This window comes from Corvus cornix, chromosome 2, assembly GCF_000738735.6.
Source record: "Corvus cornix cornix isolate S_Up_H32 chromosome 2, ASM73873v5, whole genome shotgun sequence".
Lineage (NCBI taxonomy): Eukaryota > Metazoa > Chordata > Aves > Passeriformes > Corvidae > Corvus > Corvus cornix.
In genome coordinates this window covers 39,697,473-39,841,651 of record NC_046333.1, presented here as the reverse complement: position 1 = coordinate 39,841,651, position 144,179 = coordinate 39,697,473, and the positions used below count along the sequence as shown (strand labels likewise).

The window sequence follows — 144,179 nt, the reverse complement described above, 5'->3', positions numbered from 1 at the left end:
GGTTGATGGGACTAATGGGTGATCAAGAGATCAGTTCGGTGTAATGTGTTATTAGAGAAAAAACCCCGCCTGTTATTAAAAGCCTTATCTTAACTGCTGTGTTTTAGCTTGATGATGAAAACTCACTTAAGCAAGTCATCTATAAGTGGCTGCTATTATTTCTTGACCAAAAATGTCTTAGCTCACACTACTCTGCTCTTGTTCAGAGAGAGAAGATGTTCTCTCAGAACTCAGCTTGGTAAATTATACAATTACACATCCAGGGATTAATTTTTGATGCTTTTATTGCCTTCTGCCTTTGCAACTTAGAGAGCCAGAAGCAACTCGGAGCTGAAAGCTGACAGGAAAAGGTTTATCATCTTTTCACTGTAGAGAGAGTGAAAAAAAGAAACTTGAAGGAACAGTATGAACCGACTCAAGTGTTCTCCTTTCTTAGAAAGCAAGGAGAAAGAAACTGAGACCTGGAAGTCATGAAGGTTGGCTCTGCTGACTCAGGGAGAAATCAGCTGGCAAGCAGAGATGCTTTGCAGACACTCTCTCAGGCCACTCCGACCTCCAGGCAGCCCTCAGTGTTCCACAGTATCCCTTCTCTTCTGTCTTTCCTTGTTCACCTGTGTTGGAGGCAGACGGAGCTGTGGAAGCACCTGGAGCAGATTCAGCCCCCTGACCTGACCAAGTGCAATGCCCACTGCTGCAACACAAGGACTCAGCCTAAACTGAGACCAGCATAACACAAAGAGAATGTTATCCCTACCCTAAATACCGTGTTTCCAAATATTTCTAAGCATAAAGAAAGCCATCTGTAACTGCTCTCATGAAGAGCTGCATGTGATGCCCTGCTCCTGTGCATTCTGTTTTAAGCTGCAAGCTCTCTGGAGGCTGTAGTTAGGCTGTAAGAAGGAGAGATTTTGCCTGAGCTCACTCCTTGGGCCCCACCACCACACAGCATGTAGCTCCTGCTTCTTAACCTGCACCTGCAATGCTTACCAGCATCTCTAGTTCCAGGGAATAACCATGCATTTGTAGCAAGGCACCAGATGCTCCTGGGGGTAGCTGTGAGGGCTACCTCAGTGCTGGTACTCCTGGCTTCATGCAGCTGGTGTTCCAAGCACAGCCACCCTGAAAATTACTGATGACAACTGACCATGTCACTACTACACTATTACATCCCTCTACACAGTTCCTTTACACATGCAATTACTGGCTTCCAGATGCAATATAACCAAACCATAGCCCAGCCCAAAGCAAATATCAGCAGCACAATCCCGGCTTTCCAAAATGCATCAGTCACTCAGCTGCTCTACACCCTGGCCTACCCAGGAGTAAAGCGAGACTCTTGGGTTAGTTTAGGTCATAACTGATACTGAAGTGACTACAGAAGCAGTTGGGAAAAATGATATAAAGAACAGTAACACATTGCCAAGACCAGATGGTAATCACTCATGAGTTTTAAAGCAATTCAAGGATGAAATAGCTGAATTGCTGGAGACTTGTATAACATTTCATTTAAAGCAGTCTGGGTACTTAGAACTGGAGGATAACATATGTGATGCAGAGGTCCCAGTGGAGAATTACAGGAATATCAGACTGATGTCCATATTGGACAAACTAAGAGAAACTATAAAGGGTTAGCAGACAACTGCATAAGCCTTGTACCATAAATAATACATACTGATGGAGTCAGTGAAGCTTCATATAAAAGGTCATGATCCCGTTTTTTTTGTGAAGTCAACAAGCTTATGTATGGGGCAGGGTTATCTGACCAATACAGCCTATTTTTAATTCCAGAAGGCTTTGAGAAAGGTCTTCAGCAAATGCAGCTCTTAGAGGGAAGGTCTTGCATGGTTATAAGACAGGAAAGAGAACAAATCATCAGTTCTTTAAATGGAGGGAAGAATCAAGGGGAATTTTTCAGGGGTCTATGATGAGACCTCTACCATTCAACATATTCATAAGAAAACCTGGAACTGGTTGAATAGTGGAACAAAACAACTTGGTGACAGCACCTTTACCAGTCAGACTGCAGGCTGACTGTACAAAGTTTTAGAGAAAGACTGAGAAACAAGGATGTGTAATAAAATGACAGAAGATGTTTGGTACAGCTAAAAGAAAAGTGAGGTGCATGGAAAAAGTAATCCTTACTTCACACAAAGAATGATGGACTTTAAACTGGTTTTCACGACTCAGGAGGTCCTGGGGCTCTTGCAAGTGGCTCCATAGAAACAACATTTTGATACCCAGCAGCAGGCAACAGAGGAACTCACATTTTTGCCATTATTAGAAAGTGAATGCAGAACAAAATGTGACACTATTTTGTGACTGTATAAATCCATGGTTTGTTACTTCAGCCTTAGAGAAGGTTGACAGAAAGGCAAAAAGGATAGATAAGCAAGGGCATGAAAGCCTTGTCATACTAAGGCTAAACACTGCAGTCTGGAAACGGGATAACTGGGAATGATGTGGTATACAAAAAATAATTGTGTCAGGGATAGATAGGGATTGATGTTCACTGTCTTTTAGTACAAGAACTGGAGAGCATCAAATAAAGATAACATCAGCCAGGTCCAATACAAACACAGCATTTTGCTTATTCACACAGTAAACAGTAAACTGGAGAACTTGTTGCTGAATTACTTAAGGGTGCTAAAAATTGGCATGGGTTCAAAGTGGGACTGCACATCTACATGGAAGAGAAATACAGTGACAATTATACATATACTGGAAAAACAGGAAGTCCCTGAAGTGGATTTGGGGCCTGAAAGATTTGGGGCCTGAAAGAGATTTAGGAGGAAGTTTCACAAGTGTTTGCCATTCTTATTATACCTAAGAAGTCTGCTCATAGGTACTTTCAGTAGCAGGGTACTTGGGTTAGATGGATGGGTGTTCTGACCCAGGAGAGCCATTCAACTGATCTTAATATATTCATATCCCCTTCTGACCCATGGAATAAACAGATGAATTCTAAGCTTCTGGTGAATGAATCCCCTTTGAAATGCACTATCCCAAATGAACACTCCAGGGAGAAAGCCATCCCGCACATCAATTGCTTTCCTTTAATCTATGTGCAGTTGACAAAGGTTTTAAGCTTCTTTGAACATGAGCCTTCAATGCTGGAGGATCAGGCTTTCTTGTGGAAATCAATAGTATTTCTGTGAATGTTGTGTCAGGTATAGGTGTCTCATCTACTCCTGCCTCAATAAAGTTAGTTTCTGGTAGCCACAGTAGAGATCAGGATGCCTCAAATTAGAATTATAGGAAATGGCTCAGTTAGAGAGGAATGTTTTGAGGTATTTCAGAGTGATCCAGGTCTCCCTGAATGTCTTGAGACTAGGTAAACTCTCTTCAACATCTCATCATTTCCTTGGAAAGGAAAAGGAGTTGGGACAAGGAGTCAAAGAATGATAAACCTGGAGGGTAGGGCAGCACGAGGAACACAGACAACAAATGCAAAATGCAGCATGGCAGCTGGCAGAAAACAATCAGTGGTGACATAGAAAAGGACTATAAAAGCCTAATCCATTTTCAAGAGGTTTCAGTCAAGATTCTAACCTTGATACAGACCCAGATTCCAGTGCTCTTACTCACATTAATAACATTTGTTCTGTCAGATGTAATTTAGAAGATATCTCCCAGAAGCACTGAAGCCACCCAAGTGCAGAAGCCATGGTGTTGGAGATAGGGATCTCACCAAATTAACACAGGACAGAATCAAGCTCTGTCTTGAAGCCAGTCTCTTAAGAGAATGGAAAATTGCTTATAGGCACTCATTCTTCTGAAATAAAACTGGGGGCTCTGCTAAACTCCTTGTTTAAATATCACGTCTCATTTCTTCAAAGAGCTTATAGTTTTCCATATTCAGAATAAGGAAGATTATTAATTTTTAAGGGTATTTTAAGGTAAGGGCAATGGAGCAGGGTGTGTGTATACATTGGGATGATAGGTCAGAGAAAAGGAAACTGATTAAACCTACAGGATTTCCAAGGCTTGAATGAAGTAAAATTTTGCTGAAGGAATCCTGTTCCCACCCTGCAGTCAGCTCTTCCTTGTATGTTAGTGTTTCTAGGATACCAGCCCTGGTGCGCTGTCTCTTCTTAGCCCAGATCTCTCACCTACTGAACTTTGGAGCTTTATTCCTATGGACATCTGAATTTTTTTTTAAGAAAGGATTTGAATAACTTTACGGCAAAATCAGTGGTGATGGGACTGGGCTTCCTGGAAGATGCAACGCATTTCCAAGATCTCTCATAGATGTGCAGCAGTACATAAAAATTCAGTATCTAAGATTGTTCCTATTTTCAGTTTTCTGCACACTTGCTCCCATGAAAGTTGCCAACTTTATAGTAGCAGCTTTGATCATGAACCAGCTCCTGAACTACCTAACATAAAACTGGAGGAATTTTACCTATTATCTCCCTTTCTTTTCAAGTAATTCATGTTTCTTTTAACTACTATTTTCCTTTGTGCTGAAAGAATTATCTGTTAATCACTTTGGTGAATTTACATCTGTTATTTGCTGCAAGAAACCTGAATTCTAAACACAATACTTTCAGTCTGCAAGATTTTACTGTCTTGAAGTTTTACAAAGGAATCATTATACTGGGAAGTATTGCATTATGATTAAGGGTTGGCTGTAGCTTTTGAAGGTGAGGTTAGGGGTACAACTGCATGAAATGCCCAAGAAAACAGTACTTCTCATTGATCTCTGACTTTATCCTTACCTCATTGTCAGAGACCTCCATAATGCTGCTGTTTGCTTTTAACATTTTTCTTAAGTCCTCAGGTGGTACTAATCCACAATGAGACCTAAACAGAATGTGAGACAAGCACAGGCTGCTGCTGAAACAGGTGAGTGTGTGACCTGACAAGGCCCTGAAGTCAACAGAATTGCATTGATTTTTGTGCCTGAAAGGCCACAGCAAACATACATGAGGACATACAACTGCCTGGAGGTACAGCTGTAATTTCATACCGTGACAATGCCCTGGAGAATCTTCTTGTAGACACATGTTCTTGGATATGTTCTGTGAATCTGGAACACTCAAGGAAGGGAAGAAAACACCTTTACAGCAACTTCATCAGCTACATTACCTCTGTGAATCCCAAGTGAATCTGATGTACTTCTTCCTATTAACCTCTGAAATCAGTGGCTGGTATCCTTTACAAAACAGTTGCTTCAGTATATTAATCACTGGAATTTCTGTTTTATATGAGCAGGTCCAGTGAAATGGCACAAAAAGTACTTAGCACATCCTGCTTGCAGATTGAAGCTAAATACCTTTCCTCTTCAGCATCAAACATAATTGAGGATGTAGTGGACAACTGAGTCATCCAGACTCATCTTGGGCTGAAGCCATCTGTGCAAGAACAATACTAATTTTTTATGATAAAGGCAACCCTGAAAATAAAAGCCTGCCCATATGCTGTTTAATATGGATGTATCACACATGGCAATCACAGGCCCAGGTGTATCTGAGCTGTTAGAGCAAAGAGTTTGTTTCTGATTAACAGTTCATTTTTCTCTCTTAATTGCAATCATGTACTTTTTGGAAAAAACACTTCAAAGACTATTTTAGGAAAGGCAGGCAGGACTGAGGAAGTCGACACTGGTTACCCACCCATAAAGTGTTTCTTCCATGTCTATGCTTTTGGAGATGTGGGTATCTGAGGCACCGCTTGCAAAAACAATGTTACAGCAGCACAGCTGACTCATTGGGATAAAGCTCTAAAAACACACGTGTTTGTGCTACCTGTGCAAGGCAGCACTTCCAGGAGAGGAAATGCTGCACCAGCTTCTGCAAAGGAAGAAGGGCTAGCCCCTCTAGATAATCTATCACAATTTTCTTCTTAGCCAAAATACAGACAAAAAAGATAGCCAGCATGGATGGAAGAACAACCAGAAAACTCAGTCAATTAACCCAGCAGATAATGTTTAAAATATGCCCAGAGATCACTGGCTCCTTCTGTTACAATCCCATCTCTTAATCCCAGAAGCTTTGTGCTCAGGCTGTGCTGGGGTGTCACACTCAGTAAGAGCCTCTGAAGAGGATGTGCACAAGCCCTCCCTGAAGAGGGAAGGGAGATGTCAATCACCAGCGTGCAACTACAACAGAGGGCCAGATCTTAGCATGAAAGTCCTTCCCTAGCTTCAAACAGTGAAGTACTGCAAGAAAGATGGAAGGAGAGGGACATTTTCCATGAGAGAAAGGTTTGACAGTCAAGCAGAATTAATGCTAACACCTCTTGTTTCACAAACAGCTTGCAGAAAATGTGAGTTATGAAGGATTGCAGGGATCTCCTTTAGAGGAATATCCATACTTAGATGTTTGCCTCTGGTGTGCATTACACAGCCAGTCACTAACACCAATCTCTTTACACCCTCCTCCACACAAAGCCTATGCTATCCCTATCACTGCATCATTGCTCGAATAGACTGTTTCACACAAGTTGTCACACGTGAAATTCAGGTAACCAAAGGGGAATTACACCACCAAACAAAATAAAGTCTGTCTCAGGCTGTAAACACATGAGATGTCTTTTCTTTCAGTTTTTGGGTTGGATACTTTTGTGAATAATGGCAGAGGGAAAGAAGCACAAAGGGAAGAAAAAAAGAGATAGCAGGGTAGCTACTATCTCTCTGATGGGTTTTGTTAATTGCTGTATTTAAATTTGAAATCTCTCCAAGATGGACAGTGACTGGGCCCTATGCAGGGTTTAAAGATCGAAGTGCATTGTATGTAGACCTACAGAGAATTTATTTCACTAGGGCCTGAAAAGGCTGACAGTGCCAGCAGGAGGGAGGTCAGCACAGCCCTTTCAGTATAAGGCAGGCAGCACTGCACCCCACTCACACGCCTAGACCCAAGCCACAAAGACTGGGCTAGGATGAGGAGCTGGGTGAGCAGACCAAGCCAAACAGCAGAATAAGAAACAGCACAGAGACAAGAGCAGACCAGGAGCTACACACCAGTCAGACCTGAGTATCACCAGGGTATCAGACTCATGGAAGCTGCATGAAATCCACCCAGGTGACCTCTCGCATGTCTGCGAGGACTGTGACAAATAGAAGCAAGAACATTAAAGCTTTATAGTCCTGAACAGAGACAAATGAACAGAAGATTATGACCAAGAATAGCCAGTAGGTCACTTATCTTCTTCATCATATATTATTGATAGTCTCTGTATTTTTCATGACCTATGTTCAGTTCTTGTCTAATTTTTTTCACATGGTCTTACTGCACATGCAAGCCCAGGGCTTCCAAGTTTCTGAGCAGTTGCCTGTGGTGGCACGCACAAGGGGAACATTTCAGGAGCAGCGCATGTTGAAAAAAAGGTCCCCAAAACTTTTCTTCCCATGTGTAATACTTCATGACCTGCATAGATACTCTAACATCCTGTCCAAATATTTGTGTCTCTGACCATCCCCTATTATATCTGCATGTCTTCACTGGAGATCTGTCACCTCTTGTGAGAGCTGTCCCTCAGCCGCCTTCTCTGTTGTCACCTCTTAGTCTGTCAAGGGGACTGTTTTTTTTGGATAAAGTGAAGGGGAAGCATTTCTGGGATAGTCTTAAATCTATCCTCCTTCTGTCTGAGCTATATGGGTGCTATTGTGTAAGGCGCAGGGTTTTTGGTAGAAAGTGTGGACAAATCTTCCGCTTCCTTTGCTAGCACTGAGTAATTTGCTTTCAGGGATTTCATGTGCCCAGCACAGGAGAGCATTAGGCTGCAAGATCAGGAGTTAGGCCATACATCAGCTTGAATATATGCAGAATAGCTGGTTTTGTTTACGAGTATTTTGGGTACTCTTTGATTTCTTTGAAATGATTTTCACAACCTTCCTTTTTAATACCTCGGGGAATAAAAACCAATGCAGTGCATATGAAGAAGACATGCAATAAAAAGCATATAATGTTTCACCTTTTATCTGTGTCTATCCCTCCTTCCTTGCAAGAGGAAAAACACAGCTTAAAACAGAATGATGCATGACCAATTTTTTATTCATTACATCTTGTTTCGTGCTTGCAAGAGACCCATCATGCTTTAAAACCCCTTTGCAAACAACTCCCCTTCCTTTCCTTAGAGAAAGGAAATGCTGGCCTGCAGTCAAGGTGAATGGAGGTTCAGACAAGTCCTGGAGTGTAAAATTACACTGGGTTTTGGCTCAAGTTCCACGAGGTAGGTCCAACAGAGCTGGAAAATATCTACATTTTCCCTGGAAGTTTTGGTATCCCCTTACAGAGTTTCTTTAAGCCTTCCCTGATGTTTCTCAGAATAACGAGCATGCATGAGAGCACAGATGCAATTCAGAGAACTCTGTTGCCTCAGACCAGTCCAAGGCTGTCTATTCCAGATAAGTGATCACTCTAAGACCAAAAAAAGAGGAGAAAATTGACTTTCAAAGTCATATACATGGGAAAATCCATCAAAATATTAACTAATTCTGCTTCCCTGGCTCTGATCTCTCCAGAACTGAAGAACTGAGTTCAGCTTTGTTGTCCTGAGATGAAGCTTTTGGAAATCAAAGATTTCTATCAATTTCTTCAGCCTTAAAAACCTTCTTTCTCACTTTTCTGCAATACTTTGTCTGAATGGCATGAGGGTGACAAGAAAAACATTTTCTTAAGTCCCAAACGTCCCAGAGATCTTAAACACTACAAAGATTTTGGATATATTATCTGGCATAACAGAATTAAAGGTAGGAGGCACAGCGTTCCACAGCTTACCATTGTCCCAGGATCATGAAGACGTGTGTAGAAGCATCTTGGTCCCCAAGAAATTTTGTGGTTTCCATTGCAGTTTCTCCCCAGAGCTGCAGGTTCAAAGCTGTGTACTCCAGAACCCCCAGCCGTGCCACTGCTGCTTTGTGTGTCCTCCTTACCTGTTAGTAGCAGCGTCCTGCAGCAATCTCTGGGCCTACATGCAAATCACATGCAAATCACAGACTTCGCTGTAAGGGATTGCAGGCGTGGTTAAGAAAAAACCCAAAACATTTTGTTCGTAAAGAATGAGAAGGTAACCGAGTAAAATGATATTTCAAACAGCTGACTCAACTTTAGCTGTTGCAACAATGAAAACAAAGCATCATTCTGTCTTTTCTTGTGAATGCTAAGTTACCAAAGGCACATAAAACTGTTACGGTGGAAGCAAATGTAAACCAAAGTAATTGATCCTAGACTTACAGAGGTAGAAATAACCAGACACCTGGGCAGGTCTGACTTCAGCAGAAGCCAGTGCTTAGTAGCAAATTGGATCAACAATTTCTAACATGTCTGGATGTTTAATTACACAGATCTGTACTGTGTTTGCTTGGCTGCTTGATTTTTTGCCATTTCTTTTCTCTCTAGGATTTTCAGAGGCTTCAGATTTCCACTTTCTGCATACCACTTCTTTCTTTCCAAAGAATTCCTGCTCTTTTTTCATGTTCCATTTTAAATCAAGTCCCACCTACAGCACATTTTGATATTTCTGAGCTGTCACTTCTACCTATGATTCATTTTTGCGTGTTTTGTCATTCCTAATTTTGCAGTTTCTAGAAGTGGCTGAGGAAGATGGCAGGTGATAGAAAGATCTACAGGAGAGAAGGAAGAAAACATCTTGTATTTCTTAGTGAGCTAAATTGCAGGCTGTGACATTTTCAACAGTCCATATGGAGGTGATCAAACTGCCTCCAAAGGACAGCAAATGCTTCTCCACAGAGCCTGTAATATGCATATATAAGACATTTCAATCACTTCTCATCTTCTATCGCCTGGCATTTCTTCTTAGGTTCTGTTTCCTATGTTCCCATGACTTGGGGATTTTTCAGTCCTTCAAGGCAGAGCAGGAACTGGGCTGATGGAGGTGGTATATTCCCCATTGGCAGAAATGGCCAGATACAGGGGAATGTTGAAGAATATTTTTTATTGCTGTTGTAAAGCTTAAAAGAAAGATCAATTAATAGAATCAGACTACCCATAAACCTCTGGATTAATGTCTCCTCGGCTAGATCAATTAACCAAATAATTACAAAAACTAATTTCTGAGTTGAAATCAGATAAAAAACCCTCAAATCTCCAAGATACAGAGAACTAGAACATGAAAACATGATACTGCAGGCACTGTGAATCATCTGGAAATCTTGAAATAACTCTACCTTACTGAGACAGCTCTAAGATGTATACACTTGCATTTGGGTCCATTTTCTTTCCTTCTTTTTTTTTTTTTAACTAAGGGGTCTCTACCAATGTCTCATTTGTCTGCACTACCATACTGAATCGTAAACTATTTCCCTTCTTTCATCTGCAGACTGAGAGGGCACTGCAAGGATCCAATCAAGCCAGATATTAGTTCAAATTCATAACTCTCAACTCATTAGCTAGTCCCACAGTAATCTCATTTTGATTTTTAGATGCAAGCTCTGATGACGGCTGCTTAAATTTCACATTGCTTTCTTCACTGTCAATTACTATATACCTCTTCTTTCTGACACGTCTTGGAACTGTTTCAATATGAAGTGTAGGCAGGGCTGTCATTAGCAGTTTGACATATACACACATGCTACTTCTGCTGCATCCTGGTCTGTACTACTCCAGCATAATTAATCAAACCTGGCATGTCTCTGCAGTAAGGAATATACAGGGATTGGTAGCATCTGGAGTGCACCAGTCAACAGCAGCTTCTTTTCAGGACTATTCCCATTGAAGTTAATGGGAATATCTTGTTGTCAGCCTTTCTGAAAGTCAGTCTGCTCATATCCTTCCTTCTTAACAGGACGCCTTAGGAGCAGAAGCAGCCACAAGACAGGAACCCAGGGAACACCACTACACACATCTGCATGTAGGTCCCCACTTAGCCCACACCTCTGGAGAAGCAGCCCTGCCTCCAGTGCTGTGACATGTGAGGCAGTTCCACCTGTCCAAACAAAATCCACAAGAGATCTGCCTCCAGGATTAGAAAAGGCAGTGGAATATCAAAGCTGTTCTGCTCCTACACTACAGAGACCTGCTCAGAGATGTGGTTTATTAGCCCAAGTGCTGCGCTGCACTGACAAGACTGTATTATAAAGTTTCCAACAGCTGACCTGGATTTTCTGCACACTTCCCCTGGGAAGCAGCTCTTCACAGACAGAACAGGTCCTTGCAGAGCAGGTGATGGTAGCTAAATTGGTAATGCTGCCAAGCTATTCATGAGTTAGAAAACAGACTCCCAGCTGTGGTCAAATGCTAGTGTTATCCATCTGGACAAGGCTGCTGCTCAGAGCTGGAATGAATCGAGCAGAAATAAGTAAATGCCTCTCACAATCATGAAATGTTTGAAAAAGGAGACCTTGAAAAGCAATCTCAGTTGCTGTTTTCGAGGTGAGTTACTCAACCTGAGACCTCCTACAAAACTGAAGTAAGTAAAACAATTTTTTCTGCCTGTCAGCACACTGTATTAGAACAAACTTTTATTTCCTAAGTATTACACAAAAGAATTCCAAATTTATTTAGGTAAAGGTCAATCTCCTACAATGACAGACAGTTGTCAAACACATTTGGTTCCCAAGGACTGAGATAGATTGAGGTGAATAAGGTTTTTTAAAAAAGAAACAAAAACCACGACCATTGTGCAGGGGAAGAAAATTAGAAAAATCTCACATCATTTCTGGAGAAGTAACACAGCCATTAAAGGACCACAGCTTCCTCTATCATATAAGGATCATGAAAATTTCCAGAAGTTGAGGCAAAGCCCTTTCTTGTTTCTATAAAAAAGCTGCAGCCACACAGCATCCAAGGATGCTGGTTTTAGTTTTAAGGTTAAAAGCAAAAGACTTCTTTATTTTGCTGAATGCCACAGTGCCTTCTTATTGCATTAAGGGTTGCTTCATTTTCAAGCTGCAGCAACTTCATAATGGCATCTTTAAACCATAATGTCCTTTTTTATCCTGGAAATGTCACTCAGCAAGTAAAACTAGATCAACCATATCCAATTCTGTCCTTGTGATTAGTTTTCATAGCTGGTCTTTCATACTGTGCTCAATGCCCTGGACAAGAATAATCAAACCTGCCTAACCCATCAAACTTAGTGGTTACACTAAAAAGCCCAGTAATATAACACACAGAAAACTAATATGAGGTCAGGGTTGAGGACCAAATATGCGTCGATTTGATGCAGAAATCTATCCTTTATCAGCAGCACTCTCACGAGATTAACAACACAGTTCTAATGGAGTGCTAGTGCAACAGAGGGGCAGTGCAGAGCAGAATGTGCACTGCTTTTTGGCCTTTGCTTATACACTTCTTATAAGCTGCGTTCATCTGTTGCAGGGTGAGAGGTTACTGGAGATAATTCTACTTTTATGATAATAAGTAGATTTCTTTCCAGGAAAACCTCATTCAGTGCTGTTGAAGGACTGCAGAATTTTTTTCTGGGGAAAAAAGTCTGTTCATCTCATCTTGCAGAGACTGTATCAACAGACATGCACAAGATTCAGAAACACTATTTGAAAAGAAACAAAGCAAATTTCAACCTCATTTTTGTTCTAAGGTTTTGATATGAAGGATCCCGACTCCAGAATACTAGAGTTTCAAAAATCTTTCTACCTTTTCAGTGTCAGTGAGCTGCTAACTTGGGGCATGAAGCACCTGCCAGAAACCTCTGGAGAGTCACCTGTGTAAAGATGATATTTGAAACATGGTTTCTCTAGCAGTCAGTCTGTGTCAGTAACAGCCGCCTCTTTATTTCCACTTTCTAATGCATCAAAGGTGCCTCTTAATTTCCATTCGTTTCTTTCTATCTGCCCTGTGCTGGCAGCTCTTTAAATAACCACATCTGTTATTTGGTGGCTTTTAGCAGAGAGAGCTGAGCATAATTGGCAATATATTTCCCAGTAAATTCATTAGGCAAGAAGAATACATTTTTTTCTACTACATCAGCCCTTACATACAGGACCATCACTTCATTTTCCATTTTACATTTAGATCTGCTTCAAAACATTCCATATCATATTACATTCGACCCTGTTGTTCTGTGCTACTTACAAATGGCAGGAGGAAATTGGGAGTAGCAGGCTAATGAACTAATTTATAGACATGGCATGACATCTGGAAATCAAGTTTCTACCATGGCCCTCATCAGGGATCTGTTATTAGGACAAATCCTGAGGCAATTTTCTGGAACTTCAGGACTCCTTCAGCAAACACTGCAGACTCACCCAAAAAAAACTTCCTGGGCCAATGCATTTAACACTTGGTAAAGTTCTCTTCCACACTTGGAAATACTCTGGTTCTTCTCAGTGTCCTCTCATCAAATCCTCAATCTTCTCGCTCCTTCATGGGGATGTTACAGGTAGGTAGTGAATGCATCTGCCCCCACCTTCAAGACACTGGGGACAGCAAAACTGCAAACTACAGATATGTGCCTGCAGTAATGACTTCCTCTGAAAATGCCCCAAAGTGCAAGAGTGAGAAATAATCTAATTCTCTTCACACTTTATCAGATGCTGAAGACATTAAGTCGGCAAAGAAGGCATTAGGGAAGGCAGAACTAAGCATTGATGCCTGTCCTAGGAGGCTAAAACTGACTGCTCTGACTCATCCCAGCTTCCAGCTCTGCTCTGCACGGCAGTGTTACCTCCACTTTCACCCACATTAACAAGAGAAGTCTCCTGGCATTGCTCTGCACGGGCACACAACCTGCTAGAGCAGTGGGATGGATGCCCGGGATGTAGGGATGTAGTGACACAACAGAGAGTTTCACATTTCCCAGAGCAAGGACTTGGAGATGCTCTTTGCTGACCTGCCACGTGCTGGGGAGCCTTCCTAGTTATACATCCTCCCTGGATTACACTTCTCCCAGACCCAGCTTTTGCACTGTCAGCCCTTCAACAGGCTCACATGGTTCTGTGCCAACCTGCCCTAGCTGCTAGTAGGTACCTGACCCTGGAATGATATACAAGGGAGCTGGGTGTTCCTTCAGGCATTTCAGAGCTTTGACTTAAAGAATAACCTCATCTGTGGATGAGAAATGTCTTGTGTTAATCAGTTACCTTAAAATCACCTTCAAAGCAGGGTAAAGTGAAATGAATTTTATTTCCAAGGTGATTTATTTCCAATCTACAAAATAAACACCATTTCAAAACTTTATAAAAAATAAAGGTGAAGAAATAAAAGAAAACCCATACATGCTGCCACTATTCAGATCACATCTGTAAGGTCAACTATTTGCCTTCCTTACTCATTTCAAATCATCTTCCTGTTGAAGCATGCTAACCTTAACAAGTTTTTTCAGCCAGCTTGTCCTTTGAGATTCTCCAGCTCCATCAATATTCCACCCTGCTTCTGGGTGCCTATCAAATTTATTTCATTCTGACTTACCCAACAGATAACAAGAGGAGGATTAAAACTAAGGAAGGAAAAAGTTTCTTTAAGGGACTGATTACTATTTGTTGTACTTGACTGGCCTGTCAGCAATTTCTTGGGTGAATGAGAGGTAAAAATTCTCTCTGTCCAACAGTCTCATGTCCCTTTATGCACATATTTTAGTGTGACATATCTTCATTCATTGAACCCTGCCACAATTTGGACATTAGTAAACACAGTTGCTGTGAATATTCTCATATGTGTAGCTCTTACTCTGGCCAGGTACTGAAGAAGTCGGTACTGTTTCTGGGAAACAGTACACGTGGGCTGACTGGATCCCATTCCTGGCTTTGAAGGGAACCATAAAATCCTTTAACAGTGTAGGTCTTCCACGTTCTACACTTTCAAATTCTGTTTCTTAGCATGTGTATGGATACCCTGCATGCATAGCTCAAAATGCCAGTGTCACTTTCCTTCTGCCAAGAGACTTTTTAACTCTCACAGCATTCTGTGTACAGACTTTGCTCTGTTTTTGCCTATTAAAGGCCAGGTCAACCTTTATCTCCAGCAGTATTGTTGGCTGAACAGCCCTTTTCCCCAGGCCACCTGGTCACATCCCTGTGCTGCTGACACCACTGCTAACAAGGTCATCAGAGAACCAGAGTATGGAAAGGATCCAGCCTAAAACTGTTTTCCAGCCAGCTGTGTGATTAGGTGTCCTGACATAACAGCGGGAGCAGCACAGGACTGTAAGGGAATGTCAGGGAGCAGGACTCTTTAGGCAGCCTGGCCCCCAAACACTCATGTGTCAGTCAAGTGGTCATCACATCAGCCAGTGAACTCTGTGCTGTGTCAGGGAGGGCTCTCCCCACTAAGCACCCATGTCATTTATTCAAAACCAGGAATCCAGAGAAGATGGGATCAGGGAAGCTTTGTGATTCCAAAGGAATGACAAAGGGCTGTAATCGTGGAGCAAGATGCATCCAGAACTGAAGCAGAAACCAGGAGTTTTGTGGTATATGGAATACTTCTCTTTACAGATTTTAAGAAAAACTGGTTTTAAATTTTGAGGGGCAGGACCATCCACTGCAGAAAGGTGGAGATTGTCTCCATGTCCATCTCAGTGTTGTCTCTGGCTAATGAGTACCCCAGTCCTGCACAAACTCCCCATTGGAACTGTCCGACACAGAGCAACAAAGGAAGCTGTCCCTGGGACTGATCATGGACCAGAACTCAAGAAGTACAGCTTATTTACAGCTGTTCAAGCATCCTCCACAGTACAACCAAGTTAGTGTGCATTCTCCTGTTAAGTCTCCTTATTCCTTCCTGATCTACTCTCTACCTTGGGAAATGAAACCTAGCAGCACAGGTAATTTTTCTTCCTGCTTCCATCTGCTGCTGCAAGTTAAGGAGCTGTGAATGATGGAGTGTATGTAAATTGAACTTAATGACAGCTGCTTAAAGAGTGATGGGTTAGAAATGAGAGCACAAAGGCCTTTGAGTGGAGTATGTAAATGAAGACAGAGTTTGTATGTTAAGGACTACATGTTGGGAAAGAAAGAACTTGAGGAATAGTGGAGGTTTTAAAGGGTGGGAGTAGGATCAAAAAGGTTTTGTAGGTCTGTAGGGAGACAATATCATTCTTCTGGTGAATCAAAGAAGATACATGTTCTCAAGCCCACTGATCTACAAAGCCTAAATTTTAGGTGAGATCCCTGAGAGCAGGATAACCATAAGCAAGTTCACGCTTTTCTAAATGGGACACTGCCTCAGAACATGGCTATATCATTCTCATTATGTGGTGCCTCAGAAAACACTAAAACATGTGATGAGATATCCACCACTTTTTTGATGAGATTTCCACCACTCACTTGGATTCAGAAAACTGTAAGTGAATTACATTGTCTGTTCAAGTGGAAAAGACCACTGAGAATGCCATTACTAGTCATGATCCATAAACGCTTTTGTTCACAGAGTAGACAAATTACCTGTAGACAGATTGGCATCCCTCCAGTTATGATCTTTCTTCTTGATTTATTCTTGGCTCCCAATTTAGAAACATTAATCAGAATCCAATGAAATGGACTCTAAAAAAGAGGGAGGAAAAAACCAACAAAACAAACATTTCAACTTCCTGACTACTCATAATTTGTAGTGAAATGAAGACTGGCAGGTATCTAGGAGTTTTTCCACATTATTTGCTGTAATCAGTGAGTTTCAATGCGTGGTCATACAATGACAGCTTCACCAAAAAGAAAGATGACAGACACTGTTCAAGACAAATAACTCTGCAGGCAAAAATACAGAAAGCTTGCCTAATCATTTTTGTTATAATGAAGACTCAAAACTTTACCTCCACAGTTTCTTACAGTGCTTCTATCAGAATTTGGCATGTGACAATAAATAATTGAGATGCTAGTAGTTAGGGACACAAGAAGTGACAGCAGGAAGAAAAGATGTCACGTCACCATTGTCACAACCTGTTCCTGCTGCTGGCAGTTTATTTAGCTCCTGTGTCCTGGCAATGGATTTTACAACCTTAATACTACTCTAACTGCATTAGGAGTTTTTAAAATACATATGCTGATCTGTGTTGAATTCAATGGAAACTGTGCTCCTACAATGCATAATTGTGCACCAAAATGCATAATTAAGAACATGATTTAGCTATCTTCTGGGAAATATAGCTCATAAGAGGACTGGTTCTGAGGTCTGCTAAACTGTCCTCCCTGAGGACGGAAGCAGAGCCTAACAAGGTCAAGCCAAAGCACTGTCCATCATGGACATGTATTTAGTGCAGCTGAAATGGCCATCTAGGGGCAATTTCTATGTTGCTCTCTGTACTTTTTTCATAAGAAACTAGCAACATGGAGCTGTGGTTTTATGAAAACTGTAAAAAGCTGATACCAAGATTCACTTCCAGCAGAGCAATAGCCCATTTACAGCCCCATCTTGCATGGATACTGTGAGGGTTATTTTTTCTTTAGGTACATTCACCATTCATTTAGTGGGTCTCTCAAGCAAAAAGTTCTCATGTGTACAGACATTCCCAGCAACTAAGAAGTCTCAGTAGCCAGCTGAACATTTGGTAAGGTTCTGTCTCTATTTATACTTGAAGAAAAGAAACCATTTCTAAGTTGCCAGGCTTCATCATCAAAGCACATCTATACTTAGTTTTTAGTGACAACCCCAAAGGTTAAAAAAATATGAGTTACCCTCACACAAAAAATACCACTGACATTGAAATAGCAAGATGCTTTTGTATGGGATTTTTAGACTTTTCTTTGACAATTGGGACAGCTGACTCCACATATTGATTGAAAAGATCACAGAAGAAGTGGGAAGAAAACATCTACAGACGTCATCTAGGTCAATGCAGTCACCTAGAACAGCTTGCACAGGATGTTGTCTGGCTGAGTTTTGACTATCACCAAGGATGGCCCCTCTGGCCAACCTGTTCCAGTCTTCAGTTAACCATAAAGATTTTTTCCCCCTTAGTTTTGAGTGGAATTCCCTGCATTTTAATTTTGCCCATTGTCTCTCGTGTCTTTTTCCCATCATCACTGAGAAGAGTCTGACTCGACCTTTCATACTCCTCTTTCTTACTCCCTAATATGTTGGTGTCTCTCTTGTATGGGGGAGCCCAGACCTGGACAAATCACTGCAGATGTGTCTCATCAGTGCTGAGTATAGAGGAAGAGCCACCTCCCTCGACCTGCTGCCAAAACTCCTCCTAATGCAGCTCAGGCTACTGTTGGTCTGTCCTGCAAAGGCACATTACTGGCCCATATTCAACTTGGTATCCAACAGAACCCAAAATCCCTTTTCTGCAAAGTTGCTTTTCAGCCAGTTAGCCCCCAACACAGCTGATGCATGGGCTTATCCACCTCCAGATGCAGGACTTTGCTTTTACCTTTGTGGAACTTAATGAGGTTCTCGTCTATTTCCCCAGCCTGTTGAAATTCTTCGGAGTAGGAACACATTCCTCTGGTCTATCATCTGCAAATTTGCTGAGGGTGTACTTTGTCACATCCTTCAGCTCATTAGTGAAGTTTTAAACAGTTCTGGACCCAGTATTGACCCTTAGAATACTCCACTAGTGACCAGCTTCCAGCTGGACTTTGTGCCACATCTGCCCTCTGAGCCCACTGGTATAGCCAATGTTCAATCCACTGCACCAACTGATTACCTCGACCATCCATCACCATTTTGTCTTAAGGATGTTAGGGAACAGCGTCAAAAGCCTTGCTAAAATCAAGATAAACCACAGTCTTCTTGCTTTCCCCTCATCCACCAAGCCAGTCAGTTCACCACAGAAGACTATCAGGTTGGGCCAGGTACAATTTCTCCTTTATAGATCCATGCTCACTTTCCTAATCACCTTCTTGTCTTTCAGCTGTCTGGAAACAGTTTCTACAATTATTCATGCCCTCAAGCTCCCAGGGATCAGGGTGATGCTGTAGTTCTCCAGATTTCTTTTCCTTGAAGATAGGAGTGGCATTTGCTTACTTCCAGCCGTTTCTAGGGAGCCTTATTGCCCTTCCAAGCAATTTCCAGGCAAAAAGAGCCTGACTGCTGCTTTTTTCCCAAGTTTCGTACCTTCAGTTCCTACCTTATGATCCATACTCCTCCCTTTCAAGCCTGAACATTGTAAAAATTGACCAAATATTCATGTTACTGCAGGGTGACATGGGGCAGGAGAGGCACAAGAGAGTAGAGCGGCTGGGATTCTTCTGCACCTTCCTTCCATTCCTTCTAAGGAAAGGAGTAAGGATTCTGCTCGTTTTGCCTGTCTGCTCTTCTCCAGGAGCTGGACAAGTGGAGAACACATCTGAACAAAACCTGGGCTGATCATTCATTGGAGGCTGAGGTTTTTCATCTCCCTAGAAACTGGCTCTTATCACAGCAGAATCATCATTACCTTTGGCCTCTTCCCAAATAAAGCACAAAGCTTGAAGACTATTGTCAGAAGCAGCTTCCAGCTTTGCCTGAGAAGTGGTTTTATACAGCGACAGAAACATTACTGAAATGCAAATTGAAGCAGGGAGAATAGGCATTATCAAAAGGAGAAAGCAACGTGAGGAAAGCCTATTTTCTGACGAGAGATGACCAGCCTTTCTCCTCTTTCAAGCACATGTCAAACCCTTCATATGTTTAAAGAACCCTACAAGACACTTCCAAGTATCTCAGACCCAAAGGGTGACTTTCTTGGCCAGCTTGGAAATAATATTTTCAGAGCCTATGTTTCCTTCCCTGCTTCCACATCCACAAACCAAGCTTTATTCCAAGAACTCCAGGTCAGCCCAATCTTGAGTTTATGTGATATAAACCTGGCACCGTAGGCCACATGCAGCTACAGAACCAGCTTGGCCATCTCTCTATTACAATGCTTTTCAAATAAAATTTTCAAGTCACATATCTGTACCTACTTTCAGTTTGACACTCTTGAAGTATGCAATGTTGATTTTTTTTTTTGCTTGAAAGTATTTTGAATTAAAAATAAATACTAGATTTTCTAATTTATCCTGCTATTTGCTTCACATTTTCAGGCTTTCTTCCACAACAAGGTTTAGGTGGACTATGTAAACAAGCAAAGACCTACAGCAAATTGTGAACTGGGCAATTCTACACATTCTACCTCAATGGGTGACTTATTTGAGACAATGACTAAACTCTGACTTTGGCAGCTGAGCCTATCAGGCTGCTGGGGATCAGATTATACAAAAATCTATCCTCTCATCCTTTCTAAAGAGCCCAAAAGAGGTGAGATAAATAATCGTTTCTTACCTTTAAAGTTTAAGCGTAGAAGAGAACAAATGTTGGGAAACCACCCAACATCTTTTCAAAGGTGTTAGCTGTGCAAATTCACTCAGACGCTGGCAGAGGAGGGCGTCAGGAAAGAAGAGAAATGTTCTTTTCGTGTGTCAAATACAATTCTGATTTCTTTGAAAGAAGGTTTTAAGAAAGAAGACATAAAAGCAGAGTTTGGTTTGTGCCCTTCAGATCCATGCCTGGCAGTCTTCTACAACCGGAGTTTTTAACAGAATTGGAGATAGCTGGGATTGGATTCCTGTTACACTGGGCATTTGCTGTATGAAATCGAGCACATGGAAAACTATACACAGATATAGAAGACTGGTAGGTCTTCTAGGAAACTGCAGGATCTTAGAGATCTCCCCTCCACCACCTCCCAACACCACAAGCAGTTGACATGTTTCCCCATCCTGTTGGCCATTTTCCAACCCTCGCAGTTTTGGGTTTTTTCCTAGTTTTGCCTCTGTTAGGCACAGACACACAAAGCATACACATACTGAAACCTCACAGGATTAGTCATTCTTTGGTTTTCCATTCATATCCTAAACAAACATCCATGAAAGAAGTTACTTATCCATGTATATAACAGTATCACAGAGCCATAGAAATATTTAGGTTGGAAAAGTCCTTTAAGACTACTGAGTCCAACTATTATCCCAGCGCTGCCACGTTCACCACTAAACCATCTCCCTAAGTGTCACACCTACAAGTCTTTTAAATGCCTTCAGGGGTGGTGGATCAACCATTTCCTGGGCAGCCTGTTCCAATGCTTGACACCCTTTAAGTGAAAACATTTTTCTTAATGTCCAATCTAAACCTCCCCTGGTGCAACTTGGACTGTTTCCTCTCATCCTGTTGCTTGTTACTGGTAGCCAGGTTACCCCCACCTGGCTACAACCTCCTTTCAGGTGGTTGTAGAGATCGATAAGAACCCCCCTGAGCCTCCTTTTCTCCAGGCTAAACACCCCAGCTCCCTCAGATGCTCCCCCCAGGACATGTGCCCCAGACCCTTCATCAGCTCTGCTGCCCTTCTCTGGACCTGCTCCAGCACCACAATGTCCTTTTTGAAGTGAATGGCCCAGAACTGGACACAGCACTCAAGGTGTGCCCTCACCAGTTCTGAGCACAGAGGGACAATCACTGCCCTGGTCCTGCTGGGCACACCATTGCTGATACAGGCTGGGATGCCATTGGCCTTCTTGGGCACCTGGGCACACACTGGCTCACGTTCAGCTGCTGTTGACCAGCACCCCCAGGTCCTTTTCCACCAGGCAGATTTCCAGCCGCTCTTCCCCAAGTCTGCAGTGTTCAGTGGGGTCATTGTGACCCAAGTGCAGGACCAGACACTTCACTTCGTTGAACATCATATAACTGGCCTTGGCTCATCATTCCAGCCTGTCCAGATCCCTCTGCGGTGCCTCCCTACCTTCCAGCAGATCAACACCCCTGCCCAACTTAGTGTCATCTGCAAACTGACTGAGGGTGTACTCGATCCCCTCATCCAGATCATTGATAAAGGAATTGAACAGGTCTGAGCCCAACACTGATCCCTGGGGAACACCACTTTGTGACCAGCTGCCAACTGGATATAACTCCGTTCACCACTGCTCTCTGGGCTCAACCAGCCAATTTTTATTCAGCAAAGATTACATCCATCCAAGCCATGAGCAACCAGTTTCTCTAGGAGAATGCTATGGAAAACATACTTCATGGCTGTGCTGCCATAGTTAGAGAGCACCTCTTTTTCACTGGCTTAGATACAACATTAATGCAAAGCTGTAATCCTTTTGTACTCTTCAAAAGTCTTGAAGCATTCCTATCTCAGAAGCAAAGCATAATTTTTCTGCTTTCTTTCAACAAATATCCAGCCTGCAGCCTCAGCTGGCATACTGGTCATGAAGATAACTAGACATTTGCTTCCGAGCTGTCTTTGCTCCATATATTAAATTTTCTACTGCATTTGATCACTACCTTAAATGGAATCTCCCTCTCAATATCTGCAGAATCTCCTCATCATTGGCTCCAAAAAGGAAAGATATAAATATATGTATAATAGAGTAACATACAGTCTATGTAACAGTGAGAGATATACAGCACTTTATATCTATACATATATGTATATAGAATGATATGAAAGAAAAAAAATTATGTACACTTTTTACACAAACCACATACCCATTTTTTTCCTTACAGAAATATGACCTGAGGTCTCAGGAAAGAAAGAGTATGAAAGAAGGAAAAGCTACTCCTGACTGAGACTATTTGCATATGTTAACATATTGCTGGAAGTTATTTAGGTACTGTAGTGATGGCTGAATACCTGTAGAAACAAAATTAGTAAAAATATATTCACTGACATGAACCTTATTTTTCACTCCTTTGCTATCTTTCTACATACTATTCTTGGCTATTTCCAAAACTGTTGGAATGTCTACAGAAGTTGTTAAGCTGATGCCCAGTGGAACCTCCTTTCACCCATAGAAGGAATTCAAGAATTTCTGAGAAGTTCCCATCTGCCCAGGGCTGTACAAACCATGATCAGCAAGGAAGATGACTTATCAGTGCAACTGTTCTTGCAACCACCTCCTGAGCTAATTTGGAGATGTCTTATCTACAGTCACAGACTAACTTATGCACCCTGAAAAGTGCCCTGAAGTTCAGCATTTCAGTTTTTCCACTACACAGTTGGGTGCACCATCCCACCTTATGCCCTGATTTTCATGCAGGGTTTTCATAGTCTCTGACTATGAATAATGAAGACTTAGTGGAGTGAACTGCAGAATGCATCCTCTCCAGGTATTGCCAGATACACTGCAAAAATATTGCCAGATTCAATTCACAGAAACCACCTCACTAATCTGTAAGTAGCACTGACTTTCACATGGTGGCCTAAAGATTCTGTATCCTATTAACAATGCCTCAATTCATCCTCTTGCTTATTAAATCTGATTAATATTGAATTATATCAATTCAGAAGGCTATGCCGTGATTAATTTCACTAGAAGTTCTTCAGATTTCAAAAATTAAATACTTAGCTGTTGCTATAAAACTTACTTGTGGGTCTTGGCAAGATGATGCCATGCACACACATGAAATGTAAACCACATTAATGATACTGGTTTATGTTAACAGTAATAATAAAAGGACAGACAAAGAAGTGAAACTCAAATGTCTTAGCAGTATAAAGACTGTTCTCAGGGTTTTGTTTGTGCAGGCAGGAAAATCCCTTGCATACTGCAGAGCTCCTCATCCTGTCAGCAAGAGCACAGGGCCACAGCCATCACACTACACAGCTGTCACAGCACATTGGAACACTCCGATCCCTCATGGCCTGCTAAGCTCGATGCTTCCCCAGTGACAGAAACAGGTGACAGACATCCATCTATGCAACCAGTTTCACGGGCACGGATCTCTTGGCAGTGGCAGGAGAAGTTCAATAGCCAGTTCACAACAAAACATTCAGAAACAGAGCTCCAGAGGCACTGACCAGTGGCAGTGACTTCTGATAGTGGTCAAAAAGGTCACATGCGCAAGTGAAGCTTTGTTGTGAGCTACAAATGCCTGTTATGGTCAGCGGCTCTCAAAAGGAAAGCCAGGCAAATGAACCATCAACCTTATTTGTCCTGAAGAAACATAAATCTTTTCAGCTATTGCAAGGGTCAGTACACGTAAACTAGTGATAGGTTCAAGCTTCCAGACTGAGATGTAGTCTGGATTACAATTTAGAATCATCCCTTCTTTCCTGATGAAAAAATGTCTTTTCAGATTTGTTCAGGAGTGTGAAGCTGGGCTTATCTCTATTGCACAGACCTCACAATGCAAGAAAATGCTTGTCTGAAGAACACTGGCAAAAACACAGCATGTGATTTTGGGGATTTAAACTGGCAAACTAGTTTGCATCCTGGCAAACAAAACTTGCAGGTTCAGAGTTTATGATTTCAGGAAAGCAATCCTAAACTTCTTATGAGTGTTTTTGCCATACAGAGGTCTTCTGAGGCAGCACTGCAAGTGAAATTCAAGACAAGCAACAAGGTATTGACATCGTGAATGCTTTTCCTGGATGTGCAAAAGATGAGAGATTTTTCCTTTCTTTCTTGCATACACAAGTGAAAAACATGCACTCCTTCCTCAGCACTGACTCAGATGATGCATAAGGATTATTTGTTCCAATTGCAGTTAAATCTCTTCAACACAGACTTACTTTGGGCTGTTGCCAAGGCTTTAATGGAAGCTTCACTTAAGCAGCCATAAAAAATCATTTCATTTGTGCAAAGATGCCCCCTGAACCTGAGCTTGTCTGCCTAGCTTGACTCTCGGTATTGCCAGCTGACTCCTGGGTCTCAGACCTCAGTTACAACCTTCTAGAGCTTTCTCACATCCCCCAAAGATTTTCTTGATCTTTCTATTTATCCATTTTCTGTATGTTGCCATCTTCCTGGGGAACTAAATTCACTTAGTTGGCAACAGACCTAGAAGAAAAAAAAACATGTAATAAAGGAATTATTATGGGAGCAATAAACACAATTAAGTCAAGGGATGGTATCTCCACTGTTGGCTCATATCCCAAGTTGGACAGCCAGCAAAATATCATTTTTACATGAAACTCCCAGGTGGAAAACACCCTACCACAAGCTTTTCTGCCTATGCTTATTATGCTAAGAGTATACTGGCACAAGCTAAAATAAGTAAACTAATGTGGGAAACTTTGATGCGACAGGAAGTGCAGTCAGGGGAGGGGACAATAAAATTATAAATCCTTGAGCTGTGGGAAGGGACTACAGTGCAGTGAGAAGGAAGCAGATGGGAAAGAGTTGTTCAAGGCAACAGCATAACTACTACAAGGCAGTTCAAGCCTTAGATCTCTCTGAGAGCAATTTTCTGAAGTGTTTCTTTTGTCTTGACTAGAACCAGACAAAGAGGACAAGTCCCACTGAGTTAGTCAAGGCATAATTCAGAATACAGTAATAGACAGAGTGGGTTTAATTTATTGTGACTTGGGAAATCTTGGGATAGATGAGCCTACAAAGAGGGAAATGTCTCACTTTTCAACAAAAATAATTTGTTCACAGCTGAAATTAAAATCAATACAGAACAGCTTTTTAAGACTTAAAAAAAAGGCAGCAGGTGTGAAAGAGAACAATATAATATGTTAAAAGATATTTAAGGGATTAAGTCATTAAACTAGAGATTAAATTTTCAAATAAAGTTTAACATAAAAGTTGATAAAAATCTAAGAGGAAACAGTGAACTACAGTGTCAACAAAAAAATAAAACTTGTTAAGCAGGTCTACAAAAAGAGATGATCAGGTCAAGATCATCCTTTCAAATACTTTTCAAGAGCCTAAAAATAAGGTGGTGGTCTGAAATTCTTGGCTCTGTGTGATAATAACACAGCTCAAAAAGTTGGTGAAAAGTCCAGTCTGTCATGCATGATAATACTGAAGGTGAACTAATTATATAGGAATGATATAGTAGTAGGGACATCTGTGAAGGAGTATTTACATATTAAAGAAAGCCAATAGTCAAATAGGACACAAAAATTAACAATGTCAGTAAGAAACATTGAATTCATACAGACTGAATTTTCAATGCCCAAATTGAAAAGGATTATTATTTTTGTTGTTATTGTTACTCTTATTATTACATTCCTAACTATCCAGGGGAGTTGCTGGGAAAAGAGAGTAAGTGTAGAGGACTAATAATGGAAGAGCAGTTTTATCTTTCTACATACTGAGTAAATGTCACAATGGCACATAAGAAACAATTTTACATCACTTAAACTACATTTTCTTGGAACAACTAACATCCAGAAGAGGAGAAGCAATGCTTGATTGTTTCCTGAGTACACTATTGGATTTGGATCAAAATGGTACTGACATAACGACCATGATTATTAAAAAAAGACAATCTCCAAGAGAGTAAATCACATCCATGCCAAAACCCAGCATTTAGTATTGGCACATTAGAAGTATAGAACATGATAGAACAGCTGCAACCTGCTACTGGCTAATAACATCTTTCTCAAGAGCATGACAAACAGGAGGATTTTGGGTCATGGAGATGCAACAAAGCACACTTGTAGGGGTACAGATGAATGAACGGTTTGCACTGATGTTTGCTATCATCAAACAGGAGCTTCCTTAGGTGTCCTCAACCACCCAGTGCTCTGCAGGGGCAATTAGGAGAGCTGGATCAAACTGAAGAGACAGCAGAAAGGTTTTAGAACAAATCAGCAGAAGTTGCATTAAAAAATGCACCAAAACCAAGTAACTCTGAAGAGTCCTAGAGGACTTGAACTATTGATTAGGAGATGTTAACCCTCAGTGAAATCAGACGTATTATCTGAAGAATAGAGGAAAGGAAATCTGATGACAATTTATTGAAAGATTTCCATGGATAAGACAAATAAATCTAACTTCTTTCCAGGAAATCAGAAAAAAAAAAAAAATAGAAACAGAAGCCCCTTCAAACCAGATATAATCCAGTCCTTTTAGGCTTGGGTTGTGACACCTCTGAGGATCTACAGGGACAGGACTCGCAGTACTTCATATTTTAGAGTATACACAGCATTTTCTAACATAAGTGAACAATTTTCTGACTCACAGTAAAAACTTTAAAGCTTAATTGCTCTAGTTGGTATGATCTAGATCACCAAAACAAATTAAAAAAACCCATCAAACTACCAAAAAGCAATCTTCTTAGACTTGATTGATAAACAAGAGTAAATAGTAAAAACAACTGATAATCTGTGTACTTAAATTGATTATGCGGTACCAAGGAATGTACATTGATTATATATTATCAACTTCCACAGTCCACAATCCTATGCCATGTTTCATGCAGTTGTTTTTTGCAACGTTCCCATTTACTCTGCCTTACCTTGTTCTTACTCCTCTGATTGATTTTTCCATTTCTCACCTACCCTTTATCCCAAGCCCCTATGCTGACAACCTATTCTGGCCTATGCCATTCCCTGTAATATCTAATTATTTTCCCATTCTTGATGCTCAGCTAGTTTACAGTATGTTTTCCCAACTAAGCACGAAGATCTTTATTACTTTTTGTATACCTTTGATCTCCCTCTTGTTTTATTGGTGTTTAAACCTGTAGCCTACTCCCCACAGCTCTAGTTTCACCTTGTGACAGCAAGATACTTTCCCGTAACTACTCAAAACTGATTTTTTGTGATGAATTCTGGCTCTGATCTTATTATTTCACCAATAATAATTTGATGAAGGAGTTTTCAAATATTTAACATGGCACATTGCATTTCATCTTGCTTTTCCTAGGCTTTTAGTTTCCTGAGCTTTGATCTTCATTCAGACTGCTGGGCTGTGGAAAGCACTGATCATATGGTAATGTTCCTTTTCACTGTAATGACCATGACCTAATCAATTTAAAGACAATTTGTATGCAATGGTCCATCAGTTAAACAGGTTCTGCAGCTGCACAAGCTTCCTGAGAACTATGTACCAGTTTACTACAAAACAGAAGCAGTGAGCACATATTTTGATGTCAAACATCACCCCGTGTTAGAATTCACATACAAAAAAGTTTTACAATTTTTAACCTTAAAAAGATCGTTAACCTTGTTTATAAATTTCTAGAATCATTCTTACAGCTTGTGAGCAATCTAACCATGCTGGAACACGATGTGCAAGGCCAACTAACATATTGCTGCAGCTACCAAAATTAGAAGACATTAGCAACACTATCTAAAGTCATGAAGCCATAATTACCTGCAACCGTGTTGAAATGATGCTCCTGAAACTAAACAATAACTCTGTGTCAGACTATCTAGAAATTATCTGCTAATGAAAAGAGACAAATGCACCAACTAGGTACAACATAGTGTGTACAGTTGGCACATCATGTCATTACAGCAGATCACAGCTCTGAAAGCAAGACTTAGCCTGTAAGCAAAGCAAAACAACCTAAGATTACTTCAGAAGTTGAAGATTATGACCACTAACTTTCTCCTGATTTTAATTATGTATCAGAAGCTTAGGTCTCTACCTCTTATATGACAATCTCTACACAGATGTTTAAGGAGGGCTTTTTTTAAAACAACTATTTAGTGTTAAAATCAATTTCAAGGGCTAATTAATATCCCAAATACAACATTTTAGTAGGATTCTGTACTTCTTTTTCCAGAGAAACCAAGGGCAAAACTTGCATGGAAAGGAAGAATTTAAATACATTCATATTCTCAGACAGTGGGTTCTAATAAAAAATTAAGTCAAACTTCTTAGTCTAAAGATGACCCAGAAGAACACAGAAAGAGAATATAAAAGGTTTTTCCAAAGAGAAAATAGTATTCATTAAAAAAAAGGATAACAAATAAGGAACCTTAACTGGACTTTAAAATGAGAAAGCTCAACTTAGACCACAAGAAAAATCCATAATGTTAAAAATTGCTCAAGTGTGGACTGGGGCATCTGGACGGATTTTAAATTTTGTAAGATTCTTCTTACAATGTGACTTTCTTGGTCAAGAGGTCAAAACCTCATGGGTTTTGACAAGATCCAGTGTAATTGCAAATATTAAACAGCAACAGTCAGCAGCAATTCAGTAACCCCAGATGCAGCAGCCTGAGTCCTCCTGACTGAGAATAGAGCAAAACTGCTGGCTGTCAAGTGAATTACCAAAACCATTAGTCCATGAATTACCAACACCAGTTCAACTAGAGCTAGACAGCAAATAAAAGTTATTAAGGCAGCAGATATATCTGGTTGTTTCTCTATCTCAGAACCACCGAGCTTTTGGTCATTTAGAGACTGGTAAATGGCTGACCTTTGAAACTTGCAAAAAAAAGTAAAAATAATAAGTGGTTACACACAATCATCTGTGAAAAGTTTAACAAGTCTAACTGATCCTACCTTGGGGCAAAAAAACTAATGCTCAAATCCTTTCCAACCTTATTTTCTGTTATTCTAACGATCCTATTGGCTTAGAGAAAGAAGAGAAAATGTGTCTTGCACCAATTGCACTAGTAAACAAGCTGCAGGATATAATTATATTTCATTGCTTTTATGAAAATGGATGTTGCTAAAGCTATTGTTTTCCAGTTACTTTGAACTAAAGGAGATCAGGGACTCCTATTCTGCATTAACGAGAGTCCATACATGCAAGTAATCCAGAGTTTTCTTCCAAAGTAACTATATTCCTTAAAATGAGCAGTATGAATACTTTAAACACTGATTAAACATTTCATTAAATGGCTTGAGAAATGGTTCGCATGAGTTAAAGACCAGAAAACAGTTCCATAGATGCTTCTACCTGTTGAAACATTTCACTTCTTTCCATCTTACTCTGCCTGTTTAAGAGACAAACATTCACTAATCAAATGTGAAGACAAGCTACAATTCAGACAGCCAATAGATAAAGAAAAACATTTCAGAGGAATGTTAGAAAGCTAGAACCATCTCAATCCAACACTTCTGTTACAAAGAGGATATCTAACCCTTCCTGTAAGAATAAACTGGAAGGAAAAGAGAAGGATCCAGAGCAGATTTGCACTGACAGACCGGAAAAATTGCTGCAGAACCTGTTAGATGGCAGTGAGAACAAAAAGTTGGCATATTTCTTCTGTTCTTTGCCCATACAAACAAGATTACCAAAACTAGGATCGTTTCTTAACTGATTTTTTGTACCATTTTATATTAAGCAAGAACATAACTTTTCTAAAATTTTGAGAGAACACTAATGGCTAAGACAAGGAATAGATCCTTCAGTATTTTATGATTAAACTCCTTGATTTTGTTCCAGGTCTTCAGGAGTTTGCTTTTTTCCCTATCACAGTCAAAAATTTACCTGGATAATAATAGTAGTCAATTTCCATCACTGCTCTCAGAAAATTCACTTAATTTTAGGCAGCACTTTATGGGACACCAAGGCTCTCAGTCTGATTGCTTCAAGAATACTCATTTCTCCTGCATTACCTGACATGATGCCTTCTCAATGTGAAACAAATATTACTAACATCTCCTGCACTTTATGACCTATGTGCTTAGATAAAGATCAGCGTGCAGTTCCGCCATTAGGAATTCCTCTTGAATTTGTTGTATCCCTATAAACCCCACCCCCTGCCACATTTTTACAATGTATATAGAGTTTAAAACCATGTCATGCAGATGCCCATTGCAGTAATTGCCTGTGGGCCTTAAGGCTGGATTGAATTCTATTCATAAAGCAAGGTTAAGTCCCTTAAATCATTAATGTTAGAGCACAACTGCCAAATCTGTCTCATTTCTGAGAACAGAAACAAATGAAACTCCAAATTGATTTTCCAGCTATGCTCTGCAGCAGTTTGAAGATTTTGAGCCATTAAAAACACTTTAAGAATGTTTCCTTAGCGTCTGTATTTTTTTTCTCCCAGGTCACTCTAATTTAATCAACAGTTGCCTAATTTACTGCATGAGTTAGCTTCACATACAAATATTAATGTAGGGGAATCTGAAAGGTCTGCAATGCCCTAAAGTGATTCAAGGCATATTTTTTTCTGTAGGGATACTGGTCCTTCCAGGGTACAAGGAAAGACTAAAGGGTGATAACCAAAGGCTGGGAATGGAGCATGACAGACTGGAGGCTCCAGACCTCAGAAAAAGACCTTATGCAGGTCTGCTGTCCCAGCCTCTGAGTCTTCTTGGTACCTCCTGTTGAGGCAGGGTAAAAGCAAATATGATGCTGTTTGTCCAGCACCCTCGAGGACAGGAAATCTCTCCTTTTTTTGTGGTGTCTGAACAACAGAAATCCCTTCTTTTGTCAGTTCTGAACTAAACATTCAACTTCAATGCACCACTAGCATTTCTGCTCTGGTCACCGTGTGTGTACAGCATAATGAAGGGCTGTCTCTGTAAATCAGGCAGAGCCAGAGCATAGATGCAGTGACAGGTTAACACTCTGGTAAGTTGCCATGATCTCTATATAAGCTTTAAAAATTGGGTTCACGAATAGGTTGAATAGCACGAAACTAGGGTAGGAACCTGAAACAAAGCCCAAAGGTAAAATATAGCTGAACATCTACAGAAAACACCCTGACACTGAAATAACACTATGATACTTCCTCTCCTGTCCCCTTCTATCTGTGTTCAAGACTACTGTCAGGCAGGTATAATTGGCAACTGGTTATTTAAATGCCTTCATATTGTCAATTAAGTAAAATGTGGAGTTATGAACACTTTGGGCCAAAAGGTCCTGGCTGGCTCTTTGGTGCAATGTAAATGTGTAAAACTAGTTTTAAAAGAGTCATAGCCAAAAAAGGAGCAAGTTCTTTGGAAATGCTGAAGTCCATCAATATCACACAACTTGAAAATGGTCTTGCCCTTTACTCCTCAAGGTGGGAAAGACCTGGTTTGTGAGAAGCATGTGAAGCTCTTGTAAGAGAGCTGAGCAGCCAGTTCACTTTTGGTGAAAATGATTACAAGCTCGCTACAACAGCCAGTGTTAGATAGCAACAGAAACAAAATTTAAAATAGATGGGGGAAACACAGCAGGAAGCACCTAAGAGTCACTGCAGAATGATGTTACATGGACAGAGGCAGGATTCACACATACAAACAGTACATTATTAGTGTTTGAATCACGTAGAGAGTAAACTCAAGAATTTCTGCAGTTCACCAAGAAAATCGATGCCTAAGTCCCTGATGACTTGCAGAGCTAGACATGAAACAGCTGTTGAGCTTGTGATGATGTTCTAGCTAGATGACTGGTCCATAGCTTTCTAATTGGCCTTTCTATTCTCAGTCACTTCTTTGAAAACAGATCTTTATGTAAGTGGTGCCTGTCATTTACCGTCTATGACCTGTTAATAATCTGAAATTCCAGCTCCTATGAAGCAATTTCTTTGGAGTTCAAAGAAACTGCTCCCCACTGATAGATGTCATGTCAAAATCTACCAACAGAACTGGTGCAAATCTGTTGCATCACACAAACCAAGGACAGAACACATACAAAATACCTGTTCTGCATCACTTTTCAAGCATTTTGTCCAATGTAAGATAATCTTCCATTTCAAGTTTCATCCCTTCTTTCCAGAATAATTTTTCAAAATTCTTCAGCAACATGGAATTAGGTCCAGGGCTTGGGGTTTTTTTTAAGCTTTTGGGGATGTTGACAGGGCTGGGAAAATGACAATATTTCATACAGGGATCAGTGAAAGACTTGGGATGATCTGATTGCTTTGCTTAACAGAAATCTTAAAGCAGACAAACTGTCAGAAACCTTGGCAAAATATGAAATGCAAATGATTCTCCTCCTGATTTTCAGCCACACTCAAGATGATGCCTTTTCCTGGTCTTAAAATCAAGAGTCATACACAGTCAGAAGGGGAAAAGGGATTTTACCTTGGTATTTATTTTAAGGATCCTTAGGTGCACTACATCCAGGTCGAATGCACCAAAATGCACACTGCAATGCTTACCCCCAAAAGATCTGGTATAACATTTTAGGTGTTACTAATTAGCATATCTATCAAAGGTTCCCCAATAAGAGGCTTGAGTGAGCCCCTCTCCCCAAGGAACCTTCCCCTGGATGGTTCTATCTTAGTTTACAGAATGTGTTCTGGAGAGGACCTTGGGGTCTGGGGCACACTGATCCCTAGCTATGAAGCTTCTAAAATGTTTAGTCTCTCAGCTTGACAAACAAGTCCAAGAATGTAGGCAAAAAGCACTAAGAACACAGAAGTTGCAAAAAAGGTATAACAGGGGTATAAAAGAAAAGGCAAAAAATCTTCATGGCATCAAAGTTCCAGCTAGGAAGATCACTTTTCTCTTCAAGGAACACTGAACTCAAATCTGTTCTTATCTAGGTGATTGATACAAGCCAATGTAGTTTCAGGAAGAGATTGAAAATGGCAAAGCAACCACCCAATTCTCTTGACTCTCTGTGAGATTCCTCTGTGACAGGAATCACTCCATCAGCTAATGTAGATAAAGAGTTCCACATCCAAGCCTGTTGGCAGATCACATATTACAAACATTACCTCCACTTAAGTTGCACCTGTATCTGGTATTCCTGTAGCAATTATCCTTCTGGCTGTACCTTAGAACACTTAATTCAATTGGGCAGATGAAGACATTGGGTTGCACAAATGGAAGCTGCAAAAGAAGTGTGCTAGAGGACCTCTACATCTTTGGATATGGTTTTGGCAGATGTTCTGATTACAAACACAATCTCTTTAATGTCCAAATTATGTTTTCTTAATGGTGTTTGCCTTGAGTACACTGGCTGTAATTTACAAGCTGTAATCTGGTCTATGTCTGCTACTGTATTATTGCTCTATTAATACCTATTAAGTCTCTGAAATATATTAAAATTCACGTTCAACACATTTTTCATGGAATGTTTCAGGCTAATGCATATTAAATAAAAAGTCTAACAGTCAGGAAGCAAATGACACTGTCCAGAATCAAAAAGGAAAAACAGAAGTCTAAATGTGTTTATAAGACATTATTACATTTGGACCTGAGGAGCACACTAACAAGCTAACAGAAATTTGTAGAAAGCCAACAAAGACATTTCTGTCAGGAAGTAAAATGAAATATAAAACAAAATTGGAGGGTTAGCATTTGTATACCTAACATGCATTTTTAGAAGGCATAAATAATATTTCATGGCTCATTGAGTTCTAATAAAACTTAGTTATGTCCCGAAATTTTGTGAATAAAAATTCTGACATTTTACTAAGTATGACTGTCAGTAGGTTTTGGAGAACATCTGATGGCACCTTGGAACACCTGCCGCTTCTCAAGTAACAGAGAACAAAATAAGAATTTTTCAAAACACCAACATATCTTCTATAAGTAAGAAGTGAACAAATGAACAACATCCCAAACATTTAGAAAGAAGAATTACACAGAAAGATTTTTACCACGCAGGTCTGAAATTAATGGTGGTATAAAAAGCTTGAGTAAACAAAGTGCACCTAAATAAGGAAGGAAAGGTGTATGTGAAGGAAGGCACTATACTCCAGTAGTTGGGAATTTCCAAGATAAGAGACTGAAACTACACAGAGATCAGATTTTACTTGGCTGTTCCATGCATCATGTAAAATACATGGTTTTACCATTAAATGAGAAAAAAAGAATTCTCACATGAATTTCCTAATCCCAAGGATACAGAGAAACTGATCAAATAACATAAAATTCATCAATTAAAAAAAGCTAGGTAGTACTGTGTAGCAGTGGATGACACTTTCCAAGAAGCTCAGCTGGAAGACAGGAAGTCTATACTCTTACGTACAATCCAACACTCCCTGCAGAGACCACATCTCTACAGGATCACTAGAGCTGAATGTTTCCAAGTGGCCCTAATGCCATCTCTGGGATTCTGAGAAATACACACACACACACAAAGAAAAACAAGTCATGAAAGCAATACAAAAGGAAGCAGTATTAATACAAAAGACGTGACTAATACATTGAAAATCCTTGATACAGAGATATGGCTGACTTTACCATTTCCCCCCACCTAATGAAAACAATTAAATTTCCTTATCTAATAAACAAAATGACATATGAGAAAAGAGTTGATTTTGTGGTCATTGCTTTAGCAGGTTATAAGCAATCATTGTCTCTCAGCCCTCTGAAATGTTACCAATTCCATGCTCCTTTATTTGTCAATTATTTTCAGTTTCATAAAATACATTATCAGCAATATATGACCAAATTTTACCATAATTCTTGATTTTACATTTTGTAGATTTTTTTTCCACAATCCTAATACTCTTTACAGAAGATTTTTTAGACTCTAACAAGCTAAGGAAAAAAAGACTGATTTAATGACTGTTGTTAGACAGTCCTCTTTAAACAGCGCATTTCATTATCTATATATATTTTATCTATTTTTTTTCAATAGTGTATTGTGCTGTTTCCCTTTTACCACTGAAAAATTCAAAAAGGAAGTCATTCCACATGCGTTCAGTACCATCAAGAAAGACTATCACACAGGAACAGTTAGAGTTTTCACATTCAAAAAACTGTCCCAATGCCAGCCTGTAGTTTTCTCATACTCCTTCATGACTATCATGTTTAGAAAAATCTGTGATTATAACTGGAAATTCTGACATCCACAGCAGTGATTAGAAACTGACTTTTGCAGCCCAGTTCTAAACTTCTGGGTTTTGCAGATCAGCTTTAAGCTCGTAATGGAAATTCACAGAACTACAGAATGGCTGAGGGTGGAAGGGATGTCTGCAGGTCATCTGGCCCGAGCACCTTGCTCAAGCAGGGCCACCTAGAGCTCAGTACCCTGGACCACATCCAGAGGCTTTTTGAATAGCTCCAAGAATGGAGAATCCACAACCTCCCTGGAAAACCTGTGTCAGTGTTCAGTCACCCGCACAGTGAAAATGTGTTCAGTCAGACTCCCGGTTTTCATATTTGTGCCCACTGCCATTGGTCCTGACACTGGGCACCACTGAAAAGAGCCTGGTTTTGTCCTCTTTGCACCTTCCCTTCAGATATTTATATACTTTGATAAGATCCTCCTCAGCCTCCTCTTCCACATGTCGACAGCCCCAGCTCCCTCAGCCTTTTGTCCCATGTGAGATGTTCCTGTCCTTTCATCATCTTTGGGGCCCTTTGTCTGACTCTCTTTGTTGGGCTCTCTCCAGAACGTCCATGTCTCTCTGTTACTGGGAGCCCAGCACTGGACACAGCATTCCAGGTATGACCTCAGTAGTGCTGAGCAGAGGGGAAGGATCACCTTCCTTGACCTGCTGTCAAAACTCCTCATAATGCAGCCCAGGATCCCATGCACCTTCTATGCCACAAGGGCACACTGCTGGCTCATGTTCAGCTTGAGACCTTTTCTGCAAAAATGAATCTGCACATCCTCATTCACCACTCCAGTTTCCGCCCTTTTGGTGGTTTCCTTCTTAAGTTTCCTAGTGGCAGTACTAGGACATCCATGCAATCAGCTGCATCAAAAGCAGCTAGGAATGAGGTCAGAAGGCAGCTTTATATCACTACATTTCTGCTTCCAGATTTTATTTTTTAAATAAATTATCAACCTGGGTGTAAGTAGCAGGACCAGAAAGTGAGCCAAGCTCATGGAAATGGGATTTGATCTCTTCAGGAACACATAGATAAGCTTCTTTTTTCAAACAAGTGAGTAATTGTAAGAATATACTTCAGTGTAAGATAGCGAGAAGATGTAAAAACTTCTTTTTGAGAGAAGAAAGGATGTAATTGCTAAACTGCAAGTAAAAATTTCAAGAAACTTTGATCTTACAGCTCAAAGTGAAATAGGTCTACAACAATTCTCAAGAACTTGCTGTTCTCATCCCTAACAGGTGCTGTTTCACTCAACAAAACCTTCCACCAGAGTTCTGCTTTATGGGTAAAGCTATTGCTAGCTCCTCTACCTCTGTACAGCTTTTGCATCTGTAAGACGAGGATCTTAATCTTTACCTAGTTTGGGTGCTAAGAGATTCAGTTAATCGATGTCCGTAAAGCACTTCAGACCCTTAAATTGAAAGCTGTACAGAAATGCAAATTACTAGTAAATCCTCTGATACATTACAAAAATACAGCTGCCTTAACTCATCTAAACAAAACTCTCCAATGTAATAATGAAATTTCAAAACATTTACTACAATTCTTTCCTCCTCCTCCGTTTACTTTGTCCCAAGTGACACACAGTAATAACCTTCACCTCCCTCTAAAACTGAATGGAAAAAAATGGAACAAAAACTCCTTAGATATGAAATACTAGTGTTGAAACACCAACAAATCTGAAGGGTTTTTAAAAACATACAAATGAGCCAAAGCTACAGGACGTCAGTCCCTACCATTAAGGGTATTTAAGCCTTAATATTTAACTTGCTAATGAAGCAAACATAGAATAATTACTGTCAAGCACTTAACACATTTTAGTGAAGAAGATAGATAGAATTTGCTTTAGGAAAAAAACAGCAGTATCTGCTGCAGTGATGATTACAGAAATTCAGTACAAAATTCCCTGGGCTTTCTTTTACAGATTATGTTGAAACATGTTTTAGGATACCCTTCAATATTTTTTAAAGTTTATTTGAATGCAGTGCATTCAGCTTGTCTCTTTGAAAGAGTAAACAGTGAACATTTGCAATGTGCAGTCTTGATAAATAGAAATGAGACCAGAGAGGGGTAACAATCGCACTTCAAAAAAGATGGGTAACCCTCTTCATTTTTAAACAAAAAGATGAAGCTTGTTGCCAAGCATGCTTGGCTGAAGAACTAAGAATATCTTCTAGATCTTTCTGAGGTATACAAAAGAACAGTGCCGCTACAGCGGAATACACAAAATCAAATAACAAATCTTGAAAATAGCCTGAGGAAATTAATCTCTCCCCTACATAGACGTATACTATCTTCATAGGCTGACAAAAACAAGCAGGAATACATGAAGCAATTGAAACAGAAGGTGATAAAAAGGTTAAAAATTGACAAGCTGCGCATAGCTTTGGTTATGTGGAGATTATCTTTTTCCTGCTACTAATTCTAAGAAAACTTAATTTGGTTAGAACCTATACATACTTTCCAGGCATCCTGCATTAGGGCACAGTCAGCTTCCAAAATGCTTCTATAGTGGCAGCTTCAACAAAGCTGCCTGAGTACTCACCAGGATAGTATCAGTATGCTGGTTTTTTTGCTGTTCTAGCTCTATATTCCAACCACATTATCTGGTTTTCTAAGTTACATTGGTAAGAAAAAGCTGCAAGAGTTCCTCCCTTGTAGGAATTTGCTGATCCCCAGGTTCTATAGCAATATACCTTGATCTTCTCTGTGTGACCTCAGTGCTATATGCACCAATGCAAAGGCCACGTGATTCAGAAAATGCATGAGGGAGGCAACTCATTCTTAGAAATGCTTATAATACCTATTTTGTGCGTATGGGCAGTTACACGTCTCAACAAATGAAATTGTAGAGAAGTAGCCTGATCAGATATTCAAATACTCCACAATGTATAGTGATTTCAGCAGAACAGTGCTCAATTACTATTGTTGTGTTTTGAGTTTACTGAACCTTTTCAGTAGTTATCCCAAACTTCTGCTCTGTCAAGTACACTCAGTTTCACCTAGTGAAATCTGAACACAAAGTGACTTTTCTAGTGGTGAAAAAATGGTTTGTGCCACTGATTTCCACCCAGCCTCTCTTGCAGCAGTGACTTCTTACTTAGAACAGGACTATGAGAAGTTAGTTCACTGTTGATTAACTGGAACATGACATTTTTCCTTGTCCATTACTCCTTCATGTCAGGAACATCTATTTCCATCCATTCTATAATTATTTTTCAATTAAAAAATCACTATATTGTATCATCATTTAATCTTTCTGAAAGTCAGTGGGCAGGTCACTCAAGGCAAAGCTCCAATGGACTGCCAGGCTTCCTTATTCAGAGAGGGTATTCAAACTGTATGTAAAGGAGCATGGTAAATGTCTGTCTCAAAGAAATGAAGATGACGAATAGGTCAACCTTAATTTAGAGCTCACTGAAGACATCTTTAAAAATAGCTGTCTGCAGTTACAGAGTGCTACACCTCACCCATTTATTTAATGCCTACTCTCTGCAATATAAACCTAATTGCAGAAATGATCCATTCAGCACAAGATAATTTAGGACTAAGAGATTGCATTGAGTTTTACAAAAGCCTCTGGGCCAGCTCCTGCTGGCTCCTACAGGTCTTCAGAAGAGGACCATTCATACCAACACTGCCAACAGGTGAAACATTGGTCAGTCCTGCTTCTGCTTGGCACATTGCTGTCCACAGTCTATTTTCATTGGCTGCAACCGGATTACAAAGGAACACAACTGATAGTAGATATGTAACCCTTCAGGCACATGCTGTGTCATTGGCTGTGGGCCACAGTGTCAGACCCACTACATCAAGCTGACATGTTCTGCTAACATAAATCATCTTGTATAATACCATTGTATCATGACCTGCCTAAGAAAAGGTAAAGAATTAATTGTCATTATCAAGCCAAAGGAATGCAAAACTTCGATTCCAGATACTGCTAATTAAAACAAAATTTTAAAACCTTCCTAAATTATGTCAATAAACATTGTTTCAATGGTTCTATTTACTATTTCACTTCTTTTATGCATGTATTTGTAGAATCTATACATATTACGCCCAGGAAGGTACTCTGTGGAACAACTCCATCCCTTTACTGCCTGAGGACCTGGTAGAAAAGATAAGAAAACCACAAGCAAGCTCAGGGAGCAAATTGTCTGACATCCCACTCTCCAATAGTGTATCCTCATAGTCATGATCTTTTCAGCAGCTATTATCAGTATAATTATCAGTAATAACCAAACTGTTCCTTGTGGAGCCCTGCTATCAAGGATCCAAGATGCCCACAGACTGCTGGAACACCACAGAGCATGTTCTGCTCAGTTAACAAAGTCAGTGGTCTCTTCTCATCCATCAGCACTGCAGCGTAGGCTGCATCAGATGCAGAGGCAGTGAGTCCTCTGTATTCAGACCACGTCTTTGGCAAAGAGAGTAATTTTCTCTCTTATGTGGTCCATCTCCTGTTTTCACCTGTTCCTTTTTATCCTGCTGCGGCACTGCTTGCTGCTCTGAAGGACAGCTATCTGACCACTTGTTCAGCCACATGGTCACACACTCGGCAACAGCAATTCACCATTTTGGCAAGCTTGGAAACATTAGACCTCTTTAAACAAGTACTGCTGATCACACAACATACCACAGACACCATACTTCAGCAACAAGATCTTCCTTCTTTTCTGACACATAGAAATATTGCCATGGTGTTAAAGACTTGTACCTTTTGAGGGCATTAAGAGCAGTACACAGGGTACAAGAACAAGAGCCAGTGCATTTTTAAAAGTTTTGGAAGCTTCAATCTTACAGCTCTGCAATACAGCAGTACCACTACCACCATTAGGCCATAAACTGTGCTGAATTCACAAGGCTTTACAAGTCCTGAGGCTTGTCAGGTGTGCTTTTTCTGAATATATCTTTGTTTCAATTGGAACAGTTGTGTTTGTGATTCCTCCAACTGACTAGTTCAATACCTCTAATTTTTTTTTTTACTTTGATTTATCTTTGAATAAGAATGGTTTTACGCAGATAGCTGTAAAAAGTGGTTACTCAATGTATAAGGAGATACTTACAAGACTAACATAAGGATGTAGTATGAAGAGATACCGGCCTGGTTTGACAGCAGGGGCCTTAAGAGATCTGTTCCTTAAAACACAGGATGTGGTATAGAGGAATTCAGCTATGGGATGGTAAGAGATGAGGCACAGACTCGGCACTAGTAAATATAAACAACTCAGCCATGATCAGCAACAAAATGCAGACCTGGACAAAACTGGGGTTAAAGGTATCTAAGAGAACAAAGAAACAGTATCCAGTACATGCAAAATGCACCATACATACCATAAATCCAGATGTCTCGTGGAGCTGCAAACCAAAAAACAAAAGGCAAAGGAGTAAAAGTGTGTTAGCAAATGTAGAAAAATGATCTCGAATGGTGGATCATAGACCAAGAAGATGGAGCCATCAACATGAACATCCTATTCTTCCTAGCACAGGACTACAACAGTTGACAACCCCACCAGAACCAAACCACTGATCTTAAGACACTAAGGAGCAGTGGAAGGGTTAGCATAACTGCCCCAAACGGGGAGAAGCTAAAAAGTGTTTGTAAAGAAAATTAACTGCATTATTATTCTTTTTCCTGCAAGAGATCTAGACTAATAATGATTCTTGAATTAGACTGCTAAGTTTTCAACTATACTAACTTTAAAAAATCATGTATATATATTACTTATATATACACATAGATATAGATACAAAAAATGTGCATGTCTTCATTGTCTGTAAAGATTCAGACTGTAACTGACTACAGATTCCATTTCTAAGGCAAACTTTCAACTAAAAACTATCTGTATTTGCTTACATTGCACCAATAGAGATGGAGGCAGACAAAAGACAGTAATGGAGCTACAGCAAGCCTAAATATGGAGCAAAACTGAGTAAATCCCATAACAGTTTAAGTCGGGGAACATGTCCTGACTCGTGGAAATTAGAAACATATGACAAAATACAGCAGTGGACAATGGGTTCAATTATGAACAGAAAACTTTCATAGAAATAAGTTTTTCATTTGGTAGGATATTTGAGGACTCAAAAGTCGAATAGTTTAAAATTACTAGTTTTCTCATTACAATTCTCCCTGTCTCCTGTTGAGAACAGTTGAACACAGAGTATTCATATAATTTAGTTTCTTTCAAGTCACAAAAAAAAATTAATTAGAAGACCTTTGCTTCCAATTGCTGTTATCTGTCTAGACAAATTGAATGATGAAACCTTCAGCTGAGAACTTTTTAATTCAAGTGCATGGTGAATTCATACAGTCAAACCCAAATATTCTCAAGTGGCTTCCTCTTTTCACATCTCCTGAAATGCAGTCATTCAGAATTGCCAGTTCTTCCCAAAAGTAGGGCAGAATTCATACATGCTAAAATTGTGTCTATTATTCAGTTTGCGGAAGTCACTGCTAGAAGGTTTCCTGTTTACAGTGTGGACATTTGTTGGTCTTTCTTCTTGAATTAACATAATTCCAAAAGTTCCATAACTAGTCAAATTTCTTGACAAGAAATACCAATAACCAGGCACTAATCCCAAAAAGTTACAATGACTGTAAGAAACAGTCTTAAAACACATTATTCTGTGCCTGTAAACAGGAATTCCCTTATGGAATAAAACTAATGATTTGGTCCTATGTCAACATCTGATTATTCAGGGATATGAAAGGAGACTGGGAAATGATTCAGACAGAGCACAACATATATAAATCAGGCTACAGAATACATACACAGTACATTCTCCTGAAAAAGTACTTGTAATCAGATGACTGTAGAAAGTAAGTGCATAAAGACTAGAAGGCAGAATGCTACATAACGTCAGGTACTCCACTGCAGCCAAGCAAACTGAAAGAAAGGCTTGCATAACTCCCAGTTCAGATTAACTCACAAATAACCAAAAGTTAGCTGTAGTTCAGTACAGTGTTTCAACATGGTTAATACCACACTTTGAAGGACCTTTTCAATTAGCTAAATAGTAAGGACAGCTATGACTGTTTCTCTGATTTTTGCACAGGTTACATTAAAGATGACAAACATATGAGAAAAAAAGAGCTACGCACCTTGAAGGATACCAGTTATGAACTGGACTGTAACCCAGGAGATGTCAGTTCCACTCTCAACTTTGCTGATGATTTGCTGAATGATATTGAACAACTTAATTTTGGTTTCTGTGTTTCCCTAAATAGGTTTTACCCCTGTTGTTTATACAGAATTTAGCCATACAGGAATCATTCATGTCAGAACTGGCTCTTGTTACTTTTCATACAATGGGAAACACAATGGAAGCTGGTCTCAGTGGAGAGCATCTATGTACTTATGCCATAAACTATTCAACAGCTTAGATAATGGATCTTCTGTAGCCACTGCTTGCCCTACATGCAAAATGCATCAGCTCTTTCCAACAACAGTCAGCATGTCCGTTCTGTTGCAGCCAGGAAGGAAGAAAAAATCCTATTGAACACTGAGAAAGAAACAGAAAAGACCACTGATTTCCTGCTTCAAATCAAAGCCTTGGTGGTTGCACATGCTGCCAAACCACTGCTTGTCTTGGAGTTACTGGAGAGAAGTCTGACCCTCTGCTGGCTACTACCTAGTATGTCACTTCTCACAGTCACAGAAACAAGCCGAGAATTTGCTTCAAAGTTAAAAGCACTAAAAATACATTTTAAAAAAACACAATAAGAATAATTAATTATACTCCATTTCTCAACAAAAAAGTGCCATAAATTATGAATTAGCACCATACAAATCCAGACAAAATATAAACAATGATATTTCAAAACACACTTGAAATGAAGTCAAAAGTATTTCTAAGGCATTCAGTGCACACTGACAGTTTAGAACTATAAGAAATTTCTAAAACAATTATATTAGAATAGGTTACTTTAAGTGTCGATTGGTTATATGCTATTTCAGTGGAAAAATTATTATTAGAATTCTTATGCAATTTGAGTAGAACACATCAAGGTTGAATTTAAATGAAGAGTTTTGGATAAAATGTCCGTGTAATCGGTTCCACTGCCAGTCATATACAGTGTGGCTTTACTTTATAATCCATCGGATTTAACCATACTGCATTCCCTTTCTTCATTCTATCAAAGAAAAACTAACACTCTGAAGTAGAATGGAAACTGATTTTTAGTGGCACCATTGCAGGAAATGCATCATCTGTGGTGATTCATGGTGCACACTGCTGTAACCGCTGGGCTCTGCCTAGCAGGCTGCTGCTCCCGGAGAGCTCAGCGGGGGTTTCCCAGGGCCATGCGATCAGTCACAGCCCGGAGTCCATTGAAGGGTACAGGAGGTAGAGAAGGGTCTCTCATGAGGGTGGTAAGATGGCTTTATTCACACCTTGTCCTGGCGCCCTCGGAGGCAGAGAGAGAGACCCCGGGCTCTGGGTGCAGGGTGGTTTCATCAGGGTCTCAAGGGTGGTCCCTGGGCAGGGCTGGGGTACAGGAGCCAAGAGGGAGAAAAGGAGGGAGCGGCCGGGGTAGGGCAGGGAACAGGGGGAACACGGCATCCCAGAATCAGGGGGTTAAGAGGTTACCACAGCACACTGTAGCTACCTGCTGGTGATACCTTAGCTATGATACGCCTTGACCCTTAGCAGACATTTGCTGTCAATATTGCACCATTGTATCGATGCAAAGGCAGCACCTGATGACTTTCAACATAACATGTATGTGAAAAGAGGATCGATTTTATTATTACTGTTTTTTTTTTTGCATTGTCCACTGGGCCCTTCTTCACTGCTTCACAGTTCGGGACATTGAAGTCACAAAGGTAATATACACCTAAATTGTTGTGAAATGAATGCCAATTAGCTCTTTAAAGCTACAAATTAACCACTGGGGGGAAAAAATGAAGAAAAATGTATACAACATATACCTGTATCAAATTACCTACAAGTAATCGTGTGATGACTACAAAGCTAATAATTTTCAGCAGAGATAATCACCAAGTGCATCCTGGTTATTTGCAACAGTTATGATTGCCACAGTAGCAACTGTAGAGAAAAGCCTTTGCACTTAGTAAGAATTCCTTACTAAGCTGTAGAGAAAAACACAGCTTCTCTGCTATTGGAGTGAGACATTTTTATCTACGTTTAACACAGTGAATAAATATTGAAATTCTGGAAGTGTCCTGAAGTACTTTTGATTAGCAGCAAAGAATGTATTTAATTTACTGGAGTCTGTTAAAGAATAAAATGAATGTGTACATAAAATGCATATAAATGTACATGACACATTTTATGTACAGAGATCTATACAATGTGTGACTACAGACATATAATATGAAGACAGAAATAGCAGTAAAACCAGCTGGTTTTAAAATAACAATGATTTCAGAAGCTATGCCAGTTGCAAATAATGACTATTAACATGTCACTGCATTAGACTTTGCTATTATCCAAACATAAGAAGTGAAATTCCTTCTAAATATTAAAATCATACTGATGGTATTTAATCTGTTTCTAATTCTGGTACAGTGAATCTACATATATTTTCTGTCTGGTCATATTACAAAGCTCTTTTTCTTTACACAGAAGGCATACATGAATATAAATAAGGCTACTGAACTATTGTTCCAGAAAACCTGACTATGCAACAGCTTAAAAAAAATTTCTAAAAATAGAAAATATGTACTATTCAGAATTGTGCTTTTCTCCTAATGTATAGACCTAGAAGCATCTTTCACAATGCTTCTTGTAAAGTGCTTATGCTGTAAACAAACCTAAACAGTCTCATCCTGAAATGTATTCGAAACAGTTCCACATTGGTATTCCATATGGATCCTATTCAATGAACAAAGCTTGACCCTTTGGTAATCAGCCTCTGCTGAAGTACAGGCAGGTTGACTTCTTTAGGAACAATTCCAAACTCTTTGTTTAGAATCACACATTCTCCTCTTTTACTGAATAGTTCTTTGTTCCCTTCAGATAGCAGAGATACCTGGGGGAAAAAAAAAAATCTGTAGGTAGTTGGAAGTAAGAATTTCCCACTATTCACACTCACCAGGCATGGGATCAATCTTTGTGCTACCAGCAGAAAGCTGATGTATGAGCATGATGTAGAAGCCACGGAACCCCAAAAGTCTATCAAACGAAATGGTTTTAGTTCATAGTTTACAACAGTTTGATGCAGAAATCTCTGGGTGAAATTCTATCATTTATGCTACACACAGGGAATTAGTTTGTTTAATGATCCTCTGACTCAAAATTTATGGACTAGTCTGCGCAGCACACAAATAGAATTAGAGCAGCATGGTGCAAAGGTCTCCCACAGATAATCAATGAAGCCTGAATGCAACATAATGTATTTGTGGGACAGCTTTAACTTATGCTGCTGATGTAACATGTCCAGAGACTTCAGCACTATGGAGAACTACTTGAAAGCAAGTCTTTAGCAGCACTTCTTTCACCTTTTCTAATTTCTCTTCAGCCTGCTACATAGAAAATTAGCACAGGAAGTGATGGAGCAGCATCTGTCAGCTTTATATTGGTGAAACATGTCTCATAATCAAGATATAATACATTGTTACAATTATTCTATGAAAATATGATGAAAGCTTTCTCCTAATCAATGCTGTGAAAAAGTAAACCAGGTTGTTTTGGTTTTGTCTCAAAACTCTACCAGTCTCCAATCCAAGTGTAAGACCTCTTCTGAAATTTTCTCAGACTACTTGCATACAATTTGTGTAACTCAGATAAATAAAGACCTTCCAAACATTCCTCTTATTTATGTGGTCCCTCGAGAAGCAGTGTTATTTTGATTACTGAAGTACTGAAGAATATCGAAGTATACCAGGAATGAAGAAAGGAAAAATATGAAAACTAGTTTGTAGCTTTGCATGCACACTTCAACAAAGGTAGATAGAAATTCCTAAGCTGAAAGATTGTTATTAAAGTTGTAAAGTCAAGTGCACTTAAGGAAAAACAAAACATAGAGTAAAGGCTGACAGCAAACTTCCATTCAGCATGCTACATGGATAACATAATCATTGCTGTGCAAAAATTAGAATCATAGAATGGTTGTGACTGGAAAAGGCCTTTAAAGATCGCGTAGGCCAATGCTCCTGCCATGGGCAGGGAAGACTTTCATTAGACCAGGTTCTCAAAACCTCTTCCAACCTGACCTTGAACACTACCAGGGATAGGGCGTCCACAACTTCTCTGGGCAACCTATTCCAGTGTCTCACCACTGTCACCACAAAAAACTTTTTCCTTATGTCCAATCTAAATCTACAGCTTTAAGTTTAAAACTGCTGCCCCTTATGCTGTTGCTACAGGCCCTGGTAAAAAAATTTCTCTTATAAACCCTTTTTAAGTATTGAAAGGCTGCAATAATTTCTCCCTGGATCCCCTTTTGTCTGAGCTTTTGAACCTGGCTCCTGTTCTACGTGCCTACCCTGTCTACCACCTGCCCTTACTGCAAACCGTTCTCTCTTCTCTTGGTCAGATCTCCCACAGGCGGTTCTTCCTTCTGCCCATACCAATCTCCTTTTCAGAATTCCTGTATTCCATCTCCTGTTGTTCTTGGCTCTGTATTAGATGTATGCTCATTTCCTAGCTTCTGTCTCATCAGTTGTTGCTTATCAGTTCTTTGCCCAAGCATTACCTTAAGATGATGAGACAGACTCTGTTCTGATGTCTAGACTTGACCTGACAATATTTCAGTACTCTATTAAGGCTACTGTTAAGCATATACCTACTACTGTGGGGTTTTTCTGAAATTATGACACGGGCACAGATTTGTTAAGTGAAGGATGAAATTCATGCCTCTGAGGGGAAAAAAAAAAAAAAAAAAAAAAAAGAAGAAAGGTATTTTCCCGGCCAAATCTTAAATCCTTGCTATAACATACAAGTTAATAAAGATTAAAATTACTAGGATGTTTTTAATATGGGCAAGCAAGGTGGGCCAAAGTTTCTTATCTTCAGTGCCTTCATTCAGTGCTGTAAAAGCTAAAATCTTTCCGTTCCTTCCATGGCACAGATTTCTAGAACTGTAGGACTCCTCAAAAACATGGAAAACTCAGGAGATTGAGAGGATTTATAGATACAATGTCACAGTAAGATAAACAGTTATTCCTTCTTTTTATATAATTTTCCCATGATTTGTCTTAGTAAAAGCTTTCAAATTAACTTTCAAAACTGGAGTTGATGCTATGATGAGGCCTAAAAATTATCTTTATGGAGTATCATGTCAGAAATATGAAGATTTCCTTTATCAGTAAATGGATGTTCTGCTACAAAAAGGGAGTATTCAAGGACAAAGCACACAACCACAATACTCAGAGGAAAACTGTGCCTGTTAGTACTATTCTGACATCTTGGAATAGCTTTTGTTCTGTCTTGCACCGCTATATCAAAACACCCACCTACATAACTCTGTGCAATTCCTCCTCTAGTCATAGTCATTAAGGAGATCTTGAAACGGGTACAAAAGAATTTTTCTTTGTATGGCCCTGATTTCTGAACACTGAGGTCAATTTCATCTTCCATTTCTTCCCAAACTTTCAGATTATCTTTTATTTAGTCTAACAGTTCCCAAAATGCCTTTCAACATCAACTTGCTATGACATGGAAGGATATTACATTTTTATCAGCTAAACAGCCCCAGCTGGACCAAACCATTAAAGCCTCAAAAAAACCCCCAACCGACCAAAAAAACCCAAACCAAAACAACAACTAAAAAAACTCCACAACTCTCCCCCAGAAAAAACCTCAAGCCAAACCAAGCAAAAAAACCCAAACCAAACCAACTTCCCCTTGACTTCAACTGAAAGTGTTCACAGCAGCTGTATAAGAATGCTTGCACAAGAATGATTCCAGACTACACTGAGCTTTCTGAACCAGCTTATGTAGGAAGGTACCTTCTCATTTGATGTTGACAGACTTTATCTTTGCTCTATGCAGGAATTCTGCCATGCAGACATCTCAGACGCACAGTTGTTCTCAAATATTTTCAACAAACTGGTAGAAAGACCTGCTTCAGAATTGCAAGGACAATCCCATCTTATCTTGGCAAAACACGTCTGTGATGACAGATGCTTCTACTCAAAGATGGAGTGCTCATAGAACAATGTCTGAGAACTCAGGGCATGTGATCTCTGTAAGGCATCAGAGCCATCTGCCTGCTGTTGAAAACAGTCACTCCCACAGTCCAAATGCTGACTGACAGCTTCATAAACATGCACTTTTTCTACAGGCAGTGTGGACTTCAGGCATTTCTAGTGTCAGGAGACCACTTAATTTTGTGTACATCACTCAACTGTATCAATGACTTGGTACCTACCAGTCAGCCTAAATTCAGGCCACATACTCTTTCATTTTTTCCAACAAGAGGTGAAATGCACCTTTCTACTTATCTCATTGCTAAAGACAATCTTCAGCTTGAGTGAAGGAAGAGGTTTTGCATCAATGACAATCCTACCACATGATCAGGTTATTCTGGTACTTGCACCAGATGGATCCCCAGGATCACTTCTCTGTTCTACACCACACAATGTCATGAATCACAGCCAGGTTATCTTTTATACCTAGCAGTACTAATACGAGCCAAGTCTAGCAGTCTTGATGCTAACTAGTTGCTAAAGAGCAATAAACAGTTTCTTCTACAGTCGTTATCATTCTGACTCACAGGAAAAACAAGCCTAAAATAAAAAAAATTAAAGACTAACTTACTAACCAAAGTGGGAAAAATGTCTTGTTATGGTACTGTGATACCAGGAAAAAAAAATAAAATTCTCTTTGTCATTAGCTTACTATTCACCCATGAAATAACCAGAATATTTCTGCAATTCTCTAGAAATACAGTTAGCAATAAGTTTTTCTCACCTGACCATTTGATTTTGACGTGAAGAGCTGGTAATACCCTAGAATCCAAAGCATATATTTTTTCCTAGTTTATAAATCATCATTTCTGTAGATTTTGACCATTATCATGAAGCCTGGACACGTATCTTCTGAATGCAGCCTATATCTGCGCAGCTGTAACAACTTGGTTAAAATTATGTTTCCAGCAAGTGTGAAAAGTCACAGTGTGACAATTGCCATGTGCAGCAGGGAACCCTATCTAGCAAGTGCCTTTTAATCCATCTCTTGGCCAAATGTTTGTCATTGGAACTCTCTATATTCATCCATGTGGCAAATATTAGTCACTGTCTAATGCCAGGAGCTGAATGAAATTAAAGCTAGGATCAATTGCTACACCAGGTTTTTTTCATGTTGCTTCTAATTTCTGTAGGAGCTGTGGCTTAGGAAAGATAGGCCAATACTGCCTCTTAGTGGAAGGACAGCTGACTCAAAAGGTGAAGTGAATGCTGGTCTGTGGAAATATACTGGAATACTTCAAGTGCCACACAGACCTTCAGCTGGCAGCCATCAGAACTGCAAGGGGGTAAATGAAAGACTGTTGCAGTCAAAAATGTTTAGTAGTGATGATGATGATGATAATAATAGTAATAATAGTAAAATAATAATAATAATAGTAAAAAGTACTTCTGAGCTTTGGCAAACTTCTTTACCTCCTTGGGGAAAAGTACAATTCAACAGAACGCTGGTAGGACTTGCTGGCCAAAGCAATCTTCTTTTGTATGTGTGAGAACTAGGAATCTACATGGACAACCATTTGGAAGAAGAAAACAATTAACAGATACCCGGCAACATTAGTGGAAATGGTTCCAGGTGAGAATTAAAAGGAGCAGAATGTCTTAAATCACCTAGATTTCACCAAGTCAAAAGACCTACTTTAGATTCCAGGAGTGTTGGAGCTGCGCACTGTCATTTATTGTCTAGTTAGGTATGTTATAGAACATTAAAAAACCATTAACTAAACTAAGCACAAATTTGAAGCTGTTAGTCATCTAACACAATTAAAGAGGTACACTAAGATTGAAGAATACTTAATTAACATGGTAAAAATTTGCAGGCAGAAAAAGCTCCACTAATGCATTTCTATTTTCAAATTATGGACCATAGACCAAATACAAATGAGGGCTGCCTCAAACAGGCACAGTCCAGAATTTGCTGTCATTCCTGAGCTATATAATCCTTCTGTTAATAATACCATAAGATATTCTTTGAGTAGTTAAAAATGTATAGCTATCATTACAGCCAGACTTGACAGTTTTCCTCTTCATGAAATAGCTCTTTCTAACTACAAAATTTGTTGCTTCTCTATTTCTAAAATTTCAATAACAATGGAATAAATTTCACTGAAGAAAGCTGAGAAAATTATATGTGACAGCATATCAATATATGCATTTGATTATGAACTCTGTTTCCTTCTAGTCTTACTTGCACTGTAACCATTTTTCTTCCTACAAAACAAATGTGGAAGCATTTCTCACAAACAGACGTAGTCATTTGAGCTTGTATGGTTTTGGCTGGGATGGAGTTAAATTTCTTCATAGTAATTTGTATGCTGCTATGCTTTGGATTTGTGCTGAAAATGGTGTTGACAACATATCAGTGTTTTAGTTATTGCTGAACAACACTTACACAGCACAGGGGCCTTTTTTGCATCTTTTCACCACCCCACCACTGAGTAGGCCGGGAGTGCACAAGAAGCTGGGAGGGGATACAGCTAGGACAGCTGACCCCAACGGACCAAAGGGATATTCTACACCATATGGCATCATGCTGTGCAATAAAAGCTGGAGGAAAGAAGAGGGAAGGGCAGGGTGGAACATTTGGATTTATGGCACTTGTCTTCCCAAGTAATCGTGAGATGTGATGGAGTCCTGCTTTCCTGGAAATGGCTAAGCACATGCCTGCTATTGGAAAGCAGAGAAGGAATTACCTCCTTTGCATTGCCTGCAGGCGCAGATTCTGCTGTACCTATAAACTGTCTTTATCTCAAGCCAAGAGCTTTTCCACTTTTATTCTTCCAATTCTCTTCCCTGTCCCAGTGCAGGGGAGTGAGAGAGTGGTTGTGTGGTACTGAGGCTGACCATGGAAGAGGAACCACAACAGAGCTACAGCATTCAGCTGAACACAACTCCTATCACTGATGGCTGCATTTTTTCTTATAACTGAGTTTCTGTTTGGGTTAAGTCTCTTCAAGCAATTTTAAAAACAGATTTCTGTGTGAATTTGGGTATTACATGTGTACTTTAATATAAAAAAGCAGGATGAAATTTTGAAACTGGTATTCACTGCCATATTCATAAATAGCCTCACAAACAAGGAGCTGGGCTCTTATGCAGTATAATATTAAATCAGAAGGCAGAAAAGAGAGAGTGGCACAATGGTTGTGAACAGAATAATTTTGAAACATTACAGGGTTTTTTTATGCATGTTTACCAAATTTCTATAAAAATAAGTAATACAATTGGAGTGCTGAGTAATTTCAGGAGATTAGTGACAAATGGGCACAAGTTGCTTATTCAAGATAAAGCTGAGGGTCATTATCCTCAGCTGGTCATTAATCCCCATGAAATGACTGGTATTGAGATAGTAATTACTACTATAATGAAAATGGGGGGAAAAAAGCAGCATGACATTTTTCTTATGAAGCTGTCAGTTTCTAAAAAATTCATGTTTCTCTCATCACTCGATCAAGTTGCTTAAATCATTTTTAACTCTTTGTACAGTTTATTTGTCCTACTACCATTTTCGTGTCATCACCTCACTTAAGGCTTGGTTTCCCATCTTACATTCTTGGAATTTCAGAAGGGCACAGCAAGGGGCAAAAGTGATGGGAAAGAAAGACATAGCACATAAATTTCCCCAAACCAGAAAATAAATAAAACATATTTTCAGAATTTTCTCTATAAAGTGTGTTTCACAATGAGGTAGAAGATTGCATTATGATGTTATCTAGCTGTTTATTCTGCATTTAATAGTGCTTTTAGCCATAGTACACATCCCAAATCTTTGTTCTAAACCAGGATTCACCTTGTAGCCTTACAATATATGGAACTGATGTCAATGTCAACTTGGTCAAAAAACATGAAGAAACTTGGCCCTAAAACAAAAAACATCTTTAAACATTTGCAATTTTGCAAATCAAGTTTGTGGTGTTTTGATGTGTCTTCTAAGGAGTTTTGAGCCCTTGAAGTTCTTTTCCTTCTCATTTCTACTAGAAAAGCTAGAAACATAGTATGAGCTGAAGGGAAGGCAATTTGTTCCCTGCTAGAAGCACTGCCATTCTGTTTCCACTGCAAAAGACCCACACATGCTGCATCATTACAACTTAGAAAATGAAAAACTCAATCTAAACTAAAAGCTTTTAACATAACATAAGTAAGTTTAAAAATAGTATTGCCCTATATATTGCTAGAGCAAACAAGATACAGATATTCATTACTCTTACTACTTTTTTCTGAAGCTCTTCTGTGAACACTTTTCTAAGAAGTGGATCTCAGGAAAGCCACAGGATGGATTGAAGTTCTGCTGGAAAACTTGCAGTTGCTTCTAATATGTCTCACTGTATGTAGAGAGGAAGTAGACCCAGGCTCAAAACAGCTTTAGGCAAGAATGGCTCATGGGATGTTGCTGTGAGGGCTGCAAACCAATTACTTTGTGATGAAATAAAACCAGATAATGGTGGACACCGACAAGTGACTTGCCGTGCAGCTCAGGAAACTGATTTGTTCTTCTAGCTTACTTATGTTGTTTGGAGAGTTTGAGGTGAAGCCTACTGATTTGTGTCTGCTAGCCAAACGAATCATTCAATACTGGACAGCTATCAAAAATGGACTCTGGCTATTTGGAGAGAGTGTGAGCAGCGAATAATAGAAAAAAAATTGCTTAAGTTCTGAAAGCTCTGAATGGCACTGAGCAGAACACACTTCAGAAAACAGCAAGTTCTCTGGAAATATAGACATGTGTTTGACAGCCAAGGCTAAAGCATGGCCTGTTAGTTTTCTGGAGGAAAAAACATAAGTTATTTGGGAGTAGAACATTGCCTGGGAAACAATGTTATAGTTACAGGGGAACCAAACATAATTGTGCATCACAGCAAATAATAGGATTCAAAAGTGTCCTAGGTTTGCATGGACAGGTTTTGGGGGGTGGGGGGGCGGGCTACTGGAGTGGATTCCATGAGAAGCTGCCAGAAGCTTCCCCCATGTCTGACAGAGCCAATGCCAGCCGGCTCCAGGACTGCTGCTGGCCAAGGCTGAGCCAATCAGAGATGGTGAAAATGCCTCTGTGACAAGAGATTAAAGAAGGAAAAAAAGTTATTGTTCAGATTTAGTTGTGCTCAGAGAAGAGCAGGGTGAGAGGAATATGTGAGAACAACAACTCTGCAGACACCAAGGTCAGTGAAGAAGGAAGGGCAGGAGGTGCTCCAGGTACTGGAGCCGAGCTTCCCCTGCAGCCTGTGGTGAAGTCCATAGGGAAGCAGCTGTGCCCCTGCAGCTCACAGAGATCAGTGGGAGTGCAGAGATCCCCCTGGAGCCTGTGGGGGAGATGCACACTGGAGCTGGTGGAGGATGCCTGAGAGGAGGCTGTAAAGCCATGGGAGGCCTATGCTGTAATAGGCTCCTGGCAGGGACCTGAAGACCCATGGAGAGAGGAGCCCAGACTGGAGCAGGTTTCCTGAAAGGACTTGTGACCCTGTGGGGGACCCATGCTGGAACAGGCTGTTCTTGAAGGACTGCACCCCATGGAAAAGTGACCCACATTGGGGCAGTTCATGAAGAGCTATATCCCATGGGAAGAACTCAGGCTGGAGAAGTTTGTGGAGAACTGTCTCCTGTGAGAGCAACCCCACACTGGAGCAGGGGAAGGACTCCTCTCTCTGAACAGTGGCAGGAACAACCTGTGATGAACTGACTATAACCCCCATTCCCTGTCTCTCTGCACCACTTTAGGGGAGGAGATAGAGCTTGGGAAAGAGAGCTCTCTCCAGGGAGTGGTGGAGGTATTTTTAAGATTTGTTTTGCTTCTCATTATCCTGCTCTGATTCTGATCAGTAATAAATTCAGCTAGTATTCTCAAGTCGAGTCTCTTCTGCCTGTGACATGAATTGGTGAGTGATGCCTCCCTGTCCTTATCTCAATTCATGAACCTTTGTTATATTTTCTTTCCCCCACCCTGTTGTGGAGGGGAGTGACAGAGCAGCTGTGGTGGGTACCTGGCATCCAGCCAGGGTCAATCCACCATAAAAAGCACAGTAAAAAACCAAATTGCTGGTGACAGGCCAACAACAGGGTTGCAGTAAGACTGTCTTGTATCTGCCAGCAAAAGCCAGGACATGCTATAGTGATACATATGCAGTGGAGTTGGGCAAAATCTGCAATAGCTGTTACATGCACACCATTAACAAATCTAAGCAATTAAAATTAAAAAAAAAAAAAAAACAAACCCAACCATATCTAGACAACATACAACTTAGCTTCTGAGGAGATTCATATCTATGAGATTTCACTCCATTCCTCCAAAATTCACTCCAAAATCAATTTTGTCTTTGCTACAAGTCCCATGAAGAAAACACAGATCAGCACTGATTGTGGATAACATACTACCAGTGCTGCTAAAGAAGTTGCGTGACCCAGGGGAAACACAATGTGCTTTCCCAATTTCCCAGTGCTGCTGTGAAAATCAAAGACATAGCACATCCACCAGTGTGATTAAGGATGGATGTCCACTGGCCTTCTCCAGACCCTACATATGTGTGCAAATGTACTGCCTGGTCTTTCACGCGTTTCCTTCCGCAGGATAAACACAGCATCGAGAAGAATTCCTTATACTACACTGTCATCCCATGTAGCTATGAAGAATATTCTTTTATGTCTCCTTTAAAATAACATTTTTAAAGATTTAGAATCTTAAGTTAGTTTTCTGCAGAACAGCTACTCTCTAAGGAATTCCAGCACAGCAGGAAAAAAAAGTAGTCCTGAATAAATCAGCAAAAAAGACTGTTTATTATTTCACTGCTGTTAGTCCCATGTGCATTTCTATGGCACTCATATGTTGAAAGTACCAGCATATGTGCCTGCAATCTTGAAGCATGCTCTACATTTCAGCAATTACATTTACTGCAATAGGACCCAAGGGAATGAAATGAAGTTGCACTGGGGGAAGTTCAGATTGGACATCAGGAAAAGGTTCCTCACTGGTACTGGCTCCCCAGGCAAGTGATCACAGCACCAAGCCTGTCTGAGTTCAAGGAGTGTCTGGATGATGCTCTTGGTCATATAGTTTAGTTTCAGGAAGTCCTGTGAGGAGCAGGGACTTGGATTCAATCCTTATGTGTCCTTTCAAAATGGGATACACTATCACTGATTTCCTTTAATAGATACCTTATCTCTGTAGTAGTTCTTGTAAAACACTGAAATACATATTCAGCATACACCTCCTTCATTGCAGTTAATTAAAGTAAGACACTTTTTATTAGTCTGTTTGTGAGATGAATGCCTATACTACTACAACACATTTGTACATTTATAACAGGACATGGTAGACCTTGATGTCTTTTTTTTTTTTAATAAGTTGTGCAATATTTTTTCTACGGCATCAAATCCTGGGAGCTTGTCATTAGGGCAAAAATTTTGAGATACTTGAAAACATTTATAAAGAAGTTTGTTAGACCTCATGGCTGAAAAAGTAATTTGTAAACATAATTCAAGTACACCCTAAAGGTTTAAAGATTAAACCATTATTTTATTTTGGGAGTGTTGAATCAAGATTTCCAATTCTTTGAGCTGGCAGCTGCAAGACACTTGGAAGCTGAAATACCAATTTAATGAGTAGCCTATAGAAATATTCAGACTACCATTAGAAAATTTTCAAACTTGAATCATACTAAAAACTTTGCAGAGATAAAAAATAACTGAAAAATACTGCTGAGGCACCAGGAACTATAAATTTTTAATACCTCTTAATACTTATATTAGCGAGGGCAAGGGGTGGGGACAGTTTGTTCGTTTGTTTTCAAAAACCTAACTGCAGTCTCCCAGACTTTAAAATGGTGACTAATGTAAAGACAAGAACAGACTTACTCAATTAAAGTAGTTAATGTTTTTTTGCACTAAGGATTATTTGAGATGACAAACAATAGGACAGCAGGTGAAAAATATAACAAATGCTAGGCTTGTAATGACATATTTCTTATATTTTCTTTCTTGTGTCAAAATTTTCCTGCAGGAAAGGTACACTATCTTGAGGACAAAGCATCTACCTAGTTTCAAAGACCACTGCATTTTTTCATCCCCTGCTCTTTTGTGCTAGTAAACACATTGGTTTTTGTGCTGTACTCAAATATTTTGCTAAATATATCAGCTTTATCCTTTAAACCCTGTAATGACAGAGTATTGAAATAAAATATACTTCTATGTAACGAACCTTTTGTTCAGGTGTGGGTTTATGTGGGAAAAAAAAGTGAGGAAATTGTGGCCAAAAAAAGCTGCCTAGATTAGCTAATAAATCCCACATACATTTCTTCCAGTCCAAGCATCCACGTATTATAATAAACCACATACTGCACTAAGTTTAAAGTGAATTGCAGTCACGTAAACAGGAAGACAATACATTTGGGTTTAGCACATCATAATTAACTTTTTCTTTTTAAATTGGCTAGACTGACCTGTTAAAGAGAAACTGTAATAACCACTTTCCACTAGAACCTCTTCAATTAGAGTCTACAAGTTAAAAGAACTTAATTTCAGTGAATTATTTTCATTAAAAGTAATAAATGAAAACATATAGGTACACATACAGCTTACCTGCAACTGCTGATATGTCATCCCTTCTGCCATGCCAGAAGTGCCAAGGATGCCTTAAAGTGAAAGGCAAGTAATGTTATACTATTGAATTTGGGATTTATGCTCCCTTATCAGTTTCTTAGCAATTCCACTACAAACATAATGACAGAGATGCTTCATGATCAGTAACTCCCACTGAGTACAATGACCCCCTGACGAGGTGGGGTTATTTTATGGCATGATATGAACGTTTGATGCACACACATTATGGAAGTATTCTAGCCAATGAAAAATAATTTTAAGACTTTATGTAACAGAACTCAGAAGTGCAAATCTCTTATTTTTTTCCACTTACAGTGGAAATTTACAGTGGAAAGGGCACACAGCCAGCAGCAATTTGTGAGGACAAAAGTATTGTCTGCAGGTTAAGAGATTCAAAAATTAAAGATAATGAGCATCTCAACAAATTGCATTATCGTCTCCAGGAACAAAATAATGCTCATATTTAAAGTGATTGTTAGGGACTCATTTCCTACTCAAATATCACCCTTGACACTTAGTATTAATTTTGGTTTTTGCAATAAGCTGTGGAACAGATATGCTATTTTCAACACAAAGGCAATCAAAACAAAAGCTTCTCACTCTACTCTCTGGCACCACAGATTTTAATGTTACTGTATCCTCTAGTCCATGGATTGCAACATAGCTTTTTCTGTATTTAGAAGAATGTAAATGGCACAATGACATTTACACTCTTCTTTGTGCACATTTCCTTTATGTCCATTGCACAAAAAAGCACATGATAAAAAAGTCTCTGAACCAGGAATTGTAGTTCCCCACCCCAGATGACGCCACAGCTGGTAGGTTTGATTATACATGGTGTTTATGATTCATCTTGCTGAGTATCACTAGTCCAAAGTATAATGCAGTGGTAAGCTGCATTTCTTACCATGAATTAAACAAAACAAAACAAAAAACAACCAACCAAACAAAAACCCCAAACCAAAAAACACCAGACCAGAAAATCAGTATAATCAACATAACTTTATTGTCTTTAAAGACTGATCTTGGAGTAGCAATTCCTTCTGCTTTGATACCATACACTTTATTAGAAATATATATGCCACTATAGAAGTTTATCATGTTTTGTTTACCTTTTCTATCATCTGGAAGCAACATATTTCCACCTGAAGAAAGATGTACCCCATGCCAATCTGCTGTGAAGATGTTGGGTTCAATCAATTCAGGAGAACCTTGCAGCAGCTAGGAAAAAAAAAAGAGAAAAAGGAAAAGAGATACCTGAAATCTCCAACCTTCCCAATTTCCAAAACTTCAGACTTCTAGGAGGCAGCTTACTCTTTTCTATGTTTTCCAGTGCAATCAAAATCAAAAAGTCAAAAGAAATTTCAGGCCTTTTTAGATTAATGAAAAACTGGTGAACACAATTATGAACATCCTACCTTCTTCTCTCTAGAAACACAGAACATCGCAAGCTGCATTTAGTATAAAGCACTGAATTCTCCAGATGATCTGAATAAAATGTAAAACTATACATTAGTGTGAAGATGAACAGGAAAGTGTATTTCTTGAACCCATGAGAGAAGCAGCTGATGACTCTGGTTTTTAAAATTGTGGCTTCAAGTGAAATTGTTAGCCCATATTCAAGTGGTATAATTCCCATTAAAGGGATCCCAGCACTCTTGAAAACTCAAGGTCAGTTCAGCTACTTGATTATATGAGCAATGATACTGACACTAAACTTAAAAACATCTAGTTTTGAAAATATCCACTGGTAACCACTCTGACAGGACTATCCACATGTACAGGAGAGAAATTCCAGTCACGCATTTCTGCAGCATGGTAACACTTCACTCTTATGGAAACAGAAGAATTTCTGTTGTTGGAAGACCTTTACCCCACCACTGATCAGTGAAGGAATCTTTTCATCTGTAAATCTAATTAGGTTTTCTACTATAGCATAGTTAAAATCCCATTATTTTAAAATGTTATTTCCAGAAATTGTACAATCTCATAACAACATTTGCTGTAAGAATTCAACCTAATTCTTTCCTCTATTTAGGTTTCTCTCACTACCTCCAAATGATATCCATGTCACCCAGTACATTTACAGTGTTGTTTTTGGTAAATTATGTAACATTTATAGTTATCAATTCTCCATCCTTCTAACTGCACTTTTTGTTGTCGCTTTCTATTAATAGAATATGACTATTTCCTTTAAGGTACAATGCCCAGAATTGCATTCAATATTTCAAACATTTTCAATTTACTACCATTTACTTTTTAAATAGAGTATTTCTTCCCTTTTCTGCAGGTTTAAATCTAATAGTTTTGAAGCTACACAGTTTTACTGTTGATAGCATTTACAAAAAACTTCCTTTATTTCTGAACACCAGAAAATTAGGTTAATTTTATAAAAAATACTTGATTTTTCTTATCGTATTTTTGGGTATCCTTTTCTGAGAACATCAACTCAATACACAATGAGCAGGTATTTCTTAGATTTAGTGTTATGGCTGAAATACAGGAATTGTTTAATGTAAATCCCAAGTTGGTTTATAGGATAGCACGAAACTGATAGCTCAGAAAGAAGCATCTTTAACTACCTTTCTAATGTACTACCAATGTGCCACCTTCCAGGAAGTTTTAGAATCTCAGGTTTATTATTACAGAAGCAAAGGGAGGATCCAGCATTTGGGGTCATCTGTTTTGTAGCAAACAATGACATAGAAGCTTCCATAATTCAGTGGAAGTAGGTGATAATCAAATCACAGAGGAAAATTATGTGTATGATAATAAGTCACCACAGTCATCAAATTCTAGGTACAATAATATATCTAAAAACTGCTTTATCATCAATTAATAAATGAAATATCTTAGCTTCAGTTTCCCACACTACACAGATGCCAAGGAAGTACACTTATATTTTTGTGCTACTAATATCAATACATGATTGAATAGAAAGAGAGACAAACTTGGCCACAAGTAGTAAATGGTATACCACACCTTTTTGATTTCTGATTTCAGATTACAAGGATTGCTCTGCTGACTGAGAGGGATTTCTTGAATCTCTCAATGATTCTCCTTTTCAAGTTGCATTGCAAAGCTGGAGGAAGCTACATGAAACAAAGAAACATGTTTCCACCATTCAGTTACGGAGGCCATAAAAATGACCCATTCAGAAGTGCCATTATTGAAAAATGTAGCTACACTGCAAAAGGAAACATTGATATCTAGTAGCATGGTGAAAAACAACAGTGCAAGACTTGATTTAGTGACATCTTATAATAACGCTCCTTCGTTTGCCCACTTTCTTAGGCTTGGCTTATCATACAACTCAGTTCCTCTAGCCTTGAGGGTAAACATCATTCTAAGCCCACCACTAGTAACACCAGGTTTGCCTCCCTGATCAAAGTGCTAGTATTTGAGACATTTTTCTACAGATGAAGCACATAGAACATTAGACTAGATTTCATGTTGGCTATAAAGAGTCACTCCATCTGAAATGAATGGAATATCAAGAAGCTTAGCCCATCATTCAACGTGCATAGAATGGTTTCAACAGGCTCTTTTAAGGTACTTATGGGTCTTAATACAATTCAGAGCATCCCTTTTGCTCGAAGCTTCCCGAGGGAGGCAATTTACCTTTTACTTGTCTATAAAGCTTAACTGATTCAGTATACTTTTTCCTCCTTTATCTTTTTGGTTGAAAAAGAACACATTTTTCATCTATATTACAAAAAACAAACAAAAAACCAACCAAGCAAAAAACAACACCAAAAACCCAAACAAAACACCCACAAATCCTACTCTATTGTCCTTAAAGTCTTCAATAGAGAGTCCAAAGAACGTGTTTTCCTTTAAAATAATTTTTATGCTCCAACAGTAAATGTACAGTTTCAGCTGTTGGTCACTGCAATGACAACAACCCAGTCTGACAACCATTCTATGGTATGTTACTAGCCTTTTGAAGTTATCTTCTATGCTGATTTTGTATACTTGCTTATACCTGCAGACACTGTTTGAAAAGCTGTGATTTTCTACCATATAGTATACTCTTTACAATCACTTCATTGATGTAAATTTATAAAGTTACACTCCACTAAATACAGGAAGTTTTTGACTACTTAGGGAGGGGCTGACCACTATTTATTCATATTCATACACCGACATAGCACATATTGTAAAGACATTTATCCCTCCGGAACAAATTACTGCTCTTAGACAGCTATAAATCCAGAATGGTTTTTATTGGCCTCACAGGAGTCCCGATTTGCTCTGACAAACCAGGGATCAAAGTCACATGCTAAGCACAAAAGACTTCACCAGACAGCTGGTGGCATACAGATTTTTTTGTTACAGACAGATACAAGTCTTTTTTCATGCAGAAAAGGCCTTACACATCTGCTTTAAGCCAGAAGTTGAATGTTCCTTAGCCTATAAGCAAGTAAAAAAAACGATGCCTTATGAAAGGCCGACAACATATTCTGTGGATAACATACCACTGCAATCAACTGTGTGCAGTCAATGTACCATGGAGATACTGGGATATTCTGAAGGAGAAGTGGTAAAGAACAAGTCCAGTGCTTGAGAAACTTGGAGTTGCCTCAGGCACTAGTGTTCAATTTTAGATTTTGTTTTAATGAAATCAGTTGTCAGATCAGTTAAAAAAAAAAAAAAAAAAAAAAAAAAGCCAAGGATTTACATAATGCTTTTTAAAAAGCTTTCTCTTACATTGTTTTCCAGAGATCACTCTGATTCTTGTTCCCATGGAAACGGAAGGCTGCTGGCAGCCAAGAACTAACAGGCAAAAACTCTCCCTTGCAAACTTCAGTTTAGAACTGTCAGCTGGAATATGTAACAGAGTTTAAAAAAACAGCTATGTATTATAAAAAACACTCGACCTCAGATTTGTAAGAACATAAACAAGTGCAAAAGAGGCATATGGAAACAGTAAACAAGTACAGGTATGGATTCTGGTTTCTCTGAAACCAGAGAAAAGCTGTTGCTACTGCTTCAGTGGTCAATTCTGAGCCAGTTTTTGAGTTGCTGTTAGTTCTTAGTTCTTGAGCATCCACATTACAATAACTCGTATTAATTAGTAGGCCACTTGAGAAAACTTTCTTGAACAGCAAGGATAGGCTCACTAATGAGCAGCTTGGACATACTCCTAACATACCATGTAAGAGCTGAACTGCCTTATTTCTGGTGATAGGAGAAGGATATGATTTCCATTATTTTAAATAATGTTTGTTTCCTTTGTCTCTGATAATTTAATTCTTGTATTACCTGTTTTGATAAGCTTGACAATTAAAAAAAAAAAAAAAAACAAAGCAAAAGAGAGACATGTAAAGCACACTCAAGTTCAGTTATGTTATTCTGTTCTAAATGAAACCAAACAAATTTGGCTGATCAATCTCAAAAGCCCTGAGGTGATAAACATCACATCCCAAATGTAAATACTTCATTTTGGAAAATGAAAATATGTTTATTTAATAATAGCAAATATTGCAAATAGCTGCATGGTAGCCATCTTTCTGCAGAATAAAGAATTTCCTATCACATTTTTAGGTGAGAGTTCAAGGTAGATTTTGTATCAGCTCAGCTCCATTTTTGCTTTGGAATCAGCATGAAATAATTTCAACTCTCTCTCACTACGGAGCAGTTGAACTTAATTTTAAAACAAGTCTTAAATTTGAAAAATATCTGACATTTCAAAACAGTGAACATATTCAGGATTTCATCTATTGCACTAAAACTCCCAAGAAAATATGACTATGAAATTATATTTTAATTATCAATACAAAGTTATTTAGAAACTATTACTACAGAGGAAAGCATTTTATGTACTCTCCATGTCAGTATATGATATTGTCACCTTAAGCAGTCATATTGCTGGTATGACAGAGTGTTGTAAAAATACTTTACTGTACAATCAATTTTTCTGAGGTGAGCCACAGATTTTTTTTTTCATATGACTCAATTATTGCCATCCTCCACATACTAATATTCAAAGTTAGTCTTTATTTAAATGATATATTTTTAAAGCATCCTGCCATCTGCAAAAATGTCAAGTTCTGTTGTTTTTAAAGAACAGTAACTAAATTAGCAGCACTTTGCAGCAACATCATTTTGACAAAAGCAGATTACTAAAAAGTACAGAATGTCAGAAGCAACAGTAATGCATGCTTGAGTGAGGAAGATAATTTTGTGCACCTGAATAAGAATCTGCTGAACAGGGTCACTGATCTGACGCACCTTCCTTTGTGATGCAGCAATTCCTGCCAATGCTGTAGATGACAAGAATAAAATCAGGAGGGCAGCTCATTTTGTTGCCTTAGTATATTAATAACATACAATGCTTAAAACCTGTAGATGTAAATACCAAGTTGAAATGCCTGATTTATTTTCCCAGTAATGCTGGGAACAAGAAAAGCATAATCTAAAACGCTAAAAATTTAGACAATGTAAGTGATAATGTGTTTCAAAAGAAAATCCCTTTCTCTGAATCACTAAATTGCTCTATGAGAAAAGCAGTATTATGTACCTTAACAATTGTTAAAATTTTGTCACATTTATTCAAAAGGATAAATATATGATCAACAGAAATTTCTTAACTGATTTTTTCTTTTTACATAGACTAACACAAATTTGTTTTTTATATATTTTGATGTTATGAAATTTATTGTCATTCTACCCTAAGAATTATAACAACATGTCTGGTATGGGCCATTTCTATGAGGTAAATCCATTCTTGTTTAGGATTTTTAATCTTGTGTATTAAAGTCATACATATTGTCAGGCCCAGAGATTAAATAAAAGCTTATCACCAGACTTCCACTATAAATCACTAAAGAACATTAGTTCACAAAATTATCTTTCCAAGTTGAGTATTAGACCTGGAAGATAAGCAAAGACCCTTGGCCCAAGTATTGAACTTCAGCCAGAAGCCCTGTACCTCTCTTAAATATAATTATCTCAAGCTACACTTCAGAGGCTAATTTAGATCTATATTCTAACATTTACTCTCACAGAAACACCCTGAGGATCGTTAAGTCTTATGTACAAATTTACAACCACAGAAACTTTTGGGTTTTTTTTTTTTCCAAAGTGATCTTGTGTCAAGATTAAAACTTCTACTGAGAGGGTGATGAAATCCAAATAGCAACATTAACTAGTTCACAACAGAATTATTACCACTCTTTTGCTGATGAATTTCTGTGCTGGCTACTGTAACAAGAAAAAAGATATTCACAAGTTGTACTGTCTAAAGACCATCCAGATCTGAACAGTGCTCTCATAGAAATAGAGTGATACAGAAAACATCCTTCTCTACCACAGGGAGACACATTTCTAGTAGGATCAGGAAGATAACATCATTGCTGTTGCTGGGGTTTTTTGTTGCACTGCCTTTTGGCAGATGCCTTGAGAAAGTCAAGTGAAATTCAGTTTCACATGTTTTCCCTAAGTCTTCTCTTAACAATCAGTTAGAGGAGAAGTAGCTTTGCATTTCCTTTGAGTCACTTAAAGAAGAATTGGTAAGTTGGTTCTTCTGCTCAAGGTGACAACTGTTTCAATACTTCTATATTTGAGGCCCCGAAAAATAGTGTGGTCTTGCCATTATAAGCTAGAAGTCTTCAGGTTTTTTTAGGACACTCATAAAACCTTTACTTATTTGAAATCTTACCTTTTTCACTGCTCTCTGTTCTGTGGTATTTGTCTCCTCTTTTCCTGTCAATAGCTTGTATTACAAACTGAAAGTAAATAAATCAGGGCCTTTTCTTTTGTAGGTCTTCAGATTTTTTTTTTCTCTGAATATAAATATGTTTAGAATGATAACAGCAAGGACATAATTTGGATTTTCCTGTTATTCAGCTTAGAGAGTTTTTTCTCTTTTCTAGTATGACAGCAACAATGTGACTTAAAAGTCTAGGAGGACCAGATTTAACATCTACTTGTAGTGTCTGTGTGCTTCAAAGACTTTAGGAATTCCCATGAAGTCCACACATTCCAGACCACTCCAAGTTCCATGTTTGGGGTTTTTTTTTAAATAAAGAAGTACAGCATTATGTGGAGGATGAGGGCACACATGTGTGAACAGGCTGCTGAAGACGACCAAAGCTTTTTAGAGTTTTATCCAAAAGGAAAACATCACTGACAAAAGATAATGCATTTACTCAAATTACTCACAGAATTGAAAATATCAACAAAGGCTGAAGTATTTGCCTGTAGATTGTTATAACTCTCAGACATTATGGTTGGATAGTGAGTTTAAACCGTGTTGTTATTATGATGGCACTCTTCAGTAATCAGCACTGAAACTACAGAAAGCTGACATCAAATTTGGATTCGTACTGCATAATTAAAATTCTTAATACAATGTTTATATTAAAAGCTGTAAAATAGAACTTAGTACAGACAATAAGTACCTTTTTGTGAAGATCAATAGCTCAACTGATCAAAATAATTTTATTTCAAATATTATTTTATTCAGACAATATGCATTCTGAAACCACAGCTTAGCAGCTTACAGTATGTGAAGCTTCTCAATAATAAAGAAAAGTACTTCAAATGGAAAACTTGTTTCATCAATCATGATGTATAAATACATGATAATTTACAAGGGCTCCATGAAATATTCATTTCACAGGAGAAATTTCAATTGCATTCAGCAGAAGTTTAGCCAGGATAATGACCATTAACGTGAGATCTTACTGGTTTACTATCGGAATTCATATTTTTAAGAAGTACCTTAATGGTATTTCAGATAACATATTTGTATGTAAAATGTAATTACCTCTTTTTCTAACATTTAAAGTACAACTATTAGATAAAAACATGCAAAGAGCTATTCCTATGAGATTGCCACCTCATCACAAACACACTATTTTCTTAGTGCAGAACCTGCGGGTGAATGAAAGTACTCTCAAAAGCAGATCAATAGGCATTAAAGATGAAGAAATAAAGAGGAAACACTCTATATGCAACAGGAGAATAATCTGATAATGTTCAAAAACTTGGAAATTGTTTGGTTTAATTTAAGTTAAAGTTTGAATTTCTTGCAAGTACAAAATTACCTGGTCACAGTCTTGATCCAGAACCATCAACATAATCTCTATCATTACAAAAAAAAAAAAGAAAAACGTTTTAATTATGTTTGGCATCAACGACTGTAGAGAAAATATCAGTATTCCCTGACTCCTTCTCATGTTTCCTCTAAAGGAAATCTGTCCAAATTCACCAGTTTACAACTGTGCATTTGTAAGTCACATAAAGGCTGATTTACTCTGCATGTCCAAAATAGGATGACTTCTACTAAATAAAAGTTTCTTTCCCTGCTCAGTACTAGTAAAGTGGGGAAAAAATTGGTTTTTTATCACCAGGATAGCAATATCTCAATGTCAGAAATACAGCTCTACATGTTTCAATGCTAGATCCTTCTCTAAACTCCAGACAAATACTTTCCCAGCCTACAGACTTCACTAGCTGAGATAAGCAATAACAAATGGGTACAGACACTGGGGAATTGAAAGAACTAACATAATGTCCTGATGGATGGCAGCCATGATAGCCCAATATGGAAAGAATTTGTATCTATTTTTGTGGCAGTAGGGAAAGCTACAGTTTCAAGGAGTAGTTACGAAGACAAGGAAATAGTTTCACTAATGATTATGTGAGGGGCAATGTATAGTATAGTATAGTAGCGAATTTCTACAAAGAGAAAGAAAACGTGCTTTCTTCAATGCTCAAGCATGAGGAGGTTGCCGTTACTGACTGCAACGGGACTAAAGATGTAAGGCTAGGAAGTGATAAACTGGATGATGTTATGCTAGGAACCATTCTGATAGCAAAAATAAAATACTTCATTTGAATCAAACAGGGTCTGTGAAGAAACACAGGAAAAGAATCAATGCTATCATTATAAATACTTACCTAGCTACGTCAAAGGTAAAACGAAAAAATTGTTCAGGAGGCAGATGCAGCCAAGAGTGATTTTGAGAGTTTTTTCCAGATATGAGAGGAAAAGCAGAAATAAAGAAACAATTAACAGAATTTGTGAATAAGGGTGGTGCCAAAGACATCATAAAAAATAATGGTCAAGAATGTGTTTGATGCATTACTGAAGAAACAGAAGAAAAAGGAAGACCTTTAGAAGAGGGATGGTGTGACATATTCTGCTTCTGTTTGTTTCCTTTTTGAAGGAAATGAGGTCTCCAAATCCAAGAAATGGGTGTCTGTGTTTATACAGAAGATCTAGAGTTCAAAGGGACAAGACTCTACATTACAACACTACTACAATATACACTATCAAATACATAAGCACATTTTTCTATAGAAAAACACCTGCTTAAAAACACAAAACCAGAATTTGGCTAACTAATAACAGTTTAAGCTTAAGTAGCAAGCATGTAAAGCTTTTGTGTGCAAACACCCTCTAACAATATCCTGAAGCAGACTAAGTGCCATAGGCTGAGATAAAATGAAGCTGTAAATGTAACCAAGGACATGTTTCACAAAGGCAATTGCAGAACTGTTCCACTGTGAAACAACCAACTGGAATTGATCGTAACAGTGATCAATTATATAATTTATATTAAAATCACAAATCACAGCTACCTTAAAACTTCATTTAATTATACCTGAAACAAACACATAAATATTATCTCCTGTTTAAAAAAAAAAAAAAAAACAAAAAACAAAACACGCATGTTAATATCTTCTATTCCCAGACATGGTATTAAAATAACTTTTAGAAAACAGCCTTAAACAAACTCCAAAGCCCCACTTGACTGTCAAGTTGCTGTTTGATGTATCAAAGATTTTCTTGCATCATAACTACAATCTCATCCCCACACAGTATTTTAATAAACAATTTCAGAATTTCACAGAAAGTAACAACATATGCTGGCTAGATGTCCACAGAATATGTACCTGGATTTGCATTAAATTCTTACAGTTACTGCTACCACTGTAGATGCAACATTGTCTCTAGTCTGGATAAAGAGATAAAATATTTGCTCACTTTCTCAGAGGACCTTTGATGGTCCACCAGAGCTTTACTGTCACCATTCCATTAGCTAGCATTCCATTAGCAGCTGTATGCAATAACACATGCAATACCTTACTTCCTAAATAATCCTACTGAAGTCAAGACCTTGAAGACAGCAGTATGACCAGTTATTGGTCGAACATCTAATCAGCAATGAAACTGAATGTAAACATTGAAATAATTTATTGCATACTGCCAAAAAATTTGTAGAAGGAAAGGTAATGTTTGATGATATCTATTATTTAGGTACTTGGAAAGCATTGCCTTAAAGCAAATACTAGTCTTAAGCATTTGTCTTAAATCACTCCTGTAAAACCATTCTTTTCATGGTAATTTGAGACCACTCTGGTATCTCATTTTGATTGAGTGTATGTTTAATGAAAAGATAATTCTGCTAACTGAAAGTCTGAGTAGCAAGATTAGGATATGCTTACAATTTTTTTTTTTTACAATTAATGTATTTTAATAAAACACCTGCATCTTTGTCTACATGAGATTTTTTTCCACACTAGTAACATCAAAAACATCATCACTAAACAAAAACAGAGGCATCTAATCACTCAAACACCAGATAAGAAAAAAAAGATTTTATGTCAAACTTAAAGTAGTTTTCCCATTGTTGGTCTTGTTACAGCAGTTATATCAGTTCTAGAGCAACTGTAGAGCAAACATTTCTGGGAGTCTTCAATCTTTTCGTGTTCAAACATACTTTTGTGTTGGACTCTGAAATGTTTTTCCTACTTTTCTGAGATCCTCTGAATTTGAAAAAAAAACCTGAAGGAGGCTTTCATCTGTCAGACTGAGTTCACTTTAAAACCAAAAGAAATTATACATCTTTAGGCCAAATCTGTCTCCTTAAAAAGAAGACACACAGAGAGAGAATGAAAGAAAAAGAAACAATATTTTACTCCTTGCTGATGCTTTATCAAAACAGATACCAAAATTCTGTGGTAGCTAGCACAAAAGACTATTTGATAAGAGCAGCTGAATTACATAATAGCAAATACACTAGGCCCTCATAGAAGCAAAAGTTCTTCAATTAACTTTGCTAATGAGACAGAAAAATAGAAAAAGAGAGTGCCCACTGCCTATAAAGTGAAGGAAATGAAAAATATTATTGCTCCTATTCAGGGAACAGATATTTTACCTGCTTAGGATGCAGACACAATAACACAAATACAAAAGTAGAAGCTCTGAGTGAACGTGAATCATGCTGCTTTGGGGTAAGGATTTTGAGTTACAACCTCCGACACTCTGTCACAACAAATATCATAATATATCATGTGAATATATGCAAGAAAATCTGTAACAAAAGCCACTTGGCTAAGTGTGAACACCGCTGTTGGCTAGAATTTTATAAAAAAACCATCCCCTTTCCAAGTATTCATACACAAAATTGGGTTTGAAATACTGTACCCTTTGGCTGTTTCGAATAAATGGTCTCTCATCAGTAAAGGGCTCATATCCAAATTTGCTTGATCAGTTTGATGACTCACCACATTTGACTTGCTAATCTGCCATCTTATGAGTGTATTTACAAGTGCATGATACTTCACACCAAAGAGTCTGTCTCAACACTCACTGTACACGGCAGAGATGCAATATCTTCTGATTCATACGCTAAAGTTAGGAAAATACTTATCAATGCTAGAAACCAAAACCCCAAAGAAATCATGATGCAGAAAACCAGTAAACAATAGCAAACATCCTTTAGACCCACTGAGCAGCTAGATCTGAGAAAGGAGTCTCATTATATTACTCACTATGAAAACACAGGAAAATAATTTACTTAATAACTAAACACAAGGAGATTCAAACATGTAAAAATCATGGTAACAAACACACTCACACATGTATCCACACACTTAGGGAACACTAATGACTTTATTGATAATCCCTAGTCTTCTGTGTATGAGTTATGCTAATCATACAAAGCCAGACAGAGAGTAAGAAACAGCACTGATGTGTGGGCAAGTTAACTCACATAAATCACGGAGCACATCGTGTATCCTGATGTCCAGCTCACGGTTACCTGGACCACATTTCCTTTTACCATGGCTACTCCTTTGACATGGATAGGAAGAGCAAGGCAATATGTTTTGTTCAAATGCCTTGCAACGGGGCATTTTTCAGCTCAAGACGATCTCAAGGAAAATGAAATACAAACCCTCCATCTCTTTCCTGTTTTGTGCCCACTCTTGTTAGAATGTGAAAGACTCACAAAAGCCAAAACTTTTAATTCTCATCAGCCTCCCTGTTCTGAATAGCTCTATGAAGATTCCTTGAGGACATAAAAAAAATGTATCAAATGAGGCATAAAGAATTTCCCTGACTGCTACTTTGGTCTTTAACAGCTGATGTAATTAGAGCAACTTCTAAGACTTTAACTTCTTAATGTGCATTGACATCAGTAAAAATCATACAGAAAGATTTTAATATGAAGTTTAGTGTTCTGCTCTTGCAGGCACCTAAACAGGCAATTTCAAGGAAAGAGCTCATAACATGATATGAGATCAGAAAAACCTGAGAAGATAGTAACTTTTGCTTTGGCTTTAACTTTCACTTCAATGGTATCTAAAAAACCAAAAATCTCTGAAAACCTTTCCAAGTTTGATCAGACTGGCAGGAAAATTGAATCAAAATGTTGTATTAGCAGAAAACTTCAATACATGTCCTTTAATGAAATGGAAGCAAAGGGAGTGGTTTTTTGGATGACAGCTCAATGATCTTTTTAGGAGAAAGGTTAAAATACCTTTATTTATTCAAAATACTCTTAGTAAGCTGCCCTTCAAATCACTGTACACTGGAATGGACAATCCCAACCAGGTTAATTAAGCTGTTTTGCACAGCAAACAGCAAAGGTTTTTTTTCTTGCTAGCAGTGACTCCATGTACAGCAACAGAAGTTGACATAAACATATTTTGAACTTAACTCAGGCATCATACAGGAAAACCAGGTCTTGGCTGATGTCTTCAACAAAATCCCATTAGCCCGAGGTCTCAAGAGAAATCTGAATCTTAGACAACTCAGGAAAAGTAAACCTACAAAACACTAAGATCTCCAAAGTTCTTCACAAACAGTCCATTCTGCAAATGATGGGTTTCTTGGTGCAATAATAATTTTCAAGAAATTCCCTAACTTTCTCGTCACAATCTGAAACCAGAAAACCATATATAGCAGATGTCAGACAATCTTATTCCAAAAGCTTACCAAACTGTCTAGTCATCTTACTAAAGAAGAAATGTCATCTCAAATCACCAAATCCATCAAATACAACCAGTCTGAATTTAAAAAAAAAAAAAAAAAAGAAGGCTCAGCTTTGTGACCACAGAACTTTCAAGATATAAGGTAGCTGCCTACAATGTAGCCCAAATTACGGGCTCCAGAAAACAAATGACATTACTGAATGGGGGTTTATTTCATACAGTGTTTGCTGCTGTCCTCAAAAGTAGTTAAATTTGGAGCTAAGTGATGACCTAAACTCACGACCTAAATGATGAGCCAAATCTCTTGCTACATATTACATGCAGAGTTCCTATTTTGAGAGGATCCTAGTTCTAGAAATCCCCAATTATTCAACTGGATAAGAGCATTACCTGCACAAGACTCAAGTCGTGGCACTGTGCAAACCAGTTGCATTTCTCAAAGAAAGATGTAGGAGACCGTTTTAGAGTTACATCACTAGAATATTGTTCAGGCAGATCTGTGGTGTCTTCATTACATGGTAACTTTGAATACTATTGAGTTGCAGAAATTCAGGAAAGGAATCCTGAATATCAATGTCTTTGCTCATTGGTCACAAGATATGTAAGTGTAGAGATTCCTCCAAATATTGGAAACATAAATTAAATTATGAAGTTAGAGAAAAACTTTTAAGCAAGATACAGCAGAGCAACAGGACCATGTTTTGAGACTTCTTAATCTCCCGAAAGGGCTGAGCAACTCAGAAAAGAATCTATTGCATGCTTCCTCTTTATTGGGAGGAAGTCTTGCCCTTTACAAGACAAGTACATAAAGCCCTTGGACCAGGGTTTTCCAATAACATGTTTTACACAGAACTGTCTTTCAGTGTATTTAGGACACCATCCTGATTGTGGTGTAAATGCACATGATTAAGGGAAATAAAAAATATTGTCCAAAAGAGCATTCCCAGACAAAGAGTAAATTTTTAACTCTCACCCAACTGACACACTAGCTCAACTGGACTACTATGCATTAAGACATATTACATATCTTCCTGCTATTTGCTTTTACTAACAGAAGTGAAGGTATGGTTACACTGTAAACCAAATGCAAGTAAGAACTCTTTAATATGACTAAGCTAAGGTAAAGTTGGGAACCTTGTAATTTTAAACTAAGAAAAAAAGTGCAACTTATAAACTGTTACCATCCCATCACTCTTCACAGATTTTTGACTCAGTATGTCCTTATCCTCTGACAATCTTTATAATTTGAAATTATAATGACTTCAGAAAAAGAAAAATGCATCTGTCATTGCTGCCTCTATGCTTTGAAATGAGCAGAATCTTGTTCCTGTAGGATTAATGATTTCAAGTACCAGGAACAACTATTCCAGAATCTACACGCCCTGCACTTGGCAATCTTGGAAGTTGTTAAAGGAGCTGGTCTTGTAGAAATACATTGTCTAGTCTAAGAAGAATAATCCTTTTCTTAAAGCATAATTGAAAAACACTGAGTATGCAAAAGCATTAAAAATATTATGACAATATCGGACTATAAAAAAAAGCTTACTCCTATTACACTGACAAATCCATACCAGCTTCTGTGCTACTGAACAGCTCAGCATATCACACCTTTTTATAAAATAGCACCCTAGCTTTAAATTAGAATGATCACGTTTTCTCTGAGAATGATGTGATGACAGCACGATTAGACAAATCCTTTCATGATCCCCATCAATATACCTGAAACTAAAACCCTCATCTTCACGTTAGCAGTTTCCAAGTTAGCTGGATCAAAGTTGGTCACATTTTTCCCCTGTAATGCTGACATGCTTGACAAAACCATTGCTGATAATTCAAACTCTGTTAGCCACTTATTTATTAATGAATGGAGCATATCTCAAGCAATACCCAATTGTCCTGAATTTATAATTATTTTTTAAAGCTATCTTTTCTTTACCCCTGAAAAGTCGAAACATTTGCCAGCATCATTTACAACTGATCTATAACACTGAACTCAGCATTAAGTAGAAACTACAGGTGATCTAAGAATGTAAGACTGCAGAGTTATTTTTCTGAAAAAGCAGTCCTGAAGTATCTATATAATAATTAGACTGTGCTGGGAGAAAAATAGATAATGACTTTTAAAATGCTGATTAAAGTCACGGGGACTGATAGGAACTGACTGTATCTTTCCACTTAAAATATTTAATTAAAACTATCACAATATGGCACGGTAATATTGAAATATTAGGAAAAGCTGATATTTTGTTAATGTCTAAATCTTGACGAAGAACAATTAACTACAAGGAAATCATTACCACTAATGCTTTGGGTGTGGCAAGTCACAAACTACAAAAAGGCTTCAAATCTCTGTCTACAATGCTGAACTAGCCCACAAAGAATTGCATTCCTGTGAGATACACAACGTGTTATTCTTCAGTATAAACACAAAATAGAGCCTTGTCTCTGCAAGCTGCTTTTTCTTAAGGGCTTCATTCTATGCAGTCCCTTCCCGTTGTTATTCAAGGCTTCCCTGTATCCCGTAGCCTTCCCCTGTTACTCCCTTAGCACAAGAAAGTGACCAAAAAAAAGTGCTTTTTAAAATTATTATCTTTTAAAGAAACTTTGATAATAATCTCAGGGCGGGCTAGCCACAGGTCCTCCAGCCTTCAGAATGGCAGGCTATCCAGTTACAATTAGCAAGTCATTTTAATGAATTTGAAGTAGAACTATCAAATCATCTATTTGCCCTGCAATAATGGCTAGACATTTCAATAAAAAGAGGCCATATTTCTTCAGTACCTGTGCCAAAACAGGAAAGAAAATCCAGCCACCAAATAGGATTACAAACAGATAAAGTAATGTTATTCTAGGTATTTTGAAGCCTGGGACCTTGCAGCAATAATGTTTGTTAATCAGACAACTACATTCTTCCCTGTACCTTTTAAAAGTACATTTTACATCTCCCACGTATTTTATGAATGGAAATCCTAAATTTTGCTTAACTGAACATCCACCTCTATTTTTTTCTAGTATAAAATGTACTTTGATTTTCTCTAATCAGAATCCCATTGCATTTAATAGGTAGATCATGATAGCTCACAATCTAGCAAGTAACTCAGTGGTTACAGCTGGGGTTTTTTGTTTTCTTTTTTTTCTTTAGATTTTCAAATTGGAAATATAATCCCAAAAAGCTGTTACTTAAGATAACACACAACAAATAGGTGCTTTCCTATTTGATTACCATAAATAACTACAGGCAGAATTAATGCTGTGTTTTGTCACATAATTCTGCCCTAATTAAAATCCACACAATTCCCTCAATTCAATTCAGTCAATTCTTCCAGACAGCTAAAGCTTGCCTCTTTCAACTTTCTTTTTCACACTCTTCCATCTGTTTCTTATCAATATTAGTCATCTTATGCTTAAATTTAAAACCACCTTCTTTTTCAAGGAGCCCAGTAATATTCCAGCTTTCTTCATAGCTGCTACTGCAAAATATGGGAAAAGGCTACACAAAGTCTTGGTGATACCAAATGTGTTAAACTGGACAGGGCTGTCACAGAGGCAGAGCTATTTTCTTTACTTAGGTAACACAACAGATTGTGAACTTGCGACAAATAATGAAATACCCTCATATATTGGACAAAACAACTGTTTTACTGTTAGAAAGTGATGTGCACTTCATTCTTAAAGAATCTTACCAATAGCAGACTCTTTCAAATTACTTGAACTGGAGCTGCTTGAGTTATCCACTATGTCCATCTCATTGTCTAATTCAGAGAAAATACCTGCACATAAAAATGAAAGGAAAGAAGCTTTTAACCCACCTCTAACCAGCATGATAGCACCCCTGATGCTTCTTTTGCTAATGGCTACCTTTCTCCATAGTCCTGTGACCTTCTACTGGGATTGCTTCATATGTTCTTTCCTCATCTTTTCCATGTGCAGACTGACAACTGTCAACTGGAAGGTCAATATTCTCTGAAAATTCACTTTTGCAACTGGCTGCTCCACTGCTGCTATTATCCAGACTCAACTTCTCGTAATTTTTTCTGACAAGAAAGAACAAAAAGGAAATGTTGGATATTGTCCTTTTCCAGCACTCACTAGAAAATCCAAAAATTGAAGTGTCACTTGTGCATACACATATAAAACTAGACTTAGCTGTTAGTCCAGGACTGCACAGTACCTGGTTCAGTCACTGATTCTAAATGTAGAGCAAGACTTTCAAACTCTGAAACTAAACAATTTATTTCTATCCTTTACATATACGGTTTTGTTCTTAATGACAGTCTTTTCACAACAAGCACTGAGAGTGAGAAAAATGAAACAAATGACAGAGCAGAAGCAAACGCTGAACAAAGGAAAAATAACAGACTGGACAAAGGCAGGAACAAGCATTGGTAGATTTGCTGTCTTCCACCTTAGATACAAACAGCAGTCCAGTTCTGGACAATGCAAAACCTGCATTAACAGTCAAGATAGCAGTAAAATATGAAGTCAGCTTGATATGATGTGATGCCAGAGAGACACCAAGGCTGAAATGACCAAATTCTGACTGGCATTATCAAAGCAGAGCTAAGAAAATCAAAACATGGAATATCAATTATTTGCCTGTAACATTTAAGTGTCGCATCTTGTTTGTAGCATAGGGTTCTTTAATGAATATAAAATTCTGCCTCTGCTGCTGTTGATGTTTATAGTTTTTCTGGAAAGAATAGAAATCCCCAATCCCAGTTATTGCTTCTATTTAAATGGAACGTATTTTAAAGGAAGACTTTTTATGATCTCTTATTGTTCCACATCTTCACTTATTATTTCTGTTATTTCTGTTGTATGTAAATAAATTCATGTTTCTTTTTACTCTATCTTGTCAAAGTAAAGCATGATAAAGGAAGAAAGAGATAAATTATATAAATATATCAGATTAAACAAACTAGCATCTTTAATATTAAAGTAATTTCAGGAGATAATACATTCCTAAATACTTATATTCTTACCAATTCTGTATAAGACAATTTGTCCTGTATCTAACATTCTTTCCAAGTTTTTCCCATGAAGTATTTTGACTTTATCAGGACACAACAGAGTGAATGCACTAGAAATCCTTTCTTCTCAGAAACTTTACTGCATCCCTGAGCACTGACTACACAGACCACTGCCTGCATAATGGTCTGCTTCAACTACTTCCCCATCCTTTGTTCTATTCCCAAATTCCTAACTTAACAAGCCAAGAGATGGCTTGTCAAGATTTTCCCTTTAAATTCAGGTGGGAAAAGGTCATTTTATACTTCAGTACTGGACTGAGGTTATGTCCAAGACACCACAATAGCAGTGACTGCAGTGTAGCACGGCATGAAAACCACTAACAATGACTCTCAAACTTACTTTAAGAGAGCACTCCAGTCCTGGCACACATGAACACACTTCTTGTGCCCTGAACAGTCAGTCCACAGTTACTGAAGAGAACCAGTTCACTTGTTCCCCATCAAAGGAATCAAAGTAAAGAGAGAGACAGGTCAAACTGCATGGACATTTCAAACTTAAACCTCCTTTCAACATTTTCAGTATTGAACCTCATACTCAAAAGACTACTTGTTAACAACAACTTGTAAATCAGGTGGAGCTGATGGGGAAAAAAAAAAAGATCAAAAAGAGACCTGATACCAACTGGTGCCAGACCTCACTGCCCATCAAGAAAGGAAACCTGTTGGAAATGTCTGAACTGAACTCCATAAAACTCACGCTAAAATAATTGGCAGGCCTGCTATAGAAACTGTTCAAAGATCAGTGAAACATATCCTAGAGCGTTAAAGCAGTTATATAAACTGTAAAGCTATAATCTGACCATAAATAAAGCCTGATCCATTTACATAATAGCTGAACATAGAAAACTACAGTATTTCATTACTAATCTGAGAGTAATGAATACATTTTCTGTGACATGCTTTACTCCACCTAAAAAATAGCTAATAATTTTCAAAAGCAATATTATATACTGTTTTTTCTCTTCTGAGTAGGACAACTGGCTGATTTAGAAGAACAAAAGTACCCTGACTAGAAGAGGCTGGGATGCAAGTTCAATGTCACTTTTGCTCACCATAGGAGAGGAACCAAAAGGACCTACCTAAGGATATAAGGATATAAAGAACATAATTTTTTGAGAAGGTCATGGAGAAAAGTGCTCTCCAACACATTGAAACAATCATTTTCATATGCCTTGAAGTCTCAGAGAGACTTCTTTCAGATAAGGAGAAAAACAGATACTTACCTTTCAAAGAAATCTATGAAACCGGAATATTCAAAATATCTCAAACATTTAAAAAGGAGTTGGGTTGATATTTATTCATTTGAACTGTGCTCATACCTACACTTGATTCTAGAGTCCAGTATTTTACAAATCTTTCTGAAGTCTCCATCAGCTGATCCAGTTTATTTTCCCATTATCCTTATAAAGTAGTACCTCAGTTTCCCCATTCTTCAGACTGATTGTTAAAACAAATTCTGCCTTCTTGTATAAAAAACAAAGTTCAAAAGGAAAGATAAGGGAAGAAGTCCCCCTACAAAAAATGTTCAAATTATGAACCAATTACCATTTTTTTCCAGCATTCATCTACCTTTATTAATGAGCAAAAGCACCTCTGGAAATTTGTGTCCCAGCCACGAAGAAAACTTCTTCTGTCTTCAATCATATCCTGTATACTCGTACTGTCTATCTCTTCATTGGTAACCATCGATACTGTAAAATTGAGATATACTTTGGTTTTGGAAAAGCAAAACCTAAATTGTTGGGTTTGAGTTCCAACAGGAATCTAAAAGTCTCTAGGAAAAAAAAGTAGGCTTAAATAAAATAAAGATACTCATCTTTTGTTTAGCTTTGTCATACTGCTGTCCAAAAGAATTAACTTTTCTGTCTTCATGAAATATAGAGCTCTCTTGTGGCATTTGCAAACAGTGTTTAATTAATCTTCTTTATTAGAGACATTTACAATTACACCATTATGCTAGTCAATTGAATTTCTATTTAAAAAAAAAAAAAAAAGACAACCTATTTCCACTTGTAAACTGTTCATAAAACCCTAAAGTTACCAATAAAATAAGTAATAACTAACGTGAAATTAATTGTCAGGGAAAAAAACCAGGCTAAACCAATATATCTTTTTCAGTAAGGGGGTAACATCTCTTGTGCATTAGGAAGAGGTAGATGTTACATATGCAGGTTTTAGTAAGGCTTTTGACAATTTTTTTCATGACATCTTAGAAGAAAGCTAGAGAAGTGTAACCTAGACAAAGTCACGATCAGTTGGCTGAGTAATCGACCATAAAAATTGTACTCAACTTGGTAACTGCTTTAAGTGTTTCTTAAACTGAAAATGGGTAGCAAGCACAATTTATCAGGCTCCTTTTTGACCTTGTTGCAAAACCACTCAATGTTGTCACTGAATTACAATGATAATCTGCATAATGGGTAGATAGAGTGCCTATTAAAGGTGCCCAGGCTGTGATACATTCACATCATATATCATACTGCAGCATATGCATCAAACACAGAGTTGTGTCAATGAAAGTGACAATTGGTGTCAAAGAAGGTTGTGAGAAACTGGGCAAACTAAAAGAACTGATGGAGTTTAAATAGGGAAAACGCAAAGTTCTATAAGCAAGGAGAAACAACCATACAAATGCACAGACTAGAGAGGGACAGGTGACAGAAGCTCTGCAGCAAAATATATAGGGATTTTGCTGGACCAGAAACAGAATATGACGCTACAATACCATGCTGTTATGAAAAGGCAGACATGATACTGGATATATAAAGGAAAGAATAATTCTGAAGATTTGCGTATTGTTTCTACTTGGTACCAATAAGATTCTCAGTTGGAGTAACTAGGTCCAATTTTGAACACTACACTTAAAATCATGTCAAGTCATGTTAAAATCATGTTTTAAGTCATGTTCTGTAGATGTCTGATTATTCTCATTTCTTTCCTTCTCGGTCTCCACATTTTTTATTATTCAGCTAAAATTAAATCTAAAAAAAGAAAAGAAAAAGCCACAGGGTGGGGATACAACAAATTAGAGAACTTTTACCTATTTCCACTGTGGGGAGGAAATTTTCAGTAATTAATTGTTTAACTATTGCATCTATCTGGGATCCTGCAAAGAGAAATATGTGTCCTGGGTTGCAGTGTGTTCTATTACCATCCTCAGGAGCTGTTGAAATCAGGTGGGGCAGTGTTTCCTTGCCTCCTCCCCCCAGACTATCTTTCTGTTAATGGCCCATCATTGTCCTGCCGCATGACTCAGAGATAACTCCCTCCAGACTATCTTCTGTTAATGAGCCTAATCAACACTTGGCCTCATGACTCATCACCCCATTGTGAGATGCTCCACCCAGAGGGAGGAACCAAGCATCCCATCGTGGATATAATCTGAGACTGAACACCAGAGCCAACCTTCCCCCTGGATTTCCAGAGGACAGGAGCTACATAGCCACCACTGGACCTTCTGAGGAGGAGCAGACCCTTTTCTACAGGATCACCGCTTCGGGAGGACTGCAGCCACCATTCTACCAGACTGCCACCACCACCCTGCCTAACAGGGTGCCAGGTTGTATCCTAACTCTGTCAGTTTAACCCAGTGTTATCCGCCTTTATTTTTTTTTCTTCCCCCCTCCTTTTATTTCCCTATTAAATTGTTATTCTGACTTGGTATCTCCCACTAGTTTGTTTTCAAACTAGTACAATGTGTTCATACACTATGTAACAGGTTTGAATGTGCTCAGCAAACAGTTTTTGGGGATATTCTGCACTCAGTGCTATCAGAACCCTTATATGACATTTAAGATTGGGTCTGAAAATTTCAAGCATCATACACTTCCCATATATGCACAAGCATATGTCCATCTAATATCTCCTGGAAACCAGACATACATAAAGTATATACTCTTTCAAGCAAAGAACAAAATTTTCTGCAAGCATCAGACTAACTGCAGATGTGGTCTTCATATGGAAAAAAAAAAAAAAGAGTCAATCAGACATGTGATTCCTGATGGTAAAGACAGTTTTTGGATTTCTGCTGTTTCCAAACTGTTTCTATAACATGACGTTTTTAGGACTGACTGGTCAAATATCTGTCAGGAGCGACAGGTAACTCTATGGCTTGGAAATGGACAAGATAATCTCTGACAACTCTTCCTCCTTTACATTCTGCAATGCTGTTAAAAATTTTTGATGCACTAACAAATTAAGCTGAATTAAGCATGTCATGGATTTGTCCTTAAGAGTTCAATAATACATTTTCACAGGTACTAACTTGGTTGTGGTGACTATTTTCTATTCTGCAACTCTTAAAAAAAATTATACCTGCAAAACAGTTTTTGCATTGTCACTTTACTCTCCGAACACAAACAGTAAAAATGTAAAATGGTTACTTTCTTTTTATCACACCAACATTTTTAACATTTAGACACAAATTCTAGTACCTGCTACATAAACAGCAGAAGAGAATGGTGTCAGAAAAAAAAAAAAAATCAATGGAGCCAAAGGCGGAAGAATAAGAAAACAATTTGTGGAATGCTAAGTCTTCACGACATTCCTGAGTCCTCTCTCATTTCCAAAGGGATATGTATGCAGCAGTGCACAGTTACGATCATCCATACTTTTATATAAAAATCTAATAAATTTTAATGATAATTTTAAGAAAAATATTTTAAAATTCTAGCCTAGCATAATTACTGGAATATATTTCTGAAATATTAATAACCTGTTGCATGGTAGGTGTTTTAAAGCCAAGCATACTCACTGCTTTAACCAATACTAAAACAATTGCTGCATACATACACAGTTGTTCTAAGAAAGAAAATCTTTTATGCACTGAATGGCACAAAATCTATTTCTAAACACAAAGGAAAAGGAAATTAAAATGAACATTAATCCAATCTTTATGTCTTTTTCTGAGTTAACAAAAAAACTTGATTAATTCAAATCGAATTGCTAATTAAGTACTACTTTGTAATGCATGTGGTGATGCTTAGAAACTAACATGATTATTAGCACAACAATTGCCAGCAGAGCAGAACTGAATTTGGTCATGGGGGAAATGACTGGGTGAAAAAGCAGTTAGATTATGTTGTGTTTCTTTGTCTTTCATACAGCTGTGATCCTCATCTCTTCTAAAAATTGGAGGAAAGGAACAGCTGCTTTGAATTACAAGAATTGCCAGTACCCTGCAGGGTTACAAATGTATGGTTTCTTCAGCCATGATCTTTAATCCTTCCCCCTTTGGCCACACATTCCTGGGGATGAAGAAAACAACTGCGATAAAGATAATCCCTTCCTGTGGGTGAAGAAGAGTGAGAACAGTAACATGCTCTATTTACAGATATTAGCACGGAGTGCTTCACAATTATTTACATTAGGGTCTTTGTGACAGAAGGGACATAAAAAGAAATCCCAATGTTTCTTGAGAGTTTAGATACATCATTCATGTTTCTAAACCAATACAGAAAAGACAAAGTACGATCAAGCCAATCATCTAGAAGTGGAGTATGAAGGTTTATGCCACAGATACACCAGGAAACTGCATCAGCTATTTCAGGTTTGGTCAGGTTCTTTAGTTTAAATTTAGTGGTTTAGATATAGTTTGAAAACAGCTACACTGCTTCTTTTACTATTTTCAGCCAACAAATAGTTGAACAGCTTGTGCAGGAGAGAGAGGCAGATTTCCTAGCACAGGCTGTAGCCAAGCTGCCTGCAAGAAGAATAATCAGAGTATGTTTTCCAGCAGCAGCAACCTAGTCCAGTAGCACAATACCTTGATACCTACAGAACTAGCCTGGGAGGGCCAGCGTGGACCTGCAGCTAAAAATCCTATCTGGATGGAAGATGACTCGCTGTGCTCTATATGCCATCTCTCCAGCATGCTGGGTTAGGGAAAGACCAGTTCAAGTGCGAAAACAGGAGAACGCAGAGAGCAGCCTTGCTAATGAGCGTTCTCATGCATTTGAACACTAGGTCAAAGCACTCAGCTAAGGGCAACCTAAATGAACCAGCTCAGACCAAGCACTGTTAATGACTTTTGACTCCAATTAGCCCTGACTAACATGGAATGGGGAGCCACTCCATAGATCAGACTACACTCAGAAAAAAAGGTTGGACCTATTTTTCCCATTGTCTAAGCATTGTAGTCTCCCATTACTCTGTGTAACTGGGAACTTGATCTGAATACATGGATTTGCATACTAAATTTAAAAATGGAATGTGACATTATTGATACAAAAATGAAAATAAGCTTCAATTCCCAAAGAACACAGAGAGGCATAGAGAAAGAATGTGACAGAATATATGTGCCATATGCACAGATCAGAACTACAGAAACTGAGAAAAAGAAGTTGTTCTGACCATCCAGGTAGTCTACCATGTCTGCCCATTTTTGATATATTCTCTGAGAGCAGCAGAAGGTACAAATGTCTCCTATTTTGTTATATTTTTTTAGCTGATGGACTCCAATTATAAAATTTCTGTTGTTCTCTACCACATTCAAAAGACAAGACTGAACTGAATATTCATAATTCTATACTCTTTTAGGTATATTTATATTTTACATTAAAAAATGTGGCAATGAGAAAAAAGTTTAAAATATTTCAGGATATATGCAGTAAAGGAAACAATAATGGATGATGCCCATGTAACAAAACACATATTTCCAAAGTAATAGAAGTGACTTATTTTCACTGCTTTCTAAACAGACAAAATACATTTTTCAAATTTATATACTTCAAAAAAGCAATCAAATTATTGTTTGGCTACATGCTCATCTCTTCAAAGGAAAATATTAGAAAGATAATTTATTAGTTAGATAAACTCCTGTTTTGAGACTCATGTTTGCCTTGGAACACAGAAAACTCAACTTTGACACTGTTCTGTTTGGTGACCTTACACAAACTACCTTTTTCCTCTCCACCTCTTCCTACCTAGAGCATGAAAATAAAATATTGATCACGTTGAAGTGAAAGGTGCAATGTGAGAGAGAATTACTGCCATTTTAGTTACTCGTTTGGGTCCTCTGTTCCCTGTGTTATGTCAGCAACCTTAACCTTTCAGAACTGAACACACTAATTCTATCAAACAGCTGCCACCCCTACATCTGCTTCTATTCTAACATAAACAACAATTTCTATGGAAAACTAGCAAATATAAGAATTTGTGGGGGGAGCTGCTGACGATTCTTTTTACTAGGAATATTTTCAAGCATGGATTTTATGCTGTATGTACCACACAAGCTAACTATACTTCATCATCTACTGACCTGCCTTTCAACTGCCTATTTAACAGCTTCCAAACTAGTCTTAAACTACTTATAAAACAAATTTCACTCTGTCTCCAAAAGATCTCTGTTCTTTAGTTCCATAAACAAGGACAGAGTACAGTCCTTATTCCAGAAACATTCACAGTATGACACAACTGGGATGAAAAAGGAGGCCATAAGCACATTTTAGTAGAAAAAGCAAAGTATAAGCTAGCTGGCTTCAACAAAACATTGAACTACATGGCAGAAACACTGAATTCTCTGACACCATGGAAAAATGACAAATTACTTGGGTGTGGAATTGCTGGGGCCTTGACTAAGATGAATTAGGCTGTCTATATCTCACAGAGCTTTTTATTTCAGGAGCAGCTGCTTGAAATTCTTCCAAGCACTTTTAGTTAGAACATTGCCTTTTTTTTTTCAAAAGGAAAACTTTTCAGTAATAATTATTCTCTTTATTAGAAATCCTTCCACTTTATAAAGTTTCCCTAAATACCAGGAAGAATGAAACAACATGGCTCCTGTTTTTAAGCCCTGTAACATGCCTCTGAAATTTGAAAGATCCTAGCCTGATTTATTCTTATTTACAACAATTTGCAAAGTTAGGTCTCCCACTTCTCATTACTAAGTCTTATTCCTCTCCATTTCTTCAGTGTTCTGGATCTTTGTCAGAACCTCTTGTTCCTTTAATATGCATAATAAAATATCTATTGGAGCGGAACTAGAATTGCAGTGTTTCTTCCTTGAGAAAACTAGCCATTACCACCCAAAATACACAGGCAGTTTTGTAGATAGGTGTATTTTCCAAGTACTTATACAAAACACAAGTATTCTAACTTCTATGTAGAACTATCATTTCAGTCATATCTCACAAATATCTGGATAGGGCACTCTTCTCTCAAAGACACGATAACTGAATCAAAATCCCAAATCTAGCATCTTTCCATCTACAGCACATTTTTTTGCAAATTTCATCACAGTTAGGCAAGAGAATGACTATATCAAGATACAAAAAAAATAGTGACATACAACAAGCTTCCAAAGCTTTAAGTTAAGAAAATTTAAATTAAAAAAACATGGAAAAAAATTGTTTATAGTGTTTTAAGTTACAAATCCTACTCTGTATCCTTCTTTCATCCCAATACCTCTTACATTTCAAAAGGCAGTGGTTTCTTACAGTTTGCTGGAAGGTTTGGCATTCTTTTTACTGAAAAAATGGTGTAATATAAATAATGATCTTAGACTGCTAGGTAAGAAAACTACTGAAAAAAAATTAACTATTTATACAAGTGTTATGTCTGAAAGGTGAAGACTAGCATGTTCGGGACCAAGTGTTCTAAAAAACCTTTTTCCTACACAGAGGTTCTTCAGTACAAACTGCTGGGCCCTGATAACAGGAATCTAAGAGATGCAATATCTGAACAGACAAGAGTGGCTGTGTAAATTATAACTTTATTTTCCAATTATCATAACAATTTTCAAAGGACACTTTTGCTACACAGAAACATTGTCCCTGTATTTTTAAAATAAATTCTCTGAGATCATATATGAGTTTGGTTTATTATGTAAAATACTAATGTACTTCATGAAAGGTGCTTAAAACACAGCCTGAAGCAAATGAAAGAACTGTAAGAAGTATTTCTGCAAAACTGTATCAGAGAGCTAGAAAGCATGAGCAAATGTTTTATCAGCATCACTGGTCTGTATTTTGCAATCTGTAATTAAAAATTTTATTCATGTAGGTTCCATTTTCTAGGTGTCACTATTTATGAATCATACACAAGATTATCACCCTAATCAAGCGTATATTCTCCTATTCACAAACCATTCACAAGTGTGCAGTAATAATTAAATGTTATCAGATATTATCAAAGCTGTAAGAACCTCCATAACAATGCCATTTTCCAACACAGAATGACATTGGGTTTTAAGATACTGTCATTTTTCCTGCATAAGAATGTAAAAAAAAAATTAATGAATACCTCGTTAAAAATAAATTTTAAAGCCTGCATGGAAGAATGTTACAGGAGGGTGGATCTTTTCATTTTGATTTATTTTCTGCTTTGTTGCACCTTATTTTCTCAGATATGGCAAACAATGATAACAAAAAATAAGCCTAATACATGTACTTACTTGTGATAAAATGGAGAGCTGATAGTGATAGGTCACTGCATTTCGATTAGCCTCCATGAAGTACCACTGGGTTTGTCCCTTCTGCCGATCCAGTTTCTTCTGCAACATGAGATGAGAGGTGCATAAAACATCCAGGCGTTTCATCATCACATCAGACAGAAGTGAGATGACCTCCACTACATCTGGACATGCCTCTTTATCAGGAGTCAAGCAGCTACAGAAAGAACATTCTCTATTTACTTGTTTCTAAAAAACCTTTTCCACCGTTGCATTCCTGCCCTGGTATTTATGAAGTTATGCCAGCCAGCACTGCTCGCTCATCCTGCCTGGGACAGCTTGATGCTGGACAGCCTTGGTATTGACACACCATGGCACAGTGTCCAGCACCCACTGGAACAGTTATCCTTGACACTGACCCGGACAGAACTGCTACTGGAGGCTGCAGCTGTGATATCCAAGACACACTAAGGAGTGCCTGGGGCCTTTTCCTGGGATGGGGGAGACATGCCCTCCCTTGTGGGGACTGTGCTCTGGTCAAAGGCACTGCACCACTGAATAAAGCAGATGTGAAGGAGGATTTACAGGAGAATGTCAGGATCTTCACAGAGACAACACTCTCAAAACAATGCAAGGAAAAAGGAATATCTAGAGCTTGCCCTCAAAGGAGCAGTGAATGAAGGCTCTCAAGAGGAGGTGGGTTGAAGACTTATGACTTCTGCCAAGGGAAGGAAGGCTTTTCCTCTAACTACAGAGGAATAATTGCAGAACAGGTATAGTGACCTAGGAACAGGTGAGGAAGAACAAAGCCTAATGGAGGACACCTCACAGCCAGGTGAGTCTGAAACAAGTGTTCACATCACAGGTAAGATGCAGTAGCTGACAGTCATTTGAGGCTGAGGGAACAGAGACATCCATCTATTTGATCAATTTGATGAATGTGATGTCTGTTGCTTGGATTCAGGACATTGTGGAGATACTACCAAGACTCATCCTAACCCTTGGGCTATTACTTCTTGTTGCTCATTTGTGTGGGCACAAATAACATTATTAGGGCCAACTCTGAACACACTGAGAAAGTGACCACAGTGCACTGGGGTCAAATGTGAAGGACAGGGGACATACCTAATTAGGTATTTATCACTAAGGAGGAAAGGCTAAAGTCAGGCTGCAGTCCGACTCCTGACGTGTAGTCAAAAGCTTGTCAGTGAGGATCAGAGGAGCAGACCAACATGGGTGACATTGTGATAGATGACTGCTATAAACCATACAAAACCAGAAAGAAAGTCAATGAAGCCTTTGTTGGACAGATGAAGGAAGCTTCATGATTCCAGACACTTATTGGGGTCTATTAATCACCCTGATATCTGTTGATGGGGTAATATGGCTGAGTGCAGCAATCAGGAGATTTCTGGAATCTGCCGATGACAATTTCTTGATGGAGCTGAAAGGTATTCTGCCAGACCTGTTGCTCTCAGACAAGGAAGAAAGAGGCAGGGATGTGAAGATCAACGGCAGCTTCTTGATCTTACAGCAACCATCAGACTGTGGAGTTCGAAATCCTGAGAGAAGTGAGAAAGCGATATTGTATGGTTACAAAACAGCACCTCAGGAGAGCAGAACTCAGCATGTACAGGGATCTTCCCAGTAGAATCTCACAGAAGACTGCTGTGGAAGGTAAAGGGAAAGCTTGGGAAAGCAAGCTAATCTTCAGGGACATCTCAAAGCACTAGAACAGCCCAATCCTACATGTAGGAAACAGGGGCAGGCTACACAGAAAGAATACAGACATTGCCCAAAGGGTAGAGTTAGGAAAGCCAAACCTCAGCAGAAGCTGAAAAAGTTGAAACTAGCAATGGATGTGGAAGGCAGAAGAAAGACCAACAAAAAAAGACTATGGAAAATGTGGACCCACTAAGCAACCTAGTGACAAACAAGGTGAAAACGTTTGGGATGCTTGGTCCCTCTTTTGCCTTCATTTCCATTGAGAAACTTTGGCCATAAGTGTTTCAGATCTCTGAGCCTACCTGTAGAATCTATGAGCATGAAAAACTTCCATATAGCAGAAAATAGAGTGAAAAAGCATTTAAGCCAATTGGATGTACACAAGCCCATGGGACCAAATGAGAAGGGTCTGAGGGATTCAGTTGGTCAATACCACGATCTGTCATATCTAAAAGGATCAAAAGAAGGTTTCTGTAAATTGATAAAAGTTGAATATAACACAAATATCCAAGAAAAGCAAGGGGGAGGATTCAGGGAGCTGATAGCCAGTCAGCTTCACCTCAGTCTCTGGGAAAATAATAGAGCTATCTCCTCTGAAAGTAATTTTCAAGCACAAAAATGACAAGAAGGTGACTGGGAACAGTGAGGATGGATTAACCAAACAGCTCTTTTACCTGACTAGGCTGACTGGTGTCTACAATGAGACTGCTGTCTGAGGACAAGGAGAGAGCAGTATACCCTATGGGTAGCTTTATTTTAGCAAGGCTTTTGTTTGACACACTATCCTACAGTATCCAAAGGACTATAAGGTAGGAAGAAAACTGGCTGAACCTCCTGGCTCAAAGAGATATCATCAGTAGTACAAAGACCAGCTGATGGCTGGAAGTAGCATCCTCCAAGGACTGATATTGGGTCAGTACTATTTAATGTCTTTATTAACGACCTAGATGACGGGAGAGAGTGCATTCTCCAAAGGTTTCTGAACAATGAATTTCAGGGATACATGGGGCAGGGCTGTTGTCAGAGGGACCTGGACCACCTATTCAGAGACCTGATTGCTACCTGCATAACAGGAAGGCATGGCCAGATCCTTCTCAGAGGTACACAGTGTTAGAGCAAGAGGCAAGAGACATAAGCTAAACCACAGGGAAGTCTGGATAGATACAACAATTGTTATTATTATTACTATTACTTTCAATCACAAAGGCAGACAAGCACTACAGAGGGCCCAGAGAAGTTGTGGGATCTCCATCCTTTGATATTCAAAACTGACTTAGACAAAACCCTGAGCAGTGAGCAACCAGATGTAATTCTATCTGCATGAAGCAGGATGGACTAGATACTTCCAGGGGTCCCTTCCAATCTAAAATACTTTAACAAGTCTGTGATTGTTGTTTCAGGCACCCTAGGTAGCTGTTTAGTAACAGTAATAATATATTATTAGGTCTATTTTTAAATCCCCAGAATATTTTGTATGCAGTGTAGGACAGGAAAGCTGCTAGGGACAGTGCTGCATGTACTAAAAAGTGTCTTAAATCTGTTAACTCCAATGAACCTGATAATTTACTATGATTTCCTTGCACAGTACTATTGGCCTGCTAACATAAACATATAACACAACACTCTTCTTCAAAGAAAATGCCATAGAATGACTTATTATTTCTAAAGCAGTTCTTTCTTAGTAAAACACAACTGCCGTGCAAAGAAGCACTTTTTTAAATGTTTTACAATACTTTGATTTATTGATTTTAATATTTTTGTTTAAATTTGCTTAAATATGTTGATTAATTTCACTAATTTCATGCTTTTAAAATCTTTTTTGCATTAAATTTTGTATTTCTTTTAAAGAGGTGCAAGTTTACACCCTTAAAAAATACTGTGAGTTGGGGTTCTTTTAATTTTTTATTTTAATTCACTGAAATTGGGCATAATTTCCAAGAATAAAGGGAGCTAGAAGCAATTTATAGTAAGTCCTATATCCATTTCCCGTGCATCTAGAAATGATTTATGACTAAACACCAAGTAGACTGATGTTCAGCTCTGAAGGAATTTGATGGCTATGATTCCAGAACATTTTTTAGTAGCTTAAAGCAATAAAACTGTATTTTAATAACAATACTAATGAATAGTAATGATAACACTAAATGAAAATTTACAGTTGCAACATGAAACTTTCAATATTTCTTCAAACCGTTATCAAGAAAATATGTTTTTATTTACGACATTCATCTTTGAAATGTGTTGTGTTCCAGTCATTTGAAAATAACTACATCTTTTCTGTTAATGTTTTCTCATCTGTATTATAATTAAAATCTCATTATTACTGTTTTTCTTTAATGTTTTTTATTCTTTCTAAATATCTCACAAAGCATAAGCAAAAACCTAAACATAACATTGACACACTATCCTACAGTATCCAAAGGACTATAAGGTAGGAAGATAACTGGCTGAACCTCCTGGCTCAAAGAGATATCATCAGTAGTACAAAGACCAGCTGGTACATCGTTTAAGATTTAACCCATAGTAAGAGATAATATTAAAAACAGTACCCCCCCAATTAACAATAACAAAAAAAAACATGTCATGCTTCCCACCATTAATAAAATACGTAGAAAAATTCTTGTGTAAAGATTTTAATATTTCCATTAAAATTCATTTCAGAACCACTTAATCATAAACGTTAGTTCTATTAGCTCCTGTACTCCCCATTACTGTCCTTCATCCACAAGGTCTTTAAATAACAGAAACCCTTCTGTACAATAAAACATACTATAAAAACCTTAGTCTTTGTAAAGTAATGTGCTTTTCAGAGACAGAATTGAATATCTGAGTAGAAAATATAAGCATTTTTGTGCTAGGTGGGGGGTTTTTTTCTAAAATGGAAAAATCAAGGGAGATAACTAAATCTCTAATTCACTCTATACTTTGCCTTACACATTACCTTATCTCCAGGAAGATATAAACATAGTTAAGAAATATGTGATGAGTGAGTGTAGCAAGTACAAGCTCATCTTTTCCTCCATTACTTTGTTATATCTGCTGCTGTGCTAACAGAATTATAAAATGGTGAAAAACATATTTCCATCTGTCAAATAAACAGAAAAAGCTATGAACATGATCATACAGTGATCTATAAGTAACATATTGTAACAGGGTTATTTCCTTGACCACAATCTGCATTTGAAAATTACTCAAAATGCTGGATTTTTATGGGGGGTGGGGGGGAAATGATGTGTAGGGAATTAAGTACTGTACTAATATTGTTAAATATAAATTTCAGCACAGAATATAAAGTATATAGTGGCTAAATGAATGCCCTGACTATACTGGTATGAGCTTTCCAGTTGCACATCTGCAGCTATATTGTATATGTTACTATTGGTGTAAGGAGATAGCTCTGCTTTTCTTCAAATCCGAAAATATTTCCTATTCACAGACGAATACTGGCAGTTGCTAAAGTCTGCAAACTGTCGCATTATCTCTGCTGGGAGCACACAAAACAAAAACATCTTTTCAGCAGGATGTCGAAATAAAATGAGTAATTACCTCTTAATGGCAAATGAAACTTTTTCAGAGTACAATCCTTCTGGCACAGGTTCATACACATCCCCTACTATCTGAAAAATAAAAAGTCTACAATTTGTTGAAGAAAAAGACTCCATTATTTATTCGAAGATCCAATATGATAACTATTGCCCCTAGAAACAACCTGATGAGCATTACATCATCAGCTCTAACTTGCAGAACAACTTAGAACACATCTTCTAATGCAGAATGTTTCTTCCAGTCAGGTATCCACATTAGTGTACATACTTACTGTAGATTAAAGTGCTACAATATTGAACATTTACAAGCAATTTTTGCAATTACAATGGTAAGACAGCAATTCACACAATAATAAACACTTGTGCTCATTCACAAGACACACACATTAGAGCTGAGAGCAGTTTACATGTCAATAACTTAAACATGAATTCTCATTCATGATAACACATGCAGAAATAATTGGGAGGTTGATCTGGCAAATGTGAATACCTTAGTTGCCAAGGAGAGCATATTGGTGCTGTAAAATGTTGGGTTCAGAGTGGCCATCTGATAAAGGATGCATCCTGCAGCCCAGACATCAGCCTTCTCTGCATAAGGCTCACACTTTACAACTTCAGGACTACGTAGAAAGCAATGCAAGCCACAAGTGTTTTATTAATTCACCTAGAAGTAGGCTTATTTTCTAAAAAAACCCCCACCCAATATTTAGTTATTCACTACAACATAATTTCAGAGCACACACAATTACATTCAAAAGGTTGCATTTGTTTCCTTTACCAGCCAAATTCTTTAAGGGGAAGTACAATTAATAGACTTTCAACTTCTACTGAACTTCTTCTCACAATGCTAGGGGTTTATATTTTGTTCACTTGTCCTTTCCACTCACATTGTCTTTGGACTTATGAATGAACTATAGCATTTAGAACTAGTTTACAATGATGGCATTTCAATAAAACAGACTAGAGAACAGATTAATATGGCACATCATCTTATAATTCAGGTATCAGAAAGATTTGAATACAACTCCTGGATTTAGAATGCTAATGGATATAGTTTTGCTATTAATGTAAGGAAAAAACCATGACTCATTGAATCGTTTTCATCCTCTTTAAACTCCTGTAATGCGTTCCTTGCAGGGATGCAACATGGACACTCAGCAGGCAGCCAAATGACAATACAAAAAATCATTGTAAAGATACACCTAAAGAAAACAGAAGAAGGCAGTAACTTCAGCTTTGACGGAGTACAAAACAGAATTTACTTCCTTTGTTCAATTTCCTCAGTGCTTTTCATGAACCTGGATGATTACAATTTACATTAGTAGGTGTATTCTGATGTTGGAGTTCAAGTCTTAGCAGTAAGTAAGGATCATATCACAGAACGTGTTTGGTTTATTTCATTCAGAGATATAAAAAAATACTTGACTTCTTTCATCTGTAAAATCAACTTGAAAACTGACTTGTTTACCTTTTTCTTTCACCTTAGAATTTGGAACCACTATATCTTCGTAATTATTGTACAGATATCTTTGGTAAAATGCCTTATTTTGGTGCTCAGACGTACTGTGTAAATTCAATTAATGATGCTAGAGGATATCCTGCTGCTATGTACAAAATGCAGATTTTTTAAATATATGGGATGAGGTCCCCAGACAAATGATAAATTAGGTGAACTTAACAGAATAGAAAGTCAGAACAGAGGCCACAGCGCAGGGAAGTGAGAGAGACTGACAGGTCACAATCTTCTGACAAAATTGATCAAACAAGATACAGATTCTTAGGTCAAACCCAACAAGCAATTTTCTTTGAATCTTGCTGTTGATGATACATAACCACAGAGTGGGTATTAAATACTGTTAGAACATAACAGCATTTCTGTAATCACACTGTGACACTAATTCTAGATGTCTTTGTGTAAATTTCCTTTTTGTGTATTAAAAGTGTGGATGCTAAAAGGCAGGAGCAGAGAAATTTTCCAGCTCCGTAGTTTGCGAAGTTTTTCCTTTCTCATGCTTTAGCTGAGAAACAGAGAAATCCAGCTTCTCACAGCTTCTCTGTGAGAGCTTTCATTCTCATGAGAACTGGATGGATAACAGTTTGTAAGAATGTAAACTATTTCAACACCTGCTATTGTTGTCAGAACACTAGAATTGTTTTCAGTCTTGTGACAATAATATTTGGAAATGCGTGTCTTACTGCTCAGCCTATCACCTTGAGAGGTGGTGAGTGAATAAGCCAATAATGTAATTTCTTTATTGTAAACTACACTATAAAAGAGGAGAAATTCATTAAATGAGGTCTTAACTCTGCTTTGGCCATATCTTTTAACCTGGACCTATGTTCTCCGGGGATAACAGCAACATAAAAGTGCCAGTTAGAGCAAACATTAGTATTGGAACTTACCATATAGATGGTGAGCTCAATAAGGCAAAGCCCCTATCTTAGCAAAGTTCTAAGCATGCTCCTATTCAGAAAAATAAATCTGACTTGAATTTTGGTCTTTCGTTCTAGTGATAATTTCAATGCATAGAGAGATCAAGTTTAAAAATATTATTTTTAAATTAATAAATTATATTAAAATACCAGAGATTATTCAAGCCAAATTTATGTAACTATGCAAAAAGCTACAGATCAGCCACAGAAAGAATAAGATGAATACAACTGAGAGAGAAAGAGAGGCAAGCATGACCTGGACTACAACATCTTGATTCCTGAACAGCAGAGAAAAACCTTGCTTGATGTCCAGAGCAAACAGCAGCCCATGAGCTGGTGACTTGGAAAAATCATACTGTGATTTGGAAATCAAAGAAAGAATACTGTGCTGACAGGGTTATAGTTTTAGCATAGTTTCACACAAATGCACAGTAGCTGAAAGTTAATGAAGTAATTTGTTCTGTTTATTCATGCTGAAAGATTTCTTGTTCTAAATGCGCATCTAATCCCTTTTTTCTAAATCAAAATGACTTGTAGCAGAAGTTGATCTTTTCTTCCAGAACAAATGTCTTGGTCAGAAATCTCTGACACTGAGCACATTAGGATGACCAATACCTTAAAAAAATACTGTCTCATGCTTAAGAAATACTTTAAATTACTGAAGTAATTTTATTTAATGTGACCATGAAAGTTTTACAGAGAATATAAAATCCCCTACTTCCATGATGCTATGCTTTTGTGGCTAATTAGTTCTGTAATTTAGATTTTTAAATAGGATTTTCAAATATTATTTATTTACTTTTAAGCCTTGTAGTAAAATCCCTCACCGTGTTCTACAGGCTTGCCTCACCATCTGCTAGTTAGAAATGTGGGTGGGGTACAGTACTTGTTGACTAGCAAAACAGTTCTGCAGTCAAGTTGCATGTTTTGGATCCACACTGGTGAGGGATGCCAAGCAGAGAAAGTACCCAGTTCTTGCTCCTGTACACTGCCACCCACAAACAGGAGGGTGGTGGGAGTACATATGGTTTGCCTAATTCAGATGACAAGTGTGTATAAACTGTCACTGTCTGGTCAAGACCAGAAAGAATGAGCGCAACCAGTCTTACTCACAAACACTGAAAATTTAAGGGTGTAGCATTAGTATGACTTTTTTTTTTAATTTTCAAGGCAGTACTCGTCCTTTAACTTTTACCTTAAGATAGCTCAATTGGCTGAAACCAGACAGTGGTACTAATTAAATTTTTAGCAAACAAATCAGAAAACGCATTCAAGACAGAAAGGGGTAGATCCTAAGAGCTGATAAAGATTTTCATTTCCATTGCTCCAAGGGCCGAGCTTAGCGCCACTAAGCAGCAGTATTGATACTATTAGCCACAGCTGCTAGAAGTGGCAGCAGATACTTATACAGTCATTTAATTCTTGCAGCTAACATATTCAAGATAATAACTATCATTTTCATCTAAGTTTGCAAATCACTGGTCATTTCCAACTTATACATTCAAGATGAAAAAGCTTACTCCAGCAGCATTATGTTAACTGTAAGAGAATCCTCCACTAAACAAATGTCCATAGCAAATGCAAGACTAAATTATTTAAAATGAAAGAATTATATCCACAGAATAACTGTCCAAATTCTCAGCATCCTTTAACAGACAATTTTATAATTGTTTCTTAGAAAGGTCACTCTTGCTCAACATATTAGCACTGCTTTTATTCTTAACAGAATCTTCCATGCCCACAGCCTTAAAATGAGCCATTGCTTAATCCAAATAGTTGTTTTTCCTTCTGAACTCCTTTTTACAAAATTAAGTAGCTATTTTAAATACAGAAGACAGTTTCCCATACTACCCCACATTTATAATTAGGATTTTTTTTAAAAAACAATAACCAAATCTTGTCAGTATAGTGCTACTTGTAAAACATCAAACACATTTAACCAAATCCGCTCTACATGGCTTTGGAGGTATCTTTGCAATCAAGCTTTCATTTATAATTTTGTCTACTGATGTGATTTTGTCACTGTTTTTCTTTAAGAACACTTTTAACAGAGATTCAAACAGCCTGTTTATCTGAGTCCGCTACATTTGCACTACCACATAGCTGTATAAAAGATGATTATCCTCACTAGATCAGCTCATGTTCACATTAGTTATTAGTGGATGGAAGTTCCAAAATTAAGAAAGAAGTCCTAAATTTGGAGGGGGAGGAAAAGAGGAGATGAAGGAATGACATTTTCAAAACAGCATTCATTTTCTAGAGCCTCTGAAGCTTCTAAAGCATGTTGTCAATACTATCAGGCTGACTTTACATGGGACACAACCAGTGAAGATTTCCCAAGCTACACAGAACTTCAATAAGCCACTAATGAGTTATCTTGGTACAGTGTTCACTGCTGCTTCCAACAGGTGTAAGAACATGCAGTATATGGCGTCCTTCAGTAGGAGAAGCATTTTCAAATAAGACTTGGTTTCAACTAGATAGTTAGGAATTAATGAAAACAGCAGTGATTCTTCGAGACTGACTCCCAGAAAAAGTGACAGTTATAATGAAAGGCTAAATAAAGAAGCATCGACCATTGACAAAGATTTTAACAATGACAGTTACTGCTTTTAGTCTTTAACATACCTTCAATTAATTATTTAAAGTTTGATGGAGATTCCAGCAGTAGGTATCAGCTATACAAACACTCATGCCTAGAAACCATACTGATTTCAAGAAGCAATGCAACCTGAAAATAGCTGGAAACTAGCAAAGTATCCAACATGCTTATCCCATTTGTCCTTACCTATGGATATTGATTTTTTTCCCACTGCTGGAGACAGAACAGTAGGAGAGATAGTAGACAAGCTTGCCATACATTGATCAACGGGATTTTTTTGTTTCCTTTGGTCCCAAATGCTAAAAGAGTCTCTGCAGTTTCTATTAACTTCAGGTATATAGATATATTTATTAAAATACCTATAAAATAATACTCACTTGCAATGGATAGCCTTACTACTTGCTGGCAGGACTTGTCAAAGCAAAGCAGAGAATGGGATTATCTCAATCTTTGTACCTATGACTGCCATAATTCACTATAAAAATGAGACTGCTGTTCCCTGGCCCAGATAAACAGGGATTTACGCAGTAGTGTCTTGAAAAATCTTCAGAGGTAAAGACTACACAACCTCTCACTTCCATATTTGACTGTTACAATGATGAAAAAAAATCTACATAACTCAAGCTAGAATCTCTTCTATTTCAGTTCATCTCTATTTTCTCAGAAAAGTGCCAAGACAATGAATTTCAGTGCAAAGAATGAGAAAATGCTTGTATTTGGACACCATTTCTAGGTTTCTACGAACCCATCTTCATTTTACTAAACTACTGCAGGATAATTTGTGTGTTTTAAGACCAGTGTGAAAAAAACCCTACTTTTACTCTATAATCAATTATCCAAGTCACAGAAAGAGGGGGAAATAATACAAGGAAAAAAAAAAACAAACCAAAACAAAACAAAGAAGCACCAGTATCGTCCTAAAATAAAAAATAGAAAAACAGTTGCTGCACATCAGAATTCTTCTCTGGATAGTTTGCTGCAAGCTACAGATACACATTCATTATCGTAGCTTCATAATTATCACTAAAACCAATGGAAGAAGAAACGGGAGCCACAAAACTGACAGTTTGAATAAAGAGGTCCTGTGAATATTGCTGAAAGCTATTTGCATTTCTCACCCACATAAAGAATTCAACACAAGCCTTTTGGGGATATTCTGTCTATCCCTTGAGTGATGAAGCAGGAACAGGATTTTCAATCACTAGTTAAAATTTTACCTTCACAGTTTTCTATTTTGAAATGGAAAAAGTATGGCCAAGTAAGTCTATAATAATTTATTATGTTGTCGTCTAACTTGCTACCATTTTTCTCCTTACAAATTATGTTAAATATTTTTTGGGGAAAAAAATATACATTTCTTATTCAAAAAAGACATCTTTTCAGACATCCTCAACTTCCACTGGCACTTAGAGAAAAATTCATCACTTATTTATCAGTTCCACCAAGTTTTAAAATGTCCAAGGGTAGGGAAGAAATTTACTACCTTCAGATGGCAATTTTACAGTGTGATAAATCCTCATGCCACCAGGTGGGGAATGTAATTTTAAAATGGGTGAAGTCAGCTAAGAGAGGCCACTTTCATGTGTCTAATTGCTCTCTCATCAGTGTAATCTCAACAGTTTCATTTTCTAGTCCAAGCATTGCCTGTCTCTGCCAAGAATGCTCTTCTATATTCATATAATTTAGTCTACGGATAGGCAAAACCAATGCAGTCAGTGACAGGCCACTAATAACTGTAGGATACATCAGACTGTAAAATGCCTGCCTTATGTTTTTACTAGTATCTTCTAAAAAAACCCCCTGGTTTGATGTGGAAGGACACTTTTCACTGCATATAGTAGTAAATTTGTGTAGTCTGTCTCAATCTCAAATGTTAATGAGCACTGAGAAATGTATAAAAACAAGACCACAGTAATAAACCAGTGTAAATTTCAGCTACGCTGCTGTTGATCAAGCATTTAGAGACCTCACTAACTTATTGCTTTCTTTCAACATGATCCAATACCTCTCTGTTTGAAATAGTCGAGATGTTTTATAATTTACCTTCTTGGGTTTTTCATTTTACACTTTTGAAAATAAAGATATGGACTTCCAGTTAACATTCAGCAATGGATTTGTATTTCTTTGAATTTACAAACCTTCAAGCTTTTATGCGTGCCAACTTTTTACACTATTGCTTAGTGATGCCTAACATATCAACTTTAAAAAATAACTTATGGCCTCTAGCATTGTAATAAGACATTGTTCTAGAACACATGAAAAACTGCTACCAACTCACTTCTAATTCACCCTTGTCACATATGAATATAAATCAAATTACATTTTTAAAAGGTTTATTCTATTGTTCTTTATTGCTATTGCTTTGTTAAACAAAACAAAGAAACCAATACCTTCTTCATACCTAAATCATTAAATACCCAATGCAAAAGCATGTTCAGAGCACAAGGTCCTCTTCCCAATTCCTAAGTGCAAAGAAGGACTTGTAACTACTTTTTTCCCCCATCAAAAACCTGGAGCACATATGAAACTGTGAAGACCACAACAGCCTCACATGAGATAAGTTGTTTAGGCTATGTATTCAAAAGAGATTGAAAGTCAAGACGGTGTCTTACTTCTGCTGTTCCCAGTCACTCTTTTCCACCAGGGTCTGCTCTCCTGTGCCAGCACAAGTACTTCTACAGATGCATTACACATCAGAGCAAAGACCTAAAATATTTTTAAGCCAGCTCAGTTCTCTAATCTAGCTCATCATTATATTTACACAAATGCTCATGTTTGCCCTTGAGTATGGCTGGCTTTGGTTGGGTGGTTTTTGTCACAACTGGAATTTTTTGCCTTGAATCATTTCATTGACACAGTTTATATCACAGCCTCAAAAACAACTGGTACTGGCAGAAGTTTGGGAGGCTTTTTCTGTGGAAGAGAGACACCAAATAAGCCAAGAAGTCAGCTCTAGAAATATAAAATCAGCTTTCACTGAAACACAACTTTCAGTTTTAGCCTTAGCTCACAATGCTCAACTGAAACACTCTTCTACCTTTCCTGAGAAAAACTAAGTCAATCAAAATGCAACTATACAAGAAAATGCATTAAAAACTTCAGCATATCTCTTACCAGTTCCTCTTTCTGAGCATAAAAAGCTGCTGAAAGGAGCAGAAGAATATTATTGTGAGGACTTGTTTTCATACTCAGAAGATCAGCGAGTTATAGTCAACTACTACATGTTCTCCCATCTTTGAACTCTATACTTTTTCTGCAAGAGTGAACATCTCAGGCAGACAGACCTGGTTTTTGTAGCAACTTTATACTTCCACTGCTTTCACACATACGAACCTTTAGTGCTAGAGAAAACAAATGCTAAATCTCAGCCCTTTCTGAATTTCATAGAGCACTGAAGTTCATTTCACAAGTATCTTCTTAAAAACTATCTTGAAAACTGAAGGATATATTTCATGGATGTTCACTGACTATGCTTCCCAAGGGACATCCATATCTAAATGTTCCCATGTTTGAAAACACGGGAAACAACATCCTCCAAGAATTCCCAGGTATGGAAATTGCGTACTTGCTAGGATACCACTTGCTAGGACACATTGGCTTAAGTATCATTGGCAGGTAGAACAAAAAAAGAATTCTCATAATGTAAAACGTCATATGTACTTGAAAGCACGGGAGAGATCAAGATGGCAATTTCCTGCATATGTGGTTATGCCAGAAACAGTATTGCTAATCCAATCTATGCTTAACTTGGCAATGTGGAACAACAAATTAAACAAAAAAAAAAAACCAAGACAAAACAAGCAAACAAATAAACCCACAAAAAAACCCCAAACAAACAAACAAAAAAAAACAAACAAAAAAAACCCCACAAAACCAAACCAAAATCCAAACATGACAGAATCTGTCTTACGCTATCTAAACTGAACTAAATTCTCAACGTATGAACATTCTCATTGATTTTTACATATGTGTGGGTGTGCATGTCTTTGCATGTCTCAGTATGTATGTACACACACACATATATATATATATATGTGTATACATATATACACAGTACTACCGCTCAAAGATGCATTTTGGATCTCTAGAATTTTCTAGCCAGAATGTTTCATTTCAGAAACAAAGCAATTTGGGAGTGCTTACAGGGTACAGTACTATTGAGTTACTTTGCCTATAAAAATTGGGAGAACTCTCAACATAATGCAAGGGCCCAGGTATCAACATTAGGTATCTACTACAAGTAGACCACAAATATTAGAGTTTTGTGGGCTCTGATGTGCATTTACCCCCAAGTGAAGCATTTCTACACACTTTCTTAAAAGTTATACATCGTGCTGGTTTGGGCTGGTGTAGATTTAACTTTCTTCAGGGGCTGTGTTTTGGATTTGTGCTGAACACAGTGATGGTAAATATAGATGTGTGTTTGTTATTGCTGAGCAAGGCTTACAGAGAGCCAAGGACTCTTCTACTTCTCATATGGCCACACTGGTGAGGAAATGGGGAGTGCATGGGAGGTTGGAAAGAGACACAGCTGGGACAGGTGACCCAAACCCACCTAAGGCGTATTCCAGAGTACATGACATCATGCTTAGTTTATACAGAAGGAGGAAAGGGGGGATGTTTGGAATGATGAGGTCTGTCTGCCCAAGTAAAAGTTACATGTGATGGGGCCCTGTACTCCTGGGAATGGTTGAACACCTTCTTGCCCATGGGAAGCAGTGAATTTATTCATTGCTTTGCTTTGCTTGCCTGCATGGCTTTTGCTTTCCCTATTAAACTATCTTTATCTCAACCCATGAGTTTTTTAGCTTTCACCCTTCCAATTCTCTCCCCAGTCCCACTGGTGGCTGCTTGGGGCTTGCTTAATGGCTGGGGTTAAACCATGACACAGATCTGTTTGCAATGGCTTTTCCCCTCATCAGGATAGGGTGTATAGGCATATTGGGAAAATATCCCATAAAGATACAATTCAGTCTGAATTTGATCTTCTCACCCACATGCCATATCTGTTGATCTGGGGAAAAAACTTGCTGGGAGCCAGTGTATAAAACTACTATTGTTTCTAGGCCTTCCTTAAAAAAAAAAAAAAAAAAAAAGTTTCAAGGACAATTTAAAAAGGCTTGCAGGCTCTATTAGAAAAGGTGATCTTTATAGAAAGCTGATTCTTTCTTCAGTTGTCTTACTATTACTGAAGAAAGTCATGAAGTATCACCTTTCACACTGTAATAAAAATACAGTTATCTAATTAAATTCAAAATTTGCACAGATGTTTCAACTTCTTTATGCTTCTGAATTTTCAATATTATTATACGCATCTTTGAGTAAGTTATAAGGACAAATCAAAGTATCATTAATTTGTAATTTAGTGTTCCAGTACTAGATACAGAACTTCTGGTATGCTTAAAACAGAAAAACACATTAAAGTTCTAATTTACATCTATTATTCCTTCAGATGCATCATGGAACAAAGTCTAAAACAACAAGAGGAAGTATAAGCCGCATTCTGAAACTTACAAAATAAAATTTCCCTTCAATGTGATTTGTTATTTATATTATCAAAACCAGGCAACACTGCACGGTCCACACATGTGATGTTATACATTTACACAAAAGTATCTAGCAAATTGTCAAGCTGTCAGTTTTAAAAGAAATGCTGTAGACAAACTGTACCCTTAAGTTGTGGCAAAGTGCTATCCATACACATAAAAACCTGAAACGCTCATATTCTAAAAAGGTACTCCTAATATGCATCTGACAGATTCTTCTAAGAAGAGTTTCCTTCCAACTAGAGGTGTTTTTCAGTGAATTAATATTCCAATTTCCTGTAAAATATTGAAGGAACTGTGTGAAGTCTGTAAATATATAAACAGCCCAAGAATTTTTTTTCTTTTATCTATGAAACAGAAATCTGAATACTTAAAAAATGGTAAAATATTTTGCTCACTGAGATATATGCCTTCTCGAATGAACTTCATTCACTGCCTTTATCCAGCTTAAAAGCTGGATAAGCAAGCTTATCAAGAAATTGCATGAATATTTACATTTTAGAGGGAGACATGGAAAAGTAAGTATTTGCAAAAAGACGACACAAGCAGTAGCAAATCCAATTTTACAACAACTCTAAAATAAACCTAGATTTTTGATTCCTGATTTCATGGAAGGTGTCAATTTCACCTTACTTTAAACTCCTCTAAGAGATTTATGCTAAGATCCCTCTGTAGCAAATGAAGAGAGATAGACACATCAGGTGGTTGATTCATCTCCTCCTAACATAACTGTTTAAGGTAGATGGGATGAAACTCATTATTGGAATGCCTATTTTTTTTCCATTACTTTCAGTAATGATCTAGCTGCTTGACTTCGATAAGATGCCCAGCTTTTAAATTGCTACATATAAGTAAGATGAATCCCAGCCACACAGAGACTTGTTTCTGACAGTAACTGCTGTCTCACAGTAAGGTATGAATTAGATGACTTTGCAAGTATTTGGATTTGCTGGAAACTAATATACAAGATAATTAACCAATAACAACTTTTCTGTCTAGCAATCACATTCAGTATGGATTAAATGGAAAAACAAAAACAACCAGAAAGAAAGCAAACAGATGAAAATTTTACCTGAATAAGATGGTGACTTCATTTTCTTCTTTTGCACAGAACTTAAAATTCTCAGATCTAAATAAAGTCTGTTGACACAGATGCCCCCAACAATCATCATGAAAGTCAGTAGATGAAATAAGCACATAGGCTCATAACATAATAATCTAGACATATTTTATTGTACTTTTTAATATTAAAATGTATTACTTCCTAGCTCACTTAAAAACATCATCTGAAAAAGTAAGACTACATGGGAAACTGAGCAAAGACTAAAGAGAAGGAAGGAAGGGAGTTGAGACATCACCTCATTCTGTTCAGCTCGCTACCAAACCACAGCAATGGGCACCCTTGAGAAACAGACCAGAAGCAAAATAGGACAAGACACCTAAATTGAACTGTCACATGATCCTGCGATGAGAAAAACACTTAATTCCACAGTTTTCTCCTCCAAATTCTTTCTAAAAATCCTTCTGGAATAAGCTAAAGCTTTTATCAACTCTTCTTGAGACAGGAGGTAGAAAGAGAACTAACATACATGTTAAATTGTAAATAATAATCAACAAAACCTACCCACAAATTACATTTACATAGTCCTTCATCTCCCAGTTTCACAATTTGGCACCTTGCTCTCCATAAAAATACAATAAAAATAAAAATGTCTGCAAGTGGGATCACATAGTTATTAACATTGTACTACCTTTCTAGTCATAAAATCATTTACCCCTGCTTGTATAGATTAAATTGTGGAGAACCTAGATAGATACCGGGCAGTAACCCAGGAAAAGAGCTTTCTTCAGCAGAACAGATAGCAAATGCAGATATATGGGTCTGTCTGAAATCACAGGGTACTTAAATTCAAACTCCTTCAATTGGAAGAGATGGAGCAAACCAAGCAAAGACTAAGTCAGTTTGAACAATCCTTGATAGAGCTTTGAAATCTGGCTTCTGTGAAAAAGCAAGCAACTGAACAAAGGCCACACCAGAAACTAAATCCCAAGACCCAAATGAAAAGAGCAAACAGCTTTAACTGACCATCAAAGAAATGGTAAAACAACAAGCAAGCTATTTAGGAAACATCCAGGACAGCAAGGTGACGCATAACAGCACAAGAAATTCAAACAGCACGCTATATACTGAGCAGTAAAGCAGAACAAGAAATAGTAAGATTTGAAATAGTAAGGATTTGCCAAGATACTAATGCAGCTAACATCTAGAATATAGAAGAGAATGGGAAAGGCAGAAATAAACCCATCAGAGGTATTCCAAGTCCTGCAGTTCAGATGTCATAAGAACATAGTTTATCTAAATGTAGCTCATTTAACATTACTTAAAATAAAAATGAAAGAAGAATTCCAGCAAACAAATGCCAGTAACATTGGACTAAAAGACATTTACAAGCTATCAATTAGTTTGATTAAACGACTAATCTTATTCTAACAAAAAGTATTAATTCATTATCATTATTATCTCCTCTGAAGAAATAATAACATAATAATTATTATAAATTACAGTAATTGTTGTACAATTTATGTAAGTCCTACAGAAATAACTATTTCCAAGAAGTACATTGTTGATTTATAATGTATTATGGCAGTACTTTTTTTCCCCTCGAGATAGCAGTCTAAAGTCACCATGCAGTCTATAAAATTATTACATGGTATACCCCACCCCTCAGCATTAAAGTAACTCTTTAGAAAGTGGATCAGGACCACTCACTTGATAGAAAAGAAGTACAGAAAACTGTTTTCACACTCCCTTTCATGTAAACAATCTGTGCTATGGCTTTAAGCTACTTACAAGCTGTTGTGAGTACAACAACTTTCCTCTACTCAGGATAGGAAAAATACATCTGTATGGACTAGTCCATGTTACTACCGAAGTGGCCTGCTTTCTTTTAGTCCAAGATTTTTTTCATTCTCTCCTGTCTAGTATCAAGTTACCTCTTACGGTGGGACTTCTATAATTGCCACTGGAACATTTTTCCAGAGATAAATACAGGTATCTTCATGCTTTCTTACTTTGTTTCACATAATTTCCAGTTTTACTCCCAAGTATAATGCTGTGTCACAATGGACATGGTATTGAGTACATTCAAATGTCAGGTGACAGTAAACTAGACAAACTTCTTACTTAACAAAAACTATATAAAATTAAATCATTTGACCATCTTTTTGTAAGGCAGTCTCTGTCAAGTACTTATCATGTTCTTCCTTGAGGTTCATCCAGGTGTCTTTTCAGCCATGGGGTGCCCATAATGAAACAATGTTCTACACAGAGTTGTGCTGCGGGTTACACATGGGGACAGTACTGCCTGCATGCTCAACCTATATTGTCCCTGTGGATTCCACCTCCAATTGCACTGGACTTTTTGCTGACACACATTATTATAAACCTATGTCTACACCACAACCAAACTTACACAGGTGTATTTCCTTGCTATCTTTCATTCTCAGAGTGAACACCTGCATTAATCAACTTTCAGAAGATCCTCTGGTAAAAATATCAGCATTAATCTACTGAAAGGATTATTTAACTTTTGTTACCTTTCTATTCAAATCAGTAAAGCCCCTCTAGGAGTCATCTGTTCCATGAACGGCAGAACTAGCACAAGACCAGTTTTCCACTAGTTTTTTGTTCTCCCTCATCATTCCACAGTACCTTCAGTTTCATATTCTCTTGGTTATCTAAACACAACAAACTACTGTCACATGACAGAATGTACTGCAGCTATTTGGAAGGGAACATTTCAGCTGAGTTTAAAAACTTTTCTCACCAAGATTGAATTATTTCACTGCTTGCTATCCATCACCAAATTTTTACAAACATTGAAAGAACCTAAACTCTCAAACTTTGTTGAAATTGGTAAAATGTTTCAGATACTATTTTTGGAGGAAGAAAGCGCTGCTGGAAAATCTGGTAATCAGTTTGACCATATAGCATCATAAAGGCTAAAGTATGTATGAAAATACAACACACTCCCTCATCTTAAATTAACCTTTCCCAACACAAAAATGCTTTAAATAAGTGAAAATATTATGTCACCACAATAAGCAATGCAGCTACTGCAGGTCTCTACATGAAATCATACCAGAATATTGATTTATGTAGTGCTCTCACGAGATATGGTTATAAACAGAAGCAGTGATCAGTACTAAAAAAGAAATTTGGTTAACAGAACACAGTATACAGAGTATGTAGTCCATAAACAGAAAGATCAAGGGATATTTTCTCCTCCACAGCGGAGAAGATGAGCGACACAAGTAAAATAGTACCTTCCATTACCACTCAAATGGGAGTTTCCTCAAAACATAACAACAAGAAAACTCCTCAACTTTAGCACAAAAAGCTAAATTAATAACATTATTCTGTGCATCAGTTTTCTAACATTTGAAAACAATTTTATTTCAGAAAGATCAAGTTAGCTCGCCAACTAATGTGGAACTTTCTTGCCCGCTTCTTAATGACACCTGAGGGATCTACTCACAGTTTCTCAACAGCTTTTCCAGATCAGTCAAGTTCTCAAGGAATTATGATGGGATTCTCTATTCCACCCAATCTCAAAATTTACTTCATTTCCCAGAGTTTATCTAAATTGTCTCTATACATATACAGTTATATACATCTCTTGATCTGCTGTCAATATATCCCTCTTCTTAAATTACAGTCCTCCTTTTGAAACAAAGAAATGGAAGGTACAAATGAAAGGAAACATCATTCTCTATAAACATGGACAATTGCTCTGTCTGGGAAGGCCTTCAAGACAGCATGATAATAAAGACTGTCACCACTAACTTGGAGCAGATTGTTTCTCATGACTTATGAGATGGGAAAAGAGTTTAGGATTCATTACCAATTCCCTAGAGCAGTCTTTTCCTCAATTTTTAATGTATTAAGCGTAAACACACCTATTTAATACATTTGGTATGCTAAACATACACATTGCTGCATTTTTTAGTTCAGGGACATAACCAAGTAAAAGGAGGTTAATTAGTGTGATAGTGGAATACAACCTAGTATGAAGTAAAATTAAAAACCATCACAGTTACAAAGCACAATTATATAAGTCCCTCTCTAAACATAAAACAGTGTCTGCAGTTATTTTATGACAACACAGGGTTTAAAAATTGCATTAGCAAATTGATTCAGTCAAGCCCAAATACAACCATGCTAGGTACATACAGTGATGCGTTTTTATCTGAACCATTCTGCATAACCCTGCTTAGTCAAATTTAAACAATAAGCGTCCAACACTCCTTTTGACATTTACTGTTTTGTTTCTTTACTATATTGTCTGCTCCAAGAAGGGTGGGTTGCATCTCAAACTACCCCGAACTATTACCTGTCAATTCAGAAGAAAGCAATTTCTGCCATTCTAAGATGACAATGCTGTCTCCTCTCTTTCTCTTTTCAGTTTGTTTTTTTTTGTGCAGAAGCTAATATTGGTAGGTAGACAGTCCTAATTTTTTGATTTCTTAATAGCCTTTAACATCTACTTAAATAATACCAAAAAAAACCCCACACAAAAAATTCAAGCACTGATTAAGTCTATAGGCTCTGATTTCTCCTTCAAGACTTGCGCTAAAATACTGTGCCAGTTCACTTTATTCCTTGTGAACAAGCTTCCGTTTCAAAAAGCTCACCATCACACAAAGTATTAACCAAGCACCTGGAAGGTGGCATCCAGCACATGCTACTGTTTGCAAAGCCTTTTTAGAATTTTTAAATTATTATGACATTGGAAAGACTGATATTTTAGCCTGTCATTTTAAATATTACTCAAGCATACATTCTAAATACAAAGACATCTGTACTGTATCCCTGTTCTCTTTGCCGACTGCAGACAAACAAGGATCACTGCTTCCATGATTTTGCCTGTGGAGTAGAACTGACAAGTAATGTCCCAAAGGATCCTTTACTTGAGAGACTGCAACATGTAAGGGACATTTTATCCTCAATCCTGCATCCAAGTACCTGGATAAAGAGGTAGAAAAAGAACTGCCAAAGTTCTAGGTCTGGTGTGAACTTCCATGCATAAAGAGGGTATGAGAACAATAATAAATATAGTATAAGCAAAAATTGTATTAAAAAAAGAGTACTTAAAACCACAGAACACTACTCTCAAACAGAAATTTCCTACAAAATATAAAAATCCCAAGAGATATACAGGAAAAGAAAACAGGCATCTAACAGGCAAAAAGAAGAAATAAATGTAGATAGGATAAGAAAGATTACAATTCAGTGAGCCTGAGTGCCACAGCAGCATGGTTTTGACACCTCTGACACCTCTACTTTAAATTGGTGTTTAACAGAACACAACAACTTCTCATCAACAGCTTCTCTGGCCAGTTGTAAGTGAACAAAACGAATTTATTATTTCAGAGAAGTTGAAAAAGATGGCACATAACTAGTTACACCAAACTCTTACTACACTTTAAATACCCAAACCATCACTCACAGATCCAGTGCCACTCAGAGATTGTGCTACGCTTCAGGAATATTTGGAGAACCAATTAAGGCAGCCTTGCAATCCCCTTACCTTTGCTCACTAAGAAGTATAATCATTAGTCTTCCAAGGTAAGTGACTTGAATATTTAACATATTACAAGGTCTCACTCTTGAAGCCATTTTAGGATTTAGGGATTTCTAGGGATTAAGTGCCAATCATTATCATTCTGGCACTAGGAATTCACAAGCAACAATTTCAAAAATGGCAAAATGAATTATGTTCAACTGCCAAATGCCTGAGTCCTTGACTCACTCTTAATTCAGAGGAGCAATCAGTAGCTCCCCTGATAGCTTGGAATGTTTAATTACTTATGACAGCCTGCAGGCCAAGCATTCTTACAGGTATAAGGCCATCACATGTGGTGGTGGTAAATGATACTGTTTACATGCACCTTTTCATAATTTAAACCCACACTTCTTTATCTATAAGGATATTCTATATATAGATAAGTTACTACACTACTGCAGTTAGTTCATTTTTGCACCAACTTAACCCACAGTAACCACCGTGTGTAAGACCAGGCAACATCAAAATAGGCAGGCAACCAACTATTGCAGATTAGCTTGTTCCTGCACCTTGTTCCTGACTCCACTGTAACTTGCCTATCTGCTCCAAGAGTAACTATGAAGATGGAAGTTGCTGGACTGAATGTTATATGCAGGAGTATTTAAAATGAGTATAGGATGGCTCCAACTACTGATGCAAGTTTGCAGTTTTCTTGCTTTTGCTTTGCAAGCCCAAAGTCAGCTACAATATTTTTTAAAAAAGACAAAAAGATTTATATCTCAATTGCCACCTTCTGTGCATGACAATCAGTGCTCAGTCACAACAAATGAAAAGTTGGGGGAGGGTGGAAGGGAGGGATTTTTTTTTTATCATTTACATTTCACGGAACTGGACCACATTATCTTTTTATCTCCACAGTCATCAACAACTTACATTTTAATCAGGCCTACCAGCTTTAAAAATACTATAAGCACACCCCTAATGGTTTCAATCTAAACTATATAACCAGTTTCAAGTTTCTATTAATATATTTCAATAAACTATATGACAATGGTACATATTTAATAAGCAGTGATCTAATACTAATCTCTAATAATCTAAATTTATGGTAATTATTTTGATTTCCTTGAAATTATGACAGCTGGGAAGGGTGGACTTTCCACAAATTAAATGTCAAAGGAGCAGGTGGGGGGGTCTAATAACTTCATAGTTCAAAGATGGAATTTTTTAAAAATAATGGTGAATCTTAGCCTTACCTTGTGACAAAAGCTGTAGATTTAGAAGATCATGTAATTATGTTAAAATAAGTGCCTTTTGTGTTATTACCAGGTAGTCTTTCACAAAATGTCACACACAGTCTTCAGAGATTATACTTTTAATCAAAGTTCCATGCAAACAGTTTGTTTGTTTTTTCCAGTTCAACACTCTACTGCTGCCTCCACACAACAACACAGCTAAGATACATCACACTTCATTAAGTCCAAGCACAAAGAGCAAGAAAACATTATTGTACTTGATAAACCCTGTTAACAATTTTTGTATTGTAATACTGCTTCAGAAGCGGGAAGATCTGTGTAGTAAATAATACTGTTTAAAATATTCTAAAACTCCTGTTCTACTTGGACAGAGCCCATAGCATGCCTATTCCAATTGTTTTCACTATGACATAGTTCATAAATATTTTATTTCAAAATGTTACTACTCCTCAAAAGAAGCTGGAGATCTGAAGAAATACAGGTAAGAAAAATTAGTTTCTGTTGGCTCTTGCTCAATGCAAGCTTTCACGGTTTGAAAAGGAGCAGTTCTTGAATTCAGAAAGGGCCTTTGATAAGAAAGCCACATCTAGACACTCAAGCCACAGATAATTTTTCTTTGAACAAAATGTCCAAAGAAGGACTAGTTCTGCAGTGCTTGAAAAATGTAAGTAAAAAGTAAAAAGACTGCTAAATTAATAGGATCACCTAAGAAGCCTCCCTTTTCCCTTGAGTTAAGGCAGTCCTCAAGCAGTTCGCTTCAAGAAATATTAATCCCCAAAGACCAGAGGATTTTGCAGTGTTGATACGTCCCTGAATTAATTGGTGTTAATCATTCTAAATTCCTTCCTTTGGAATTCTTCAAATAATATTTGATGAAGGATCTTCAAATAATATTTGATGAAGGAAGAGTATTGAGACATGACAGCAATCAATAAATTCAGTTCCTATTGCTTGAAAGATTTAGTAAAGGAAAGAAGAGAGCTGAACATCTCAGTTCTGGAAGTAGTATTTCATTTTAATAGAACATTAATGATTATCTGCAGGAAAAAAAAGAAAGCAAGGGAAAAATTAGCCAGATGGAGTAAATATATTCTCTTCCTTTTAAGCTCAGGTCCTCAGAAATGGAGGGATAAAACCCCTTCACTGGCATTATTTTTTCCAAATTCAGCTAAACTTTCTTGATGCCAGCAAGAAGCTCCCACATACAACTGATGCTGCCAGAGCTAAGGAATGTAAAGCCCAGGACAATCAGCTTTACATTAAGCGTAAGTATTTTTTCTTAGCTTTTTCAAGCCTATAATAGAGATTTGAATGAAAAAGAACTGCCAGCTGTTGAACTACATCAAAGTAGTGGCATTGCTTCTTTTAATTTATTTAAGCATCTGTCTTAAAAAATAAATAAATTGGTCTGCAACTTTTAATACTCCATGATTATTTGGCATGTGATGCCAAAAGTTACTACAATAACTAACAAACAAATGAAATAACTTCTAAGAACTGTGACAGGCCTGCTTCATATATCATTAAATGAAGATATGACCAAAGATGACCCCTTATTAATTAGTATTATTATAATTTTTTTTAATTTGTTAAAAAATAGTTAACCATACAAGACAATCCTCCAACAGGAAGAAAAATTAAAACAATATGATGTAGTCATAATCCTTTAGATTCTGAAACACTCCCCTTCTTTCACTTGTTTACACTATGTTTAGAGTTGCAGAATATGTGATAATGAAGCACGGTAGTTTCAAAAAAGATTAACAATCTGTGGAAGAGGGCATGAAGAAAAGACAGAACTATGAAATAGGAGTACGCTGACTTGACTAGTATCTTAACCTCCTACAGAATGGTCTCTGCAGCTTTCATGACAGCCAAATTACAAAAAGTTTCTATATCTTATCAGTCTCTTCAAATGAGCATTTTAGATACCTGCAATGTTGAGGGTTTTTTCTCTTTTTATTAAGAGGATCTGGATTTTCATTTGCTGTTTTATTTCCCAAAATTCTCAACCAGTATTAAACAGTAGATTAGTCTTCTGCAGTACAAACAAGACAAAAATTATCCAGATACATCTTAACAACGACATCATACTTGCACATTTGTTTCCTGAATTTATATTTGAATCCTATTCAAAAATGCCATTAATTTTTCCTAAAATCAAATATACAAAGACCAAAAGCACAGCAAAAAGGAATATTAATAGAGTATCAAATTCACCCCATATATGAACTTCAGACCTGATCACATCAGATTTTCACCATCCACCCTCTGAACAGTTTCTTCTTCTACCCAGAAGGGTTCAGGATGAGAGAAAAACCCTTTGCTTCTCTTCAGCAAGTTTGCAATTGTAATCAAGAAGGTTTGTTAGCAACTTACTGAGTTACAGTGATTTGGAGTATAAAATTAGAAATTCAATTTATTTTCCATAAAAAACATATGCTAAAATCAAGATAATTTGCAATTTAATCAACAATAGTACATACTTATTCTACTTTTCCCCATCAATAGAATTGGAACAGAATTAACTTCTCCTCATTCCCAAATAAAACTTTTAGCTATTCTATCATTCTCCTTTCTGTGCTATCATTAATGCTTTGTAAACAATCTACTGCCAGTTTTGTGAAGCTTGTAACTTCTGCACTAGGAACCTAGGCACTGATCCACATCTGAAACTGAGATTTGTAAAGAGAGATGTAATCATGCTATTAATCCACCAATGTTTTCCAGAATGTTTGATTTACAGAGTGAATATAAACAAATAGGAGATTCCACTCAGCCTATTACGAAAATAACTTCAAAAATAGAGTACTAGAAGGACTTCCTTGAACTTCAGTGTGAAGGGTAGCAATTCTGATAATGAATATTAGTTAAATGAGCCATCTAATCTGCTAAAAAAGTAGCATTGATTCAAGTGAATCTGAACAGTGACTAACACACAACAGACACTGGTTATATCTACTTTATCTCATGGCCACTGCTTCTCTGGGCATGGAAGAGAATCCAGAGCCAATAGGTCTTTAAAATAATGCACTCAACATGAAAATACTCTGAATTACAAAATTAACATGTAGCTTTCTTCCAGCACCCAGGAACTATTTGAACTTTCCAAGTCTCATTCAATTCACCATTCTGACACTCCATGGCTACCTGCTATGATTAGAAGTTTATGTGGCAGATGAGTTGTCTCAAAACTAGCATACTGCTGCTATATAATCCTAGGTTCAGACCCATACAGATCCTTTCAGCTGCTACTTTATGATGTGTAGTAAACATTAAACAGAACATGCTGCCCAAAAGAGAGTATGGTGCCCTTCACAGTTCTCCTTGATATCAGCTCTGAAAGGTGCCCAAGTGATTCCACACAGCCCTCTGACCATCAAGGTCTAAACCTTGCTGCAATTAAATGACACTGAGGAAAAGTGATGATCTACAGAGTCTTCTGTTTTGTCCTACAAACAGATGCAACTATAGAGCTCTAGACAGAAATACGCTGTGCTAGAAACAAAATACCGCTGCAGTAAAATATAGCTGCAATAAAAGCAGATACACATTTTCCATTTAGAACTGTAACTTTTCAATGTCTTATATAAAAAGCTGGGCAGATTAAAAGGAAAGCCACAGATAATATTGCTTCAATGAATCTCTAAAACCCTATAACAAAACAACTTTCATCCAGGCTGCGCCTAAAATTCCACCTTTTTTTGTGTGTGTCTGAAACAATAAATCAGACACTCAATCTGACCAGAGATGTACAGTTTCAGTAATGCTTTTCTATCAATTTAGAATGAGATGTTTTACAAAATTTCAGGTTGGCATGATTTAGTATTTATATTTTCATAGCATTGGTAGCTCAATCAATTATGATTAAGTGCTGTACCAGCATAAAATGCTAGTTATGGACCCCTTCTTATGAAATTTATGTCAGAAATTAAACAGAAAATGAGTAGAGTGGGCAGTTCTAGAGACTACAAAACAACAACATGCTTAAAGTTCTCTACAGTCAGAGACAGCCTGGCTAGGATCAGACTGTAAATATCTGTTTACATTTGCAACAACACACAACATAAAAGAGCCTGAAAAAGATTAGGATAATTCAAGTTTAATTGACATGCATAAAAGATGTCCCAGGAAATACAAACCAAGTTATACAATCTTCACATTAGAATGAAGCACCTCCTGGGTTTAGGACTTTCATTTGTGCCTTGCATAAGTTTAAAAACAAAATAATAAAGAAAGATCTGAATACAGAAACCATGTAACCACACATTACTTAAGGAAACACAGTGTGACTATAAATATTCAAAAATTCTTCATACTATTATCATAGAATGGTTTGGGCAGGAAGGGACCTTAAGATTATCAAGTTCCAAACCCCCTGCCATGAGCAGGGACACCTTTCACCAGGTTGCTCAGAGCCCCATCTAACTCAACCTTGAATACTTCTAGGAATGAGGCATCCAAAACTTCTCTGGGCAACCGGTTCCAGTGGCTCACCACCCTCCCAGGGTGAGGGAGTAATTACTTCCTCATATTTAATCTAAGTCTGCTCTCTTTCAGTTTGAAGCCATTCCCCCTTGTCCTGCCACTACATGCTCTTGTAAAAAGTCCCTCTCCAGCTCTCTTATAGTCCCCTTTAAGTACAGAAAGGTGCTCTAAGATCTCCCCGGAGCTTTTTCTTCTCCAGGCCGAACAATCCCAACTTTCTCAGCCTTTCCTCATAGGAGAGGTGCTCCATCCCTCTAATCCTCTTCACAGCCTTCTTGTGGACTGACTCCAACAGGTCCATGTCCTTCTTGTGCTGAGGACCCAAAAGCTGGACACAGTACTCAAGTAAGGTCTCACCAGAGCATGAGGTATTCTCTCAGGTATTCCTTTTTCAGTAAGGCCTATAGACATGATATTCAGAAACCACCCCTAGAAGAGGTCCCTCATAACCACAATCTTGCATTGTGCCAGGCTGGCTGCAGATTTCTCTGTATGAATTCTTGTTTTCTTTCACCATAGGTCCCTGCCTACCAAGTTCTGCTGGAATTGTTCCACAAGGGCCACCTGTAGAACTTTTCTCCATCAGGACAAACAAGCATAATTCTTTAGCAGGTTTATTGTTTTCTGCTCTGACAGCAAGGTGGGAATGTCTCCCACACTATGCACTCCTTTCCTTTTCAACCCAGGTAAAAGCAGAAACTGTGTAATATATCTTCAAGAGATTTGGAATGTGAGTGGTCCCATACTCCTATACATGGTATGAAAAGCCTATCTATGGGTCCAAGAATTTTCTTAAAGCAGTTCATTGGTGTGGCTGCTGCAGAATTAAAGTCTTAGTCTCTAGAAGCCCTTTCTCCAGTGTATTGCTCACTTCACTAATTTTTTTTTTTTAATCAAAATATACCAGTAGAGTCTGAAACTAAGGCACCCCTCTAAAGATAATATTTTTTAAGAACATTAGTTACAGATGAATGAGCTGCCTTTCTTATACTGTCAGCCTGCAGATTCTTATAGCAAGAGATTAACAAGTGTTACTATTTCCAGAAGGACTGATTGAGGAAAATGAAATAGAGCAGTAATATAAGATTCTTTTATAAAGCAAAATAATTTCAGCCATATCCCAATTACACAGTCACATAACACTGCTTCACAGGTAGTCCAGTGGAACATTACTCTAGTTAGATCAAGGCAAGTTTGGGTCAGTTTTCAGATTTGAAAGACTCCAGAAAATTGAACTCACTCTATTTAGGATGAGTGTGCTGCTTGTAAACGCAGAACTACAGGTTTTAGTAGATCTTAGAGCAGACCTTCTCTTTTAATAAAAGCTGATAGGATAAATTCAATGCAGAGATTTCTCAATATTTTAGCATATGCTTCACATTCATCTAACATTTTGTAGTAACTTTGTCATGATTTAACCCCAGCCAGCAACTAAGCACCACACACTCAACTTGTCACCTTCTCCACTGGGGAGGAGAATCAGAAAAAAGAAAATAAAACTCATGGGTCAATGTAAGAACAGTTTGATGACTGAAACAAAATAAAATATTATAATATTGTAATATTACAGTACCATTATTTATTATAATATTAATAGCAAATGTAATTAAAGGGGGGGGGCAGAATAAAACTTAAGAAAAACAAATTATGCTCACTGCAGTTGCTCACCACCTGCTGAAAGATGCCCAGCCAGTCCTCGAGCAGCCATCAGCAGCGCCTGGCCAACTCCCCTCAGTTTATATACTGGGAATGGCATTCTATGGTATGGAATATCCCTTGAGCTAGTTCAGGTCAGCTATTCTGGATACACTCCCTGCCCCCAGCTTGTTGTGCAGCTCTTCTCTGGCAGAGCATGGAAAACTGAAAAGTCCTTGATTTAGAGTATACTCTACTCAGCAACAACTAAAACCTCAGCGTGTTATCAACATTGTTGTCATACGAAATTCAAAACACAGCACTGTACCAGCTACTAGAAAGACTATTAACTCTATCACAACTGAAATCAGGATAAACTTTCACTAAGAACCACTTGACATGTACTTAATGGACAGTATATTTATCCTCAAATATTGTGAGATATAAGCATCAAGATCACAAATGCTCCAGTCTTTGGCATACATGGACTGTATGAGTTAGGAACAATACGACAGCATGCATCCATACAGTACATACTAACTATCATCAGGAAGAAAGTAACTTAATCTTAATTTCATTAAGGTTGTTAAACAACAAGGCTCAATTAAATTCAGAAACAATAGCTAAAATGTCGTCAGCTCTCCCCAAAAATTCAATAGGTACTACACTTGTACTAGTTGTAGGACTAAATAAAGTGTTCGTTTAAATACTGTAATAGTTTTAAACTAATTGCTGTAGTAATGGTCCAAATAAGTTTCTGTTCTTCCAATTTTCCTGAACGCCTGCAAATCTTTGACAGAAATATAAATGCTTTTCAAGGGCAATTTTGAGCCAGCTTTTGAAAGTACGTTTAGACTACTCTATATTTAGAATGGAACAAAGATAAGGAAAGGCTGTTGAGACAAGAGTGCCCCTCAGTGGCAGTATGTTGATATAAAATACAATTATATGGTACCTTAAAATAATACTCTGCATATTTATTTTCATCACTCAAGGAAAAATGCACCATTAAATCACATTCTTTCAAAACTGCACCATTACTAAGAATCAGAGGGGGTTTAGCACATGTCAGAGGGGGTTTAGCACATATGGTTTGATAATGAATGAAGTATGTACACGATCAGGTAAAAATATTTACTATGAAACAACTATTGCTAAATATTTATGGCTGAGTGCTTTGTGGATGGGTGTGTGCATGTGCCTACACTTTCCTGTTATATTTAAAGAAGAGAGATTGAATTTTGCAGAAAGACTTCTCACAACAATTCTGCAGCATTCAAATTGTGTATTTTCTTCTGTGTCATAAGCAGCAAGAAAACATGCAGTACTTCTTTGAGGACTTCAAAAACTACAGGATCTGAATTGCCTGGAAGGCTTGCTGTGTGTACCAGGTTGTATTAGTTCACTCAAAGACTAAAACTATGCCATGCTTTGCACTGTTCACACACATATTGCTTTCAAAGCCTGTCCTGGAACCTGCCTGGATTCCTTCCTCCACACTGTGATGATTATAGAAGCATAAATCAAGAATATTCACTACTACAGACTTACACAAACAGCACCTCACTGCAGCTGATCTGGGAACAACTGAAGGATACTAAACAATTTCATGGTAAGATTGGAATAGAATAGACAGCTGTTATACTTTGTATGTTCACTAGCACCTATTCTATAATCTGGTTATTTCTATATTCTTGCAAATTTAAATAAAAACAGGCCTTGAAGCATAACTATAGTTTAAATATTTTAGGGCTAAATCATCTCCTCCATCATATTTGACATCCATAGCTGCAAAAAATATAGTCATGGCTGATACCACGAAATTGTATTAGCAATTATTTTACTTCTGTGCCTGGGAAGATCACAGAACAGATCCTCCTAGAAGCTATGCTAAGATTCAGGGAGGACAAAGAGGTGATTCAGGTGAGCCAGCATGGCTTCACCAAGGGCAAGTCCTGCCTGACCAACCTAGTGGTCTTCTGTGATGGAGTGACTACATCAGTGGACAAGGGAAGGACTACAGATACAATTTATCTGGACTTTTGTAAAGCCTTTGACATGGTTCCCCACAATAGGAATTGATGAGTGGACTGCTAGATGGATAAGAAATTAGTTGAATGGCTGCATTCCATACTATCCAGAGGGCAGTGATCAGTCCCAATGGACATCAGTGACAATTAGTGTCCCTCAGGGGTTCATACTGGGACCAGTGTTATTTAATATCTTCATTGATGACATAGATGGAAGGATCAAGTACACCCTCAGCAAATTTCCAGGTGGCACCAAGCTGAGTGGTGCAGTCAGCACACCTGAAGGAGGGGATGCCATCCCAAGGGACCTGGACAAGCTCGAGAAATGGGTCCATGGGAATCTCATGCAGTTTAACAGGACCAACAGTAAGGTGCTGCATCTGTGTCAGGGCAATTCCTGTTATCAACACAGGCTGGGGGATGAACAGATACAGAGCAGCCCTGGAGAGAAGGATTTGGGGTGCTGGTGGGTGAGAGGCTGGACATGACCCAGCACTCAGAAAGCTGAATGTGTCCCGAGCTGCATCCAAAGCAGTGCGGCCAGCAGGGCAAGGGAGAGGATTCTGTCCCTCTACTCCACTCTGGTGAGAGCCACCTGGAGCACTGCATCGAGCTCTGGGATCCTCAGCACAGGAGAACATAAACATGTTGGAGCAAGTCCAGAGGAAGACCAACAAGATGATTAGAGAGATGAAGCACCTCTTCTATGAGGAGAGCCTGAGAAAATTGGGTTTGTTTGGCCTGGAAAAGAGAAGGCTTTGGGGTGACCTAACTGTGGTCTGCCAGTACCTTAAGGGAGCCTATGAGAAAGATGGAGAGGGACTTATAACAAGAGCACATAGTGACTGGACAAGGGGGAATGGTTTTAAACTGAAAAAGAGTAGATTTAGATTAGCTATTAGGAAAAAATTCTTTACTGTGTGGGTGGTGAGGCACTGGAACAGGGCGTCCATCACATGAAGTATTTAAGGTCAGGATGAATGGAGCTCTGAGCAACCTGATCTAGAGAAAGGCCTGTCCACAGCAGGGCGGTTGAAAATAGATTATATTTAAGGTCTCTTTCAATCCAGTCCATTCTGTGATTCAACAATTTCACTCAACAATATAATAATGCAATAATATGCTAGCTTCCAGGTATGGTGACCAACACCACCCAGGAATCTGAAACCTTCTCAATCTTGATTAAAAAATGCTCCTCAGGTAGATCTTGAGAAATTGTCTTCAAAAAAAGCAGTTCTACTTACTAATTGTAACTTTGTCTTTATCCCCCAACATGACATTGTTTGGAGTGAGATCTCAATGAACAATCCTTTTCTCTTTATGCAAATAACAAAGACCTAGACAAAGCTTAGACAGAAACAGAAAGAGCCTTACAAACATTCTTAAATAGAACCTAAATAAAGGCACATATAATTAAATTCACAGCTATATATTAGTGACTGATACAATAAGCAGTACTTTGTCACTTATTAGCCTGAAAACATGGTGCTACTAATTACATGTAGGAAAGTCCTGGCAAAAAGAATGGAGGCTCTTACTTGGATAAATATATGCCATATTCTGTCTTCTGTAAACTGTTGTTGCTTTTCCTTCAAAGAGTGAAAGTGTTCTCCCAATGGCACCCTCTCTATGAGTTCCATGACTATGTACAATAAAATAAATTAATAGAACATTATTTATACAGAAAGCATTTTAAAATAGAGTATTTGAGGTAAAAATGTATTTTAAAAGCTGTTATTTTTTACTTTAAAATTTTATTTGTACAGACAGATATATTTTATACTTTTCTACACTTTTTTGTTCGATTTTTTCCTCAGTTGATATCCCAGAACTATAAGGAAATCACTGCCTGATAATCACTCAGCAGGCAGGTGTATGGAGATAACTCATTATTGAAAAGAAAATTAAAACAATATGGCTGGCAATCTATATCATTCACTCTACTACTCACCACAGCTTTTCTCCCTATTTAGCATTTCAGTTGTAAACTTTGGATCTTTAGAGAAGAATGATGCCTGCTACATGTTTACATTGCATCTAATTTTACTGATAGATAAACAAATAAAAACACTATTTCTCATAATTTTTTTCAATTTTAAAGGAATATATGTCTGTCTGAATTTGTAGCAGTTCTTGAAGAAAGATTATTGCTCAAATTCAACACACTCCTGCCAACCTGTAAGTGGTTTTATTATATAAGTCTATTTCTTCACTATGTACAATATGGTAATTTTCTGCATTTATACTCACTTTCCAAGAAGGTTCTGTAATACCGTACAACATTTGGATGATAAAGGTACAATGAGGAAAGAAATGTAGATGCTTAGAATAGTTAAACCAATGGCACAGTATTTAAAATGCTTAGCTACACCTAGGAAGGAAGGATACTACAAGGATTCCACAAACTTGTTTATGAACTCCAGTGTACCTTCACTGTTACCCCAAATGCAGAGAAATGTTGCACATTACTAGAGTAATTGGGAGGAAAATAGAGTATTATTTCTGGCTAAACACCCCCAGCTCCCTCAACCACTCCTCATAGAACTTGTACTCCAGACCCTCCACCAGCTCCATTGCCCTTCTCTGGACCAGCTCAAACACCTCAATGACCCTCTTGTAGTGAGAGGCCCAGAACAAAACACAGGATTTGAGGTGTGGCCCCACCAGTGCCAAGCACAGGGGGACAATCACTGCCCTGGTCCTGGCTGGCCACACTGTTGCTGATACAGGCCAGGATGCCACTGGCCTTCTTGGGCACACTGCTGGCTCATATTCAGGCAGCTGCCAACCAGCATCCCCAGGTCCTTTTCCACCAGGCAGCTTTCCATATGAGAACTCACAGTTAATAATTCAGAATGCCCACATATCAAACTAGAGCTCACGAGACACACCTGCTCTTTGGTGATGGTTAATTCAGAGACAATGTTTTTTTACACTGCTGTCTCTGTGTTTTTTGTCCTTTCCAAATGCTGGATTGTGTAAATTGACTTCTTTCATTGCCAGGAGATTTTGTCTGTTATGTTTTCTAACCCATAAACAAGATAAAACCTTTGTACAATAAATACAGGATGGGGATAGGAAGAATGGTATATGGCTACCAGATTAGTTATCAGAGTCAAAACCTTTCTCACAGAATTTATAATCATAGCTTTTTTTGTGTATGATGTGATTAGTAAAAGAACTACAGTCCAACAGTACAGGTTAGCAGTAGACTACTGAACTTGCACAGTGCTTGAAGTAACATTATCTGTACCCAGTGTTGCTTTTCAGATGAAACATGCTTGAATTTTTGTGGTTTTACATAGATTAATTAGCTTTGCAATAGACATAAATGCTGTTAGTGGAAAGGAATTAAGAGAAAGTAAGGTAGGAAACCTAAGAGATACACTGGTCAATCCCATATATAAAACATGGAACAAACAAAATCGCAGCAAACACTAACAACAAGCTCAGATCCACAAAGGCCTTTTTGCACCTACATTTCCCAACTGAAATTCAAAGGACAGTTGTGCCTAGAACAGGTATTAGACCCTCTTCATGAAGCTTCCTCTCAAATCTGGAAAATAATAGCAAAAGAAAAGTTTACCTTCTATACACTTCCAAAAGCTCCATTGCCAAGGTGCTCTCAAACTGCAATACCTATATGTTTTGTGGGTGCCTTATAGTGATTCATGCTCTCAATATTTTCAGCAATTTGCTTCAATACATCCTCCTAGTCATAAATTAAATTACAAATAAATAAATTTAAAATGTTTATGCCTTTCTTGTGCTACGAATGTGCAAGAATATGACTTCTTAAAACTATGCAGGTTTAAGGTTTTTTACCTACCTTTAAGAAATTTAGCTTTAATACCAACCCTTCATAAGCTCTGATATCATGCACATAATGTCCAATATCAATGAAGATTTCAAAAAAGTCAGTAGGGAAAAGTCTAGAAAGGTTCAAAATTTTTTATATTTTTTAGAAACAATGTACGCAGTAGCAATTAATCTACACCAGAGACTTTTCAATGTTTATTATTACAACTTACTTCAGAACCTCCTAAATATTACACTTATTTCTCACTAATCTATTGAGATATTAATCCTCTAACACTATATACATAGGAGTTAAAGTCCATTTTAAAAGTCAGACTTCAGCCCCCATTGGTTGGGTATGCCAACCAATATAAATGCCAATTCCCCAAACAAGTATAAGTCTTTTAAGTCAATGCACCTCCTGAATTTCCAGTAATTTTGCTTTTTTTTTTCTTACAGCACTTTCTTTTATGCTTGTTATCACTGTATCTGAGTTTCTTCTTGTAATGCACTAAGTGATAGGATTAACATTTTTCTGCATTTAAAGAATTGTGACACCCATCTTAGAATTTTTGGCCAAGAATCCTAGTCTAAAAGATGAAAAGGACTGAGAAAAGCAAAAGCCAACAGATAACATGTAACAGTTGATTAGTTAGATATTTGACTGAAGCTTTGTTTCTTTTTAAAGTTCTGAAATAAGTAGAAATGGAGAATATCAGGGCATTTGGAAAAGTCAAGACAGTAAATTAGTCCAGATTCTTCAAAAACTTGTCACCAACCATGAAAATTCATTACACACTGAGGCACTTCCAGTACAAAATCCACCTTTTAAAAATAAAAATAACACAAAAGTCATATTTAGAACTTTAGTAATTTATGATATAAAATAAAAACATAAACACTCCTGACAGGCACACCTCCTAGACACTCCGATTACTATCCTAATCCCACAAATCAAACTAAGATTTCACATAGCCTTTGTAGCCAACATGGTGAAATGGCCATCTTACTAGTAAAAATGCATAATTGATGGAAAACATTTTGTCCTTATTGATCCAAACCTTCCAGCAACACTCCTAAGTAAAACAGCTTGATGCAAAGTCAGACCCATGGTGAAGGAGTAGAGGGCTCAGAGAAAAAGTTTAACTGCTTCCACTTAATTGCTACTATCCAGGGCTGCAACTTGCGTCTGCTAATCTTCAGGGTAAAAGTATGTTTTATCACCAGCAGTATTAAATCTGTCCTCAACATATATAAAAGGTTGATTCATGTGGGGAGAAGGAGCCCATACAGAGCTAGGTTGTCTGGCATACACACAAAAGAAGTCCCAACACTGAACACCTAATCTTGCAGACTGGCACTGATGCAATGAAGGGATGAGTGTAGTTATGAAGAGCTATCTGTAGTTGTGAACAGAACAGAAATTGCCCATTACAAAATAATTTACATTTAAAAAATATTTCTTTTTGAAAGCTATCTTAAAAGAGTTTCACAAAACATATGGTTAACATACCTTTTAAAAATATGTTGATTTCTTTCCATACTGAAGAGAAATCTCAGGGCTCTGAAAGCATAACACTACAGTAGGAAAAGTACTTAAATTAATGAGAGACTTATAACACATATGGAAAAGCCACTGATAAACAACAAGGATTCCCCTTGACCTTATATACTGTCAAACTTTGTATTTAAATGACAGATTATCTTATTAGCCTGATAACAAAGGGAATAAAACTATACTAAGTTCCTCCTGTATTTTAAAAGTATGCAAGGACATTAAGGGGGGAAAAACAATTAAAAAAAAAAAAAGTTGGTGACAACAGCTTCAGCACATGCTGAAGCACACCTAAATCTTGATCATCTCTTTTCATCTGCAGATAGCTCAAGACTTGAGACCTGATTTCTTCTCCAATGCTGAAAAAGGTAAACGAACTGGTGGGTTTGTACTGTTGCAGAAAAAAAGCATTTTGCATTTTTTTCTGAAAAATTCAGTGTGGAGCACCGTAAGTTCTAACAGGGACAAAAAAGAAGAGTGAGAAAAGAGAGATTACTCAACTTTTTAACCCTAAATTCATCGTATTTACAGAGAACTTTATGTACCTCAGCTCCTATCTCTCTCTTAGTTCCAAAACAAAGAAAGTCCTTTAAGACAGCTACTGGCAGGTAGTTAATATGTATGCTTTGATGCAACTCATTTTTATTTCTATTTCTAAAGACTCAGTGATCTGGCACATTTATAGCTGAGCAAACAAAGATAGTCCTGAAGTAAGATCACTTAGGTAGCATGGCAGAAAGAAGCTGAAAAGTTAATTGATCATTGAAAACATACACAATGGGGCAGTAAAGACACCACACCAGGATTGCAAGAATTCTAAGAAAAATGTCTGTGAAACTCAAAAAGGATATTCCAATAGCTGCAACTGTATTTCACAGCAGTAACATTTATAAAGGCAATACAGATAGCAGTGTGAGAAGCTAAACAAGGTTTCATAAAAATATACCTCTTGCACAAAACAGATTTAGTTTTCATATGCGATCATTAAGTCCATTATTCATTCAAATGGCTTCATGTTTAACCCAACTACAGCTGCTTAGTAGCTCTTGTGAGTTATTTCCAACACATTCTGCTGGAATCTAAAAATCTCAGTGGGCATAAATTAAGCTCCTTACAGTTGTGTGAGACAACGATACTGAGCACATACTCCAGTTTGTTAGACTGCATGTTAGTTCCATACCTACCCTCCAGGAAGGTTTGTATTTATCTCATCCTTAAGATGATTTAACTGAAGTGCACCATAAAACCTCACTGCAGTAGAAAGGTACCTACTGCACTGAATCTACCCTCCAATTCTAATCTAGAAGAACGGTGATGAGAAAGACAACACTAGAATGAATTAATTTTTTTTTTGGTGGAAAAACCTTTCTTCAGTATCCAAGCACACCTAGCTGATTAAATAGTGGAGTAGCTATATAGCTATATAGTGGAAGTGGCTCTGTCAGAACAAAGACCAGGTGAGAGGCAGGATCACGAATGCATTCAGCTGGGCTAAGGACTTTGCCAACTGGAGCAGAAGCAGCTGTGCTCATCCCTGAAGCTCTGAGCACTACATTCCCATAGCTTAAAGAGACACTCACCACTTCACAGAGCCTGAGAAAAGCTACCAGGTAATTAATTACTACTGATAACCTTTAGTCTAAGTTGACTCAAACCAGTACATTTATGAGGGTAATTACATGCAAAACCAAGAGCCATTCTATGCTTATTTGGCCTGTATTTATTCTACACTTAAATTTTCTCTATTTTATGTACTGTCTTCATGTATTTTATTTAACATCCACAGTAAAATGCTCCAGAAATAAACAGGTATTAGTAGAGTGTCAAGTCTAGAGTGAGTTTCAATGAAGATCAAGGCTCGATAAAGAAGATCTGATGTTAGACAACCTGAAAAAGTAGAGGAAAGATTATTGCAAGAAAAATATTGTCTTTCCTTTACACTATATGAAGTGCTAGAAACAAAGTAAATCAGAACAGAAATTGAGTCTCTCTTTAACTTTTAGTTCCTGGGCCATTTGTTGTTTGGGGGGGGAGGGGTTCCCCTTTAAATACGATTTTTTTTCTACTGTACTTTAAAATAAACTTTAATTCATAAAAAATTATCAGGGACTGTTGGGGCTTTCATTGTGCAATGATAATAAAGGGAGTTACCTGTAATAAACTGGCTCTTTCAGCATTCCTTTCTTTGTTTGGTAAAATCAGCTTTGCTATTGTATATATTCCATTTGCCTGGAAACAGAAAAAAGTCAGCATTAATAGTGTACCTTTGCATACAAATCACAAATAAAAGTCAGTGTTCAGATAAATCAGAAGCTAATACCAATAGACAAGTTCTCAACATCCTATTGCACACTTAAAATGTAAGCTTAAATGTGTATAAGAATTAAGTCGTTGTTACATTTAAACTGATACCATAAAGAGAGCCTGTGAACAGATAAAGAAGTGCTTCTGTCTCTACACGTGAAGGAAATTGCAGCAATAGTCAGTCACCATGTGGCACCATATTTTGAATTGTCAGGAACAAAATTCAAGTCTCAGTAAAAATAAATTGGAGAAACACCAAAAGCGATAGCCTGAGAAGTCTGTCTGTGCCTTCAGCAGGATTTTGTGAACACCATACTGATGTCAGCTTCCATTTTCATGCAACCATGTGTCCTCCACTATCCTATCCACTTTATGAGTTTGATAGGTGGCTGGTAGATTGAGTTGGAGTACTGCTCCCAGTTACTTGACAAGGTCCCTGATGGAGACTACTCTCCTCTTTAGCAGAGTTGAAGGGAATATGTGTCAGCTCTGCAGAGGCTCTTCTGCAGTTCCCGATGTTTTCTTCAACTGATCATGAAGGTAGAATTAAGCTTAATTAGAATTATGGTTAAGCATAGGTTTTGGACTGTGCAGAAGAGCCATTGAGTCAAACACATTCTGTCTGCTACCAGAATTACCACAGACTGCTGCCAAGGCTGTGTGACAAGGACAGAGGACAGACGGCGGAGAGGGACAGGCAGCAGAGGGCAGCTACTGCAGAAGCAAAAGTTCCCAACTGCCTGATCCAAGAGGCCTTAGACACCAGGTGATATAAACCTTTACAGATTGACCTCCGTGGCACATAACTAAAAGAGTTGCACATCTTTGTCCTCTGTTTTTAACCCAGGTGAGTTGTTTCACTTCGTTCACCATGCAACTCTCGAAGCAAAAAGAAAGAAGTAGGATTTAAAATTACTACAGTGGTATTGCAGGGTGGAACTCCAATTGAAATGAACATGCTTGAGGCTATGTCCTGATCTGAAAGGGGATTGTTGGCTGGTGTTTAAACAAACGGAGAGGTTGGTGTCTTTTGACAGAATGAGCAGCAGCAGAAGTTAAGTTTGAAACACCTTTTCCAGGTCTGCACATTGTACATTTTTAAGTGATCTACTGACACCACAGTTACCATGTACTGCTGGAGCAATGCAGAAAAACTCTCTGTTAAAACCATTTAATTTAAACAAGTGATATTTTATTTTACTGAAATCAGACTCAGCCTAAAATACATACAGTTATATTGTTTAGATAAATAGTTATCTAAATCAGTACAGTTTATTGAAATTTTAATGCTTAAGAATCATAAAAAAATATATATTTTTAGACTTATTTTCATTCCTTTTCTCTCAACCAACAATTTTGAAATATACACAAACTTCTTTCCCATTCATATTTAAGGCTCTTGGTCTCTCGGTTCCTCCAGGAATACCTCTAGTTTGGTTTTAAGCTAAATTGAAGGCTTTGATTTAACATTTAGAGTTTAAGAGTTGGCTACAGCTTTCAGCTGATATTAAGGTCCTTAATATTTGTATCTTTGACTAGCTCTGGAATACAACCAGGGATTTTAAGAATGTTTTATCCCTGGAGATGAATGCCAGGAAGTTATCTCAGAAATACCATACTCTTAAGAAAAAATAAACTGTTTGTGAAACAGCAACATGTCAATTTTTATGATGCATAGTTTTTTGTAATAAACTTCATGAAATTCAGAATTTGCATTTCTCTGTTTATTCTGTGATTACTTTAATTGACGATCCTATTTTGAATATAATAAAAGCATGGCAAGAGATGCCAAAATAAACCTTGTCTGAATAAAGTTGTTTATTCTTCCAGACACCTATGCTGATAACCTTTGTGTCTATGTCTCTGTGTGTAAATTTATAAAGAAACAGAAGTACTATAGTTATAGAAAGGCATATTTCCAATCTCTTAAATTATGATAATGAATAACAACAATTACGTGAAATTATAAACTATAATGCCTTACTTAACTGAATAAAATCTTCCTACCTGTACAACCTCGTAAGCATTAGTCTCATTGAGCACCAGTTCAGTAACTGCAGCACAAGAAGCTAGAATAAAGATTCAGATGTAACATTTAGGGCCATTTGACTCTATTGAGAAATCTCCTCTAAAAGGGATTTGGTCCATAACTACCAATAAATCCTCACCTGACTAGTAGTCATTAGAATATCACTTTGAAATCATATTATTCATATTCATCTACCATAGAAAATTTTAAATGAAGTGAAGAAAAATAAAATCAAATAAAAATAATCTCATGCTAAACACAAAATAAAATAAATAAATAACTTTTTTTGTCACTGTTTTTGCAGGTGAAGAAATATATATGTTTCCCAGATACTTTATGCTTTGCTTCTTTCTAACAAAAGTGTACTTTTTGAAAATAAGTGCTGCTATCACACATTTGGAAATAAACTAATCTGATTTGGTGCTCCTACTCCCTAAAGCAGGTATAAAAATTTACCATTTTGAAATATTTTTAATCCTTTTGCACAAGTGTATGTAAAGACATAGAGTATTAGACCTTATAAACCTACCTGCTTGAAGTGAGAAAGTATTTTTTTTTGTATCTCATCAGGACTCAGATCATCTGACCAATGAAGATACTGGATTCTCCCTGCTGCATTTGCACTAGATAAGCTTCCAGCTGAAGAGTGGTCAGATACAAGAATTCTTTCCCTTGAAGAAAAAACAGAACAAAATAAAAATCAAATTGCAGTGCTAAAAAAATGGCTTAATATGTCTTTGTTAACCATTTCTGAAGTTCTGAAAATTTGTATGTTTTTCACTGAATTAGCTAATACACTTTAAAAAAGCAAACAAGCCTTTAAACAGAAAATTTCTAAACCATGTTCATCAATTATATTCACAATTCTAGCTCACTAAATAGGTGTCAGATTAATAGGAAAACTAAACAGACAGTAATTATATATTTATGACTATTCATTATTTAGTTTATACTTGAAAATATGAAAAAACACCTTAGGATAACAATGAAATATGAAAGGCTGGAAAAAATATTGCTCATTCATTATGTTCTAAATAGGCTTTTAAATTCTGTTGGCATCACATACAGCTGAACAAGGCAAAGATACTATTTGATAAAACAGGGCTTGGTCAAATATATCTTAATATATCAAACAGTCTTGTACAATTGCCACGATGTTGAGGACTGAAAACCTACCCCTAAAATATACGAAGGAGCTGCTTGATTCCACCCCAGATCCAAATTTCCACACTAGTCTCAAGATCTTCACAAACCTCACAAACAGAATACAAGCTATACTCCAGAGATGTTTGATGTCATCAGAATGGAGTTAACTGAGCAAGACTGGAACTCCTTCATACATTTTTATTTGCTCTTTGACTTGTGACTGCACAAAGAAGTCGTAGCAACAGCCTAAAAAAAAACCAGCAAGAAATTTTAACAATAACTCCATCATTACTTTGTATTGTCAGTTAGCAAAGGGAAAAAAAAACCACAGGAAGTTCAAAAAGGAACAGAGATCTCCTATAAAAAAAAAATAATTTAAACAAAACAAGTTAAAGTCACTGCAACCTGGTTAAAGTCACTGTCTAAAAAGTAAAAGAAGACAATGGTCCAAACTTTCACAAGGGATGAAATTATATTTACATTGAGTTCAGCTGTCAGCAGAGGCAACCCAGCCAGGATGGGAGGTGGCCAGGTGGGCTGCCGTCATCTGTGGTACCATCTTCTCATTAATGGCATTAGTACTACAAGTAGCACTGACTGCACAAACTTGTAAAGTCCATCTGTGCAACTCGAATAGCCTAGTTCCACAGATAACACAAAAATGCATGATTCTTCTCCAGTATGGTTTGAATATTATGTTTAGAAAGTGACTGGATATATCCATTAAAAGATTTACACAAGACTTTCATTAACTGCAATTAAGGTGGACTTCCCACAGAAAATATTGTTAAGGATATCCATTTCCCCTTGAAGCAAAAAAAGTCCATGTGTCTTTAATGAAACATATGAATTCACTTTCATATCTGAACTTAAAATTATGCTTAACTAGCACTGAACATCATCTTCCTGTCTACATTCAAATTCTAGCTCTTACATCTAACTTTTGATTTACATATAACCTAAATAATTTTCAAACCCAGAAACAAAATAAAACCTTTTCATATATTAAATTTCTATATCCTTAGTCACATAAAACATCATTTATATGTGTGAAATAATTAACCATGAAATTTTAAAATCTCTTCGGAATTTTAAATGTGGTAAGTGATGTATTATCAAATTTGAAAGTCTTTCAGTTTCTCACTGAAATGCAGTGATGCTTTGCTAGCAGTCTTAGCTGAGATGATTGAACAATTGAAGGAACGTTTATGATTTTCTGATCAACGGGACGTGGGATCTGACTCAGCCTCTGGCACAAACTACAGCAGCTCTAGGTTGCAATTTTACTAGTTTATGTTGGGCATGCCAGGAACTGTCAGGGCTCGGCATGCTTTCCATCTAACCACTGAGGTCTGCCAGGAGCAACAAAGAGATGCCCCAAGAAAAAGGATTGCTATCACTTTATGGTAAGATTGTAACTCATTTGCACTGCACTGGAGGCCAACAGTGGAGAGAGAGGAGATGCATTAAAAAGAAACTGCTGGAAAAGACTTTGCTTTTTGCATTTTTCAGTGACTGAAAATACACAGGTATCAGAATATGACCTTAGGTATGGTAAAGTGGCACGTTTTCTAATTCCTCTAAATACAAGCATCCCTAAATAAAAAAATCAAAATTTATTTTAACACATTTAATCCACAAATTAAGTCTCACCTTTCAGAGAGAAAATTGTATTCATGTAATATCACCAGCAAGTTTTCAACAATGATGAGCTCACTTATCTTCTGCCTACATTCTGGACTACAAACTGATTATTCCTGGCATTTATATCAGATGAAATTATATGATAAACACACATTGCTCTTTAGCCTCCTTCTTTGTACATTTGATGAACTATTTTTTTCCCAAGTCTTACGTAATAATATCATATTGTGCACACAAACACTTAAAGCCACAAATATATTCTGGGTCAAGAGTAACAATGCAACAATTATCCAATTTTCCCCGTATAAAAAAAGTAAATGTGAATGCATAAAAATAAAGACACTAATTTATTTTATGCCTTACTGGTAATTAAGCAAGTGGAGTACATTTTTAAAAACAACCACAATTTCCATGAACATTTGTAATATACTCCAAACTCTTTCTCGCCTAGTTCAAATGTAACCCAGAATCCTACATTTAATTCAGTGAAATTAAACAGAAGTTGAAAAAGTATAACATCATTTAAATTAACATGGACCTTAAAAAAAATTTAAACTGAATCAGAATTTTGGGAAGTCTGGGAGACAGCAGACCAATAATGTAGAAACAGCAGTTTTTCTTATACAATGCCATTATGGATGAAATTTGCTCTGTCCTCCTTTTTGCTCTTTTTTTCCCTTTTTATCTTTATTTAAACACTAATTAATGAGAAGAGCGTACATATACATGGATTTGGGAGTACACATTTATTATTTGCTACACTGAACAATATTCTACCTGATTATTGTGAGGCACTCTTACATTAAGCTGAGGACAAAAGATTTTTATATGCAGGAAGTCAGTAGGAATTCTAGAATCCTGCAAAAGGATTGCAAAGACAGATTCTGTGGTTCCAGCCTTGCACAGCTGTCCACATGAACAAGAAGTCTGCTGCAGGGACCAAAGTTTCTACTTCAGTTTCTAATGCTTCAATATAAAATTAAGAACATTTAATTTTTCCTCATAAAGAGTAGTTTTAATATTGTGTCAAGAGAAAACATTAAAAAGCTTTTGTTAATTATAGCTCATTAATTTGAACCTACCTTTCTGCTAAGCTAGTCAGAGCACGGAGGGCACCAAAAAACACATGGCTGTCTGGCAGATAACAAATTTACTAAGGTCTGGAAAACAAAATATGAAACAAGGTAAGTAAATATAAAGTATATTGTTTTCTTTTACAACTCAAACGCATATAGAAGTATTTGTTGAAAAGCAAAAATTAAGATACTAAATCCTTACACAGTATGTTAAAAGTCTTAGGTACATTTAAAGTACTCTTAAATATACACTTAAAATCTTAGAATACACCCAGTAGGACAAGCAAGGATGTTCCTTATCAAATTACAATTAATATTTCTTTGACTGCTAAAGCACCTCTCCAACTTATTACACCATTGTAAAAATTCGTTTTTGTGTAACAGTTCAGAATTCTAAATCAGGCCTCCTGAAGCAAAAAGTTAATATTAAGCTTATATTTAAACAGCACAGTAATTTAAGGCCTTGCATGTATTTCTGTTCATGCTTTATATCTAAATAAATCTTGTCTAGATTCTCTAAAAACAATTGCCATTGTTTTTCTGCAGCATGATAGAATCATGAAACACTAGTTATACTGATTTTGATCTCTACTGTATTCAGTTTAGCCATAAACCAGCAATAGTTAAGGACAGATTCTTAGACTGATGGTAATGCATAGCAAGGGATGTCTGGTTGACACAGAATATTTAGGCAGAATACTTTACCTGTGGTGAAAAACCACAGCAGAAATTTGTGTAAAAAGCCTTCGAAATACATTTATGTTTTAAAAGTATATAAAACTATCTGAATCACAGTAACGTGTAGCACGGGACAGTGTGTACATGAGCACTACTTTTTATATGAACAAATGTTTAGTTTACTCCAAATGTTTACAATCTATTTATCTCAAACCACCAATAACCATACATCAGACCAATCAACTTACAGAGAAGAAATTATTTTTATGATACTACTAATAGATCTGAAAAACACAGAGATTATCTTACTTTACAAGCCTGACAAGGTAAGGAATTTAGTCCCACCTAGGTCAAATCTAAAAAGCATAGGTTATTGTATTAAGTAGCTAATTGAACAAAATCAGCAATTTTATAAAGCACTTACTTTATGTTCTCCACTTGCTACAACCCATTCTCTTGGATTTTTAACAGCAGCAAGCTTTTGGAAAATATCTGTGGAACAAAGGAAGTCACATAAATTGAATTTTTCTCCCTAACATTTTCATTTCACCAGTCAGGTAACAGAGCAAAACACTGCATATGTTCTTTGAACCATAACTAGCTCATTTTACTCTTTTATTTCAATGCATAAAAAGATACTAATTTCTTAAAGAAATATTACTTATGTAGAAAAATAAGCTGTTCTTTTCCACAGGAATTTCAGCTTTTACTTGTGTGATGATGTCTACAATGAATCTAGTAATATCTTACGTAATGACCACCTCAAGTATTTTAAACATTTTAAAAGCCTCACACAAAAAGTTGTGAGTAGCCTTATCATTTCTCTTATCAGCTATTGCACTTACATGTCATGTTGACCAACTTGTCCACATTATGCTGCTCTTCTCCATAATTAAGATAACGATTTGCTACTGTTCCCATATACTACAAGCAGGGGAGGAAAAATAAAGGATACCATTAGGAAAAAAAAGTTTGAAGACTCCATAAACCTAGACTGTTCTGCCCAGGAAGAGCCTGTAGGTGGTGCATCTATTTCATGAAAAAATATTCAGTAATGCAATAGTACTGTAGACCCAAGGTTTAAACCTGTTTCAACATTTTATAAGTATGCTTTTCCCTTTGCAAAGTCATTTGCTACAGTTCAGGGTGGCTTTAGCCATCTCCCTTTAAAAATATACAGTTTCTTTTGACCTAACCAATTGTGTTGACTTTCCTATTTCTCCCACTTCAGGAGGCATTTCTTAAGTCTACTAATTAGAAGTCCTAGATGAATGCAGCTAGATTATAGGACAGTTGTTTTGAAAACTAGTGAAAAAACCCACACCAACTGCTCATGTGCAAATAGAGAAATGGACTCATTTCTTTCCATAAACCAAGAGTATCTATATACTGCTTTTGACGGTATATTTCATTCTAATCATAATAAACTGTCATGCAACATAATGGAAAAAGGTACTAAGAGGAATTCTACCTGAGCTAGATTTTCAATTCCACCCAGGCTGTGGAGCATTTCCTATAGGAAATATAAATATTAAAAAAAAAAAGAGTTCAGAATTACTTAAAATAAGTAGATAAACAAAAACAGAGGTGAAATGTTAAGGGTTCTAAAACAGGGCTTTCCATTTTCTTCACTTACTACATAACGGGAATTTTACATATCTGTATGATAAAGTCAAGTACCAAGCCTAGGGCTCAGAGCAGTGACCAAGCCATCAGTCATGGGGATTTACAGTTTCTTTGTTAGGGTCAGCAACAACAGACATGACATAAGAAATACCAGAAACTGAGCAAGTTATGCAGTAATGGTGTAAAATCACTCTTGGAGTCTGTTTGTTTGCAATTCACATCCTCACATATAGAAATACGGATACATATATGTAAGCATGCACACAAGCACCAATACAACTCATATACATGACACACATACATCCCCTTATCCAAGCAAGAAACAATATTTTGATGTACTGACTTGGCAGCATGGATCCCTTATTAATAATCTCAGGCAGATTAATACTCTAAGAAAATGGATGGAGCTTGAATAACCAACTGCCTGCAAAAGAAATATTCAAAACATAAACCAAATGCAATAAAAAAGTGTTTAAACACTTAAATAAAACAGTTTGATTCAGGATCAATTGACTAGACAATTAGTGAGCTACAACAACTGTTCAACATACCATACCATAGAACTTTTAATACCATTTATATTCAAATACAGTAGCAGCTATAAATAAATTTATTTCGTTATATGAGCATTACCAGCCATCACTTATTATCACTGAACTGATGCAGGGAAGTACATGCTTATCTCTAAGAACAAATTATCCATGCTTTGATATAAACTTTCAGTGTTTGGACCAAGGCCCAAAAGGGCAAAATAAGTGAGAAACCACACAGCAAACTTCAGTGCACAAAATATACTTATGGAAAAATAAGGGTGCTACAGAAGTAAAAATAGCTATATTTAAAATATTCTTTTGAATTATCATAATCTATCCCAGTTTTTAAAAACTCTGATTCTATTATCCTGGGAATAAATTATTTAGTTCAAATGTTCTTGAAATAGGATTGTATTTCCATATAGAACTTCCTTCTTTATATTTCTACATATGATTATCCAGCATAAGACATGGCAGAAAACACAAATCAGATTTGCAGAAAGCATCCAGGGGCAGAAACCCTGCATAAAATACCAGTAATGGAATCAGTATTTCCACTGTCTGTTGAAAGTATATATCCCCATTTCCCTATTTAAAATAAACCTAAAATTAGACAACTTTGCCATGTGTTTTTTTGGTTGTTATTTTAACTGAGAGGACAGAATTTGTTTGGATAAGTTTCTTGGAAATAGAAGAAGTGTATGGGTCATGGCAGTTCTCTTTCCTTTTCATCATTTGCAGTTGGGAATGACGCCAATAGCTAAAAATACCTCCATAAAAATAAATGTTTTACAAATAGATACTAACAAACTCTCAGCCCTTTTTTGCCAATATTCTGCCCGAAGTAATACCATTTTTCATTATGATTCCATAATTGGCCACATCAGAACAGAAAAAAACTTTAATGGAAAGAAAACAGCAACCATATACCTGTGTACAAAATCTGTAGGTCAGATTTTAAAGTGGCCTGAAGATATTACCACAGTGGACAGTCATTCTCCGAGCCTGGTTAACATTTGAGAGCCTTTTCTACTGCAGTTACAATACACATTACTAGGTACACCAGGTACATATCCAGCTTATACCAGCGAGATTTTTTCTGCCTTAGTTATGCCCCTTATTCAAACTACTGAAGCTAAGCTGATCACAGCTTTCTTGTCAAGAAAACTACCTGCAACCAGGACTTTTGCACACACAGTGATGCCAGTAAGGGGGAGGTCATCTTTTCTTCCTCCCAACCAACATGGTTATGCCAGCCAAGTGTGTAATGCTGATCAAGGTGACAGTCTATAGCTCCGACACAACGAAATGGGAGTAGGTCCACAGGGAGGACATCATCACAGTCATAGTAAAATATTTACAAAGGGCAACTAAGTCACCTTTGTAACTCCAGCTACCTTACAGATTTTACATATCTACTAATTTATGCTTGTTTCATCCGCCTTGCCTGAGTGCTTTCATTCTTAATACAAGAGGCTTGTTTTGCCATATCACTGTCACAAAGAACCACCAAAGAAAACCAAAATATAAGCCAAGTATGCCACAACGCATAAATAGAACTTGGGAAATCACAGTGTAAGATATTCTTAGATTTTTGGCAAGTGAAGCTGAGCCACTGACCTCTCACTGGTGAGTACTGAGTTCACATGCACAAAAGAGGTATCAGATTTACAAATCAGTTAAATGACCTGTTTTAAAATCACTGCCATTTAGATAATCAAGGAAGAGATCCCAAGTTCCCCAGTTGGTTCTGAATAAGGATCTAAGCAAACTATGTGATGTTGTTAGATTCCTCTGCAAGTTCTAGCAGTTACACATTAATACCTTTAAATGCTCCTTCTTTAAACTTCTGTACCACTTAAGGGTTTTTTTAGAAAATGTATTTGGGCTTTAAAAAGGAAAATACAATACACTGCAAAGGAGTATAGTAAAAAAATCCTGAAAAAAGCACCCCAAAGGAATCTTTCTCTGTCCCCTCTATTTTTTTAAGGTCTTGTACTTTTTCCTCACATAAATGAAAGCAGCATAAGAAAAGGGACTACCCTTTCCAATCCTGTTATACACACAAATACAAATAAATACCAACAAGTGGCATCAACTCATCAGAATTTTATGGAAGCCACTGGCCTCTCTCTATAAAGGCAGCAGTCCACAAAATACGAATAGAAACAGTAAAATAAATTAGAAAAGCAAATCTTAGATTACAGACACCATATACAGATAAATGATCAAGAAAACATAATAGTTAGAATTTTGGTCATCCAAGTTTTGTCATATACCCAGTCCTTCATTCTTCTGTCCCACTAACCCAAGTATTTGCTCCTCAAAGCCAATACACAATGGTTGTTTAAAACTGAGATTATGAAGTGAAATGCTGCTGGTAGTTTCCACAGAGAGGTGTATTGTTGTAACAATATGAAATATTATCCATGCATCTTGCTTCTTCATGCAAGGCAAGAAAGAGTGGCCCTCCTTCTTGGTTATGAATGTGTTTCATATACCGACCTGTAGGTAAGTCTGTTCTTAACTAAAGTCATAAAGGTATCTTGAAACAGCTGATGTTTGGGATGCTTGCTAATATTTCTCTCATTTTTGCAGGTCATGCTAATGAGGAAGAAAAAAAGAAAAATGGTGAATTGCTAATTAACTTGTCACAAGACAATTTTACATTGCTACAACATAACATTCGCAACAAAATCTAAGAAATTTCCTATTAGCAGTTACCACAGAATAACACAATTTCAGATTGCCAGACATTAACAGTCTGTCTCATGCAAAATTTGGGACAGAATGGTATATGTTTTCCAAAAAAAGAAATGATCACAATTTAAAATGAGTATATTAACTCTCATCAGTGTACTGTGCTGAGTGGGAAAGTCTGAAACTTACAAAGGCAGGAACATAAACAGGTTTAAAAAGTTTAAAATATGTAATTCGCATCTCAAATTAACATGAAAAGTACAAGTAACAGACATAGGTAAAAACACAAATGCCTTCACACTTCAAAAAGGTGATGCCCTTAGATACATAAAGATGTTCAGAGATATGAGAGTGTCATCATCAGCTTATTTTTTATTATTTTTACCTAAATTTTTCAAGCTCAAAAGCTTCTGTTGATTCTTGCCATTGACCACTGGACTTTTGTTCATTGCTTTTGACATTTTGCCAAGGTCTTGTCACACTGGAATATATATATATAGCTGGAATACAAGGAGGGAAGGGATAGTAGTTGTAAGGCAAACACTGCATTTTAACTTTTATGAGAATATGATCAAGTAAAAGTACTTTTTCTCAAGTTCTGACTTGAACTTTCGACCTAAAACTTGGCATTATAGAATACATACACCCACTCTGCAAAACAAAACTGACGTGGCAGAAAACTGATGCAAAGCAAGACTGGAAAACAAGTACATAGAGGTGAGTAAAAAGTGAAGAATGGTGTCCTTTAAAATTTATAATACCAAAGCCTGACAAAATCTGCAACACACACTCATTATCTATGCTTCTTACCTGTCCCAATTCTACAATTGCATAGCCTTCACATTCTTTTCAGGTTGGACAACTCACATGTTTCAGCTTTCTGCTCAGAAGCAATTCCAGGCCTCTAACCAGGCAGAAAGTGCATAACTCCTACCGCACATGGATGAATCCTTTAGTCATTTTGTCATATCTTTTTACAGAATTGAAAGGGAGAAAATGTTCTGTGATTCCAAAGACTCACACCCATCATCATGTGTTGGTTTTCTTTGCTTCAAATGGCAAATACAAGCTTCACTAAGTGAGTTGAGGTGAAAGAGATTCGACTTTCTCCTGTAAGTTGGTATTTATGCCCTGCATATTTTCAGCTGAGGTGTTATTCTTCAAAGCCAATTTGTTTATGGTTAAAATGCTGATCTTATCTTATATGCTTTACCACTCTCCCCCATGCTGTTACTCATGCATCTTTAAGCCTACCTTCTTGTGACACTGTGAAAGGGCACAGAGGAAAACAAATCTGCTATGCTACTTGACTATATGCAACAATAGCTGGATAAAACCTGTTCAAGATACAAACTAAAGCAATTTTTTCCTGTTAAAATAAAAAAATATGGTACAGTAGAATGGGAAGAGGATCAGTTTCATTCTTTCACCTGTTCTAAATGTGATTTGTCCCACACAGAAGATCTAGTGTTGCCAAGGGAAAAAAAAAAAAGAGACAAGAAGAAAGACATCCACTACTCGAGATTTTGCTAACATGTTTTAATAATTATAGAACACAATGTTCTAAGCATATGCCAGAAAGATAATCACCATTAATTATAATTTTAAAGCACATTTAATAACAGTTATTGAAAAATACCTGTTGGTTCCTTGACTGAACACTTAAGAGAGACTGACGTCTTTTTAGATCAGAATAATCCCTAGGAAAAAACCACAATTGCATGTGTTAATAGTTACACAAAAGTATTTCCATAACTGCAAAGAAGGTCAGCCAGCAACAATGCTACTGACAGAAAATAAAGTTTTCTAGAGTTGCCTGGTGTCCACATTTTGCGTACAGAAAAATTTACAGCCTCTCCAGAATGCCTTAAATCAACAAAGGTGCAAATAAACTTTGTGACCAGAGTAACAGTTGTCATGTTTATACTGCGTTTCAAATTGAAGCATTCTGCTTTGGCAGCCAGTGAAAATTCCACACGAGTCCTGCTGAAGTTCAAAGTAAAAGTCAGATACTATACCTCATAGAGATCCCAGGAGGCTTTTTGTCTGTTGCTTTTTCTGTGCTCTTCAACTTTTTGTCCTGATCAGGCATTGTGTATCACTATTATCATTATGGGGCTAAAAACTCCTTTCCTTAAAAACAAAGTAGATACAAAGAATAACATCACTGCAGCAAAAGGACCAGATGTTTACTTACAGAACCAACTGGTAAGGCTTTTAGAAAAAAAACAGCTTTGCCATTTTCTCAGCATGAAGCCTTGGGCATTATATCAGCATATCCTTTGAAATTCCAGATATTACTAAGAAAGCTATTAAACTAACTTGCAGAAACCTTGGTTTTCCAACACATGCATAGACAATACTGTCTTGCTATTTCACATGTTTTTTATTAGGATTTTTACTCTTCTTTCATCTTATTGCCATTATTTCTCACTGTGAATTGGTTGGTTATGTTACAGCACTGCTTACAGGCTAACATCAATGATGGTTGTCAACAACAAGCTGTTGTCCAGACAACAGAGAATATAATAGTTATATCATTCAAATAAACAAGTCAAATGAAGGGTAGAAAAAGGAGGTATCTGACAAAAAAATGAGATGCTTACAGTGAGTTGAGAGAGGTGATTCTCCCCCTCTACTCGACTCTCCTGAGATCCCACTTGGACTACCGCATGCAGCTCTGGGCGCCCCATCAGAAGAACAACAGGGACCTGTTGGAGTGAGTCCAGAGGAGGGCTACAAGGATGATCAGAGGGCTGGAGCACCTCCCCTGCGCTGAGAGAAGCTGAGAGAATTAGGGTTGTTTGGCCTGGAGAAAAGAAAAGGGAGCTATCGAGCAGCAATCCTGTACCTAAAGGGGCCTACAAAAGAGTTGCAGAGGGACTTTTACATGGGTATGTGGTGTTAGGACAAGGGATGATGACTTCAATCGAAAAGTCAGGTTTAGATTAGATATTAGGAGGAAATGTGAGGGTGATGAGGCACTGGAACAGGTTGCCCAGAGAAGCTGTGGACATCTCTGGAAGTGTCCAAGGTCAGGTTGGATGGGGCTGTGATCAACCTGGTATACAGTGACAGGTGCCTCTGCCACAGCAGAGACTTGGAACTCGATGATCTTAAGGTCCCTTCCAACCCAGACCATTCTATGAATCAGTGATCATACAGTCTGCCAAAGAATAACAGAAATTTTCGGCAGTTTAGAATCTAGGTCTTCTGAATGCCTTAAACCAATCGTGTCTGCTTTCCTTGCAGTGGGATACACAGCTTCTTTTCACAGATGAGCAGAGCTGTATGGCACGGCCTCATTAGGGCCATTATCACACAATAAATCCCTGCAGACAAACGTTCAATCTGTAGGTCTGACTTTCCACAAAAGCCCTCAGCTCGTCACTTGCACGGTACACAACACCTGTTCGCTGACAATCTTCTAAAGCCCTAGAAACATACAGAAAGACACAGAAAGAGGATATTCAAGAGGAATCTCTTGCTGCACCAAAAGCAACTACACTGATGCAGATCCTTCTCTGAGTTAAAAAAAAAAGAATGGTCAGGAGCAGGCTAAGGCTGTAGAATTATCCTAGAGAATTACATATAGCTGTAAGCATATTGGTTGAGCACTTCCAATTTAAAAACCAAGAATATAATACCACTGTCTGATCCTTTCTAACTATTTTACTGTTCACTAAACATAGACTGCTTGGACATTCCCTTTGGTGTATCTTTAATGCGATTTTCTGTATCAAACCTGATGGGCTCCTTTTCTTGCCGTGCAGCATAGAATTCCTCTACTACTGATTTTTATTTGTCCTCCTCCTAAAGGCAAAGCAGAAGAAAACTGGCCATGAAACAAAAGCGTTGTAAACTACCAGAAGCTGCTCCTTCCCAAATGAACATCATTTTCCCAGTTACACAATCTCGCAACACAGAACTACCCAAAATGCAACTGTTGACAGTATGAATTCGTGCACTGTATTAAACCCCTCTCAGAAGTTGCCTGTGAGCCCAGTCCACCCATTTCTAGTCTTTTAAACAAGCCTTTATCCTACCACAGGGAATCATTGATCTGGATCCACAAGAAACTTCTCTTGTCTCTACCATGCATCTGCTCAACAAAGTTATTAAAAAACACCTCAGAACACTTCTGTGGCACCAGTTATTACCAGGGAATGAATATAAACAGGATCTACTCTACCAGTCAGCAGACAAAACTACTGAGTTCAAGCTAAACCAAATGCAGTTTGCTCAAAGCATTTATTTCCTTTGCTTTAAGACTATTAAAAGTAAAGAGAAACCAGGTACATCACTAAGCACATTAAGAATCCTCATGAGTAAGAATTTCCATGTATTGTTTCAGTGATATAAGAATATCATCTCCCCAATACCCCATCCATTTGGGATATTTCTGAATCATGACATAATGCAGTAAGTACCTTACACTTGCACAGTAGGAAATACTGTGAAACTCACAAATTGTCTACTTGATCATGAGTACATGTGCACAAAGAACAGATTTCAGCCAATTAAAGAACAACCAAACCACACACAAATTACTTGTCCATGAGCAAACAGAGCTAAACCTTAAAATTTGCAGCATTCTGTGAAATCCTTGGGTTAAATCTCTAAACCACAAATGAAGGATTCCCAGTATGGCTAGGATTTAATCCAGAACCGTTAGGTCTTTGTGATTATTTAGAACATTTTACAACTGTCGACCAACCTTATTTTAGGGCTGCCATTTCAATTCTTTTGCTGTTTGCTCTACCTTGGTAAAGATAAAACAGAGTAACAGATGACTAATATTTTAAATGTTTGTTGCCATTACAGATCCAGAAGACACTGTGCAAAATTGAACCTGATAAACATCAAGCCAAATTCCCTTCACTGCTGCTGAGAATGAAGGGACACTGCTCACTCAAAGATACAGCCCTCACCCAGCTCTGCAGACTCACCCTGAGGTTACCTCTCTGTTTTCCTAGAGGCCAACGAGTCAGCACAAGTCAGTAAGTCCTTCAAGAAAGAGGCCAGCTCTGGCCACAAACTGACCCTGCACTGACCTCTTTAGTCTGTCCTCCCACCATCATCTCAGATGCACAGGATTGGGAAACCTGATTCTGGTTACAAATAATCTCTCCTACTTTAGCCCTGATTACCTTGTCTCCAAAGTACTTCTACTGTACAAGGGCAGGGACGATATGCAGAAAGGAGGATTTATCCATGCAGCTTAGAGTGTTATGTCCTTCAACTTACTATAGAGATTAAACTAATTAATTAACAGCCAGCTGCCAGTGAAAATGGCTTTCCCCTTTCCTTCCCTTCCCCCAGCAATTCTTCTCTTCTTCTTCAGCTGATCTGACCCCAACCTGAGCCAGTTTAGAGAGCTAAACACACAGAAAACAATATACTTCCGTTTATATTGTTACTTTCCTACCAATTTAGCTCATTGTTACAGTGGCCTGATGAGTGTCTCTGCTGACAGGGCAGGAATGCACAGGTGTAAATCGAGGGAGAAGAGCAGAAAGACCCTTTCATCAGTAGCCAGTCATTAAATCAGGTATACTAGCACCATATCCTGGGTGAGGGACAGGGGTAGACTAACAGAAACAACTCCATTTTCCTTCTATCAGCCAGAAACCTGAGAGAAAACAGACATTAATATTCCCTTACCTATTCTCACAGTTATTTGACTCTCTTGAAGTCACCAAGTTCCCACCCCGTGTTTCTTCTTCACTCGTGCCAGCAGAAATTTCCATAGAGCTGGGCTATTCACTGTCCTCATAACTATCCCCCTGCTATTACAGCAGCCATGAGGAATGTGTAAGAAACACACCAAACAACACTCACTCAGTTGTGCCGGATAATAACTGAGATCAGACAACTCTTTTAAGGGACAGAAACACATTAAAAGAAAAACGTCTTTACAGCACGGTCTCATTTAATTCCATTTAAAGCAATGAAATTAGAGCAATATTAATGCATTCATTTTAATTGGGGATAATTACATTTAATTAGTTATGTTGATTCAGTTACATAGGAAGAGAGATGCATTCTGATAGCACTGGAATGCAGGATAGGACAAGAAATGCTCCAAGAGCCCTGTCAGAAATGAAAGAATCCACATGATGAGAAACAGGAGACAAAGGTATTACCCCAGGCTTGATCTGTGGCCCAGTCCAGTATCTGTCCCAGAGACATAAGCACATAAGCTTCAGAAGGTAAAAATAAGCCCCGAAATAAACAAAACCAAAAAGAAGTGTTGGAGGATAAATCTACCCCCACCGACTACAGTGTAATGGGCTCTTCGATAAGATGATGTCCCACATTCCTTATAATCTTTATTAGCAAGAGCTACCACATATGGATAGTTTGTAAGCCAACTATTTGCTCGGTGTTCCCTTGAACTCCTTTCTTAATCATTCCAGCAGCCAAATTCTACTGTCTAATCATACACAGGATAACAAGCTTAAGGTGGATAAAGCAGCACTGGATATGTTGGCTTTAATAAGACTTTTGATTCTCTCGCTTAATAGGAATGTATCGAATATCCTATCTAATACCACAAGCTGGGTCAGATGAAGGTCAGGTGAAAATTCACTCCTTAAAAGAGCCATTAAAAATATATTATTGTCAAAACAGAAATGGATTTCAAACACAGTCAAAATGATAGCAAAGGAAGCATCAAAGGTGACGAAAAATTCCCAAAAGGTACTTTTCCTTATTCAGTCTGACAGAAAAAAATTCTGACTGGCTTCCCCTCCGTTCTCAAAGACCACGGCAGTCATGATAGATCCCCACCAGTGATAGCCTGTGTCTAGGAAATTGTACTGAAGAACCCATACAGACAATCTTTGAAGAATATTCCTTTCATTTTATTAACTGAATCGATATGGAAATCTGTTTGCTATACACAAAAACTTCCACACACATATATGTATCTCAATCTTTAATAACTTCTTTGGAGATTCTCTAAAGGTTAACTAGTGTAAGGTTCCTGTTTTCCTGACAAATGAATATATTCAAGCTACTGCTGTTTTGACGTTGTTTGGTTTTTTTGCTTTTTTTGTTTTCCCTCTGTACCACCCAATTCCATAAATGGCCAGGCCTATTCTCAGATTCCTGGATCCACCAAATGTCAGTCTCTGGGCTAATTTCCAGAGCATAACTTTTCTCTGTTCAGTCTGCCTAAATCCACCCCGTAAACCTGCAGTTCACACACGTAAGAAAAAAAAAAAACGAAAAAAGAAAAAAAGAATAGGGGATTTCTGAGGTCTAGTGAGCAGCTCAGCATCAACTCGAGAGTAACACGGAGATCTTTGAAGTTCACCCTCTCCACCCTCGCTACCAGGCAGACCTTTATAGGGATTTATATCGCTATGACTTAGAGCCTCTGGGAATCCGAGATTGTTCAATGCCTCCTGAAAGCTCAGAGCTGCTCAAGGTGCAGGGCCGTGGAACACGTCATTAGGTGGAACGGGAGGAGCATGGGGACATTGCATCGCCTTCCCTATCGTTCCCTGCCCTCGACTCGACCCGCCCCTCCCTTGCCTTGCTTTGCCCTGTGTTCCCCTTCCTTCCCTCCGTTCCCGGCGGTGCCTCAGTGGCCCCCGCCCCGTCCCCCTCACGCCGAGGCGCGCGCCGGCTCTGCTTCGCGGCCCGGCTCCGGCGACGCTCCCTCCGCCGGGACGG

At 37.6% G+C, this 144,179-nt stretch overlaps 1 protein-coding gene across 1 annotated transcript; it reads right to left on the bottom strand.

Moving 5' to 3' along the window:
* Nucleotides 1-38,755: 38,755 nt before the first annotated feature.
* Nucleotides 38,756-139,427, bottom strand: NEK10 (NIMA related kinase 10). The gene is given in 43 exon segments (XM_039569296.1): nt 38,756-38,898; nt 56,772-56,826; nt 56,911-56,963; nt 58,044-58,152; nt 59,914-59,960; nt 59,963-60,023; nt 63,097-63,197; nt 65,985-66,022; nt 67,931-68,003; nt 74,847-74,933; nt 75,022-75,197; nt 85,586-85,798; nt 90,853-90,923; nt 91,342-91,472; nt 108,665-108,739; nt 113,256-113,330; nt 118,652-118,754; nt 118,946-119,063; nt 119,654-119,703; nt 120,299-120,337; nt 120,339-120,455; nt 121,003-121,119; nt 121,237-121,339; nt 122,719-122,783; nt 124,912-124,989; nt 127,072-127,133; nt 127,623-127,647; nt 127,650-127,764; nt 128,270-128,352; nt 128,355-128,460; nt 128,462-128,485; nt 129,893-129,979; nt 130,966-131,019; nt 131,021-131,043; nt 132,062-132,129; nt 132,483-132,561; nt 133,109-133,150; nt 133,607-133,687; nt 136,298-136,400; nt 136,882-137,003; nt 138,136-138,196; nt 138,515-138,629; nt 139,103-139,427. Coding segments are annotated over 42 exon segments (3,507 nt in total). The 5' UTR covers nt 138,589-138,629; nt 139,103-139,427.
* Nucleotides 139,428-144,179: the final 4,752 nt, after the last annotated feature.